This window comes from Nipponia nippon, unplaced genomic scaffold, assembly GCF_047370975.1.
Source record: "Nipponia nippon isolate SJK-2023a ecotype South Korea unplaced genomic scaffold, ASM4737097v1 scaffold_1, whole genome shotgun sequence".
In the NCBI taxonomy this organism is placed as follows: domain Eukaryota; kingdom Metazoa; phylum Chordata; class Aves; order Pelecaniformes; family Threskiornithidae; genus Nipponia; species Nipponia nippon.
The window spans coordinates 142,612,353-142,756,531 of NW_028262290.1; the positions used below are offsets into that span (position 1 = coordinate 142,612,353).

Consider the following 144,179-nt stretch of genomic DNA (forward strand, 5'->3'; position numbering starts at 1 on the left):
TAGAGACACATGGAAAATCTGCAGCAGCTGGAACGAGAATCTCTATTTTTGGTCTTACACTTCAGTATCTGATGAGACATCACAACTGGTGTATCATAAGAACATGTATGGAAGAAATAATTAGAAATCTATGTAAGCTCGTTCATAAGCTTCTCTCTCTCTCAGAGGGAACGGAACTCTTCTAAATGTGAGCCTAGTTCCTTAGCACAGAAAATAGCTGGCCAGAAACAAAACACCAGAAAAGAAGAGTCTTTAAGCACTGGCACAGCTGGGCTGCTGCTGGCTGGAAGACATGGGACGTGAACTCCAGCGCGCAGTGCGGGCGCTGGCGCAGCCTCTGGGGGGGACATCGTCAAGTACTAATAAAATGGCATCGAAAACCTCCCTGGCAACCAAGTTATGGGAGATTTTAAAAAACAGTGTAAAATCAATCTCGAGTCAGGGAGTTTCTACAAAAAGGGAACTGGAACAGTGGATGCACATTGTGCCTCTAAATTCTGGGCTGTACATCCGTTTTCCATTATTTTGAAATGTTACCTTTGATGGGTGTATGTTCTGGTGGGCAGACAGGATACCAGATGGAAACCTGGGTTTATAAAATGAGGAGAGCATTCGTGTTACTGATTTGGAGACCGATTTGCTATCCATTGTATTTTTGTCCCTCCGCGAGCCCTCTGCCTCTCCCCTTCCCTCCCCAAACACACCCTCCCACCCCCAGGAGCGCAGTCTCTCCAGGTGAGACCCCAGCCCAGGCTGGGCTGACAGTGCCTGCTGCAGAAAGAGGTGGGGCTGCCACAGCCACAGCTCCCTCCCGCCTTTCCCACTGACCTGAGTGCACGCTGCTGCTGCTGCTGCTTTGCCAGTGGCAGAGTCGTCCCTGCGCAGTGTAATCCCAGCATCCTCGGAGCATCCCGCAGCCGCCAGGCTATTGCAGCCCGTTTGGGAATTTCTTTCTTTTTCTCCAGGTGACTGACTACTGTTGTTTCAAGGCTACTGTTTTTCATCTCATCACAGAAACATTGTAAGTATAACTTCTACTGTAGCTCTTTAGTTATTGCCTTTGTGAAACTTATCTGTCTCGTACTGAATAGTAGGAGTTATTAGTTCAAAGTCTCAGTGGGGCTTGTTGTGGTCCCTGCTCCTGATTGAGGTGTCTAAATGGACCCTTAACATTTTATTTTTTAGCTGGATTAAAACGTGAAATCCAAACAACTCAAAATGTTGGTGGCTTCCTGGCTGCGTTTTCCTACTTTGTAGCTAATTTGCTAGCGTGTTCTTCCTCTAAATGCTGGTGCCTAGTGAAGTGGAAGTGAGAAGAGAAGCATTTCCATACCTGCTTGTTTGCTGGAGCCAGTTTTCTAATGTTGTGGTGTAACCCCAGCCGGCAGCTAAGCACCACCCAGCCACTCACTCACTCCACCCCAGTGGGATGGGGGAGAAAATAAAAAGAATAAAAGTGAGAAAATTTGTGTGTTGAGATAAAGAGAGTTTAATAGGTAAAGCAAAAGCCGCACACGCAAGCAAAGCAAATCAAGGAATTAATTCACTGCTTCCCATCGGCAGGCAGGTGTTCAGCCATCCCCAGGAAAGCAGGGCTCCATCAGGTGTAACGGTTACTTGGGAAGACAAAACGCCATCACTCTGACCGTACCCCCTGTCCTTCTTCTTTCTCCAGCTTTATATGCTGGGCATGATATCATACGGTATGGAATATCCTTTTGGTCAGTTGGGGTCAGCTGTCCCAGCTGTGTCCCCTCCCAGCTTCTTGTGCACCCCCAGCCTCCTCGCTGGTGGGGTGGGGTGAGAAGCAGAAAAGGCCTTGACTCTGTGTAAGCACTGCTCAGCAGTAATGAAAACATCCCTGTGTTATCAACACTGTTTTCAGCACAAATCCAAAACACAGCCCCACACTAGCTACTATGAAGAAAATTAACTGTACCCCAGCCAAAACCAGAACATCTAACAACCCAAGGAAGAGAAACTTCAATGCATATTTATAAGCTCTTGGGATGCTGAGGCAGGTAATCCTGCTGCCTGCTGAAATGTAGCTAGCAAGGGAAGTTTTAGAAAGGATTTAGGTTGGGGGGTATCTCTCTGTCTCATTCCCTTGAGTCCTGAAGGTGAGGTAAAGGAATACACGAGCTTAGGGACCTCAGATGGCTGTGTAACCGTACATTCAGCAGGGTAATGGTACATTCAAACTAAAAATCATCCCAGAACCCCAAGGCCACAGCAAAAGGGCCTATTTCAAGCTGCTCTGTTTCCTCACCTGGCTTGCTATGACTGTGAACTCCACGGTGTTACCTCAACTCTGTCTTCTTACAGACAGTTCACATATATGTTGTATTACCTGTGGATTATTTAACTGCATCATTAGGAGGTGCAGAGAGGATGTCAGTAACACTTTGAAGACATCATAGACTAACTTTTCATATTGCCAGTGCCCAAAGATATTCTGAGTGGAAGAATTGCAATTCTGGCCAAGTTCCCAGTAAAATTTGCACAGTTGCCCAAAACCTCACATCATTTTGTAACTGTATTTTACATTCTAAATTGGCAAGGGGGTTGGAAACTGTGGGAATGAGCATGGCACCAACTATTTGACACAAAACTGATTTAGGACACCAAAATAAGAGGCACTATCTGAGAGTCTTGACTGTCATCTTTTTCTTCAGACTTCTTCCTGTGTTCACTTGTCTTTTTTTTGTTTGTTTTCCCCTTTATGTTTACTCTCCTCTTCCACTTTATCTTGATAGGAAGGACCGAGAAAAAAATGTATCAGGTGTTTTAGTAATATTCAGTCTAAACCTGCTTCGAGCATATGCAATACGCATCACAGGAAAAGTGCAGCTTTCCCAGAGGGAATCCATGTATAATAATGACTATGTATTCTGTAGCACTTGAAGTTCTCAATGTGTTATTACTCTTTCCATTTCCAGCTCTCCAGATAGTTTCAGTGTTTTGCATATATGCTAGAAATAACTGTGCCAAAAGTTTGCTTTATTTTCTAACATAAGCCAGAAGGGAATATGCCTTTTTCTGGTCTTGCAACAGCTACTGAATGAGATTGTAACCTGCCTACATTCATCCAATACAGTGTAATGGTCTGGTTTACTGTTCCTTCATTACCACCTTTCTGAGTTGGACTGTTCCATGAAAGACTGGCTATTTATAACTCTGTTACTTGTATTTAAAATAGAATACCACTAGGATTCTTTCAGCATCTGCTATTAATGTGATTTTACTGATGATCTAAGCACAGGAGTTTAAGGGAAGAAGTCTTGAGCTCAAGGATCAGTTCTGACATAGGCTATGATCACTTCAAACTTTCTGCTTCAGGTTTTTGTGTTCTGAACAGCATTAATAATTTCTAGGTGCAAACCTAGCTCCAGCGTTAGGGTTCATTGACTGGTAGTTATTCCATGGTTTGATAAGAAATACTGTTCTGTAAGAATTAAGTATTATGCAGAACCACAAAGCATAAATCATCTCTTGAGGTATCCTTGAAAGTTATGTGAGAATGAACTACATCATAGCAGAATCACTGTGATTTTTATACACTTTCTTTCAGGTACCTTCTTGGAGTATGGAATTTGTATGGAAAAGAAGGTGGTATCTTCAGCTGGGCTGTATATTGATACTGAATTTGGTTTATGCCAATCTAGACTATCAGAAAGAAACTCCTCCAAGCCTGGGTCAGATTGACCATCAGTGCTGGGAGGTATCGTCCCATGGGCTGGTGGAAATGAAGAAACTCAAGGTAGCAGATACGGTCATTGCTCTCTGGGACTTCATGATGTTCCTAAAGGAATCCCCTAAGCCCAAGCACAATGAACTCTTCAATGATTTAGCCCAGAACTTCTGGGATATGTATGTAGACTGTGTGCTCTCAAGATCCCATGGAATGGGCAGAAGACAATTAATGTCTCCCAAATATTCTTCCACATACTCACATAGAACTTTAGAAGGTAACTACAGGATATGGTGTTAGTCTGTTACGCACTAACATTAAACTGAACCACGGTTCCATCCTCGTCCTTGATTGTCTAGACAATTCAATATAGTAATTTCCAGTTTTCTGTCTCTACTTGTCAAAAATATTTGCGTCTTTCAATGGTAGCTACTTTCACAATACGTGAGTAGTATTCACAAAAGTAGTTAGGGTACTACATTTCCATATTTAAAAAAGTGTAAAAAATGTCGGGTATGCATGTGGGAGTGTGTGGAAATGGATGCTGCATTCTCTGTGTATCACTGTGTGCATAGAAATGACATTACAATACTAAAAGTTTCCTGGTATTTGGACTTCAGTCTCAACTTTGAAGAATCATCCCTCTGTGAGAAGGGAAGCTCAAATCCCTGACCACTTGAACCCTCTTCTTCCCATTAAAACTATTGACACGTAATGTGATATCATGGTCACTGTGAATCATCAAACACTGACAAATTCCGGTCATCGTGGTCTGGGATGAGTCTGAACTGACATCGTACAGGTGATTGGCTTTGTATCTTATTCACCAGTCCTAGATCTGTGTGCTTCCTTCCTCCTTGGCAATAGACTTTTTTCTGATGTACCCAGTCAGAGGTTTTAGGTTTCCAGACTGAACTTGGAGACCGTTTAATCCTAGCATTCCTAACCATATTGCTTGGAAAATAACTACCTTTCTTTCATAATCTTGCAGGGTCCGCTTTCACCAACCCATTTTAGACCAAAAGGAGAGAAAATGAAGATACCTCAGCAAGGCAACATCACAATGAAGGAGCACAAAAGCACAGCATGTACTGTAGATGCTTAGACAAATCCATTGGCATGGTTCAACCTTTTTTTTCTTCTGTATAAAGTACTTAATCACTGCTAAACTGATAAGTACGTGAGCTCTCACATTGTCACTTTTGCATTCCTGTCTTGCAATCTGCCAAGGTTGCCTTTTTCCCACTGCATGTGTGAATGCTTTTGTGTTTTGAGTCAACGCCTTTGTTCTCTCAGGTAAGCCTGTAAGTCTGAACCAGTGTCGTATTTTTGTGGAGGCTCATCTTTTCCATTAATTCTCTTTTCTAAAAGTTAATTTTGATGGAAACCCAATATATTTTTATACGTTAAGCAATGGAGAAAATGCCAACAAACGTATTTTATACAGTGTCTTGCACATACAATCAACTTTACTTTTAAGAATTGCAAAAAAGTGTGACATCAAGCTAAAGGGAAAGATTATGCTCATTGTAATGTCCTGTGCAGTCTAAACTTTGTATTTTATCACTGCTTAGTCTAGGCTATGGATTAAAGTATTTTTCTATGCAGCAAGGTCTGAAGAGTAGTCATTTTCTTGTCTATTAGCATGTTATTTGCAAAACCACTACTACATTACATTAAGAACAGTACCTTACACAAGACTGCTCTTTATTTACACATTCATACAGGTAAATAAGGAGATACAGTCCCTCCCTGTCATAGCAGGCAGCATCACAGTTGAGAAGAGACCCACGCATCAAGTGGTTTGAAAGAGTGAGACTGGCTTGACTACTGTTCCCATTATAAGAAACCATGCAGCATGGGTAAGCTAATTCAGGGAGATTAACCGTCTAGTTAATCCATTTCTCCTGAGCACAGGAAGCCTGAGAACAAATGGGAACACTCAGAGATGCTGACTGTTCTCTGCTGTACTCCTTGGGCAATGCAGCTTGTTCAGTCTCTGTTCTAGCCTTTTATGAGATCCCAACTGGGTTTAATTATTGTAGGAAACAGTACTTAACACCGTAACAGCATATAAACCTTCATAGGTAACAAGAAATCCATCCCACATAATGCCTAGCTCATATGTAGTTTGTAAAATATCCAACAATTCTCATAGATTTGTAAGTGTTCATTTAGGTAAATACAATATTGAACTGCATCTTGTAAAATATTTCTCTTACAGTATTCTGGAGAGGTACAAAAGTAGTGAGAAATTTCTCTTACCCATGGATATCACTGTAAGTTCCTGATACAAAAAATATTTTAAATACACCTTTTCTTTTGAGCAAATAGAGGGAGTCATGACACACCCAAACCCAGCAGTTGCAGGAACTGATACATCATAATGAGCAGCTATTTGAGAGCCATCGTCTAATCTGTTCCAGCAATATCCAGTTTATAAAGCTGTGTATTGTATTGCATTTGCAGCAAATACAGTGTTTTAACTGTCATAAGTCAGATAAATAAATTCCCCTTGTTCACACCTAAAAATAATTTTATTCATCACCTACAGAAGTATAAAACTATAATAACATTTTAAAGGTAATGCCTCCTATATTAGTGATCTTTTAATTGAATGCCAGAGCAAGGTATCCTATGCAGTTTTAAAAGCTCCATCTTGCCTCAGCCTGTAAGCCTTTAATTAGTTTTCTATAGGAGCAAAGGTGCTTAGCACCTACCATAACCGGCTCCAGAATGCTTGAACAATCTATTGCTACGGTCACCCTGCAGTGTCTGCCAAAGGGGCAGGTGATTGTGAAAAACAGGAACACAGCACCATAAGCAGCAGCAGCAAAACAAATTCCGTGTGGACATACCTATTTTGTCTATGATAGAGCCATGGAAATCCAGCTGGCTACTCCTGGGGTCTCTACAAGAGGGATTAACAGTGAATGGGAGGATCTTTTCCTCCACCAGTACCCAGCACTCCCTCTCTTTCCATCCCTGGGTTACAGCAGGAACAGCAAGCCCAGTTTTCTTGGGTTCCCCCCCAACAGCGAGACCAGGGTCCATGGCTGGCTAGCAAAATCAAATGCTGTCTATGCTGCTGTGAAGCCTTGTGTTAGTATTCATTTATGAAGCATAAATGTAAGCATGTGGGGAAATTCTGTTCCCTTCCTTCTCCAGTCTTCATTACAATTAACAAGAGCATCTGCAGCTACTTGCCTGCAACATCAGCGTGTCTGTAGTAGAAGCACAATGCAGTTGGGGGAGCAATGCTGTGGGGCTCACTTTGTGCCTGATTTAAAGTTTTTACATAAGCATAAATATAAATGGATTTCCAGTTAAAAGATCTTTTATATCCATACCTTGGCTACACTGTACTGCTGTAGCTTTTGCTTAGAAACTGGAAGGACTTACATGAGTCCTGTATATTTTTTTGGACAAAATGGGCCAGTGCCTTGCTGCCAGTAATAATGAGTCACCCACACATTCACATATATGCAAGCACATAAAAAAACTCTGAATGTCACGGTCTTTGTTCTCCTAGTCAAATATTTATTGTTTGGTTTTAATTGTGAAAAGACAATGGAGCATACTTTTTGTGGCCCCAGTGTGTTGATATATTTTCATATTCTCTAAAGCAGTGATAAAGCAGCATAGCTGCTGAAGAGTTGTCAAAGAAATCTAAACATAAATACATGAGCAAGACTTTACTTGACACAGAGGACTTTAGTTAGATAATCTCTATATACCTTAGCTTACCTTTCTTGCAGGCAGGCAAGAAATACACATACAGGCTTGTTTAATAAAACATACTTAAAATTTATGCAAATAATTTTAGGAAAAAAATGTTATAATGAAACCAGACTATACTTAAAAATTATCGGTTAGCAAAGGGCCAGCATAGAAATTAAATTAAGTTAGCATAGCTTGATTTAGTTTCTCTAGCTTTAAGTACTAGTTGACTGTCTTACTCTACAAGGTAATGTTTAACAGACCTGCCCATAAGAAAATGCTTCTGATCTTTGAAAACTAAACATGTGGAGATTTCTCTAAAGTTTAAGTACCATTTCATATGGCTGTTTTGTTTTATTTCATGATTTTCTTCAGGTTCTTCTTTTTATAGAATTTAAGTAGACAATTTTTACACAAAAATCTCTGCCTTCATTTTTAATGCCAGGACTGCTATGTCTTGTTACAAGGACAAACAGATTTTTAAGAAACACACACCTGCCCCTATCCCCCTTTCAAGGAAGTAAAAAAGGGAGTTGGAATCTAAGTTCTACCTGTTTAGCTCAAATTTATTTCCATTTTTCAAGCTGGCATTTAACAAAGTGAAAGCTTGTACTTTTCTCAAAATGTGCTTACAGGCAAAAATGACAGACTACATGCCAGAGCTTGTATGTCACAGAACCCCTTGCAATGTCACAGCAATTTATGCCCTAGCACTGGTTTTAAAATGAAGTAACAGCCTCAGGGAATCTTGCTCTATTGTAATATAGCAAATTCTGGCTTTGCCCAATAGCTTAGAAACCAAGTCATCTACAAAAAGATCTGCTGCTCACAAGTTTGTGTTGGTATTTTAGAGGTGCTAGGGTGGAAGAGGATGAGTTCTTATTGCAGACAACATAGGCAATAACCCCAGAAATAATCAGAATGGTAAGACTGGTTCAAGAGCTGTGAGAAACCCATGAGGAGCAGGACATTTCAGCATCTCTCTCCAACATGCTTGGAGAAACTGTTGGCACAGACAAGCTTTGTAGCGAACCTTTAGATGAAAACCGAGAGAACGGAAGTCAGAAGTCCTGATGCTAAAGGCAGCAATTCAAGAAACAAAATTGACTTGGAGAAAAACCACATGGGTACAGTATCCAGGAAAATGAAGAACTGAATGTGTTTACATGAAGGTTCATCACCCTGCTCAAAGAAAGAGATACTTAAACTGCCATGTGTGGAATGTGTCAACAAGAGATGGAAATCTCAATAGTGGACCTACTGATAGTAGATCAGGGTAACCTAACACTAGCACACAAAATTATTAGACGCAACATACCTTTGTACCATACTGTATGGGGTACTTTATTAATAAAACATCTCCATGTTTTTATTAGTTGAAACAAAATATAATCTTACTCTGAAGGTGTTCCATGCAATTCATCAAGGCATTACAAACAGATTTTACCTTGTATCTAAAATACACATACAGTTAACTATTCTACAGGTACCGAATCTTTCTTGACTGAGTCCAACGTTTTAACTCTTTTGATCTTTTTTAAGGCTCCTTCACAAACAGAGGGCTTTCTAAGAGCAAGGTCTGTAACAGCCAGTGGCCCTCCCATTAATTGAGGAGGTGTACTTTCAACAGTTACTAAGCGACCAGATCCAATCTGAAAAACAAAATAAATGCATTGCTTGACATTCATGTTAGCATTTAAAATGAGATGAGAGTTAAATCATGAACTGTCTTTCAAAAACATTATTCAGCTGGTGGAGATGCATGCTGAGGTTTCCGAGGTCCACTCAAACTATCCTTTATACTAAATTCACAAACTGTTCCCATCAACACAAAGGAAAAGACAGAGTGTTTTTTCAGCAGGTACCTTTATGTACTCTGCTTTTTTGCCTTCATGTCTGATTTTACGAATAGAAAAAAAGCAAATCAAGCCTTTATTACCATAGAAGTTTCTTGTGCAATGTTGTTTGGATTTATATATATCATCAGCCACAGTTTTTGTCTTCAGAATTTCACTATACATTAATACTTCAAAGCAAAAAAAGGGAACAGACCCTGTTTCTCTCAGAATGCAATTGCCTATAACTACTGCTCCAGGAAAACTCCCAAGACTGAAAGAGACATACACTTTTCAGTCTCGTTACTACTCTTTATACTGAATAGGTTCAGGTCTTTGAATAAAAATCCCTGAGTGACACCTCTATCTTCTAACCATGACCTACTAAAACAAACAACGCAACTCTTGGAGTGCACGTGGCTCACATGTTTGATTTCTTGACCTTGACTGGTTTGCAACAACCATCTTATCTTAATTTTCATCTCTCCCTACTAAGGGTGTTTGGCAGAGATGAGGGAAGAAGATTGTTCCACGAAAAATACTGCCAGCCATATCTGTCATTTGTAATTCTTCTAAGCAGCGTACCCAAGGAATTTTACCTGATGTTGCTGATGTGCTCGTTTTCTTAATACATTTTTTCTGCAAAATGGATTAACCTTTTCCATGTTTTTGTCTAAAGTTATTGAAATATTGATCACAGAACCATGAAGATGTTTTCTTGTTAAATGCTCTCCCTCCAAAGAAATGAATAATCTTGGCTTGAGGTCCAAGTCTTTAAAATAAAATCTAACAATGTATTTCTCTCTACTAACGATTTCCAGAATACTCATGTTTATATCTAAATTTTTCAGATACTTTCTGCAAAATATTGCTGATTAACAGTCTCACTGATATATGCACATAACTAAATCATTTTTCCAGCCCACTTAACCTTGCATTCACAGATGTGTTCCTCCATATCTTTCAGAAGTTTAGGGGAAAGGCAATTTGATAAAAATACTAGTCCAGCACTCTGAGACCATCCCCTTGCTTCCTATGAAGCTCCTCCTCTTGCATCACATCAAACGTGAACTGCCTCTTTTCTTTTTCAGGATGCAACCACCTTAGTTGTCATTATTCATGCCTGAGAGCCCATGATAATACTATCTCTTGCCTTTGTGCAAGTTTGAAAACAGCACCTCATGTTTTTTTCTTCCTTGTTTCTCCTTACGTGTAAGAGTAATTTATAAGGAACCATGAAGCTATCCCTGCCCCTAAAATCCGCCTTAGCTATGATGATTACACAGAAATCATCCAGCTAACTCAAAAGCAGTTACAACTGGAATGGAGATTCTCCCACGTCTTACCCCAGCTTGACAAAACTGAACATCTAAATACGCTGTTACACCCGAATAAGATGTTAACAATGGCTTTTATTTTCTCACACTTCAATTAACTGATAGAAATGAGAAAAAAAAATTCTGTAGATGCAACAAGTGGCTTATCTGCAGACAGTCAGGAACATGTTTACTGACACAGGACACCTCTACCGACATATTAGGGATTGCACAGATTTATCCAGCAATAAATGAAGGAGGTCTTGACCTCAGCAAGGTTTTCATGAAAGGCTGTCCCACAAGATGTACATGTCAAGTAGCATAGGGGCCATCTTGCCCACACTTTTTATGAGTAATTGACAGATCTGAATCTCATTCTAACTAACTGCCTGTTGTATGAGGATATGTCAGAAGGGGAAGTGGTGCTTTGCAGGAGATACAGATTCTTTCTTGCATACTTGGAGCTTGTCAACATAAACATTATTAAAGAAAAAGTAAGCAGCAGCACATATGCAGACAGAATAAACCCCAAACCACTTACACATTAATGAAGATAAAACAGTGTCTTTGGGGATTACTTACTGTTGTACTGAGGCCTTTAATATCAGTAGAATGGACTGCTCCATTTTTAGTCTTCGATTTAGATCTGGAAGCCTCTATTGATTTTTCCTGAAGCCTTTTTGCTTTCTAAGGACAGTTAGAAAAAAAGCAAAATTGTTTTAATCAGAATGAATTGTATCATTTGCACTTGTTAGAAAATATACAAACAAAATGACAAAATAAATGAGGTGATAATTCTATTGGCCTTTAATTGTAAGTACCCTCCCTCTGGTTTGTGACTCTCTCTTGTACTGGGGACCTGAAAACAGAATAAACAGACATGGCTTCACAAGGGCGAGAAGGGAATAATCACTTGCTGTGATCTGCGGGCTACGGTCTTTCTAATGTAGCCATATATGCTGTTAGCCTTCATCACCACAAGAGCACACTGCTGCCTCATGTTCAGCTTGTCACCCTGTACATAGTACACATCTACATAGCCAGTCAGTCCTCAGGCTGTTCTGATGCATGACAGCCTTAATACATCCCAGACGCATGGCTTCACATTTTCTTTTCCTGAACTGCATGAGCTTTTGGTCAGCCCATCCCTCCAGCTTGTCATGGTCCTTCTGAATAGCAGCCGTACCTCCCAGCATATGGATTGCTTCCTCCAGCTCAGTGTCATGCATGAACGTGATGAGATTGCATACTATCCAATATGCAAGTAATTAATGAAAATTATAAACAGTATCAACCCTATAAATAACTCTGAGGAATATCACTCAAAACTGACTGCTAGTTAAACTTTAATCATTGACCACTGTCCTTTGAGCCCATCAGTCCACCCAGTTTTTCATCCAACTTGTAGTCCAGCTGTAGAGGACAACACCTATATACAGTCCAGTCCATATCTCCCCAATATGGCTACAAGGACGCTACAGAAGAATGTGCTGAAAACCTTGCTCAAGCCAAGGGAAATAACATCCATCTTCCTCCTTCTCCGGAGCTAATAATTTTATTACAAAAGGCAACCACATTAGCAAGGCATGATTTGTCCTTGGTAAATCCATGACAGCCGTTTCCAGTCACCTTCTTGTTCCTTATGTGCCTAACATAGCTTTCCAGGGACTCAGTTAAAACTAACCAACCTGTAGTTCTTCAAATCCTTTCTCCGGCCCTTTTTAATTTCTAATTCTAGCATAGATCTTTACCACAGGCCAGTGAGGTGCTTGCACATGAAGAAAATTGTCCTCTTTTGCATCTTCTTTGAGAAATGAAGAAAAATTAAATTCAGCTGCCAAAGCATTTCTTTTAAGTTTGATTTCATTCATTCTCCAACTTGGTCTGATCACCTAACCAGAAGTCTAATATTTTTTATGTTCTTTTGGAAAAGTGCAAATATTGCTAAAAGAAACTGCTTTCATCATAAAATATTTACCATCTTGAAAGATGTCTGCTCTATTAAAAATAGGGAATGAAGTATTAGAAAAAATAAAGAAAAGAATGACCAGACTTTTAGTGTCAACAATTTCAGGACAAATACACGTATACATACACACACACAACCCCCCCAGTTGCAAGTGCATAAACAATGTTGATCCCCAATTTGTGACTGTAATCAGAAGAGCAAATCATAGAATCATAGAAGAGCAGAAGAATCAATGATTGCGTAACTTTGCCAATACATCTTATGGTTCATTCTTCTATGTCTGTGTGTATATAAAATTTACTGTAACTTTACTTGAATATCCTCATAATTCATTAAGAAATGTGTTTGGAACTTCCCAATTATTAGAACTACACTGCGAATGTAAATTTTGCTCCATCACTCAGATTTCTTACCTTCAATGCCTCATAGTTTGATGTCCGAGTCAAAAAATTTTCCCAAGATATATTTACCATTTCTTTCTGCTTATGGATAGCTTGGATCTGTAATATAAATGAGATTTACAAGATGCAACACAATCCTATTCTCATGAGCTTTCCTGAACTCTTTGCTTGTGCTGTTTGGATAGTATGTTCACCTATGCCCCTTTGGCTACCTTAGCTCATCCCTCTCACTTGACATTGGATGATAATGTTGTAGTAATGTACTTGTCCTTTAAAGACTTCACTTATGCACTGCCTTTAAAAAAAAAAGGCTTACCTTCTCTGTTGCAAACAAATTTTCCCCTCTTTCAACACAGATGTTGGAAAGTCCTAACTCTTTTCAGGAATACTTTCTGTATATTCTCACTCTCAAATGCTGAATAACAGAGATGGAATCAGTTTTGGGGACAAAAGTGCAGGCATCATAATGCAGGACAATCCCTCAAAAACACTGGCACGAGATTTTAGACAACTGGACCAACTGATCTTACTTCTCAGAACGCAGGAGAGGATGAGACAGTAGATGAGCAAAAATGCCAAATGCTTGCCTTATAACCAAAGCTGGAAAATGTCAATACCTGCTCACCCTGAGCATGCTGGGAAGCACAAAGCCCTACATTGTGAAGTAATGAAGCTTTGTGAATATTCAGCCAAGGGAGCTTACAACAGAGGCTTATGTTTCATTTTAAGAAGCAGATGTAGTCGTAATAGGTACTTCAAATTGTTATCTGCTACAGATGAACACAGGTGCAACTCCTATAGTAACATAACGATAATTTCTCATTACACCATTGCTGACAAATCACTGATGATACTGCTTCATTTTTTCATGTTACTCTCTAAATATGGGCAAAATTATACAAATTGGGAGAACTGAGGTTAACCTAATTTAATTTAAAGTTAAAATTCTGCTGCTGAGACAGATTAAAATATCTTCAAGCAGTGTACACATACAGAATTCTCAAAATTATAAAGTAAGAAAATCTTCATATAATTTGACATAAGCTTTATATGGGCTGTACTTGTTTAAATACTCCTTGGTTTACCTTTATATATGCTTTTTCCTCCTCTTGGATTTCTTGGTGACGTTGACTTTCAAGCACTTCAGTCTGCAAAGCAGCAATCATTCTTCCAGTATCTTCTGGTATCTCTGAAATAACTTTCAAGGCTTCCTCATCCGATGCGACAGGCCTGAATTCTTCTTTTAGTTCTGCACACAGTTCACTCCAAACTTCTCCAACCTGTGTGTGAAACACACACCACACTATTTGATATTTATCTCTTTTTTCCAGTTCCAATTATTCCAAATATAATACAGCAACAATCTCTCTCCTTATTGTTGTTTCACTTCCCAGAATTTTTATGCAAGGTTAGACTTCAGTAATGCTATACCAAATTCATTCATGATAATCCTCCCTAAGCCTTCCCAAGCCCAAGCTTGACTGCACAGAGCAGTAACAGGAATGCTGATAACTACAGAAACTTCAGAAATACAGATAGCTACAAGACACCAAATTACAGGAGCATTGTGTCCTACTGGCTGCTTCTTAAAATCTCAAATTGCACACATTATCAGAGCAAACTGCAACATGAGACATAAACGGAAGCTGGAATTATCAACTAAAGATCAAGTCTTGCTAGTTCCTGAACACTACAAACTCTCACAGACTTTGCTCCTAAGCAGAAAATCAGCATAAACTGAAGTATCTTTTGAGCAGGATGGCTCCCACAAAGCTTGTTATCCTGTTCTTGTTTCCTATAGGCACTTCATTCTTAACTTCTGACAGTATGGATGGATACTGCATGTGGGGACAAAGATGGGAAAGCACACAAAAACCTTTATCAGAATGTGTACTTAATGTCATTGTTAACAGCAAACCACCCCGCCCTAAACTGACCTTATTGCACAAAGAGGCAGTCCTACTCTCCAGCCCTTCCCCAGTTTCTTACTCCTGTCCCGGCACATTCCTGTTTCTTGAGCTGGCAAACAGTTAAAACTATTTTTTTTGAGTTATTTTTAACTAGCTTGGTTTCTAATCTTATTTTCTATGCAGTCACAAACATTTGTAGCAGTACAAAGGAAGAGTCTGGGGAGTGCTGCAATGATGGAGGTGGGATTGTTTCTTTTGATGGAAAATACTGGCTTACACTCTGTGAAACTATAGGTGACTTGTGACATGGGTGACAGCTTTTGAAGGGTTATTTGTTGTATCCTGAGATATACTTGCTATTTTTGCAAACACAGATACGATAGTAATATTTTCTTCCACAATACTCACTTTAAAGTCAATATAACGCCGTATGATAGCAAGTGTGACAAAATCCTTAGCAGATAAGCCAGGTAAATTTTCAAAACCTAAAAGAATATTAATCACACGAGTATTAACAGCATGATGAATTTATCTTAAAATATAACATTCTAAAAAAAGACGCCATCTTATTTGTCATATAATCACATGCAAAATCATCATCACATATACACCAGTCAGTCACTCTTCTAATCCTGGGCAGGCTTTTGGTGATAAAAAAAGCCTGTTTTCTCTGTCATAAATTCACTCTATACTAACTCTTTACTTATGAGTGGCTCCAGTGACCTTCCAGTCACTTGGAAAGCCAGGACAGTACTGCATTTGCTACGCTTTTGTGGTAAGGGTTTGATCTTCTGTTACAGCAGACAAACAGTTTAGTTCACAGGTCACAGTTTCTAAAGAAGCAATTCAGCACAAACAGAGTTTGCTTTAGCTATGAAGTAGCCAAGAGGAGGCTACTACAGGATGACCAGTCCTTTGTTTCAAAGCTGTGTAATGAGGGTCTCCTCCATCTCATAGACTTGAGCCTTGAGCATAATGCCTTGAGCATCATGACTCCATCTTTTAAAAAAAATGTTTACAATACGTGTAAAAGAATAAGGTAGAGAAGTATGGTTGCTGAGACTATGTCTCATTTTTTGCATGCTGAATGTTAATAATACTTGATTTAAAAAAAAAAACCAACTATGTCTAGTCTATCAAATCTCATTCTAGACTTCATCATACCATCTGTGTGGTAACTGGGAATGTGGCATCTATCTATTAAGAGTATAATTACATCATGTTTTGAAGTTAAGAAATACCATAAATAAAGACCAATTAACACTGGTTTTCTAGATCACCATGTTACAGGCTGTTAGGGAGCATGATTACATTAAGAGGAAGATGCTGAGAAAAGACTATAAAAATCTTTCAATTTTTTATTATCCACTTTCATGTCACTTCAGTACTTCACAGGAGACATTACCATGTATATAACTAACATAAGAGGTATGTGTTGAATATAGGAGAAAGCTGGAACAAAATCTCATGCCTTCTTGCATTAATAAAGAATTTGGCTGTGACCCACCATTTAACGTAATTAACACTAACAAAACTTAGTAAGAACCTGGGTTACAACAGAGGAAGAACTAGCTATAGTTTATTAGAGAAACTAAGGATGTTTTCAAACCAGTTGGTTCTCTAGGTTACCCAGGGAACTGGTTGAAGCAATCTCAGAACAATTATGGATCATCTTTGAACCTGTGGAGGATGGATGTGAAAAAACAAACATAATGCCTATTTTGAAAAGGGGAAAAGGACAAGCCAGAGAATATTGGTTCAGTTCAGTTCCTGAAAAAAGACTGAAACAAATAATTAAACAAATAATGTTTATGCAGCTAAATGGTAACAATGAAAACATTTATATCCAACAGGAACTAGTAAAAACTGACACCTAGCTTTTGTCTACAGCCAGATAAGAAATCTTATGGATGTGGAAGAGTTTATCATGTATCTTGACTTCAGTTTAGGTTTTTAGACAAGGGTGTAATGACTATTCATATTTGGTCTGCTAACAACATAGTATTAGGAGGGACTGCAGCATTTCCAAGGAAAAGGCTGGCATGCAAATTAATCTTGCCAATCTGAAAAATTATCTAAAACCACAGAATTTAATTCAGTAAGGACAAATAAAAAATTCTAAATGTAGGAACAGTCATCTGTACAAATCCAGGTTGGTAGATGACTGTACAAGATCCTAAGTCAAATGAGCAAACAATATCATGCCACTATGAATACAGCAATTGTTATATTAATGTCAGAATGTTTATTTACAAGATGAGTAGAGTAAAGTAGCTCTATTTGGTTACGAGGCTTCTGCTGGAGTACTGTGTTCAGTTTTGGGACACTATAGATGAAGAAGAGTGTGAACCAACTGGAAAGACTCAAGAAGAAAACAATGAGAATTAGAGGTTATGCTAGAAAATTAGATCAGTGAGTAACATCGGCAGAAAGTAGTATTTCTTCATCTAGGGAAATAAAATTAAATGTAAAAGTGTTAAATATGAGAAAGAGATATTGTTTTTTTGGGAAAACAAATCGCAAAAAATTTCAAGCGAATCTTAGGTTTAATTTTAGGAAAACTCTTCCTAATGGTAGGGGGCAGCAAAGCACTGGGGAAGTCTTGAAAGCCCCATCAATAGGGACTTTTAAGAACAGGATGAGCAAGCATCTATTAATACCAGAGTGCTGATGATGCATCTCAAAGCTTCCTTTGACTTTTTTTTTTTTTTATAGTGACTGTATTGATTGCCAGTGAACAAGTTCAGTTTAATGACAGGTAATGACACTGATAAGGCAATTCACTTGTCTTACCTAGCTTGCACAATAATGAATAAAGTTTTGCCCGTATGTTTTCTGAAATTTCCATGATGGCAAAGGTGGGACAGCTGGCAGGCATGGGGATGACCTCTTGCTGTTTCTGGAAGCTGCTAGCAATAGGTCTCTTCATGTCTAAGAATTTCAAAACACAAAACCAGAGTAGAAGAATGAAGAGGTAGTATGTTCCCAAAGCTATTAGAGTTAGAGGAAATTCTATCTGTGTAATGAAGTATGAGGATCTTTAGCAGGCAGCTACGGACATATTATTTTCTGTGATGCCTCCTCCAAAAGAAGACAGTTCCATCTTGTTTTGTGGATACCATGTAAATAATTTTGATACTTTGGTCAGGAATTTGAACATAATTTGGGCCCAGAAATATTAATTAGCATGACTAAAGATTTGTGAGAACATAGCACTCTCCTTACTTCTTTTTACAACGTATAACAAAACACAATGCCTTTTGTGGCAGAAATTAACTAGTTTAACTGTCCAGCATTAGAAAAGCTGTTCAGGATACTAGTCATGGTTCTGTTCATTACCTGGTTCATTCCCAGCTGATGTAGAAAATGCCATCTAGTGGCCAGACTCTAAACAAAACAGAAGGTATTTTGGGTTTGGTAAGAACTACAGCATGAAGCTATAAATATTGTCATGTACTTTCATTAGGATTCAGACTGCAAAAACAAATACTGTCTTTGTTTTACTTTATTCAGTGGAACTGCTCATAGTTTCACATGCATCGTAAAACTTACCAACGATCCTTCCATATTGATCACGTTTGACTCCTAGCTCCAGCTCCTCCTGTCTCCATAACTGTATTAGAAGGTTAGCTGCTGTTTGGCCTTTCTCCCCTCGCCAGGTGCTGATGTGCAAAGTGGTTTTAGGGTTGTCACAAAATTCAACCAAGATTCCAAGAATTATATTGCACAGGTTCTTTTGCTTTAACTTGGTGAAGGGAAAAGGAAACAATGTTTTAAACAGTTCAAACAACAGTGATGTCTACCTTTCCAAAAGAGAGAAATTGTGTAATATATAATCAAGTAACTGCAAGCTTTCTATCACAACTATTTGCACAAAACTGGTGTATAAACTTGTAAATCTTTCAAGTTTCTGGAATCCTGCAATGCAAAGTTCCATAAATCAAGGAACATGAGGGGAATGAGTGTAGGATCATATAAGATACGCATACCTCTGTGTAGAATCACATAATAGGTTTTGTATACATGCCTCCAGGCTCACATGCTGGAGAATGTACTACTACCAAGATTTATGTTTGTAAGAAACAGACTCTGAAGGCAGTGGCTGAGCAGTACCACACAGCACCTGTTCTGTTTTGTGGCCAGGTCTTTTAGCAGCAGCTGAGAGTAGGGAAGGGTCTGCAGCCTTGCACTGCAAGGGCATCAGAGGCTGGCAGTACGACTGGCAACAATGAGGAGGGAACAAAACAAGGAAGGTGCATGCTTATTTTGTGAGCAGTGAAATGCCTGTGCCAGCTCTATGTCCAAGACCCATAGAAGCAGCTATACATACAAAATACATGTACAAAGTAACTTTAAACATCAAAACTTAAAGCCTTGAAGTGTATACTGACTCTGCTCGTACTAACTTCAATATGAAGAAATGAGGTGCTTTTCTCAGCAGAGATGTCATCCAAAATTAGAGCATAGTTTGAGTTTTCTTTTTAAAAAGAGTATATTTTTGGTAAATTTAAAACTCCCTTTGTCAGATACTTATTTTTGAAAAAGATACATGGAAAATCCGTCCAATAATTTCTAAGAAGATAATCCTGGTGTGTGATTACCTTCCTATCTCAGGGAATTACATACACTGATCTTTTTGTTAGTATTATAATGGTCTTAGGAGATACTGTAACAAAAATAATGTAATTTTCCATGTTGTTGTACTACTCTCTCATTCTGTAACAACAATAATAAAAATACCTACTGCCAACAAATCCAGAAGGAGAAAAATGCCCTGTTTTTCAAGAAAATAATCCTCTGCAATGTAACATCCAATGACACAGGACCTTAAAGAGAAATAATTTCATTGTGTAAAAACATTTTTATGCTTTAGAACATTCTACAAGCATCTCATTTATTTTACTGAATTGCATAAATATATTTGGTATGCAATATGCTTCATACATTCAGGGAGTAGAAAAATCATGTTTCACGTGCCTTTTCATTGACACTGTATAACTAGATATACCCTACTGCTCTTTCTTCTCTTGCAGTGGCACACCTTCCTTGCAGCAGCCCAAGAAATTTGTCAGGTTCACAATGAATTGGATTAGAACATGGATTTGAACTAAAACCAACTCAGTAGAAGAGGCTAAAATTTAGCTAGATCATGTCCCTGATCTGGCTTATTGCAGGGCTGTGTGAATATTTCTGCCAGCAGAATCAAGGGGGAGAGACAAGCAAGACTGTTTTTTTGGCAACAGTATTTGCTTCTCCCAGCTTAAAATGATCATAAAACCTGCATTCATGTTGCTATTGCTTCCTTCTCTTATTTCCTCACTTATGGTCATTAACACAGAAACTGAAGGGATCTCCTGCATCAGTCTTTTCTCCCAGACAAACATATCATTTGGGTTTCAATGTATTTATCAACGTCTGCCTTAAAACAAATTAACTTTTGGTTATGGTCCTATGTATTGGCATTCTCCCATAGCAATCTTTAAAATATTTTTAGCCCAATATAGCCAGTTTACAAACACTTCTTCTTACGCTTACACAGTTTTTAGCTAATATTGGTCTGTTCTTGCCTTCTGTTTACTTCTCTGAAGTTATTTACAGACTCTAACCATACACCTCTCTCAGAAACTCTCAGGTAACTCTGCGTATCAGGAGGTCACTCTGTGTGGGAAGTTAAGACTGCTGTGTAGGGCGTTAGGCTGTCATACTGAATCCCTATTTAGAAGAGAATACATGCAGAATATTCCGTTTATTTTGTATCATTTTTAATTAGTCAAATTGTAGGAAGGATTTTTATACATTTTAAACAGAAGAAAGGCCTATATGTGCAGAGAAAGGCCATAGTATTGCAGACCTAAAAAACACAAGACATTTTAAGAGTTATTGCTCCTAAAATTTTTTACTAACCACAGGCAGTTGAGTGCACTGAACAGGAGACAATTGTGGCCTAATCCACTGTGTAACTTCTTTGGATCCATCTGAATGAATGGGATAAGTATATCCACTCCTTCATAGCTGAACAGTTCCTGTTGAAATGTTAATTAAAGCAGTATGTTTCTTAAATAATATTTACAAAATAGCTACACGTAAGCAAATACAAAGGAAATAGAAAATTTTAAATATTTATATCGTATTAATTTTGGCCCACTTGTTAGAGCAGGATGTATTCCTTATGACAGACATAAGAAAAAGAGATTTTCAGTTTTTTCAAACTGCTAATCTCATTTGATAACACACTTTCATATATTAATTTAAAAATCAGGTAAATTAGCAATTAAATAGGTGAGACACTTCCTAGTGGATTTCTGAGTGATTTTGCATTTTAACTGTCACTATCACAGAAACCAGTTATCAGACCTGACTTGTTGGCAACGAACTACAGGTGACAGCTGCTTTTGAATTAAAAAAAAAGGCAGTATCCTTTAAATGAAAATACACCACATTTTGATGTTTTCTGCACAGTGTGAGGTAGAAAGATACACACCTTTCTGTGGAGATCATTTTCACAGAGAACAGACAAAAGAAATAATATGTCAGCTTGGATTTCCAGTAGAATGGCATCTTCTTTCTCTTTAGATTTGTTGGCTGCATACTTTAGGATGTCTATAAATGAATATATTTTATATGTGTGAATGTCCTATACACAAGTCAGAATTCTATTACAGCTGCTGATTTTCAAAAAAATCAAATTTACACCAAGGGATTTTTAAAGGAATCTACTTATGCTGTTCAGTTTTATCTCCTGTGTTTTATAATACCTTACAGAAGTGCAGCACTCCGATGCTGTAGTTCCACAGACTTTACTCTTGGTGACAGTTAACAGTAGCTTGCACCGACTGCGGATCGGTTCCCTGAATTCATTGCACTGACTTCTTCCTTGTTCAGTCTCTGTGCTGCCCCTTGTATTGGGCCAGTGCAATGAATTCAGGGAACTGATCTGAATTAAGGAACTCTTAGAAAAAGGCAATGAATGAACTTACTTACTGATTTGCTCTACTGTACAGCCTCACAAACATTTGTACTGACAGTGGAAATGTGGGAGAGACATAAAATACCACCACTGCTGAGAAAAACAGCCTTGAAACCATGATGTGAAAGAGGACATTAAGACACAGAACTCCCCCAAAGTAAGAAAAGTTACTTGAATCTGATATGTAAGGTTTAGTGTTAATTTTGCTTTCACTAAAATCTGTAAGTTTCCAGAGTTTTCACTGAGTTCAACTTTCAACTGAGGATATAAAATCTTTTATTTCTAGGCTTTCTATTAGAACATATTCTTTGAATTCCACAGGATCCTACCTATTTTATTTTTTCCAGTATGACTCTTTCAGAGTACTGGAAACTTTTTATTATTGTAAGAAAAGAACTTAAACCAGTGTGTATTGGAACTTAAAACCAAATGTAACAGTAGGTATGTGTTACTGAACAAGAAAATGCTCTAATATTGCAGGAGCAGTTGTTAAGTTTTATTCTGCTTTTATTCTTCATGATGTTATTCATATAAAAGTACATTGTTGTTAATTTTCTTCTACTCTAAAGAGGATTTGTGGAAAGCGACACCATAACAGACTTAGGTAGAACAAGACTCATGGCTGGAGTTCCTAGGGGCTACCACAATGAAAATAAGATGTAACAAATGCAGTATAATAAAGGGAGAAGAGGCAGCTTTCACTCTGAAATTAAACACCTAGGCTTTTACAGCTATATCTGTTTTGCTTAATTTGTTCAGGTCTGTGTGTTAAAGTGTAACAAAATTCAAAATCAAATAAATTACATCTTGGGTTAATTGTTTGAGGCTTTTTAGTTTTTCAGCAGTCAAAGGAGTAACACACTAAAACCACAGCACACAAAAAAGCATGAACATTCTTAGTGTCAACAGAAATGTACTGATTTAAGTACAGCAATGCAAATTGTGCTTTACCCAGTAGCTGGCTAATTGCTCCCTGGTCACACAAATTAAGGTTCACAGCATCATCATAAAGGGACACAACAGATCTCAGCACTCTCAGGCTGTAGCGCATTTGTGCGAGTTTGTTGCCACGACCACCTGTTCCATGGAAACTGTTACCTTGACCAAAGAAAGGATCTGTGAAGCAATCACAATGAATATTTTTTTTGGCAGACAGTGTATGTTCAGAATAATAATGTGCTCAGGAAAAAAAAAAGGCTTATCAGTGCAAGCTAAAAACAAACAAAAAATCCCTTAATGTTAGAAAGGCTTCTTGTTTAAAACCATCCAGTAATAAGCCTTTGTGTCTAGGGCTATGCTTTTTACATTCATAAGAAAGGTATGATTTTGGTGAACATTTAAAATCGTGGTAATTTTTTTAACATTACTAGGTTAATGATCAGTCTCCAAAACTCAAAATATCTTCTCTAACATGACATGGTGCCTAGGGACATGGTTTAGAGGTGGACCAGGCAGTTAGGTTAACAGGTTGGACTCAATGATCTCAGAGGTCCTTTCCAACCTTAATGATTCTATGATTCTATGTAATATCAACCTTTTGACCTCCATTAGACCCAAATGAAAAATTCTTCTTAGGAAAATGTATCAATTTCATTATGAAAACTATCCATCCCCAGAAAACCAGTCCATGAAATTGGGTGCAGTTAGTTACCTTTTTGCTGTTAGTTATCTCAGCTGATGGCCACAAGCCAGCTTTAGTCTGGAAGCTGTCTTACTGTGTACAGCTCTAACTCCTCACAGCAGGAGTTACTGGTTGGACTTGTTGCAATCAGTGTACCTGACTAGCTTAAAACACAGGCAGTAGAGATGTGTGGCTGCTCACACAACTGGAGGAATATCAATATAGTGGTACACAGGGCATGGGGCACCAGTTTATCCTTCAGTAGAAAAAAAAAATATTATGGTCTTTTATTTAGAAAGATCAGTTTCCTAAGTGACCCATTGAAAAAGAACCATTCTGACTTCATGAGTTTTACATTTTTCCCTTCTGTCAAAGAAAGTAAGTTCAGTTGAGCTGTGTTTTGAGGTTACTGTGTATGAAAGCCATGAGCACCTACTGACCTTGGCCTATACACCATTCTAGAAACACAAGGAGAAGAGTATTCGCTTGGCAGGACAAATATTTATCTACTAGCAAGGGAGCCACCGAAGCTAAAATAGCAATTGCATGAAGCTGTAATTCTTCATATTGGGCAGCAGACCAGTCATGAAATCCAGGCTTTTGATTTGGTTTTACATAATAAAGCAAAGCTGGTATCACATCATTTTCACTGAGAAGCTGCAGAGTCAAGACAAAGAGAAAGAGATACAGCTTACAGGTTTAGCTTACAGGTTTCACATGCAAGTAAGAAAAATCTAAAGCAATGAGTCAACTTTATCTGTCCTACACTACGAAAATTCTTTTTTATTGAGAGAGTACGTCATGAATGCTACAAGTACAGACAAACTTTGTTTATATTCTGTAGCATTCCCACAGACTGTGGTTTGTTAAACTTAATAAAGTTCTTCACATGTATTTCAATAATGCTTTGCAGTCACTTGTCAGCTAATTTTCCTAGCATGGTCTAGGTTTGTAACTTTTCTAAAATAGAAACTGTATGCTGCTTTCAAACAGGAGGACTTGGTCTGAAGCTATATATGAATTCTTGATTTGGAGAACAGCTGATTTTAGTCAACTGGACTATGCCAGATGGACAGCTAAATAATATTTCTGTGATTCTTTTGACTTTTTTTTTTTTTTGCTTACTGTATCTTCTGTTCTGTTACAACCTACCTGTACAGCACAAGGGTCTTTAGATAAGACTCCTATTACATTAAACAGTAACTTCTTCAGCTCGAAGTCTTCATAAGAGTAGGTAAGTTTAAGACCTTTTACCAAGGGATTGGGAATTTTAACTATGAAGGAAATTGTAGATAAATTACAAAAAAATCATCATTAAAGTAAAAATAGCGTAATTATGCAGTATGAAATCTCTTACCTTCAGTAAATGTTGCAAGTACTATTAACAGCTTTGCAAATCCACTTTCCTAATAGGCATTCAAAAAACATACATTAATTCAATTAAATTGCAGTGAAATTGAGACTTATGATTTAATTTTAATTTTGCTTTTTTCTGCAGAACACAGAGGTTAATGTATCACATGGCAGAATAAACAGAATTTTATCAAAGAAGAGATCAGACATTTGGACATTGTACAATACTAACTAACTACAGTCCTAAGGGTACAATTCGTTAAACCCATGTCTCATTCAGTACAAGTGTGAACTTGTATGGGGAAGTCCCAAACACATGTATTCGCTACTATAATCTACCACACAAGAAAACCATATTCTCAGTACTGTTGGAGTTGTGTTTTTTAAAACACATTTGTGCATGTGTAAGTTTATACAACAGAGTCATCAGTACATACAATTTTGTGCCTTCAGTTGGGCGTACTAATACACTTATATTCAACTTCAGTGCATTTACAAGTAAGCACATTAAAACTGCATGTATGAGCAACATGCATTTACAAATATTACATATTAAAAATTCAGAAAATTCACAGCTCCTAGAGAGCTAACAGAAGGACAATTATGCCTAATATAACTACGGACAGGACCAAAGCCAGGGGGTGTCTATGCAGCACACTAGAGGCAAAAGAGCTTTGTTTCTGAGGTGATTAGAAGCCATGGTTACCAGGACATTGCTCTTCTTGAGCAACAAAATACATTAGCTTGGCCTCAGTGCTCCAGCAAAGCCACCACAGAGCTTTCCACCAGGTCCCAAAAGGAGCAGAGCTCACAGAACCCTACACAGACATCCCCACAGAATCAAGCAGTTCTGTTAGTTTTGCAGCAGCTTTCTAGATGCATCCCCAAAAAGCTGGGCTCAGGTGTTTTCAGCCTAGCTCTGGAAATTAGCATACACCCAAATGATTTTAACAATCAGAAAAATATCGCAAAAGTAACTTTAAAGAAAATAGTAAAGTACACAACTATATTACCTATTAGTTTTTGTCTCTATGGTATCTATATTCTCTGTACAAAGGCATTGCAAAGCGGTTAAATAAAAAACAACATTAAAACTTATTAATGTTTTCTCCTTGATGATTAATGCAGTGCTAAATTCTGATGGAAACCAGTAAGCAATTACCAAACAGACAGTTTTGTTCTAACACGGCGATAATCATAATTAATATCATTATAAGCTTTACTTTAAATTTTCCAGTTTACTTGTGGTGAGAAAATGATTTTACTTTTCAAAGGCTCAGATTCCTGTGTTGATTTCTGAATTATGTTAAATACAAGACTGAGTTTTCCAAAGTTGTTTGGATAGCATATTAAGAAAAAAAAGAGAACATTCTGATGAAAATTTCTCTGGTATTATCTACAAGGCAGGATTCAATGGTAATGTTCATGGTTTTGTCGACATGATATTTATACCTTGTACTTTATCTCCACAAGTGAAATAAAATCTCGAGGGAGGCTGAGAATACAGAACCTAAATTAAAACATTTCAGTTTTTTTCCTTGCATTGAAACAATTTTTCTTCCTTGTAGTAAAAGGAATTAAAAATATGTGTCCTGGTTATTTATCTTGTAGGAAAAAACTGCTCTGTTTCTACAGCCAGATAAAAAATTTGAACATTTCAAACATCAAATATGTTGCTGCAATAGTATAACAGACATTTCATAATGGTTAGTGATAAAATGGAAAGCTTGAATGAAAAATCTGTAAAGTTCATTACAGACTATCTATTTAGTAATACAGCCAATTGGGAAACTTCTACTCAACTTGAAAAATTAATTCCCTGAAAGTAATCCATTCCCGAAGAGCCAATAGGTCTACAGGAATTTGATTGCTTAATTATTCAGTATGTATGTCACAACTTCATTTGAAGTTCTAAGTCTCAACTGTAAAAAAAGAGAGTAAAAGAATATTAACATCTATAAAAAGTTAACTTCTCTGCAGTTTCCTCATAAAAATTCTGGAATATTATAGAAGAATGAGGCATCTACTTTTTAGGCATAGTCATTCTGGACTACATTTATGTGACCTAGTCTTAGAAAGAATTTATGTGCCTCTTATTAACTGGATCTAAGTAATTATTTTCTCAGCATCTTATTTAGAGCTTCTGAGCTGATTTTTGAAGGACCCTTCTTGTTCTGGTTATGAGGCGCAGATACTTCAGTTGAATTTGGGCCATCTGAATATAGCCTGTACTCCTACATCTTCAAACTACAAATGAGATTTAGTGCAAAACTCCTTGTAACAGAATGGCACATGTGAGAATCTGTACAAGAATACAGGAGTTAATGTTAATTTTTGCACATGAATAGTGTTAGTGTAATTTTCTAAGTATTAAATAATGCTGATGCTAGTACTCCAGGCTAATGACCTACAGATTTGAAGCCTCTTTGAGGTAAAGGGAGCTGCAGAAAGAAAAACGGTTTCTGGCTCAGCAAATCTAAGAAAGAGGAAAGCACTGGAGACAGAGTAGAACAAATATTAGAACCCTACTGGGGAAAAATACTGAGTTTATAATAGCAAAGGAGAAGTTATTAGTCTCTGGAATATAACTATAAATACTTACAATCATAGGTGCTGCAGGGTTTTCAGCTACTAATGTGGCAATCACCAAGAGGTCATTCCGTAGCTGATGATCATAATGCCGGAAACCATGCATGAGAAGGTCTACAAATACTTCTTTCAAAGCACTTAAAGGAAAGGGAAATGCATTTTACCTTTTCTTTTCATATTCTAATTTTAGACAGCTCTAGGTATATGAATCCTCATTCAGCATCATACTTTTCAAAGCCTTAGGGTTTAATTGCAAGAGAAATAACTTAAAACTTTATTATGAAATGGATTCTTATGTGTACCACTAGACATTCAATTTAAGCATATACGCAAGGTGCATGTATTACAAACTGCACCTTCCACTGTATGTGTTATAATTAACTAATAGAAAGACATAGTATTTACTCAAGCATGGAACTGGATGTTGTTGAATAATTATTGAGAAGAAATTGTCTAATCTTAAAACAGTGTAACTCACTAAGGGAGAACCTGTTATTTACTCCAGCACAGGATCAGAACTAAGCCTTGTGTATCATAGCATAGCATTTCCTACTAATTTGATAACATAAGCATTTCAACAGTGCAGTAATACTGGCCTACTGAGCCCAACATGTGAGCCTGAAAATGGTGCAATTAACTTTTTCATCATACAAAGCAATAGATAGGGCTATACCTCCTGCACTATGTAGCAGAGCACCTTGATCTCCCTCTTGCCCTGTAACAGAAACAACTGGTGGTGGATCGCTGTGTTCATGAAATAAAGAGAGGCTTGACAATGAAATAGTTTTGATGTTGACTGGATGTGCTTTTAGCTGGATTCTGGCCACTGAGTTTGTAAGCTACCTGGCAGGCACCTCTTGGATCATGTATCATTTCCTGGCATCTCACAGGCCACAGTGCTATCTAACTTGCTGAAACAGAAACAGATGTCTGAGGGGTCTAAATCATGGGCTGCTTGGCTATGAGGTTTGATCCAGTCGTGCTTCCTTTCTGGAGAATCAGATGTGTTAACACTGAAAACTTAGGACTTAATGAGAGACCTCCATTCCCTGTTTGTATTTTCTCTTGATTAATTTCAAACAAAATGCTACACAATAGCAATGCTTTAGATGTCTTTAGATTACAGTATTAATTCATAAAACGCTTCCCTGCACTTACTGTACACATTCCAAGCTACTGAGCTGATTAACAACTTCTTCTTTTGAGGTGTTCTCTAACAGGTTCCATAGGATTTCTGAGGAGCGGAACACCAGCTGTCCTGAGGGATCAACACCATTTAGATACAAACAGAGTCTGCTGGCTGCTTGGGCCTTCATCATAAGTCTGCAATTCACTCCTGAAATTATGAAAATCTGCAGAATTAGTTCCCTGTAGGTCAGTAATTGTTTTAGGCATGTTCAGAGAACAAATGATCTAAGACCAGAGGTTATGAGATTGTTGAAAGAACAGTTTCTACTAACCAGAACTGGAGAGATGCTGGAGAGCTTTAAGAACCCACAACTTCTCAGTAAGTTGATTTTCAACTAATGCTAGTGACAAAACGAGAGTTTCTGCTAATCCTCCTAATTCAGCCATCTGAATTTTATAGTTTGCACTTGTTGGCTGGTAACCTGTGCATACAATAGCTTTAGTTATAATGCAGTAAATATTCAGAATTTTGGTTACTTCATAAAACATTCATCCTTTCTCAGGAAAGAACTGAGAACTGAGTATCATATTTCCTTAGTCCTAAAACCGATTGAAAAAAAAATCTAACAAGAGCTGCTTTTCTTATATCTGAGTATTAATAGTGCCTAAAGCATATCCAACAGACTTACCCTCAAGAAGACTAAAATGCTATATAAACAAACCAATTGCTTCCTAGAATTTACAGAATGAAAGAACAAGCAAGGTTCTAGAGAGGTGAAAAACCTTCTTCAGGTCATGCAATAAGTTGTTAGTGCAGAACCCAGTTGTCTTTTGTAGCCTATGCACTAGAGAATTAATGCCTTCTATTATCGTATTACTTAAAATATGTGAATCCAACCTTTGATTTATAAGCTTGACTTTCTAATGTCTCTCTGTTTTTACTTTTGTCCATGCATATGCAAATCCCTATTTCATTACTGAGTTAGGGGGAAGGGGAAGCACTGAGAAAAGAAATTTATATTTATATATGCTAACTTGTGAAAGCAAAGTTTATCTTCAGTAGCTTAAAAAATATATATTATCAAATGACATGAAATGTAGGATTGATAAATGCAGATAATGCACATGGTGAAACAAGTTTTAACTAAGCATAAACTCTGATAGGCTTTAAGTTGGTATTACTTTATAGGTAAGAGAACTCTGTAGGATCAAACTTTCACACAATTTACATGTCTGCTTAGAGATGAAGAATTTGACTTAAAAAAATCAGACTGAAATACATTCTTCATTTTTGAGATAACATATCTTATTTTCTAAATCTGGAGGAGAAGAATAAAATCTCTCAATATTTAACATTCACTTATCTTGATGGAACTATTCACAGATATACAACTAAACACACACAGAGCTGCTTGCAGGATTTGTGTCTTGTTTGTAAGATAAAAATAGATTTATATGCTTTCATATTTCTAGAATCTTGTGAGGGCTGTTGCAGCTGCAGCTTCTTTAGGCCTCCTAAAATAAATGAAAACTAGCAAGAGGGCACAGGAACTAGTGCCATGCTGTAGGAACACAGCAAGGGAGCACACGGACATCCAGCATGCTCCGTCACCTGCACTCTGGATCCACACCGTGAAAATGTTCATCTGTAGCTTGGCTACTTGTAAATCTAGAGCTGTCTCACAGCACGTGATCCTGTGCCCCTCTAGGAGGGAATCCATGACTGACTTTGCCTGATAACAGGCTCCGGAACCATCATAAGGGTCAAAGGACTAAATAGTAGTGGATACTGATGACAGTTTGCACGCCTATCCATAATACCAGAGGATCATGCTTGAGCTCATATGCAGGCATCATCAGCCTCTTTCTGCAGAGACAAGTCACACAATTTATTCAAAGCCTATGCTCAAATGTGTCCATATAATATGAACTCAATCGAATTTAGATGGGCTCAGATCTATCCCTCACAAGCATCACAAGTGAAATCAGAGCTGCTTCTCTCCAGGCTACAGATACAAAGTTGAAAATTACATTTCCTTTCTTATAATTCTGATCCTAACCACTCTTTCTTCCTCCATTATCCACGTTTCAGAGAACTTGTGACCACTTTACATTTTCTGGATACTATTTAATCCTAATCCCGTAAGTGTAATAATTAATTCCTTGTACATTGATGAACTAATTTCAGATTTTGAGTATGCATTTCTATAAAAACGTGTTAATTGCACATTTGTCAATGCTATATATTTAATATATGAGGTACAGTAACTATAGTTATAAAGAAAAACTAATCCATAGATAATTAAAAGAGTCATTTCAAAGTAGCTGGGATCATAAACACTTGATTTCTTGTGACACTTGAAAATACTGTGCTTTACCTGAAAGTAGTTTTCTCGGTAACTCCATATTATAAAAGCTAACAACACACTTACAGATTTGTATTCTAACTTGAGAGCTTGGCACCCTCATCAAATAACCTGTCAGAAACAGAAAAAAATGTAATTTACAAAGTTTATAATTTTTTTAGAAAGTGATCTTAACACTGCTATTTACAGTATAAGACTAACACTAAGTGTTTCCTTTGGTCATCCCCCCTACAAATCTGTCATTTCATGCAAAGTTTGATTGCAAAGTACTCAAGGGACAGGGACTCTGACACTGAAGAGGACAAAGGGGTCTTGGAGGAGTAGCATAAGGTTCATCAAAAAGTGACCTCCTCTGCTCTATGGCTACAGACCCTTATAAGAGACTGGATGTTATTCCAGAAGTTGTGGAATTCAGAAGAAAGCTACTACACTAGGCTGTTGTCATCATCACCATGTCAGAAACTCTTCTTCCAGCAGACATGATATGACAGAAAGAGATCCTTTTCTATAAGATAAAGAGAATTCCATTGAGTCCTACCAGTGCCTAACACAGACATAAAAAATCTTTTAGATTCTAGTGTCTTTTCGGGCATGCTACTCTAAAGACAATCTGGAACTATCTGAAACCAGGAGGCCATTCTGCTATCTACTCGGACCTGTGAAAATAAAGACTTTTAAAAATATTTTTTTTCTCACCCATTTCAAGGATGATCTTTTTTTCATGTGTGACAGGCTGATCGTGCTACCTCTTTACCATTTAAATCTGACCATTAAGTGAGCTGATATATCACTCCTGCTCTATTCTGAATCCTTTTTGACCTACAGTGCTTGCAGTATTTTCTTTGAAAATCACAAATGTGACATGCAAGGCTGTAAAAAGACATTTTGGTACTAAGACGTCCAGTGACATTAAGACATGACTTTGACACCTTTTCCTCAACAGCTCTCTTAGAAGAGATTTCTGAGAGACAGAAGCTTATGGCTGAGATGCAGCAGGAGGCTGAAGTCAGAAATTGCTACTCCTAGTAAGGCATGGCACTAAACTGACTTGTATTTTGCCTTTGTAGGTGATAGGCCTCAGGCTTTTGGGTTTTGAAGGTTTGAGCTGGGAGTCAGGATTTACTGTTTCTCACTTGTTTCTTCCATTTGGTTTCAAAAAAGCAGGAATGATACACGTTCCCCTTATCCCAGACTTTGGTGTTTATAGTAATATACCAGTTTCTCAGAGCAAAATGAAACGAAACAGGCTATAGACAGGTTTAGTTCTTCAGTTGTACTGATAAAGTTATCTCATGTAGCTTCTGACATTGGCAAATAGGTAATTCTGTTAGCTAATCTGCAGGTTAGCTGCACAGCAAAATAAGAATGGTTTCTAATACTAAAAAGCACAGAGGACTGAATGAATAACTGAAAGAAATTACTTACATTTACTAAGGAAGTAACAAGAAATTAAAATCATGCTAATAGTACAGTTAATTTTATTATGGCATAATAATAACTTTATTGTGGCATTATCAGCTTACACTCACCCAGTTGTGCAATGGATTTTGAAACTGCCACAGAATAGCTTATTTCATCAGATGATTTCTTTTTTTGAAATGGTAACCTGAAAAAGGAAATTAAAAAATATTACAACTATGCTTAAAACACTGCAGAAGAACACTTTAATCAAGTCACCAGAAAAGCTCAATAGCTTTTCTCTTCTTCCTTGACTTTTTTTGCAAATAAGGACACTTTTCCCAGGACAAATACATTCTTTGCAATGCTGATTCTACACTGAAATTTCCAGTTCCATAATCTGACAATTACATTTTGGCAATTAGTGGTACATGTTCATAGATAATATTTTCATAATTCATATTTGATGCAGTAAGAAATACTGAATAAACAAATGTCATTTAAATGTGGAAAATTAAATCCTGGAACTTAGGCACTATCAGGCTATTGCAGAGCTAGACTATGCCTAGACATGTGCAGAGGTGGGAAAAAAGGATCATATCCCTGGGCAAGACCTCTTGAAATGGATAAAAATAAAACCAATAAACTGACTCCAAATAGCCCAATGACAAATCTGTTTTTAAAAACAGGATATTAAGAAATATTCAATAACATTTACAAAATACTCAGATATTACATAAGCAGGTAAGTGCTAAAAATTCTCTAACAATAAACATTTCAATATTATGCTAAGGTCTCTGCAACTCATAGTGTAGAAGCAGCTTTCCGGTAGGTTTACCTCTGTAAACACAGCCAGAGAAAAAGAAAGGAAAGAGCAAATAGTGGACTAAATGGGGGGGGAAAAAAAAAAGAAACAGACACTGAAAAAAAAGTGGGAAGAAGACAGGTAAACAGAACCAGTTATGAAAGAGTGGAAAATTTTACTACAGGAGTTCTAGTATCTGAAAGGAAATTTTAAGTAACAGCCCCTCCCTCTGGTTATAGGTTTCTCTTTGTCATATGAAGTAGTAGTGAATTGTGGGGGAATTTCCATAGTACAGAAATTAAAGCAAAACCCAAGGGTGCAATCTTCCAAAATATATTCATTGTAGAAACCACAATTATTGCTGAACTGCTGTAAGAGACGAAAAGTCTTACTCACAACTACATTTTATCGACTTTCTATACTCATTCTCAGTTTTGTCACGCTTCTGCCAAACACCGAAGAAAATGAAACTTCGTGATGTACTTTCTCATTCTCCACTGCGTGGCAGCAAAGGAAAGCAGTACAACTGATGGTGCTCAGGGAACTAAAAGATCCAGCTGAGAAGCTCTATGTTTATTAAACCTAACAGCTGAGAGCAAGCTATGTAAAAACCTATCTGAATATCTGGTTTACTATGCGACTCATTTTCTGTCTGGCATAATTTTTCTCTTCCTTATTCTCTGCAATTATAATTAAATACAGTAGTAACTGTAGTTACAAGCATTCCATAAGTAACTTTATTAAATTATTGAGGAGGAGAAAACTACTGACAAGTGTAGATTACACCTAAATTTTATTCTACAAATAATTTCAAGTACAGCACGACAATAATGATGCCCAAAAGTTCATGCAATACGTTTTAAAATTAATTATAAATCCCAAATCCTCCAATTGTTGTGGTTCTTTCTCTTCTGCAATATGGCTTGTCATTTTGTAAAGCTTACCTTCAGGTACTGAAGTGTCTTTGTGTCACCTCAGGTTTTTAAACTCACTTAGAGAGCCGGTTTGAAACAGCAAAACATACCTCAGCAGGACTTAGCTGCTGAATCTTTTGAGGCCAGCAGTCCCAGAACAACTTACTGTAGGCAATGAGACACCTTGGGAAATCTTGCTTCCAAGCAAGCTGGGGCCAATTACAATAGTTTCGAATGATGTAATACGTAGCTCCACAGATACTGAACTGATAAAATGGGTCCCTCCTTCAGGCCAACAGAAATCGGATTCAAGGAAAACACAGTTCATGAAAAGGAAGGGTGATATAATAGATACCTTGCAGATAGAGATGCCTTGTAGATAGATGCTGTATGGATATGTCAGTTGCCTTAGAAAATGTATGAACATGTTAATAAAGCAGTGTTTAAATCTCTAAAAGAAGGGCTGAAGTACTTACCCACATAATTTAATAAGTTCACATAAAGGCTCAGTGAAAGCTTCTTGTTCATTCATTTTTTCTGCACACAGGTTAAGAATTTCGATTACTTGTGCTAAATCCTTAAGGGGCTTTTAATTTAAAGTTAAGGAAATCAGATTGTTTGTGCTGCTATGAATCAGAAGAAAAAGTTGAAAACTGTATTCATCATACTTCAAAGACACAACCAAGAAAAAACAAGGCCAATGCTTTCAAAGTTAGATATCTAAACTGAAGAATGAGTCAACACTTATGCTTTTCGAAGCAGCCTTACTTTTACTGAAGTACAACTCTTGCAAATCTGATTTAGCTTTCTTATCAGCTGAACTCACTTCTAAGCCTTGTGGTATTTAAATTCTTTCCTACTCTAGTCCCAAGTGACTAACTAAAGTTTGAAAATCTGGACCCAAACACATATTGAGATTATCTAATTTAGGGTAGAGGCACAAGATCAAAACTGAACAGATCACTGAGACTGAGAAGTTACTACCAGTCCGCTGACCCATGGAAACTGCCTGTAAGTACTTAGCCAGAACTCGGTTGTGAAGTAATGTGATAGTTTAAATCACTGTGGCAATTAGCTGAACTGTATGAAATTAATCACATTTTTCCATATGCCCGCACACTCCCTAGTACTTCTGATTATTGGAAGCCTTTCAATTTGTACTGTAAATATGAAAAAAGTTTCAGATAAATTAGCCTGACTATTTTTCTTTAAAATGTCTCCTCACTGGAAGTCATTGCTATTTTATCTGCTGCTTCTTAAGTGGTGACAATTATTAGGCCTGTCTACTCTGAGTTGAAAGTACATTAATTACATTTTGAACAGTTTCAACCACTATACAGTGGCGGAATTTTGTAGCAAATGAATCTAGCATCTAGAATCTTGCTAACCTACCAGCCTTGGCTACGTGTGCACAAGAAAGCCAATGATGAGAACATATGTGGACCACCACTGCTCTCCATGTGGAAGCACAGCACATCATAACATGCTTTGCTGAAAAGTCAGCACATTATCATACATAAACCACCATGACTTCAGAATTCTCTAGTGGCAAAAAGGATACAAGCCCGTTTTCAAAATGCTTGACTACCTTCTTGAGAGTTTTCAGCTGCTCTTTTTCCAAATCTTTCTTAAGTAAAAGAATGAAAAGCAGGTTTTAATTGCAGTTTGCCTTAGAACATTAAATGATTATGTTTATCCCCTTTTAAGTTTAAATGAAAATGGAAAACAGATTAAAAAATCACAAGACACAATGAAATGCTGAAAGCGCTTTGCAGCAGGATTAGCTCCTTGATCAAGCCTCACTTCTAAGTACAGAGTCTGCGCTCTTGTAACTGAAGAGGCTTTTTAAAACTCAATCTTTTGTTCAAATGCATGGGCTCTTTCTCTTAAATTCTTTGGGATTCGTGAAAGACAACTAAGAAAATCAAACCTATGTCACACATGACATAAATACATGAAAATGTAGATCTAAGTGGCTTAGAGTGGAGCTCTGCCACCACTAGAAAACAGTCTGCAAATTCAAAGTTGAAAACAACTGAAGTGAGGATATGTCAGGGTGTGTCAGTGATATGCAGCATTCATTCCAGCTCTTCTAAGCACCTCCACGCTGGGCAAGAGCACTGCAACTGGAGGCAGGCCAGAAAGTTGTTTCAGGAATCTACAAGCCCAAAATCCTAGGGGCATTTTATCGTGCATCTTATACTCTCTAGAGAAGCAGTAAAAAACATCATCCAGCACCTTTTTCTTCAGTCAGTAAGTTTATTCTATCAGCTCTGTATCAAAAGGGGGGAAAAAAAGGACATGAACTACTTCTCTGTGGGGCATTAACTTAAAATGTGGTATGTTTAATCGAGTTCTTGTTTTAAGGATATAAATGATTACGTTTTTAGGTCAAAAATAACTGATGGATTAATGAATTTAGTCTGCCAAATCTTCTTGTGGAGACCAAAAACAGCCTGTGGAAGTCCAGAAGATTATGCTCTCCTGTGTGCCTACGTAGTCATATTTGTTCCTCAACACTGACCTTTGTAGATTTCTCCTTCCTTTAAAATCACCTCCTTGGAGAAATGTTAGCAGTTAACTCGGACAATTACATAAACTCCTGACATACTTTCAGTAACTCTGTATGTATTTCTGTCTCTCAGCCGTAGGTTTTAGCACTCAAGAACTCCCAGATAAGCTAGAAATTTTGCATCTCTAGTTTTTAAATGCACAGGCTTTTGTCTTTTTTTTTTTTTTTAAAGTGCCTGTGTGAGGACGTACTGGGTTATCTCTCTTTTTTTACTATAAAAACCTCACTGATACCATTCTCTATTACAATGACCATCTTTAGAAGAAGTGTTCAAATCCTGGAACAAATACTTCAGCTTTGTGCGCTGTAGCCCCAGCCACCAGTGCCATCTGGTTTATTTAGGTCGGGTACTAAAGTAATTGTATAAAACATTTTTCTAAGCCCCATTACGATCTGTGTAACTGAAATAACGAGGTATCAGGCTTACTTACTGAGTCTGAATCTTCGAGTAGTTTGATGACGTGATTCAGATCCACTGATCTTAACTGGGTATCCTGGAAAAGTCACACTTTTTACTTTTTTTTTTTTTTTAAGACTGTGCTTAAAAAGTGCTTAAACCTTAAAACGTACAAGTGCTGCGCTGAACCAACATGAATCTATCCCCGCAGCGGTAAATCCAGGCTGTGCGTGAAGCACAAACCGGGGCTTGTTCTCAGCCCGACGTAGCGGCCAAGCCAGGCCAGGCCAGGCCAGGCCAGGCCAGGCCAGGGCAGCACCTCCCGGCCGGCGGCGGCTGCAGGCGGCGGGGCCGGCGGCTGCCTCCTGGCTGCGGGTGAGCTCACCTGGACGGCGCCGAGGTCCGCGCCGGCGTCCGAGGCGTTCCTGCGCCGCTCCCCGCCGCAGCGAGAGGGGCCGGGGGCCGGCGACAGCGCCGGGGAGCGAGAGGGCGCCCGTGAGGCGGGGGGCTCGGCCAGGGAGGCCATGGTGCCCGCCCGCCGCCGCCGCCGCCCGCTCGCCCACCCACCGGCAGCAGCAGCGCGGCCCCGCGCCGTTGCCATGGGAGCGGGGCGGCGCCACCTCCCGGCGCCGGGGCCCAGGCCCGCCGCGGCCAGGCCTGTGTCCCCCGCCCGCCGAGCCGCGCCCGCTCCGCCTGCCCGCACCCCCCGCGGGGCAGCGGGGTCCCGCCGGCCTGTGGGGACCGCCGGTGTCGGGACCCGGGCCCGCTGCGCGCCCCGTGCACCGCCGCGGCCTGCAGGCCCCAGCCCTGCCGCTCCTGCCTCGTTCCGGTGCTGCATCTGTACATCCCTGCCGCGACAGCCCTGTTTTATACCCTCCTCCCCGCTACCAGTAATGCCATTTCATGCCCTGCCAGTAAACGCTTCCTCTGCGAGAAGGCCGTTTCCCCACCCATGTGCAGTGCAGAGGCTGGGCTTTTCCCACTTGCTGCGGAGCTGGAGGAGAAAGGCAGGTCGATCTGTAACTTCTGATCGTGAAAACATCCACCACGACGGACCACCATGACAAACCCTAGCGAAGATGGGACAGCCCTGCCTGGGGTAGCCTGGCTGTGGGGAAGCGGAGGAAAGTCTTTTCTGTACATAGACTGATACAAAATGGATGGCTAGCGCCTGGAAAATAAGAGCAGGGACAGAAGCATAAGGGGATCTGGATCTCTACTTGCTCACAGTTTTCATCCCTAGCTTTGCTACGGCATCCTCAGCTGCGAGCACAGCTGCTGCTATGGGGATACACGTACACCTGATGCACGTGCGGTTGTATTCTGAAGTGCTGTCTCCAGGATGGGAGTGTGGCTGAGTCCACCAACACCAAACTATCCGGGAATACCAGGCCCTTGGCTGGGTTTATGCCTGGAGGAAGAGCTGGGTATCCGGGCGAGGCTGCAGCAAAATGTGACACCTCGCTGTGTGGTCACAGGCACTCTGCTGGGCTGCTCGCTTCAGCTGCCCTTCACAAGGTTTGGATACACTTTGGACAAGTTGCACATACGCAACTTTGGATATGCACATATCCCAAGTCTTTGACTGCAGGCACTGTTGATATCAACGTCAGTTTTCATTAATAAGTAATATCTAACTTTCAAAGAAACATTTGAATAAGTGAATAAATTTATTAAATGCTAAGATAGCTGTCTGAATGTCCAGAGAGCTTTTATAGGAAAAGAAGTGATTGATAACAGAAACAAGAAAGAAACCTTTATGGCTCCAACTCTAACCAACACAGTTCTTATTTTCATTCGTCCCAGCTTGCGTGCTATACCCCTCGATTTCATACCTGCCTTCTTCAGAAATCAGTAAGATGCATATCATGTTTAGTACTCCCATATGCTATACAGTTCTTCCATCAAAAGGAAAATACACCATACCGCATGTACCCATCCACATTCTGCATTTTGTAGAAGTTCATCCCATATACAACTCTGAAGTGATAGCAAAAATATAGCCTAGCATAGAATGGGACCCTGATTTGGAAAATGCAATGACCACTTTGACATCCACAACATCCTGAGTTGCATTCATGGGAACACAGGTCATACAAAGGCAGGACCTGTAGGTCATTATCATGTATTCACCTAGTGTGACAATGCAGCTGCCAGTCTTGGAGCTGGTGTTTGATGCTTGTCATCCATCCATGTACACACATCTCCATTCCTTTCATAATTTTACTAGCCCTTCCATGTTCTCCTTAAACATTTGTTTCTGTGAACATTCTCAGCGGTTGTCTTGTATCTGGGCCTACACTGGATGGAACAAGATTTTTTATTAAGCACTTGAGAGGAATTTTAATGACAACGCTTATAGGTCTGCAAGCAGTTAGTGCTGAACAAACTGGGTTATATTTTTTTTTTTGCTTGGTGCCCAGATACTTTCTGAAGTTGCATGTATTCAAAGTTTTTCAGCTTATGAAAAAAACCAGCACTAGAATTACTTTCATTGTGGCTTAAGTGGTTTTAAGTTCTGTTGCTTGTGTTTTGAATGACAAATGTATACATAACATACATAAATTGGGCAACTTGGTCTGTAAATTATAAGCTTAGGTCACATGCCATTTGTTGGCCGACTGTTCCAAAGATCATATTGCAAAGCTCCATTTGCTCGCTGTGCACCTTCTTCATAAGAGAAGCTTTTAAAAACTGGGATGAAAGCTACACTGTGCAATTTGACTACAGGGATTTTGCTGCCCTTGGCAAATGGCAAATGTCCATCCTCAAAAACCTGCAATCAACTGTGAAAATATTTACTTAACAGTTTTCTGCCCCAAACAGGCTTATATTGCATTTTTATCACATCTACCTCTTCCATTGGTAACAAATACCATTTGAGACATCAAGGCTATAGTACCTTACTTCTGAGAGTATTAATTCACACGTATTAAGTCTTAAAAATGCTAAGAAATATGTTTGAAAAGTAGACTTGATGTAGAGAGGATTTCTGTTTTGACTGAGGACACATCTTTTGGTGTGAAGAGACATTTCAGCAAACTCTGTTCTTGAGGTAAAGTTAAATCTCATAAAACTGCAGGATTGTGTAGTCGAATGTGTAGGATGCAGCTGTGCATTAGAAGATCAAGGTTCCATATCTAGGTCTGCCGTTAATCTCCTGTTGACTTTGCTGAGTGAATTATTTCCTCTACTACTCTTTATTTGCTGTCTTACAAACTAGGTTGCAAGCTCTTGAAGGACTATTATTCAGTACAGGATACACCTTTCCTGTGCTGCAATGGGGGTCTTCAGCCCTAGCCAAGTCCTTTCCTTGGCTGCATTGAACCTGTAGACTTTTTCCAAAGCCACCTGCACTGTTTATCGAATATGACACTGAGCTCTTCATAGTACAGAAATCAGAGTCTTTCTAAGAATCAGTCAGTTGACTTCTTGTCTTCCTTTTCATTCTCATTTCTTTTTTTGGTCAGTAGGAAGGGGAAGAAGAAGAGGGGGCATAGGAACAGGAAAGTGCAGAACTGTCCTGCTGGACCTCCTATGTTTGATATCCACAGAAAAAAGAAAAGACCTGTGAAGTGGCTGGCAGTAGACTCAACCTTAAACCTGTAAAGTCAACAGAGCACCCAACATCTGGATTTACCTGCCTATACTATGAAAACACAGTGTTCAGGTCATTGGGTGATAGGAATTTGAGGGGAACTTTCACGCTGATCTTTATTACTGTAAGGAAATGCAGTAAGTCACAGTAGGCAGAACTTAGGCTTTTGTACAGTACAAGGTACAGCTGGACAAAGGTCTAAGTTTGGGGCCCCAGCTGCTAGCATAGTATCAACACTCAGTAAAACAAGCACTGTGATACAGAGAAACAGGGTGAGATTTTAAAAAAAGATAAGAAAAGACAGACTTCAAGGACCAAAACTGTACTGTTACGTCAGGCATGACACAAATAGATATTAAATACTTTGAATTTTAAAAATACCTAAATGCCATTTGGGAATCTGGGAAGGCTATGTAACCTAATGTGAAAGCAATGTGAATCCTGCCAGCTCCACTGACTCATGCGTCTTGACTTCGCTGAACTCAGAACGGTTTGTGCTGCTAAGCCTTGAGTTAAGCAGGATTTTACCTCTCGTATTCTTTTCCTCTTTCCTCTTATGTTGGCATAAGCCTCTTTTGGAAAAAGTTATGTATTTCCAGATGAAGCATTACAAAGAGGTTCACCTGTTTTTCTCATGTAAACAGTAATGCTTTCTCACACACGCAACCAAACAGGAAGAGTGCCTCCACCTGGCAAACTTACTTGTGCCTAGCAGTCTCATTTTTGCCAAACTTTTTGTTTGTTGAATGAAAAGTGGACTGAATATGTGCTGATAGTACCGTAGTGTTCACTCTGTGTTCTGAAAACATGGAGAATACCTTACAGTAGGATATGGGATATAGCTTTCCAGCGTGTCTGTGTGAAATATCTGTTATCCAGCCATTGCAAAAGAAACAAATTGCCCTTTAGAATTTTTTTTATGAACTCACATTCAAGTTCTACCTTTCAGAGAAAATGTTGATCAGAGCACACATGTATGTTAAAGAAAAGCAAGCTAAAATTTGTTATGCATAAGCACAGAAGTAAAAGCCAAACACTTGACATTGACTTTTTATTGATTTTTGTGTAAAACACAGTCTATGGAAAAATAGATAAAAGCATTACTAATCATTTATAATAGCCCTGTTCAGAGAGACAGCACAAACAAATTGACAAACACAACTACAAAGAGAATATTGCACATGGGAGACATACTATGTTCACTGCAAGACACGGCCAGCAAGGCATGAGAAACAATATATAATGATCGAGATCACTGTTCAAGTCAGTTAAATGTGTCACTTATTTTAAAGGCTGTAATCTAATTAATTCAAGCAGTATCATATACTGATATGATATCAGTACTGCAACATTACTCACTACATTGATAGAAAATACTACAGGATGAACAGCCAAGAAATCAAAAACTCATGTATTAGGAGATGCACTCTCTGAAAGGAACTATGCATTTGCATCTATTACCACTGCATATATGAAAATATTATACTGAAAAACTCAATCTATCTAATGTTTATGCACCTGATATATCTAACTTTCAGAGGAAATCTTCACATTCAGAGGAAAGCTGTTTCCTAACTATATTCATACCTGTGAAATTTATAGCCACTTGGGAACTCATTGCCTTATATTAATTAATAATTCCCCTTAGTGCTAGTTGGGCAGCATGTATAGCTAACAAGGTATAGACACACACACACACAGACACACTATTTTATAGGCAATTACTGCCAAATAAAAATACAAATGTACTTTCTCATGTTGGCACATCATATAATGCACAATGTTGGAACAAAAAGTTAAACATGGCACCAATTCACAGTAACCATTACCACAAGCTAGATATGCAAAGAACTTGCAAAACAATTACAAAATAATTAATCTCTAAATAATTCAAGAACATATAGGTACTTAATTAACTTGTACATAGTTGCCACAGGTAATAGAATTGTAAGATTAAATTAAAGAGACGTATGGAACCTGTAATAGAACTGTATTTTAGACAATGTTAAGAAAGAATACCTTAATATCCATAGAAAACAAATAACCTGTTGCTAAATACATAGAAGTCTGCATTTTCCTCTATGATGTGTACAGTTCTGTATTACATATTAAGCACTATTTTTTTTTACTGAACAGTAATGAAGACAAATGTAGTTTATTTTATTATTCATTTTTCATTAGGCAGTAAGCAATTTATATAAAGCTACACAAAAATATTTTTATAGCAGGCTATTCCTCAAAATATGTATTTATTCCCCTAAGTAACTAAGACGTCTAAATAAATTTAGTTGTTTATATTTAGGCAATCAAAACTAAACTTTTAGCCTCAGGTCTTTTTCTGATGAGAAGTCCTAATGTGAGTTCTTATATAGAAATCAACGTGTTTGATCACATGAATAAAGATTCCTTATGTGACTAAACATATGCACGATATGATACATAATGTGTAGTAAATGCATGAGTGTCATTTTACTTTCAGACTTAACAATGCCTTGTTAGAGTGAATTGGTCCTTAAAGAACACTACAAAATATTAAATCACAAGTCAACTTCTTATTCCAGTTAGAAGTAAATACATGGCCTAACAGGAAACTGTATGTCATTTTGTAGCACAAATATTTCACAAAATGTCTTCATATATTTGATCTAAAAATATCATCTATTTATTAATACTTCAATATTTCAACCTTTCAAGTAACTTATAAGATTAAACCACATTTTTAATTTTACACACACACAGTTTGAAAAAAGGAACAGCACATCATTATTCTCTCCAGACACCTTTGGCAGTTCAAAATTTAACAGTTTAAACATTCTTGAAGAAATTGTATGATGAAATAACTTTTTGCATAGGAAAGAGGGCCAATACATTTCTATATATACTGTCAGTGGTTGCATTACAGTACAATATATAAGGACTTTGACATTAATTTTCCATTAGTACAGTATCTTAGTTCTGCAACATTATCGCTACTGCATCAAATGAATTAGATAATTGTAGGGAACATGAAGGTTAATTACCTATTCTACAGAAGTGTAGAATTACTATAAAATAATAGCAGCGCATTTAATTTTGAAATGTAATCAGATTGTCAACAGTAATGGTTTCTGCCCTAAATTTGTTCAGAGGTATGAAATTCTGCTCTCAGTTATACCATCCCATTCTAGTGATTTTAATCAGGTTTCGTGCACAGGACCAGGGTAGAATGTAGCATGGTATTTATCCTATTAAAATTCTGCAAGACTTTGTGTATTCTAAGATTTTTTAAATTAATTTTACTGAAAAGATTGAAGCACAAATGCCTAAGCTTTGTGTGGTTTCCCTCTGCAATAATGGAATAGGAAACAGGCCAGGAAATTCAGTTACATGTAATTCTGCAAGCCTTTCAAGAAATATACAGCTTTGTGTATTGGAATGTATTTACAGGCGGGCAAAGTAAGTTAGAAGTTGTAATTGTCACTTGTTCTTCATTTTTATGTGAAAATCTCATTCATTCTAATTTAGGCTCCTGTCTATCTCCGACAATGACATGTTTTTCATTTAGTGTCTAGAATGTTTGATAAAATAGTATTGTACTTGTGATTCACCACAAGTATCACTGAAATAGCTGAATATTGGAGGAGGGACAATAAAATGAGTACCTTGAAACTAACTGATTTGTTTTTGGAAGAAAGAAAGAATGCAAACTTTTTAAATTAATTTGATAGATTTATTAAACTTTTTTTCCTCTTCTGTCTTTTCCTTTCCTTTCCTGTAAAAAACTGGGAAAGATTCAAATTTCTAAAAAAGATAAATTTTGGGGGGAAGTAGCTATTAAATACAACAGTCCAGAGGCAGCACCTATCTCAAATAAGTCCTAAATTATTGATTCCCAATAAGCTGAGAGGTTATGTCAGGAGAAGAATCACTGGACACATGCCCTCTTGTTTGAAGCATCTGCCACTAGTCAGCTATTGGAGACAAGTCTCAAAGACCTTAGTCTGACCAATTAGAGCTGTTATTATCATTTACTTTTCAAAAACTGGTGAAATAAAATGAATTTTCTTTCCAATTGCTTCCTCCCCGTGGCTTAAAAAGGAGGATAAAACTGAGTTTTCCAACGATTTGAAATTGGAAATTTGTGAACTGAAAAAAACTTCTCAAATTTCTGTTGACATGCATGAAATATATTTGAAATTTTTTTCCCAAAAAATGTTTCCACAAACTTCTATTTTCAAAAAGAATTCACTGACCTCTCATTTGATACAAAACATGTTTAAAGACATATAAAAAATGCTTAAATTATCAAAAAAATAATGCAAATATTTTATATTTCATCTCTAGATTTGAACATGCTTAAAATGAAAGGAAGTTCAACTGTCTCTTGATTTGCGACAAACCCAGAGTATATGCAGGCTTGATGTGTAAGTTTGGGGAATATGGATACTACAATGAAAATAAAATTGTTGTAGATTTTTTGAATTTGAAATGAAATTAAGAACAACTAATATGAATTCTTTAGATTTAGGTTGGTGTAACTGAGGGCAGAGTTTGATTCTAGATTCTTCTTGTTCTGTGGAGCTGTTTCTTTCATTACAAACAGAGATAAGAGATTTACAGGACTAGGAATGTTTAGGGATAAATTCAAGATTAAGTACTGTATATTTCTGATATATCATATCGATGACAAATTCTTGCAAAGTAAAAAATAAGTGAAGGTTTAGCTAATAAAGTCAGAGATCCTAACCAGTGCAAATATAGATAAGAAAAATATAATTTCATACAAGTAAAGAAAATTAGGACCAAATACACATTTTAATTCACTGAAATACAGGTTTTGCTAATAAAGCAGGACTAGCCTGAAGGTATGAGTTGAGTTTGGCTATTTTGTTAGAGAAGAGTAGAACCTGACAAAGCAGTAGTAAGAAACAATTGTGAATGTTCTTTTGAATCCCACAGGAAATGCAAATGTCAAGTTTTAGAGATAAATTCATTTTTTTAAGTAGAAGAATAATAATTTTGTTTCTCAAAAATTCAGGCATATCCCAGAGACACTTGTAAAATTAAGACTTTTATATAAAAATAGAAGATTGGATTTGCACAAAAAGATACAAAGAATTTAAGACAGACTCTGGGAAATTCATATATAATAACTGAAACTCCAGTGTAGAAACATATAGAACATGAGTATTGTGATGCTTCCCTGTTGTACCAACATATCGGAAGTGTCACAGTGAAAATGCATCTTTATTGTTGCAGATTTCTCAGCTTTTTTTTGTTTGTTTGTTTTAAAATATTTCCTGATATTTTTAAATCATTCTAAAATCAAAAACTAGTTGCTTGCACACATATCTGCAAGTCTTTCTATACAGGTATAACACTGTTTTGAATTTTCATTATGTGATGTATGGAAATAAAGAGATGCCAAAGGTCTAAAATCCAATGTTATACTTGCAAAAAAAATGACCCTGTTAGTACAATACCATTTGCTTGCAAGATGTACAATTACACCATAATTGAAACTGGTTTTGCATATTCAAGTCATGGAATGGTGTAAAACCACACACAAATAAATAGACTGTACATGTGCAATACATCATTACAAATTAATTTGTTTCAAAATCTGATTATTTCCTCAATTATTAACTCTATTAGTCTATATTCTGAACTCACTAACCCAGAAGTGTGGTTTTAATAAAAGAAACACTGCCCGGAAAATGTGGTATTGATAAACAGCACTCTGACACATACGCTCTAAGTCAAAGAAATACCTGGAAAGCATGGTTATAATAAAATACTGTTGTGATATAACTGTGCAAAGGAGCATTAAAAAATTCTGATTTCATAATCATCTGCGCTCTGTAATTCAAAACAAAAATATTTTTGTAGTTATCTGAAGTAGTAGTCTTCTAGTTATAAATTTCTCATAGTTTGGTTGAGAGCTTGTACTATATGCCAAGCAAGTCCACAGTGACTTTACTCATACTTTAACTAAACTCCTAAAAATACAAGTTTATGACAAAAAAAACCCTCCAAACATCTACAACAGTGCTAACAAATATTAGTCTATCATCACATCACAGTTATCCTTTCTGGGGAGAGATGTGGAACAGACCCACTTGCTGCTTCTATAACATGGCTCTTCTCCCATCCTCTTCGAATTCTCCTCAGTCTCCTACTTACACATGGCAAAAGTAAAATGATCTTACCTAGAATTACAATGGAAGGCAGAACAAGGGCAAGAACAAAATTTGGTGGTGTATAAAATCTGTAATACTCTTCTTCAAAAGCTCTTTTCCATCCATAAATCAGTACATGGAAAGTACTTATGAGCAGAGCAACATATCCAAGTGTAGACTGAAAAAAGAGAAAACAGGGAAAAAAGAAGAGATAATAGGTCCTTCATCTGACAGTTCTAACCCATTATTTTAACATTTCTATTAGACATCATGTTAAAATCTCTTACCTGTACACTATTTTAAATTAGCAATTTGTGGGTTTAAGTTCAAATGTTCTGAAAACTACAGCCTGAACTGAATACTGATTTACAACATATCTCTGCTAGCATCTATAGGCCTTAGTCAAAGCTGAAATGAAGATGATGTTTGCCCAAATTCTAAGTAATGGAAGTCAACTTCAGGATATGTATGCGAATAAGGAACGATCCCAGTGAAGTTACTGGAACAACATCAGTTGTGATTGGAAATTAAGTTCCCTGTTTCTTAACTACGATGGTAGATCACTTCCCAGATTCATGATTATGGAACAATGCAATTTTGCTGGAAGAGATCTGGGCCTAACACTCCAGATTTTTATCACTCTGAGAGGTGCAGTTTGCTTCTTCCTCACAATGGCCTACATACACTTGTCTGAAGTTGGCATAAACCATCCCTTACCTTTCTCCATCAGCTGTTGCCTACTGGTCAATGGGAATATCTGGACTGCAGGACTTGGGCATAAGGGCACAAGGCAATGATGCAGTTTATCATGAACAGGTAGTGCCAGATGAAATGGGAAGTAGAAGGTTCCCACAGCACCCTGAAGAGGACCTCTTATCACGTAATCTAGAGCGTGCCACAGAAGGTAGTGCTAAGAGGGGTCATTCGCCATTTCTGTGAATCTGCCCTTTTAAGAACCCTGTAGTTGTATTGCTCTGCAGACCTGAGTTAAATGTATTAACTTTGAGTTTCCCAAACCACGGCAAAAAAAGATTACTATGCTTTGAATTCTGGTGGTGATCAAATGAAGAAAAACTCTTTTTTGCCAAAACTGATGTAATGACTAACTTGGTTGGGAAACATTTGTAGAAATTCATCAAAACAGAGAATGAATATTAGGAAAGGTAACTCACTACCAAGGCTTGGTTTAATTCCAGTAAACAGAGAGGCAAAGAAAAATGCAGCCTAAGGGTCTGTAATAGTGAAAGAATTCTTTCTGCTTCAAGATTAACCAGTTTCTAGGGAAAGGAGAATGTCTGAGCTAATAACATTTGCAAGGATTCACAGATATAACGGTATAAAAAGGAAAACAATTTGTTAATTTCTAGAGATCGGTACCATATTTTTTAACTTGCCAATATTTATGCAATTTTTTTGTCAATGGTTTCAGAGACATGTTGGTATGTTTTAGATATGCTGCACCCTTTTTTTAAAAAGAACAATTTGCTCCCAAAATATTCCATAAGAAACAGAACAATCAGACAACCACTTGTAAATATGAAAATGGCACATGCAGTATCTGAACAGAAGTTCTGGTAAGAAATTTGGACAGCAAACAATACTATCAAACCTGATGTTTGAATATGTTGTTGCAGATTTTTGTTGGTAGGACTGTCCTGAATTCATTGCTGTTATATCACTTCCAGCAGGGAAAAGGACACAAGTGAATCATATCCCTCATTTCTTCATCAGGCTTACTGATGAGAACTATAACAATTCGTCAAAAAGAAACAGGAGGGAAATGTTATACAGACTCTTCCCAAATCTTAAAAAAAAAAAATTAATGCTTATTTAAATTCCATCTGCAAGCTACAGTTTTGAGACACCTATATATGTCTTTCTATCTAATGGTCAAAATGGAAACTAAGAAGTACATTAGTACATTTATCCATATATTTTTAACTAACAGCACAAGGACAAGAAAAACATATGATGCACCTCTATTAAGTTCTTTTTTTTGCCCTGAGGAAAGTTGCCATATGCTTCTTTGAAGTGTGGGTAGGGCATGTGCTAGTATGTGCTGGACCATTTCAACCACTCATCTAAAAATCTGACAACAAAGACACTCCTATAGGAGCTTTTGTCAGCTACTGATGGTAGTTTCTTCTACCAGGCCCTTAGTTGCCAGATTTCAGTGCTGTACTTTTGACAGTAATAACACCACTTAGCTAGAAAGAGGATGTCCTCCACACCACTTAGCATTCTGAAGTCTTTGGGTTGTTTAGTCAGGGCAGACCTGCACTGGAAAGTTCCATTAAGAGAATTTATCCCAGCTTGCAGCTACTGACAATGACTTCTCCAGAAGTACAAGGAAGACTGGCTGCCTTTGCTACTTAAGTAAAACCCCACTGCACGAGGCTGTGTCAGTACAAAACTTCTGTGTTTGTTATAAAGACTTGATTTTTCTGTATCTGCAAATGTTCAAAGACTACAGCAATGGCTGTACAGTAGTAAAATGAGGAAACTCAGAACTGACTGAAGCAGGCTTGGACAAAAAGACATCAGCTAGCGCAGAAGGACAGGAGAGGCACAGGATGCTAACTTCTTTAAGAGCAGAGGACTTCTGAAAGCAGCAAGAAGGGATACTTTTCCTTCACTGGTAAAGTCACATTGGTGAGTGAGTAGCAGTATCATTTGTAAGTCTTGGGAACTCTCTGCCTAGGCTCTAGGACGGCTGCTGGGAAAAGGGGAAGAACATCTTTGGTTGCTTTGCTTCCTTATCTTCCCTAATACTGTGTTTCCTGGAAGCTGAGTAATAGATTAGCACATTTCCTATGGACTCCTCAATCTTTTAGCTTTTCTTTAAGTCTTCCCTGTTTTGTTTCTTTTCCTTCCTGATCAAAATCATTTTTTTAGCCAATGATGTGGAAGATTCCCAGCCAAGGCCACTGTTAAACTGGACAAACTGGCATTGTTTGGGGCGAAAAAAAAAGTGTTAGAGGAGTGGAAAAGATGCAGGAGAAAAATCCCTAAAACATTACCAGGAAGATGTACATATATAGAGACACAAATCTGCTGTGGGACAAATCTGCTTCAGGAATTTCTACTTTCACAATGGTTGAGCAGTTCCAAGCAATTTATATATACAAAAGGTATTTTCCAAAGCCTACGTATATGCAAGGTATGCTTCAGATTCCCCCAGTAACAGGATATTGCTAAACTTATAAACAGGCTGTAGCAATTCTGACTGGAATCTTACCCATAAACTTGCTAAATACTCAGGCCTCATTCTTCTTTACTCTGGGGGAAAAGTATCCTATTCTTGTGGGAGAACCAAGGCAGGGCAGCCCTTCCTCAAAGTATGTACACAAGAAAAGTTTTAGTAATACTGGCTCCAACTTTAGGATTGTGCTATCAGACAAAAGGAACATTTACAAAAAGATCAGCTTCCTACTGTGCAAATGGCAGATTTGCACCGACTTTTGCTATGAAACATAAAGCTCAGCTTTCAAAGCCAGTCTGCTCTGTCCATTGCCACTTTGAGTGATGTGCTTTGGACTTGAACTCTTAGACTGGAAAACAAAAGCAGTAATCATATATGCTTACATTATATATTTACAGTTTAACTTCCTTCAGAAGACTGAAGGACCCGGTGCAGCACTGCTTGCAGACAACATTCTCCATTTCCATGTATTTTATGTGAACACTCAAGGACTGGTTTCAATAAATGCCTTTTTCTGGTTGCAGTGTGTTGGTTTAGGCTAGTTATTCTGCCTGCTCTGACAAAATATAAATTCTTTTCTTATTTCTTGCCCATGTGTATCTTTGTTCCTTATCCAAATATGTTTGTAAGAGAAAAAGAAGAGTACTGAAGTGGCATTTAAGAAAACTCATGCATTGGTTTATCAGCCCCAGCTTCTTCTCTGCTTTCTTCAGTAAGCTCCAACTCGGTGTCATGTTAAGATGCCTGCAAAGTTTCATGCTAAATGTCCATGATCTAGGATCTCCTACTGAGCAAACTCTTCATTACTGTCTGGTTCTGTGGCTCCTCCATGAGTGTTTCTCTCTGAATCATGATGAAGTAATCAGGTACTTGTTTTGTACAGTGGTCAGGGTCAGCTCTGTACTGCAGCAACTCCAAATGTTCTGCTGGTCTTTTAGCTCCTGGTAGGGCTTTTGCCTCACTATTCAGCCTTCTCATATCTCACTTTATTCGTATTCATACTCTGAGGGAATGAGCAGAGCCTGCACTGCTTCTCCTCTTAAAGCCATTTTCCCTTGATCAAAGAGGCTGGAATTTTTGGGGCTGCTGATGCTTGTGTTGCGAAACCAGGCTAGGCAAGTAGGAGGCATCTCCAAAATAATTTGGGGTATCAAAGACAGCAATGATTTCTGGGCAAAAGCATTCGCAAATGGGATCTCTTTACAGTATTAGGAAGACTGTGGTAGAGGTCTGTTTGAACCACTGTAGGTAGGGGAGATGCTGCTCAGGGCTTGTACTATTGGAACAAGGCTAGAAAATAGTCTATACTGTGTATGTTAATAATTTGTTAAATCTAAACTCAGATTTTCCTAATAGGACTCAAGACTGAGTATGTTTTAGTAGTAAAACTCTTTAGAGGAGCCCAAATCCTTATTTTGATGAAACTGTATTTACTAAGATGAGCAAGCAATAGTATGTGGTTCTCGGTGGGAAGTGCTGAGGTGAGAAACTGACTGAGTGTGCTGACTGACTGACTCTTCATCTGTCAGATGCAAAACAAGGTCAGCAATTATTGTGGCAAATCATCTGAGATTCAATACTAAGGCTAGAGATATACTGCTTTTCCCAGTTAAAAAAAAAGCAGCACTGAGATGATGGGCTAATAGTTCCACTGTTTGTCCCCCTGACTTAGAGAAGATTGAGAAAATTAACTTCAAATTCACTTCATTGCATTGCACTTCAGTAGAAGAAAAATATCAAAGACAATAAGTATTATGATGTTTTATCTGTTCTACTTGCATGCTGGGTACAATGAAGCTCGTGCAAAAATGCAGACTCCTTTTACTTTAGTGAGGGATCACTGAAAGTCTGTTTTCTGATTGAATACAGCAAGAGAACTGTTTGGAAGGGCAAGTAACTAAATGAAGAACAACTTACATCCTGAGAAGTAATTAATGACAAAGTAAAGTACCTTTAATGATCATTAACCTTAAGCAATTTTTTAGCAGTTCAATATTTTTTGTGATTAACAATTACAGATGATCATAATTAATTACCAACACCAGTTCTCTTCACCATGCAATGCAGTATCAACTGTAACATAGCTCCACAGCAAACAACTTGTTCCTAATCAAATTGCTCAAAATACTGACAGATGATTTATTAAAGTTCATAATTATTTAAATTTGGAACTACTTTGACTTTATTTACAGTGGAAATAACTGTAGTAAATATGACACAATAAAAATGCCCTTTGTAGACACATCATTATGTGTTTATTGTGTGGGTTTTGACTCAGTCAAACAAGCCTGAAATTTGGAAATTTGAGTAAGGAAAAATAAGACACACATGCTGGGTATGTGGCTGGAAGTCATTATTGGATAAAGGCATCACCTCACTCACGAGTGAACATGTATTTTTCCCTTTTGCACTAACGTTTTACATCACCCAACAGCAGTACTATTGTCCCCGCACAGAGAACTCCGGATGGCAGGGATGCTGTAACAATACAAAATGGGTATTTACTCCCTCTGAAGGCTCAAAACCATGAGAGAGAATAAACAGTTCTGTCAGGGGAACTATAATTTGAAAAGTTTTTCAGCAAACTTTTTGTAGGCCTACCTGGATTGCTCCACCAACGGAAACCCTAGGGGAAGGGAAGACATCACAGACAGAAGACCTCTAACAACTACAGCCAAAGAAGTGTTCCCCATCACTCCCTTTAAAACGTCTGTAAATTATGAAGCTCAATTCAAGCTCTGAACAGTAAAGTCAGTGCCTGTGTTCTGAAGGTAGGAATTTGTAAACAGTGACAGGACTAAGAATTAGGCAATATTATTACAGTGGCTATGTTGAAAAAACATTGATCAGAAAAGACTGAGTTAAGACTAGAGTACTGAATCCAAAGTCAGAGAACAAAACAAAACATAACAAAACCCAAAACTGCATGTACACACCTAGGAAGTTTATCACAAGACTGAATCCTAATAAAATTTCTTATCACCGACTGCTGCCTAAAACTAATGGCAATTTTGTTTGGGAGCAAACATCAAGCTGTTTATTAAAGCCTATATTTCTCAGTATTTTATGCTGGTTGGGTCTCCCTGTAGTAGATATTTATCTGAGGAAGGAGGGCAGCAGAAAGCATGCCAGGACCTGGAAAAGCCTCTGCTATTAATAAGCAAAGCTTCATATTTTACTAATGGGTATTTTCAACTAATGGGAATAACGCAGTTGAGAACTGTACTAATTCCCACACAATGGAGTGGAAGCAAAACTGAACCAATGACACCATGACTGTCAGAGGGCTGTGCAATAAAAATCCTGCAGGACAAATTAAGTCTTCAATTTTAACAGTTGTGTGCATTTACATATGGTAGTATCTCATCAGTATCATTGCCTTTAGTGAGTTTGTCCAAATTTATCTGATTTGAATTTAGCAAGAAATTCTAACAATGGAAAAGGAATAGATTAGTGCTCATTTGGTCTTAGCTATGTTGGTTATTTAAGACCAAGGAGCGTAAAATGCAAATTCCTATTCTAACACTCATGAAATGCTTAATGTGCCTTCATGGTAATGTATCTGCCGAGTAAGGATATGTTGTTTTTATTAACTTACCAGAAGGAGGGAAAGAAAGCTCTCGTCATGCTGCAAAGTGCTTTTGTTCGTGATCATGATCATCAAGGAATTCTTATAAACAACAAAACCCTCTTATTTAAAAAGTAACACACCTGAATAAAACTGAACTCCCTCCAGTTTAAGGCACTGTTTACTGAAGGGATGGAAGTTACTGCCAGCAAAGAAAGCAATCCAAGACTCATTATTCCAAAGGAGATATACATTTCAATTCGCCACACTTCTTCCTCATTCCAAGAATTCTCAACATTTGCATGAACCTGATGAAAGAGTAGAAAGGAAGCACTTTATTCTACAGAATATTAAAAATATCAACAAGAAGTTATTCTGCTGAGTAAAAATCTACAGTCGCAGTACAACTATAAAATGGGGTCAAATATTCCAGAGGTTTCCTCATGTCTTGGAGAAAAACAACTATTTCCTCAGTGCTGGTATTGGCTCTTGTTAGATGAAAAATATGTTAAACATGGAAACTTAAATGAGTTGTTAAAAGAAAATGTAACATTACATACTATTTATAACAATTATGTTATAAAAACAGATAAATCTGTGCATTCCTATATACTGTGGAAAAGCAGCTGTGTTCTTTAGACCCTGGAAACTTAAATTCTACAACATAAATTGGGTAAACCTGCAATTTGTTTTTAGTTTGTTACATTTAGAAACAGTTTAGCATCATTTCCTGTTTTTGCTTCAGCTGAGTCGAAGTTATTTTGCTTCTTTCACTGTTGACATCAGATACATCCAAGATTGTTCTTGTTGGAGAGCTTTACCAGAAAAAAGAAACAACTCAGGTCCTTAACAATTAAGAGGCTTGGATATTCAATTATTTTTCCACTTTCAGGTGAACTATTGTGATATGGCATGTCGTGAAAGAGGTTCACTAGGAATATTAGCAGTGAAAGTTTTACAATATTATTGAAACCAAGGTAGTTTCTTAGTAAAAGTATCAGTGGGTCCTTCACTATAGTGTGAACAATTACAGTTTCTTGCTGCCTTTTATAGTTTTGCTCTTCCTGCCTTTCTCTTAAGTTCAATTTTTCATGCTAGCCCTTTTAGAATTTGTGGACCCAATTCCCGTTAATTTGTTCCATTTGATTTGCTTTCCTTAGTTTGCTTTTCCTTCTGTTCCATCACATCTCTCTTTCCTGCAGATTTTATGTGCTGAATGGCAATGCTGCTTTTCTGGCAATGCTGCTTTTCTGCCACTTTAAAGGTGACAGTAAGCTACCTCACTGACAGACAGGAGCATCAGACCCTCTCCTAAAGGATGACAGATTTGTTGGCGATTGTTTCAGGGTTATGCAAGACCAACTGCTCCTGGGAACTCTGAGTCAATTTCTGTGGCCTCTAATAGATGATGTTCACAGAATTTTTAATGAATAAAATATTTTTACCACTGGTCCTAAATGTTACAAAGTAACAGCATTTTTATTTGGTAAACATAGATGTATCTGTAAGCATTATTACAGTATCTACCCTTATACTTTTTTCACACTTGTAAATGCACTTATGATATACATACTTCGCCCATACGTTAAGTATACATAGAGAGGAACATACCTCAGAAACTCAGAAGTTTCCTGCTGTTGCTCTTACGCTGTCTATCCTATGTTCTCCTTGTGTATATTACTATCAGGGATTTAAGTAGGACACATCCTTGATTCCCCCTACCACACAAACTTGACTGCAGCTTGACCCACAAGCTGAGCACAATGCACAGGTGTTTCTTTTAGTCTCCCTTCTTACTCGGCACTAGCTATACATAACATAACCCAAAACATTCTCTGCTGAAAACAGTGGAACAGATCAAGAAAATATATATATTGCATTCATGAGCCATATGCATACAGCCAAGGCATTTTTGGCTTACTGAACTAAAGATTGGCTTACCTGTTGATATGCCATATTGAGGAACAAGTATCGCTCCGACCTCCTCATAGGTAAGCACAGGCTGTATGCCACATGCACTGTTGCAAAGAAAAAACTGAGCAGTCCAAGCTGCTTTCGACACTGGAGCCAGTTGTCCAGCCAAGGTGGAAATCGCCTATACTTAGTACCATAGTAAAGCTGATAAGCAGCTGCAATAAGTCCTGATAAATACACTAGAGAAAGTAAAGTGATAGCAACGATTGGTAGAGTCTTGTTCACGATCTCAATGGGGATCTTGTAAAAGTCACTCTGCTGATTTCTCACGTATGGATGGATTACATCTCTGACGAAGGAATAGATGAAGAAAAATGTTGCCAGGCTAATGGCAATCACTACAGGCCCCTTCCACAGCGTGAACAGTCGCAGAGGTAAGTTTTCAATCTCCCTTGAAGATGACAATGCCCCCAAATCAATAGGAATAAAACTGAGCTGACGGGCAAGCTCAATAACTTGATGGCGAGCCTGAACATTGTTACTGCATATATAGACCTGTTGAGAAAGTCAAGTGAATTGTCTGTAGTCAGAGAAAGAGACTCAAAGGTAAAAAAAAAAATAAAAAATAACCACCACAAAAAAGCCTTAAGGGCTTCCAGGACAAAACCACAGCACTTCTGCTAAAACTGTACACTGTTATCCCAGCTTATATCATCAAGATGAGAATGAAACCATATACAAATCCAGCCAAACTGAAAATACGCACACCGATTTAGCAATAGAGTAACCAAAACAAAATTGGCTTTTTCTTGGAGTTAATAATGAGCTGACTATGGGATGCCCTGGTAATCTGCACACTGAACCCCCCCTCCCATCCCCACTGAAATGTTGACAGGACTGTACTAAACTTGAAACAATGGCTAAAAGCATTTCAGAAAATCATGAGTCTCTCAAAAACACAACAATCTTGAATGATGACCCTAAAGCAGCTACAGCATAAACAGAACGCAAAGCAAAGAACTGTGTAATCTCTCCATGTATAACAATTTTAGCTTAATTTCACAATCCAGATTTCCACAAAAATTGAATGTTTAACAGAAAAGACAAAAACTAACAGCCAAATAAGAACTCCTTCTAAAGACCGTTTTTTTACATAGTGAAAGAAATGCACTGCTACAAAGTACTTTAAAGTTCCTTTAAAATTTACAGTGGGCTACAGTTTGCCCAACATTGTTTGCTGATCATCTGCATTAGAGCAAACGTGATCAGTTTTGACAGAAGTTAATTACTTATAATGCAGCGCTGTTCCGAAAGGGGATAAAAATAGTACAGCAAGGTTATTTTTAAAATTATGCTAATTCCACATCAATTGCATTCAATTTAAAATCTATCTGAAGTGCCAGAAAACTCAATTTAGTCTCCAGTAGTCACGTTACACCAGTCATTTCTCATGCAGTTCTCAGAGTCCATAAAGCTGTGAAGGACTGGGTTCTTGCATAGGCTTAAATCTTTTGTATCACTTCAGCAAAGCATGAAAAACATAAAGCTGCCTTTTCCATATGCAGGATGGATTTGGGGAACATACTAGGAAGGAATTTGAACATGATGTTCCCAAGCAGTCCTGGATCAAATGAATGATCACTTAGAAACATATGTGCCTCCTTCTGTTTCCTCATATTTATGATCTTGGGGCATTCTAAAAGCTAGATAATTTCTTTATTGACTTTGCTGTTACGTTGAATGCAAGCATTTTTAGAACAGCTGACTCCTGAGCCCTGGGATCAGGACTTCAGATTTCTGTGCATCTCTTTCAATTGTTCACCCCACGTAAACCAATACTGAAACAAAAATATACAGGGAAAGACTGCCTCTATCCTTGTATAGAGCATAAGGATAAAAATTAACATATTTCCTACAGAAGACATTAAGACCCAAGTCCTCTTCTCTGTCTGTAGTCATCTAAAGGTCAGCTGTCTAGTCTAAGCACGTATCCACATTTCCTCTGCAATCTTTAAACAGGCATCCCAGGGGATAATTTGGACCACTTCCTCTCTATGTCTTACAGTCTTACTACCTTTTATTGGCTACTAAAACTTAAACTAAAGGCCCAACATTTTAGGTACATTAAGTCAGGCAGGATGAATTCCACGAGTTCTGGCTGCTTACATTCAGTTCCTGTCATTTTCATCTTACAAACTAGTTAAATTAATACAAATGTAACATTTACCTGTCTGCTGGCATCCTTTGGTCCTAACTGCAGTGACCAAGCTGAAACGACATTGAATCCTTTGACAATCAGGGAATCTGGGAAAAGTGATGCCAAATACTCTGCATTGGAGTCCGGATATTGGTCTACTCTTGTATTATTGCTGACATCAATTAGAATTTTACCAGCGAGTAAATGCTTGAGGTCCCACAAAGAGGCATAATGTTCTCTGTGTATGGCTACAAAAATGATGTTTGTTTTTGCTACTGCATCTTCATGGTGAGTGACGTCAACCACATGGGGAAAGAACTCGGCAGCAAGTTTAGGGTTTCTGCTTCCTACAACCACGTGGTACCCGCATCTGATAAGCCTAATTGTCAATGACTTGGCAAAGTCTCCACTTCCAATGATGCCTATTGTGATCTTACTGGCATCCTTGATGCCATTGGCAACATTTGGTAGAAAAGTTTCATTGAGGTTCTTAGGACTTCCCATCATAGAGATTGATTCCATACTTCCAAGGCACCAAACCTACAATGATTTCTTCTGAGAGAAAAAAAAAAAAAAAAGGAGAAAGCAACAGAAGGAAAAATGCAGCATCATATAATTTTGCAAGACATCAGAATCCATAAACATCTCTGGCAGAAAAATATGTGGTTCTAAGTTTCATGTTATATTTTCTCCTTAATAAAGTATGTGCTAATCAGTTTTGTCTTGCAATGTGTCACTAGTATAAGGAGAAACATAAAATACTTCAAGCACTTCAATAATACAGTTACAGAAGTAAATGATATTTTTTCCATCTTCTCCTATTCCCTATCTTCCACTGCCCCGGAATATTGGACCACAAGATAACCTTGTGCTCTTGAAACTAATGGTCAATGGAATAATGAGAAGAAACATGTAAAGAAAACTGGGTAATTACGGAAAATATTAGAAGGTAGAGATAGCTAGCCTGTGGCTGGCATAAGGACAGTGAGCTCACGGAAGCTGAATTCCACTAAAAGCTTATGCAGGTTATTATCATGGTATCCTATATTGGCCAGGAAGGAAGGGATGCAAGTCTTAAAGCTGCAAATGTCATGGCTACCACCGTGGTACAGACATCCACCTGACATAGTCACCTGTCAGCTGGGAAAATGGGCGGCACACGTGGATCCAATCGCAAAGACAACATGGGAAATTTGTCAAGGTCTATTCATGAGATCACTAATGACACTGCTAGGTCAGACTGAAAGGTCTGGCCATGGATGTATAAGGACTAACTATGGGTACAAAGGTAAAGGATTCAAGGCCATGGGTCATGAATATGCCTAACAGAATTTTTCTCACCAGGCAGAGAAGATAAATGCTGGTGACAAACACATGGGACAGCATTTCACGAAAAGCTAATGGCAGGAGGAGAGAGATTTCATGCAATAATAACAGGGAAGAGAGTTTTAGGACTCAAATGCAGTGCAGCAAGGGAGGCTTTGAAGAAGAACAGAGGCTAAGGCTCAGAGAAAATTAAAAGAAATACTGCTACAGCTTTGGAGAGAAGAGGTCGCAGAGCTGCAGTAAAGCTGTAACAAAGACAAAAAGACATAAAAAACCAACAAAACAGCCCCCAGGAGGGAAGTCTTCCCATGAAACCACAGTTACGACATAAGTGGTTCTGCGCTGTAGAACAGGAGTGAGTTCTGAAACTGGAGGAAGCAACGAGGAAACACAGGCTAAGAAGGAGCAAAGAGAACCTGTGAGTTGCTGTCTTGGGAACAATCAACAACAGACCACATATAGAAGGAAGGAGCTGAATGAACCTCTTCCTGAGCCACAATCCAAGAGCTGATATGATGGTAACTGATCACCAGTGGAGGACGTTACCCAGCCGTCGGCTAGGAATACAGTATGTGTGGTGAACAACCTCCCACAATTAAAAGTAGCTTTGTGTTTCAGAAACTGGAGGAAGCCACTAGAAGAATGGTCACTTTTCATTTCAGCTTTGACTAAAAGGGAAGAACTCACTGAAACTGGACTGAGACTCTAAAGATGGAAAGCAATATGTGACCACAAAATCAGTATTCTACGAAAAGATTCTAACAGTAAGTCTTTCTGGCAGAGGCAGACCACATAGATTTTTATGCATGCGCTGAAAAAACATTGACTTCTTTCTTACCACATGACCTGAAATGTATCTAACACATGACCAAAATACCAGTATTTCCTGTGCCATGATGGGTTCACATCCAGGAATGTAATGAGAAGAGCTGTATTCTCATCAGAGATATACATCCACTGGATATGACAGAACACGTATGCACTCTCCATGTGATTACAGAAGCCTATTTCATGCCAGGTGACATGAAGGTGCTGCAAAACTTTGTGATAGAAAGGGAAGCGCCATGAGGAAATGGGCTACCAGCACCATTTAACCATACTGCAGCCTACTTTCAGTTTCTGTCCAAAGGATCCTTAGGAGAGCAGGCATCAAGGATTTGGACATGATGAATTGCTCTGGTGAGCTCAATTTGGCCCGCTGGCCAAAGTTTCTCACTGCCTGTTCTAAGGAAAGTAGAGTGTGAGGAACAGAATAAACCTAACAGACTTCATAAAAAAACCTCAGGGAATAGGCAGACATGACTCTTCAGTAAACAGTCTAAGAGATGGAAGAGATCAGAGAGCTAGCAGTTACTGAAAGGGACTATATTAAGTGCACAATAGAAATTCAGAGGAAAGAGAGTGTACAAGACTGTTTTAACTGCACCAGGAGAGCTTTAATGACATGGAAAATCACACAAAAAGTAAAAAAAAAAAAGGTGTGCGTGCATGGCTTAGGAACAGTATAAAGAGACAGTGCTATCATGTAGGGATACAATCAGAACAGCAACGGTACAGAAATGAGTTATAAGTAGTGAAGGACTTAAAGCATAACAAGTAAAGGTTCCATAAATACAATAAAAGACAGAAGGCAAGGTTTATAACTTAAGAGCAAAAAGAACAAATTACAGGTGACACAAAGTAGGACAAAGTGTTAAATAGCTTCTTTATTTCAGCCCTCAGCAGAAAGGTTAGTTGTGAATAGATATTTAATGGAATTCCTTTTACAGGGACACAGAAGGTGAGGTCAAAGTGGAAAAAGGTAAGTTAAGAGTATAGGATAAACTTAAAGATAAGATAAACATTTTCAAGTCAGCAGACACTTATGAAATCCACCCGTGATGCTTAAAATGCTGATTGAAGTGACACCGTGAGAACTCAGAGAGGACAAGAGAGGCAGACTAGCACATACCTCTAAAAGAGGGGAGGAGGAGGACTGAAAGCAAAGACTTGTTAGCCTACCTTCAGCATGTGGACAGATTTTACATCAAGTTATTGAACAATCAATTTTTAAATAGTTAAGATGGGAAGCAGATGATAAGAAGTAGCTAAGGTGGGTTGTTCAGGAACGCACTGCAACAAAACCAACCTTCTTTCACAAAATATCTGGCTTCACTGATATAAAAAACAGTAGAAGTGACATAAATTTGACATTTGCCCTTAGATAAGCTAAGAAAACACTACAGAGCTATGTTAGCCAGAAGGTGACACAGACGTGAAAAACTGCCCTTGGAAAAATAACTGCTGGAGGAGAAAAACGAACGAACAGAAAGCCAAGCAGTCGCTGGACTTGTGACCCCCCGCTCGGGCGGGCACTTACGGGGTGAGGGCTGTGGCGAGCGGCTGGCCGGAGGCCGGGTGAAGGCCGGTGCCCCCTCGGCAGGCTCCCGGGCGGCAGCGCGATGCGGGTATCTACCCCAGAGGAGCTCGGCGGCGCCCGGGTCCCGGCCGGCACCTCCAGCTGCAGCGACAACATCGCCCGTGACCAGAGCGGCGACCCCACCGCCTGGCCGGTTGCCGCCTCCGTCCCCCCGGGCAGAGCCGGGGCAGCGCTGCCAGGCCCGGCCGCCGCGGGGCGGTGGCGGCCCGGCCCCGCGCCACCGCCGGGCACCGGGGCGTTCCTCGCGGCCGCCAGGCCGCACCCAGCCCCGCTGCCCGACCCGCTCCGGGGTGCCCCGGCACCGCCAGGCCCTCCAGAGCCTGCCCGGAGACGGGGGCAGCCGCGGCGGGAGCCCGCCGCCGCGGCAAGGGGCAGCGGGGAGCCCCCCGCGGGGCGACGGCGGGCACGGCTGGCCTGAGGAGGCGCCCGGCAGGGATGGGGCCCCCTCCCGCCCCGGCCCCGGCGCCGCTCACCTCCTCCCGCCCGCCAGGAGGGACCAGCGCCGCGGCTTCTCCTCCTCAGACTCCGGCCCCGCAGTGGCGGGCGGGCGGGCGGGAAGGCGGCGCCTCTCCTGCCGCTGCGACCCGCCCCCTGCGGCCGCTCCTCCACCGCCACCGGCGCGGCCGGGCGGGCAGCGGCGGGCTCCCGCCGGGGTGACAGTACCGGGGACCAGCTGCCTGTGGGGAAGGAGAGGGGCGCGGGCGGCCTCGCGGTGCCCTCGGCTCCAGCCCCCGGTCACAAACCCCTCGGGCCTGTGCAAGGCCCCCAGCACACAGAGACCCAGCCCCAGGGTCCCGCCGACGCGGCGCCGGGATCTCGCCGGTGCCCAGGCGAGCTCAGGGCCCTGAGGGCGAAACGCACCTCTCCTCCCGGGCCTTGCCCGGCCTCGGCTGCTCCGGCCCAGGCTTGTTCTTCAGCGGGAACCCTCCTCCGGCCGCTTTTCCTTATTCTCTCCTGGCAGAAGGGTGCTGCTGGCCCTCAACCGGTGCCGCCTGCCCGGCCGTGGGTGAGGAATCATAGTTATAGAATCATAGAATGGTTTGGGTTGGAAGAGACCTTTAAAGGTCATCTAGTCCAACCCCCCTGCAATGGGCAGGGACATCTTCAACTAGATCAGGTTGCTCAGAGCCCTGTCCAACGTGACCGTGAATGTTTCCAGGGATGGGGCATCTACCACCTCTCTGGGCAACCCGTTCCAGTGTTTCACCACCCTCATCGTAAAAAATGAATTCCGAGGGGGTGTTGGATGTCCCAGCAGCCCACGCTGGCTTCCCCGGGTGCGGGTAGCAGGGAGGTTGCTCCCCATTTTTGCTGTGTACCCGGTGTACTCTGCGCAGGTGGGAGTTTTGTTCTGATTTCAGTGTTACACAAAATGAGAGGACATACAGGGTTCAACCATGTAAGAGTGAAGCTAAACCCCAAGATCTGAATTCTATGTTGCTTGGCCAAGGAAATTTCCAGTTGAAGACAAATGGAAATTTGTCCTGAAAAAGTGTAGCTTCTGATTTTAACATTTTCTGATTTATGAAACAAATTCCATCTTTCATTAAGCTCTGCTGTGTATGTAACTGTGTAACCCTCAAACCTTTGTTTAACACATTTAAAACTGACCCACACATATAATGTTGTATGTCACTCATGTTGCAGCAAAAAAGTAACACATGCACAGATGATGGAAAAGGAGCCATATGATCACAGTGAAACACTGAACATACCTGTTTTCATCCTTTGTGTGTGCATGCTGACTTGTTTCTGTAGTGCATTAACTGAGGACTTAAGCAGAACAAACCATATAATCAATTCAAATATTTGTTTCAATATATAATCACAAACAACTATGCTGTAGAATTTGAAAAGAGGGATAGGAAACTTTTCCATTGTAGTTCAGAAACCATTTTCCCCCCAATTACTAAATAAGTCATTTTCCTGACATTGAAAACATGTATTTTTAAAGGATTTTTTAATTTGGTAAACAGGTGCATAGAAAACCTATTGTCTGATTTTCCAAATTGCATTTTCGGCTCCCAGACAGTGAGGACTGTGTCGATACTTCACAGAAGTCAATGGAAAGGTGAGTCCATTGACAGACTACTGAGAAACGCCCTTTCCATGGCAAGAACTCGCATTTCAGCCCTTCAGTTTCTTGTTCTAATATTCTCCTTTTCTTTGCTATTGGTTCAAAATTTGTCATCCTAGGCTTGTTTTTCTGTAGCTAGTACAACTACAGTAGTATGAGTTCAAAAATTTTAGTCCAACCAACACATGTATCAAAAGAAAAAAGCAGAATATTCTTTTCTGCATTATTTGTGGCCGATCCTCCTTATATGCTACTTTATCATATAATCATAGAATCGTTAAGGTTGGAAAAGACCCTTAAGATCATCGAGTCCAACCGTTAACCTATCACGGCCAAGTCCACCACTAAACCATGTCCTCAAGCACCACGTCTACCCGTCTTTTAAATACCTCCAGGGATGGAGACTCAACCACTTCCCTGGGCAGCCTGTTCCAATGCCTGACTACCCTTTTGGTGAAGAAGTTTTGTCTAATATCCAACCTAAACCTCCCCTGATGCAACTTCAGGCCATTTCCTCTTGTCCTATTGCTTGTTACTAGGGAGAAGAGACCAACCCCCACCTCGCTACAACCTCCTTTCAGGTAGTTGTAGAGAGCAATAAGGTCTCCCCTCAGCCTCCTCCAGGTTAAACAATCCCAGCTCCCTCAGCCGCTCCTCATAAGACTTGTGCTCTAGACCCTTCACCAGCTTTGTTGCCCTTCTTTGGACACGCTCCAGCACCTCAATGTCCTTCTTGTAGTGAAGGGCCCAAAACTGAACGCAGTACTCGAGGTGCGGCCTCACCAGTGCCGAGTACAGGGGCACTATCACCTCCCTGGTCCTGCTGGCCACACTATTCCTGACACAATCCAGGATGCCATTGGCCCTCTTGGCCACCTTGAGCACACTGCTGGCTCATGTTCAGGCAGCTGTGTTATGTGACTATTGTAGCCATAAAAGTACTTACATTAAAATAGGGATATTTAGTCATGAGACTGACTCATGCACCTTAAAATGATAGTGCATCATACATAAAGAGAGTGGTCACAATCCTATAATTCTTAATTTATTTGAATCATAACCTTAATAAGAAGGCTGTAAATCTGAATGTTTGTGATTATTTTCCTGTGGTTTTTTTTTTTTTTTTATATTATTACTGCAGCATGAAGTCTTGAACAGAAGACAGACCTTTAGGAGATGATGCATTAGAAGATCTGTGTTGATTTTTTAACAAAAAGAGATGACTTTTTTCTTATGCAGATAGTATGGTTAATGATCCTTGAATTATGTTACCTATTTCTTGTGCAGCAGTTCGGCCTGTGATTGCTCACTAGCTACGTTTTTCCAAGCGTCACAGGTTCTGTCTTCCAGCCTGCACTACGTAGGGTGTGCCAGCTCCAATCCTGGTCCTTCATGCCTAACCCACCTGGGTTCTCACGGATGTCATTCAGTGTCATTTCTCACCTACATGGTTCATTTCTTCTCCAGTTGTTTGTCATCTCACAGGGGTGCGCACAGGGGTAGATGAGGAAACTTCTAAGTCGTGGTCATTTACCGGCCTGTTGAACAGACACCACTAACTTGATATTTAGTACATTTAAAAATTAACATCCAGGCAGTTTGGAGGATTTCACTTGATGCTATGTTTTCTGTGCACCTTTTTGAGGTTTTGCAGTTTGAATATCCTTGTTTGAAATCAGGACTAAAGCAACTACAGCCTCCTTTCCATTGCTGTGTAACTGATCCATTCAAGCAGGAGAAGCATAAAGAGGTCCCTGTTTTGCATGGAGTTTAGCATGAGAGCAAGGGTATATACATACCTTTTATATACTTAAACTCTCTGCAAAATTGGACTGCATCTCTTTAGTGAGATGATGAAATTGGATAGTTACAGTTCTGTCAAATTATATACAAAGATGTATGGACAACATAATTCTCAGATATCCTGTTAAAGGGCTGTCTTAAACAATCTGTAAAAAAAAAGGTAATTATTTTCTCTTAGCAGGTGTTTTTCTTTCTTTAGCAAAGTCCAGGGCAGCATTATTATTTCTTCCTTTAAGGGATGGAACATAACAAAGGAGTTTCCAATTGGCAAATGGAAACAGATATTCTGGTTCTTCCTCTTGGCAAGGGGAAGGCAAAGCCCTGGAGATTTCCCCGTGGAAAGAGAGTGAAAACAAACAAACAAAAATTTGCTTCCTATCAGGGCAGCAAACCCAAATACAATCGTTTCTGGCATACTACCCTCAACACAGCTAATTTCGTAACTTAGCAGAAAAATACAGTATTTCCCAGCCAGGAACATTCAGGCCAACTAATTTTCTCTTATGGCAGCCTGCAATTACTCTAAAAATAAAACTTATACCTCTTACCCATTCTTTATAAGGACAAAATGGATCTGAGAGATTTAGAAAATTGAAACCTATTTTTACTTTTTTTTGTTGAAAAAAGTTGTAGTTTTGTTCTTTGCATCTTCCTGATTTTTTAATTAATCTGATGTCATTGTTTACTTCAAAAGATGCTTTTAAAATAAAGATACTCTTTAAAACAACCCCAAAACTAACCACTAACTAAACAAAGAACAAAAGTGGTTGGTAAATACCTCAACTAAAATCTTTTCCCTTCCTTCACTCTTTGGATTTAATCAATTTGTGATGTCCCCTTTTCACTAACTGTCCAGGTATTGCTACTTCTTTCAGACCCTATAGGATCTGAATTTCAGTAGTCAAAGGCAAGGAAAGAAAGACAAACTGAAATAGATAAATAAAAACATTTAGATATGCTTTTGAGGAGGAGAGGAGAGGAGAGGGGAGGAGAGGAGAGGAGAGGGGAGGGGAGGAGAGGGGAGGGGAGAGGAGAGGAGAGGAGGGGAGAGGAGAGGAGAGGAGAGGAGGGGAGGGGAGGGGAAGGGGAGGGAAGGGGAGGGGAGGGAGAGGGGAGGGGAGGGGAGGGGAAGGGAAGGGAAGGGAAGGGAAGGGAAGGGAAGGGAAGGGAAGGGAAGGGAAGGGAAGGGAAGGGAAGGGAAGGGAAGGGAAGGGAAGGGAAGGGAAGGGAAGGGAAGGGAAGGGAAGAGAAGAGAAGAGAAGAGAAGAGAAGAGAAGAGAAAAGAGAAGAGAAGAGAAGAGAAGAGAAGAGAAGAGAAGAGAAGAGAAGAGAAGAGAAGAGAAGAGAAGAGAAGAGAAGAGAGAAAATAGGAAATAAAAAAGGAAAGGAAAAGCAAAAAAAGAGACAGACAGAATGAAGAAAAGAGAAGGAAAGCCCTTATAGAGCACATTTAGTAAGCCATAGTTGAGAAATCCTAGCAAGTCATGCGAAACAAGACAGGGTATCTCCTTCTTCCCAAGAGGAATTACAAATTAAAGGCAATTCAACCAAAACAGAGGACCGCCACAAAAAAACCCCAAAATCCAAGCAACCAAAAGTACAGGAGATCCAGGCTTACAATTCTATTTCTAAGGCAATCCAACTAGAAAAACAGTGAGGATTGTTTCTGCTTTTACGATCTAGCAGATTATTTTTATTCACCAGAAAGAAGCTGAAGGAAGGAAACCTCTCCTAGCTTTCTCTGACTATGGTTTTCCATAGCTATTGTTGAAGCCCAGTTAAGGGGTTTCAGGACCTTTGTTCTTGGCTTTGTATGGAGCACAAGGTCATATGTGACCTTTCCCCTTCTCCCTATAACTCTGAAACAACATTTGCTTTGTGGTGTAAGTTACAGAAGGTCAGTTTTTCTTCTTGGTTTGCGGGTGTTCATCTTAGAAGGCATCTACAAAGTGAGACAGTAGGTTCTAAAAGAGTGATCTTGTGCCTGCAATAGTTGTTGGACCCAAAGCCAGGGGGAAAATTGATTATTTTTATAATGCAAACAATTAAATCCAGAGCAAAACTTTCAGTCAGTTGGCTTGTTAACCAAGAACAGACGTACGCCCTTCCTAGTGAAGCATGGATATTGCAAAACTGAAAAACTCATTTAAAAGACAATAATACTTCCCTGAATACTAAAGTAGCTGAGGGAAACATAGGCCAGATTGCGCCTTGACCACCATTTGACAGCCTAAGACTAACGTGTTTGTTATACTAACAGGACTTTAGCTCTTTGAGTTCAAATTTCCTTCACAAAGCTGCAGACCACAGGTTTTTCTTGAAAGCAGAATCAAAAATTAATCAAGATCACACTGTGTAGTATGTAGCATCATGGCTGTGAAAATTTAGAAGTTTATCATTTAACATGTAAAATATTTGTTACCCTCTTATTACATATACATTGTCATAGGTTTTGTCTTCAGTTAGTTTATTCTGAACATTCTGTTTTACTGAATGGGACCATGCCAGCTGTGTAAAATATTCCCTGACAAATAAAAATGAAACCATCATAATTCAACAGCAACTAACCACTGTGAGAGGAAAATCTGTGTCTTTATAGAACAATGAAATACTAATTCTGCTCCCAGTCCTGTGAAGGTTTATGTAATTCCACAGAAATGAACTGAGGCCGGTGAGTTGCTACAGAGCCTGAGAGTTAAGCAGTTCTTTTCAAGATCAAGGCAATAGCTCTTTCTTTAGGATTTAAGTTGTCATTCCCAACACATTTGTTTTCCAGCCATAAAACTTAGAGGAGTGTATCAGTCTGAGAGATTTCTTCTCAAAGGACAGGAACATAAGAAACACCCTACTTGGTTAGACCAATTGCCTATCTAACCAATTAGTACATGTTCAAGAGCAGCAAAACAAAATGCTGTTTAAGGAGAGCATGCAAGCCTGGTTGCTGTATTTTGTACTGTCCTCCCAAATCCATATTTGTCTTAGTGATGTCATAGGGTACACAGGTGCCTGCAAAGTCCTTTTAGTGTCACTTTAGGGGCTGTTGTTTCTGAATTTGTCTAACCCCCTTTTGAACCTGCTGGTGCTGTTTGCCTCCACAGCCCTCCATGGCAGCAAGCTCTAGAGGTTCTCTACCCACTGCATAAAGATGCACTTTCTTAATCAGTTGTAAACTGATCTCCTACTAGTTTCATTGAGTCCTCTCTAGTCCTGGTAATGTGGATTTGGTGAAAAACAGTTCTGTATTTATCTTATCCACTGTCTTCAATATTTAGCAAACTTTGATCTTATCACCTTCCACCTTCTCCCCTCTCATTTGAAGAGCTTCCACCTTTTTAGCCTCTTCCTGTAAAGCAGCTGCTCCACACCTTGATCATCTGAGATGCTCTTCTCTATACTGTTAGGTTAAATGATCAAAGGCTAATCATGGTGAACACAAAGACCCAACCAGGGTCAGAGGAGCAATAACAGGCAAAGGAACCCCAGTAAGCTAATCAATGAAAACGGAGCCAAACTGCCTACTCCCAAGACCATCCAAGGGGAATGAACAGATCATTGTCCCTGGGGTCAAACCCACCAAGGTGATCAAGGGAAGAAACTCTTTCCCCTGAAATGTAATGTGAACTAAAGAGGTGTTTTCCTAAAGGGATGTGGGACTTGTTATGGTGTGCAAGGGGAAGGGAACTGTATGAAAATTATTATGGGGTATTTTAAGGGGGTTGTGAGAATGTGCAAGACTTACTGTGGGATGTTTAGGGAAAGGACCAAAGGTGGGGAAAGGGAGGGATCAAGGTGAATTAGGGAGGAATAAGAATGAGAAAACAGAGGGAAAAAGGCATTAAAAGGGCCAGTCAGTACATGATGCCCCCCCTTCCATCTCCCAAACTTTTTGTAGGCTCTCAGTTTCCCCCTGCTTCATTCACTCGCCCTCACCTCATTCTAGTAGCTAAGTGTATCCCATTCCCACTTACCCTAGGTACTTCATTTTCCCCTTCCTTACCACTGACATTCCCCATCACCAATTTTCCCTTATTCTTTTAGCACCTCGGTGTCAGAAAGGTGTAAGAACCCAATTATGTGGATGAGTTTTCAGAGGGGAACTTAGAAATAACTAAGCAAGCATAGGATGTTACAACAGGGCTGAATGAAGCTGGGCAGCTGGTGAGGAGGAGATTTCGTGGCTCAGCTGCTGTGTTGTGATATGGAGTGCTCCAGGCCAGGCTCTGGTAATGGAGAAATGGTAATAAATTTTAGTGCTGTTCCCTTGATAAGGCTGTCTTGATGGAGCGTACACGGCAGAATAGAGTCCATCCCAAACACTGGAGAAGGTGAACAATTTATTGGTAATTGTGTCAAGGAGAAGGCAGACCTGAAGTATTTATGTGGCTGCAGGGGACAAACCTGACTGAATAGCTAAGTAAAAGTCCCATTCATTTCACTGGGAATTTTGCCTCTGCAAGAACTAAATGGTGAGGATCAAATATTTGCAATAGACTAGTGATATCAGAACAAGGATAAAACTGAAGTTATTAGGAATTACTTTTCTGAATATAGTCTAATGCACCATGTAATTCTCTGGTTTCAGTTGGTTCCTTATTTAGCATAAGTAATGTTTAAGAGTGGCTTAGCTTCATTGTGTCTTATGTAAACATTTTCCTTCATTCAGCACAACATACTGTACACTTTACCAGGAAGTAAAGCAGCCATGTCTGCTCCACTATAAGCACAATCTATTTGAAGATAACGCAGTTTATATTTAGGTTGTTATGAAAAGTGAAGCAATATCTATGACTCATGTCTTCCCAGCTTCAGAAACAGTATGTTCTTCATCCATAATAAAATCATAGGGCTGTATCTCAGAGAAAAATTCCTCCAAGTCACAGAACCACTTATAACCTTGCTGGTGCTCATACATATCAGTGGAATTTGAACAGATTTCCCCAGAAATGCCTCACATGGTATTTCAGGGATGGAGAAGTGGTTGCAACTTAATAGGTTCTGCAGGCCAAACTCTGCACACACCTAGGCTCTTTGTATTTGTTCATTCCATTCCCCAGCTCCATGTGGATAACCAACCCTCCCATCCCCTCTGTTTCAAGGATTCACTTCATTTTTTTCAGACTCTCTCCCATCTGTCATTCACTTGTCCTCCATTTTACCCATCCCCCCGACTAAGGATTTCTGTTCCCTACTATCTCAATGATGTTGCATTAATCTCATTCAGTATCCTCCACCTACTTATTTTTCCCCTTTAAAATCCATTGGGCTCCTTTACTTTTTCCTCTCAAGAAAATCTGACTGCTTGCAATGTCTCCTTTCCTCTTTGTCCTACATCTCCAACTGTGCTGTTTCTTTCCATTCCGTGTTAATGCCTCTTTGCATAGCTTCATAGTCCTAGCCTTCCTTTGGCCAAGAATACCCTTTTGTCTGTCATTAATTATCTGGGAATAAATAATTTAGGATGTTCATATTCTTGTTGAATGTACCAAGTCTATTGCAAATTAGAAGGCACAAGAGAAAGCCATCATTATTTTAATTATGGGTGCCATCAAACAATTGTTAGACTGCTAAACTGTGGCAGAGATGATTGAGGTGCCCTGAAAGTGGCTTGGTTTTTTCCCATTCCGGCTCTTGTTTTTGTTTTTTTTTTAAGGATTTCCTGTTAGAACACATAGAATATTTTTGAATGAATGAGATGCAGTGTTCAAAAGTTATTCTGGTATATGCACAGGTCCAGGTGGACAGGCAAGAAAGAAATGCCATTCAGTTGTATATATGAGTCACAGGACTGGAAAAAAATGCAGAGAGAAAATTAGAGATGGGTTATGTGGCCATTCCTCAAGTTCAGCAGTAAGATACTTCTCAGCATTTCAAGTAATGGAGACATTCACATGGAAAATTCTTTTTCAGTAGCGTACATCCAACAAAACAGTGTAAGCATGTATATAAAGACTGCACATGACTGCGAACTACAAGATTGACTGTCCAGTTCAAAAAACCCCACACTTGCCTCCCTTCTTTTTTAATAGTGAGCCCAAAAGATGGAATTTAAGGACCAAATACTTCCATCAGTAGCAGTGGTAGTATTCTGCCAGTCCCACAGGGACTACACATCTTTAACCAAGTCTAGGACATAGCATATTTATCTTGGTAATACATTTTCGTGCCACAAAGATGAAATATACATAAAAAGAATCAAACAAAAAAACCCAAAACTATATCTTCTGTTGCATCATCTTTATTGGAAGTAGCTGTGGTCTTTTTTATAAGTTTATAGTTTGGTTCATTGGCTGGTTTTATATATTTTCATTTGAAAACCTCTGAAAACTTATTATGCATACTTAATAAATTAGCCTCACCACACCCATTCAAATGTTACGCTCAATCTACAGAAAAGTTCAAACAATGATGCAAACGTTGAACCCTGATGCAACTGAATTAAATGAGGTTTTTTTAAGGAGTCCAAGTTCTCACCAAAAGAAATTATTTTGTCATCAGCAACAGAGCATGCTGATGGGATCAAGAAATCCTGGCACTACTGAAAAAAATCAGTGGTAATGATCAGCCACTGCTAGACACTTACAGTGACTACAGCAGACTACATTCTCCAGGGGTATATTCAGCATGTTTTCAAAAATCTGTCTTTTTGTTTTGTTTTGTTCTTTTAAATGATTCTTTAATGCCATTTTAAGAAAATCAGCTTAAAAAAAATTAGTCTGAATTTCAAAAATGGTTAACATAACATTTCATGTTTTCAAGGGACAGTACTAGAAACTATGGATGTAGCAGAAAAGAAGGGAAGACATGAGATCATCATCTCTACAGATGAAGCCACACAGTCCACAGGCACATAGAGGTCAGTCAGTTTTGTATGTTTTTTGGTGACAATTTCTAGAACACATTTTTGCCTACTGATTCATGGAAAACCAAGAACATGACAAGTAAGTGAAGCAATGAAACATTCTTGCTACTGAAAGAGGATGAAATAACTTAAGTTTTGAATTTTAGGAGCACTTGCAACCATGCAGTTTAAGCTGGTTTAAGTTAAGCTGCCCCAAGTTAAGCTGCCCCTTTACACCATTGCTCTTCCTGTCCTTCCTGTTGGCATATGTGCATGGCTGTCAGGTGAATCAGACCAGTGTAGGGATCTGGCTGAATCATTCTTTTCCCTGCATTACTTTTCAACTGGATCCAATTCCCTGGTCTGATTAACTTCACAGCTTTAAACACTTGCAGAACTGAGAGAATAGAGAAGAGTGGCCAAAGGGAGGGACTGCTTACAGTAAATGCTGCTGTCAAGAGGAATTTATATTAAACCATAGCCAGCACAGCCCTGGCTCTAGCTTCCTGAGCACTGATTGTTGGTAACACTTCTTGGGAGTAGTATTCTGGGATCTGGCTACCCCAGATAAACTTGGCATAAAATTCCTCAAGACCCTTCAACAATTTATGAGTATCTCTCCAGAGTTTCGATTCTGTGTCTCTGACTTAATTACACCTGGGACATATAACAACGGAAGGAAGTACTTTGCAGCCTTTGTAGAGGCATTGCAAAACCACTTACACTAGAGTGATGGACTCTTACCCCCAAATATGCCTGTATTCCTTTCCTTTTCTCAATGCCCTCACCATTCTTGAGCTTTTCCTGGTCTTTGATCAGTGTTTTCAGGGATCATGAGTATCCCTCCAAGGCACTCCACAAATAGCTGAGCTTTCTCTTCCTTCTCTCAAAATCTCTTCTGAATGCTAGAATATGCAGTCTGTTGGTTAAAAGATCTGTCAGGAAAAATGTGCTTTCATTACGTCCCCCTACGAAAGTGTCCATTTTGCTTTTCATATCTTTGTCTTCTCTCCTTTGGAGGCTCCAGGCTCCGCACCAGCCTGGGGAGAATGGTTCCCTTTGACTGAAGCCATCTCTATTGTTCATGGCAGCAGCTCTTCTAGAGTCCACTGTGCCTTTTTACCTTTATACCCTGGATGTATATGACACAATGGCAGATACAGCATACATTGAAGCATTTCATGATGCACAGTTTTATAAAAGTAATCAGTGTTATACAAAGAAGTGCCTAAAATTTGCACACACATTAATTTTATGTATGATAGTAGTATATAAGCATATTAATACACTGAATTTTGAAACAGGTATATAAACATAAATTAAAAGGTACATATGCACTTAGTTTAATTAGTGTTGAACTAAATTATATCTATGACAAACGGAGGAATAAAATATTGTCAATAGCATCTTCTTCTGTAGCCCTTTACAGCCCTTACATGACCTTCCTCCCTCACTAAATGCCTTAAAAGCTTGAACATACTGTTGCAATGTCCTGTAAAGTGTTACTGCTCCAGTTCTGCAGATTGGGAAGTGAGTTACTTAGAGGTGAAGTAGTTTCCTGAAGACTTACAAAGCAGGGAAGAGACTTGACGCAAGGTCTCAAATTCTGGCTCTAAGTATTCAACAATGCTTTCTAGAGAAACGGCTAGCTGTGACACGGAAAACCTAGCTCCTACTTGAGAGAATCAGTAGGAAAAAATCTGCTTGAATATTTGGATGTCATGTGTGATTTAAGGAATAGCTTTTGTAGATAGTATGCAAATTTCAGCTGGTGGCAGACACTTCTGGTTTTGCCCCTGAATGATGCTAGAGAGAAAAAATCTGAAGTGTGCTTAATATCCCCAGCTGACCGATAAGCGTAAAGGTCAGTTTGGATAGCATGTGATGATCTTGAAATTGGCTGTCATTTGTAATTTATGTTAGGATTTCAACCCATATTAACAGACTGAAATTAATGAACTTATGCTAGTTTGCACTACCTTGTGTAACAAGTGCATAGAGCAGGGTATTACAATAGAGTGCTTCCTTAGGACACTATTTGTAAACCACTTGAAGGGGGATGAATCTAAATTTATCACTGCTGCACCACGCATAGAAGATAAATAAAGATGTACATGTACATACATTTTCTTTAGTATTTTCTGAAAGGAGTTCTGTGTTCATGATGTGCCTTGTTCTGATTTTATGCACTGAATACAATGGTACAGACAACGGTTCCTTTCCGCTGCCTGGATAAAGATGTGTTAGAACAGATGGCTCAAACACTTTTTACAAAGTGTTGAATATAGGTAATATATTGACATGCCCATGAAGTTCTTGGTCTGTTTTCTAGCAGTGGTACCTATAGTGATTTCTGCAATAAGGATCTGTCTGTTAGTCTCCAAACTGGACAATATCTTAAAGATTCAGAGGGTGAAGGTTTTAAGAATTTGGACAAAAATTTCAGAAAGGTCAAACCAACACTGGAATTAAAGTCCCGTTTTCAAAAGTAACTTAGTGGCCTAAATCCTACTGCTGTGTAGTAAGATGCAGACTCCAAAGGCACAGAACCTTAACTTCCAGCTTCTATTAATTTCATAACCATATTGACCATACTCCTCTACTCAATGCTCACTGATTTAGGAGATCCATAATGAAGCCTGCGTGCAAAAGATTACAGTTGGTAATGGTGATAATAAGGTGAAAAGCCTTGAAGCCCATTATCATTCCCCTGAACTATTTTGCTCTCCAAATGCATACACATATTAATTTGCCTTGATTTTGTTTTATACATGCCATACAAATAGCTTTGAATGGCTTCTTCCAAGGACTGTCTTCATTTCACTTCTTTTCAGTTTTCAGTTATCAAGGGTCAGGTTCTGCTTTATGTGCCGCATGCTTTATTACCCCTGAAGCTGTTTATATTCCTCTGTCCCAAAGGGTTGGCTTCTATGACCCAAGTGTAAACAATTAGTCTAACTATTTGACCAGAATTTAACAAAGTTGGAGATTGAATTAAATTCTCCAGACTTTCTAAGTAAGGGAGCAGCAGGGCTGATACTGGAGAGCACAATTTAATGCAATTTAGCACATATTTCGGTAAAACCAAATATCATTCTTTTCAATGGATGCATACAGGGGTTGCTTGGAGTACGTACAGTCTCAGCTTTATCCTAAGTAGTAAGTTTGAGCACACTTTATGAGTAGCTCGTGGACAATACAGAAGACAAAGGGATTTCTTTATCATTGCACTTGCCTCAACCTGTTCCCTTAGAAAAATGATTTTATTATTTTTTTCATGACTCCTGACAACAAAGCGCAGGTAATATTCTGAATAAGCCTTTGGCAAATATTATTCTTTATCCCTAATATGACTTCTAAAATATTTTATTTATTTGATTTATAGAAATGTAAATGCTAACACATTGGCAACCACACTTCTCCTGTTCTGTTAGAAATTTCTTAGATTCACATTGCAGCCTAGTTTCCTGTGTTTTAGAGAGTGTTTGCCTCTGTCATGCATTACTGATCTGATACACAATGCCACTCATTTCTCTTCAGTCTATATTATACAGGCCACCATGTCCCAAGTTATTTTCACAGTATGACATTAAGTGCAAATAACAAGGCCAACTTTTAAGTTGCAATAATTGAATGGAGTTATAACCAGGAAAATACAAAATGTAGTATCCCTGTAGCTATTTAACTTGTCTGTTATTTATGCTCAGCGTACCAAGTCCGCAAATGTACAACAGAATCTTTAGCTGCAGAATCATTAGCACCATGTATTACATATTTTTTATGCATACATTGTTTTCCTGTTTGTTTTAATACCAGAGCCATTACCAATTACAATTCTTATTCAGATGATACCAGCAATAGGCATCATCAGTCCATGTCCTAGTCAACTCATGCAGGGAGTTGGGCAGAAATGTTCCTGATGCTGGGTGAAAATATTAACAACTGCATAACATATTTAAAAATAGATACTAACAAATGAATTACTCATTTAAAACATTCAGCCAGACCTATGCAACATAAGGAAAGTGAGATTTCATTAGCTTATATGAAAATTTCTGTAAAAGCAAATGCATTCTGAAGCCATTTTACATGAAAATCTCACCAAATCAATGTCAACATTCAAATGTCTATTTTTAATGTTTTCCTTCCAGTCGAACAATTGTGCTGGCCCTAGATTAAACAGTAAAACACATTTACCTGACGTGAGTTATCCCACTGGAATAATTTGTGTGAATAAAGTTTAGCACATGTCAAGGGCTGCAGGCTTTGGTCAAAAGCATGGAAAATTTCCAGCATCAGAAACAAAAGAATGTGTTCATGGAATAAAAAATGGGAAATGTTTTATCATTTTAAGTAAACAGAGACACACCTAGTCCTGTATAAGATGGAGATCTGAGTCTAAAAACTCTTTTTTTAGACTGTGCCCAAGCTTCAGGAGAGATTTACCTTGTAAAGTTCCCTGCAATTCTGCTTGCCCAGTTGTCTAAGTTCAAGACCTGGTGGGAATAGACAGTTTCTGTTTGGCTCATGTGCCAAGGTCCCCATTCTGCAGAGTGAAACATAGGATGCAGGCGGTAAGGGGGAATGGGATGATAAATACTCTAGTTGTTGTCCCATTATAATACTGAGATTTAACGAAGGAACAAACATGGCTGTGGGAAGCAGAAAGCATTCCTGGGTTCTATGGTGTAATCATTTATTTACTTTCTGTGGTCATCTGGACCAATGATTTATGATTGCTTTTGCCTATGAAAGAATTACAGTTGAGGCAATGAAGCCCTTGGATTTTAAAAGCAGTGAGTCAGAGGAAAGAAATGATCAAATATCAGAACACTGAATAGATTAAAGTGTAAAATGAATGTTTCCACCTTCTGTCTTAGAAAAGGTTCAAATTGCATCAAGTATCCAATACTCCTGAAGTCAAAATGAAAAGTGAAAAAGAAACATCTATGGAAAATATGAAAACCGAGCTCGCGAGTGAACATTTCATGGCCTTGAGCACATTCACATACATAGACAGGAAATGTCCATATTTGGTCTACAGTCTGGAAGTCATGCTGGTTTGATTGGTTTGTGTGTTAGCTTCCCAGCCACATCTGATCTTTTTTATCCTCTTCCTAAAACATGGGAGGAGCAGTATGCATTTACAAAGCAGAACTACAATAGGAAGAAAAACTGCTACCATAAATGAAGGTGGTGTATACCAGATAAATTGGTTAACATCAACCCATTTATTCCAAGCAAACACCAGTGCATGAACAGTGCACAGCAGCAGAGCTAAATATCCCATCTTGCTCTGAAAAGAGAAAAAAAAGTAAGCTATTTATTTTTTCCAACTTGGCAAAGAGAGTACTCTGTTAAGCAAATATGGAAATCAAGAAGGGCCTCAACCAACACACTTAAGTCAAAGAAAAGACACCATTGGCTTTGAACGATAATTTAGGAACTATAATTCAAGAATCAAACTGTACCCCTCTATGCCACTGTAAGAGAAAACAGATGAGGCATATTTTTCAAGTATTAGTATACTTAGCTAATATACAGAAGAGATTACAGATTACAGGCTATTCCTGAAAAAGGGTCAATACTCAATATCTCAATTTATAGATGTCATCTGTATGCTAAATTACTTTATTTCTGTGATTAATATGAGTTCAAAAGCAGATTTATAAATGGCTTAATTGATTATTTGCAAAGAAAAATTTTAAGGCCAACTAAAATCAGAAACTCTAGTAAGTCTAGTACTATGACAAAAGCAATTGCACAACTACAGGAAACTGAAGTCTTTCATTCCACTTACACTGATAAATTTGGCTTAGGATGTCTACACAATTCAGGAGTAAAGGAAATTTTATGCTAGAGTTACTATTAATTTTGAGTTTCCTGTTGCATAACAATCTTGATACTGTTGGAAAAATGGAATTACTCATCAGTGAAGTCAAACACTGCCTTTCCAACTGCTCAATCTACAGGATCTGATTTTCGAGTATAACGGTTATTTGTTTATATAACAAATCCAATATAGTAGTATTACTCTTCTGGGTTTCTTCACCATACTAATTTAATACTGAAAGCAGTCACGCACTCGGAGACTCCCTCCTAGACCTGTCCATATATATATTCTCTGTAGAGCTGAAAACTTTTCTTACAAATGATGCACTTCATAGAGGGCAGAATCTCAAATCACTAGTTGCAGGAAGATATACATTTCAGATCTACTTTTCAAATTCAGATCAAATTTTCAAATGCCACGCACTTAGTAGGTTGTTGGATTTTCAGATTTTGGTGTTCAGGGACCTAATTCAACACTTGCTTAACTCTAGTGTGATCATATTGATGTCAGCAGAACCACCCCTGATTATTACTGCATACGATACAAGAGAACTAAGAGCAAACGACATACTTAGGTGAACAAAACAAGCACAAGCTCAGGACTGGCTGGATTTGATCATGCATCTGTTCTAAGGTGTCTCCTTTTCAGAATACACCTTTTTGGAGGGGGTTATGAAGCTAATAATGCTGCAGATGGAAAACCTTTGCATGCATTATTGGGCAGAAGTCTTCTCCTGGACTTTCCAGCCAGCTGGTATTGCTCAGGCAGTAAAGAATTGCCAAAACAGCTCCAAGGGAGCAACAAGTAATTCTTCTTATGTAGTGTGTTGTATGGGAACAGCATTGGCTGGTTCAATACGACCTACTCCCAGTTCAGCAGGACACAGGGCATTCCTGAAACATAAGATACCCAGATGATGACTGAAATGCCTTCAGCACCAGAGGTCTTTGACCTAAGAATGGGTCCTGAAGGGACAACTGCTGCTGCTGGTCATGAAGTCAGAGGAGCAAAAAAGTGGTTTGGTCTTTCTTCCCACTTTATACCCTGAACCTGATAGCCTTTTCTCCTGACAAAATAACAAATGAAATGAACATTTCTTGCAAAGCAATTAACAAAGAGTACAGAACAAACTTTTAGATTGGTTTCACTAACGCCTTTGTGCTTGATATTTCTAACTCCTAATGGTCTTAGCTGATAACATACAGTCCTGCAAATGAGAACTAATGACATGCAATAATGACATTTATGTGTACCTGAATGTAGTGGAACTCTCTCCAGGTCAAAGATTGACTGACAGATGGGATTGATGTTATTGCCAACAATGCCAGCAAAGCAAGTCCCAGAATTCCTAGAGACACATAAATCTCCATTCTCCAAACATCGTGTTCAATCCAGGCATTTTCTTTTTTCTGTTTGACCTGCCAAAAGAACACCATATTTAAAATGGCAGACTGGCACACTTAGCCGTGTGTGTGAAATACAGCTATTTTCACCATAATATTCAGGAAATAAGCCATGAAACACAGTATTTTTGTTTGGTTGAATGTCTCTGAATGTAACTGCTATTTACTTCTGATGACAAAGTCTCCACTAGTATCTGCAGAGCAAAGGTGGGCTTTAAGTCAGAAGAATTTAGACTTCATCACTGTCTTGGCCCAGAAAAGACTGGTTCTGAGGCCCGTTAGCCTGCCTTCACAGCAAGAGAAATCTTATTCTTTGACAAAAAAATTCCATCTATGGCTAAATACCATATCTGTGTGATTATAACAACAGGAAATATATTAACAGCACTATTTTAGGGAGCTAATTCAGCAGGCATTCTTAATGATGGTATCCTGCCAGGATAGTTGTTTAGCTCTATTTTTTTAAAAACAACAACTTGGTACATTCAGCTGCACTAAATAGAACGGTTGGTATGGACGAAAAGGTTGTGATTTTAATAAACTGATGTCAAAGCTTCTCCTATTTACGACTACTTGCAACAGCTCTTTGATGCTGCTAGTGATCATCATGGTGTAACATGCCCCAAATATGATCAATTCTTCATCTTGAGGACTGGAATTTTAAGGAAATTTCTGGTAGCCCATTCAAGTCACATTACCGGTAAGGCTGATTTCAGAGTTTTCAACAGGTAGTTTGACTGTTTACAGATTTCTTAAGAAGCTGCTAACATCATATTGTGCTTTTAATAAAACTCTAGATTAGACTTCGTGGGTAATAAAAATGTACATTTGCAGTCTATACCTTATATTGGAATATTTCTTATACGCAATACTCAAGGCAGTCAAGGTGATATGCACGTATTAGGAACTCTGTAGTCACAGAGGATCTTAAGAGAGCTTTGCAAGCCAATTATTGCTTATGACTCAGAAGCATGATTGAAATTCTATCTTTTAACAAGTTAGTGTGCATCGGCCCAATTGTGGAGCCACCAGTGTTCACAAATTTAGTTTGTGGCAAATACAGATTATTGTGATTTAGCTCAGCCCTCCGTCATGGCTGGCTAATTCACTTTAAAAAGAATATGTCTAAAACTGGTGCGTGCTCAGTTTTTGTAGATAGTTAGATTCCACTGGTGCAGAGAAGATTAATCCACACTAAACTAATAGTGTGCCAAAGACTTAAATGCTCCTGTGAGGCAGGTATAATTATGTGCATTTACAGAGAGATAAAAAACCCCAAATGATGAAAATTACTTATTTAATACACACTGGCACAGCTGTGATGACTCTTGACTCTCTATTACATGCTTTAACAACTAGGTCCTGCCCCATCCCTTAACAGTGCTCTGTGGGGATCTGCTTCAAAATCAAATGAAGGCAATGAAAATGGCTTTCCCCCCATCCAGATTTGCTTGAACGACCAAACCAAGGATTTTCTGAAAACAGAAGAGTTGGTGTTTGCGTGCCCATCATACCTGCTGGAATGCCCAGTTCAGCAGCTTGTATCTGTATGATCTCCTCATCGGATAGCACAGGCTATAGCAGGCGTGCATTGTAGCAAAGAAGAAACTGAGAAGTCCAAATTGCTTTCTTGATAACATCCATCTATCCAGCCACTGGGGAAACCTTTTATACTTGGTGCCAAAGTATAGCTGGAAACCAGCAGCTAATATTCCTGGTAAATATACTAGTGCTAAAAGGGTAATTGAAACCACTGGTAAAACTTTGTTTATGACAAGGATTGGAATTTTATAGAAAACATTTTCCTTTCTCGTTATAAAAGGATATATGACATCTCTCATAGAAGTGTAAATAAATGTTAATAATGAGATCACAGATGCTATCTTCATTGGCAAGTGCCACTTGGGGAACAGATCCTGCTTGCAGTGTTGTTCTGAAGAGTGTTCAAACTCACCAAAATGGTGTGCTTGATGTAAATTAAAAAGTGCTGCTGCTTCTGGTGGATTGGCGACTTGCATATCCACATTCTGGAAAGGACAGAAAGGAAATACCAAGTGAGTTCAAGAGAAGATTAAAAACTTCAGTAATGACAGTATTTGCCATCATGGCTTTTAGACCGTACTGCACTGAAACCATATACAAAACATACACACTATTAAAGAAAAGGCAGCTTGAAAACATAGCGTTTCAAACAGCATAGTCACTAGTTCAGCAAGGCACTTTTAGCACAGATTTCTCATTCTTCATTCATTATCTGTGGTGATTTCAAAATAGATTTTAATTCCAGGAAGTTAACTACACCGCAAGGGAAGATGGATTACATTATGTGAAACATCATTACAGCTTCTTATGATATGAGCTACAGATTTCAAACATCAAATTTCAGCTACAGACTTAATGATATAGCACAAATAATATGCACAATAACAGAATCCAGAGTCAAGACAATAAAATATTTCATTCAGTCACTGCTATTTTAAAGACAGTTAATTGGGGGAATAAGGATGTAAGTAGAAATGTTTGGGATCCAGCATATTAGACCAGCTGCACATCTGTCAACTCCAGCATCAAGTCCTATGGTCTTCTTCCTCTCTCACAAATGTAATAGTGTCCTCTTAAATTTTATGAAACCTTGTGAAACTGCGTCACTTCAGTTTAAAAAGCTGAATTTTCTGCTGCCAAGTGGGCATGGCTTGATTCTAGTCTCACAGAAGATCTTGGCAGAATTATCACAGACTTTAGAAGGAGCTAAGCCAGTACAAAATTTTAGTGTAGTATTATAAACTGTTTTACACTGAGATAATATATTTAAAGATTGTCCCATAGTTACAGTTCATGGAAGAGTATACATACAAAATGAAAATACGTGTATCAACAGCAGGACACTGCACTTGATGCAACAGACAACTGACCAGGGGTGGAGAACTGAGAACTGATAATATTAGGTAATAAACATGTAAGTCCTTTAATATTCCTGTGAAATATAAAGTAAAACTGAACTAATGCTGCAATGTCTCAGCTTTAGAATGGCTAATGTGGCAGATGTCCAGACCTCTAGAAAGCGAAATGGCACTGTCCATTTTGAGGAAGGCAAATATTAGTGGTTTGAAAGTCATAAATTAGCATTCTGCTAGGACACAGGAGATCTTCCTATGTCAGCAATATTATCTGGCTTTATTCTTAAGAATCAAATATTACATGGAAGCTGATTAAGAGGTCAATTCAAACAAGGTACTACTTGTAAATAATGCAAGGGTAAGTAGGTGTGAGTCTTGTGTTCATTTTCTATGATACATAGGTGTTTTGTTTTAACAGAAAGATAAAAATGTACATTGCTATCTTGCTGTAAAATCCTAACTAGATTCAAGGTAGCCTGTTTCCCAGCACATGTCTGACTGACTTGCCTACAGTGCCTCACAGTAAAATTAAAGGGCATGGTCTTCATCAGGATTTTTTAGCTGAATAGCTACTATGTCTTTATCTGATGATAAAAGCATATCTTTGTAACAGGGAAGGTGTAGCCTAAGTAACTTTTATTCTCTAGTCTGTGAAGAAAAGTAGAGTGTAGTCTATGCATTGCAGAATTGGAAGTTGGTATAAATTATGCAAACTGAGATTCACATCTGAACCAAGTTTCACCTGCTTCTTGAAAAGAAAAAGCGTAATTCAGTATTTCACAGCCTGTGAGACAGTTCACATTAGAATAGAAAGTTGTAGCTTGAACTACTTCTGTGCATCAGCAGTTGAAGAGGCAAATGCATTTTGGAGTGGGTTTTTTTTCTGGACTTCTTTGTGTGATGCGGAAAACTTACTGAATGTGATGTGGCAATTATGAAGACTCCTCCAAAGATAAATTTTATATTCCTGTATAAAAATCCCAAATTATTTCTACAGAGCTTTGCTCATCTGGTAAAATGCAATTAGCAACTAAGCTCATGTAGTTTTTAGCTGGCCCAAACTTTGTGTATTTTTTCGCATGGACTGTGATTAAATTGAATGAGATGCTCTTTATCTTTTTATCTCTTCATGTCATTATTGTGACAAGACTGTAGGAGTATTGATGATATGCCAGTGTGATGGGAACACTGTTTCTGGACAAAATCGAATGAAAGATTGCAATATTCTGTGTGACATATGAGCTGCTTTTTTACAGAAACATTACCAAGTTGCTAAGGTTTCCTGTATTTCTTCTTGGCATGATGCTCTGACCTGCATTCTGATCAATGGCGTGATTATCACCTTCCCTCTTCTCCATTGCGGAAACTCCCTGCGAAACAAACACAGGATGTAAAACAGGTTTTGAAAAGCCCTACTGGAACTTTGAGGCCTATTTTCCCTCAAAATATTTTCTTCCCTCTCCTCCACCCATTTGCTGGAGAAGGTACTATAATCTAGGGAAAGGACAGTCTGTCCTCTGAGAAGGGAACAGAAAAGCTCAGCTTGTTTTTTAAGTAAAGCACAGACTAAGAGAGGGTATGAATCAACAAAACAAAATCACTGATGAAAAATAATATTTAAGCTAAATGCCCATGTCACCAGTGGAATGAATGCATTAATTCAGGCTGAAAGTTTTTAAATTATGCCGAGTAAGTTTGAAACAGCTTACACAAATAACATGTAAAATGTTATGAAGATGGATTTTGGTAAGTTCATGAGTTCTTGCTGATGCAAGAAACGCATGCAAATGTGTTGTTCCTAATATTTTTTAGGCTTCAGGATTTAGGTTTAGGATTGGTCTACTTGACAGTCACTCTGTGGCTTTTAGAGGTATATTCTTCCTTCGACATTGTCAGGCAACGCCAGCTGGAGCGTCACTCATGCTGTTCCAAGGTATACAGGCAATACTCATCACCCACAAGTACCAGCAGAAATGGTTCTAAGCTATTAAAGGACTACAAGAAATCAGAGGCCAGAAAAAAAAAAAGGAAGAGAATGGATAAACTGAAAGAGATGTTTCTGAAAATCCTAGAATAGCAGGAAAGACAGTATCTTGAGGGCTGTAAAATAACTACAAGGACAGCAAGGACCCTGCAACAAGGACTTCCCGTGTGTGCATCCCACTGTCGCACACTGCAGGGGGAGAGGCACTAGCACCGCACCACTGGGAGCTCAGGGTGCCATACCGCAGTGTGACTTTCTGCAGCTACCTTTAAGACAGTGACTAGGTAGCTCTTCCATGTACTTTCCTACTGAACAGCTGAATTACTAGATATGAAACTGTTTTGCTAACTACTGATTCTTTTATATCCATAAACCTTTTGGGAAATTGTATGGACAAATCAGACTTTGACAGCTGTCCTTTTTTTACTGTGTCTGGTTCCTTCAGTGGATGAGTCCTAGTCTTGTACTGTCTGCTATGAGGGTTTGCTTTCTGCCAGGCCACCAGACTCCTGAAGCTGAAGAATTATTTTCTTAAGTATTTCTCTTTGGATTTTTCCCTCCTGCTAGCAAGCTGTCCCTTTGGGCATAACCTTTCAGCCAAGTGTTGCAGAGTAGGGTCAACAAGAGCTTCTGTCTGAAGGTCAGGCTGTTAACCCTTACCTACACCAGCTAATGGATGGTTTGTATATCCTGCACGCAAGAAAGCATGGGCTGAAGAAGGCACATTTCTATTTTTTCCCCTATTCCTAGGGCTAGTCCTAGTGATTTCATCACAAGTTTTGGGGTATCAGATATCTTCATAAAACCTCAGCTCCTGCAGTCTCATGATTACTTAACAATTTCTACTTCTGTATGTTTTAATATACTGTATTTCTAGCATTTACAATGGCAAAGAATACTTTACAAACACAGCTCAGTATAATGTATTTACCTGGAAAAAACCGTTAACAAATACAGTGAGTTCCAGTTTAAAAGAACTCAGAATAAGAAGAGCAGTCACACTGTTTTTGAGGCCTACCCACTGATTTTTAAAGTTTGATATGGAAAAAAAAAAGGATGTAAACTTATAGACTGACTTTTTACTCTTTTAGGCAATGAGACTGACTTCTTAAAATTGTTAGAACAGCTTGTGGCTCAGATCTTTGCTGCTTTTTAATTTTTTTTCTGTACTGATCTCCCTTGAGCCTTCAACTGTTAATATCGCCAGTCTACGTGAGCTTACACAGTGATCCCAGCCACTTCATAACTCTCCTCTTCTGACTACCACGCTTTCTCGGGGGTCCAAAAGCATATTTTAGATTAGGAAGCTCTGTGTGGAAGAGCTTGACTCACCTGATTCTCATGCTGCTATCACTCTTCATTTAGAAAATTCAGAAATGAAGAGTCCAGTAACAGCTTCTAGCTAAACGTTTGTACTGATGAGTGTGTAGTAAGTGATATCATGATGTGAAAAAAAAAGTCCATGAGCTAGAATGCCAGCTGCTGATCCTAAAAGCTGATTTATTGGTTCTTTTGGGAAACAATGTTTAATACAATGTTAAATACAGCATTAATGGTTTATGCAGCAGAAAACAAGACAGAGAGAAAAAAAGAAAGTGTGTGTGTATGAATGAAAGCATGTGCTTATCCATGGAAATATGAGTTACAGACATGTGACTCCATGCAAGGAAACATACGTGCCAGACCGTAATAGTCCATTTGGCTTCTGATACCAGAGTTAACACAAAATTATTTCTTGGGTACGCCCAATAACAAAGCACAGTAATAGTCTTGGAAAACCCTAAATACAAGGCACTTATAATTCCACTATTCAGTGCCTTATGAATTGCCAGAAAGGAGTCATCTACAGCATGTGTCTTTTTGGAATACATCTGAAGAAAAAAATTTAGGAGTCCTGTGAGGGACAGAAACTAATCAGTTATAGCCCTATCTAAGTCACAATTGTTATGAAAGAAAACAGTTGTAGTAATGTCCATCCTCAGTGCACACCCCTTCTGCTCTGGGAAGTGGCTGTGAATGAGGATGGAGGATGTCCAGCTGCAGAAAGCCAAGTTTCCAATGCTGTGAGTACGCTACTGCATTTCGTACCGAGAAAACAGGCTCATTATAGCACTGAACCAACACTGTGCAGGCATTACCCCGAGAAAACATCATCCACAGGCAGTGAGAGGTTTTCCTGAGTAAGGGGTTTCAGGGCTGGCTTCACGAAAAAAGAAAAATGGGTAAAATAAACAGGCTATGATAATAACGCTGAGGTGATGGAAGAGGCACGGGGCAGTGACTACATCTCTCTCCTTTGGCACCATCGGAAAACGACAGCGAGAAAGAGCTGGGGATGACTGTCGCGCTTTTAAAGCGCCTGCTGCATCGTGCAGGACGGTGTAAGCGCCCGGGACACGAGTCAATAACTATCCCTGCTCTCCAGAAATTCCGCTGAGCTCTGTGGAAAACCGACCGCAAACGCGGGGGGCTGGAGCCGGGGAGCGTGGCTCGGCGCTTCTCCTGGGTCAGAGTGCGCCCGGGGCGGACCGCGCCGGCCGGGGCCGGGCCGGGTGAGCTGCCAGCCCGACGCTTCGCGCCGCTGCCCGGGGGAGGCCGGGCCCGCGGGGAGCCCGAACCCGCGCCCGCCGGGGGACCCGTCCCGTCCCGTCCCGTCCCGTCCCGTCCCGGCGGCGGCGGCGCGGGGCGGGCGGGGCCCCGCGCCGGAACCCGGCCGCAGCCCGGCCACGCGGGCGCGCGCAGACGCCTCCCCGGCGGCTCCGCCAAGGGCCGCCGCCCCCCGCCGCCCCGGGGCTCACCCACCTCCGCCCGCCCGCAGCGCAGCCTCTTCTTCCCGCGGAGGCCGGAGCCCCGCCGCGGGGGGCGGCGGCAGCGGCGGGCCCCGGTTCGCCTCCGTCAGCAGCGGGGCAGCCCCCGCCGGCGGCGGTGCGGGCGCCGGTGCCCGGCTGCGGCGCGGCTCTGTCGGGGAAGGCGGACCCGGGTCAGCCGCCGAGCGCCTGCCGGACTCTGAGGAGGGGAGCGGCGGGGGGGGCCTGGCCGCAGCCTCCACCTCCCCTCCCGGCCCCGCCTTCCGCGCCCATCCCGCTCCCCTCCGCGCCGGCGGGGTGCAAGCCGGAGTCCCGTCGCCCGCCCCGTCCCGAGCCGCGGCGGCGGCGGGCACCGGAGGGCGGCGGAGCGGCGCGGCCTCAGGGTCTTCCCTCCGGTGCCGCCCGGGGCCGCGGTGCCCGGCCCGGCCGCCCCAAGAAGCGCCCGGCCGTGGGTCCGCCGGGGCCTCGGCTGGACAAAGGGCGCATTCACCTGCGCCCTCCCCGCCCCGCAGGAGGGAGGAGGAGGAAGAGGCGCCGACGTGCGCTGCCTCCCCGGTCCCCGGGCGCCCCTCGCCGCCGCGAACCCGCCGGCAGCCCCGCTCCCTCGGCCGGGGCGCAGCGGCGGGGGGTGCTGCAGCACGGCGGGGGCCGGGGGCTGCCCCCGCCCCACCAGCGGCCGCCCTGCAGATCCCTACCCGGGAAACCACCTCCTCGCCTTGCAGTCCCTTCTCCCTTCCCTACCGCTTCTTCCAAACCCGTCGCTCTCCCAGCCTGACAAAATGCTGTATTGAATCCTGCTTCTAATACGAGCAGTCCTCACTTTAAAACTTACTTGTAACTTTTTTTCTGTGCTGGCGATTCTGAAAAGGCAGTTGCCTCCTGGAAGTTTAACCATACAGTAGTGTGAACTATCATTACCTTGTGAAAGCTCTGTTTTAGTGGATATTTCAAGATTTAGTGGCTTACCAACATTGCAGAAAACATGGCCAGTCTGTCTCAGAAATGTTTCCATTTCTTCACGCAGAGCTCATTGTGTCTTCCTCAGGATGTCTTCACAAAAATGATGCCAAGTCCCATCCCTTTGTATCTTGGGAATATATTTTTTTCTCCCTCTCAGTAGATGTTAGGTGGACATAGACTCCAGCTGAATGCTACGTCTGGCAGAAAAGAGGAGATTGCCTTAGAAGGAATAAAAGATAGAATAATTTTCTCTCCTGTGTTAAATCAAAACCTGAACTTTTAATTTTTCTTTATAGTTGCCTTCATTAGCATGTTTGTCTGTGCTTTGCATGAAGGCTATTTTCCACGTGCTTTCCATTAGCTACTTTTTTGCAAGGGATGCTAACTTTTGTGTGCTCTCACTTTGTGAAAGTGCCGTTTGATTTTCTTTTCTACTTCTTTTTCGCACCGTGGGTTCAGGTTTTTTCCCAGCTCCCGGTGCGCAGCATCGGCAGGGTGACGCCTGGCGGTGGGAGCGCAGGGGAGGAGGCTGCCTGCGGCGAGGTGTACCGGGCCGCTCACACACCGGGCAAACGAGAATTTGTAGTGCAAAGGGCTAAAAGCATCGTCTCATCCCAGGTGAACTCCACGGTAAAGCTGTCCTCAGGAGTCGCTGCTGTAAACTAGTGTTATGGGGACTACATTTATAGACCCAAAGGTAGCTCAAGATGCTGAGAGATTTCAGCATCTGGATATCCTATCTTAAGGATATCCTTAAGATATCCTTAGCCTTTTCATAAAACACACAAGAGTTAAGCTCCTGCATTCTCAGAAGATGAGACGAAAAGCCAGCCAAAGTGAACCTGGCTATTAAATAGTACCTTGTCAGCTGCTCTGCACAGATGCTCCTAGGTATCTCTTGCCAAGAAATCCTCTCTCTAGTCTCTGCATCCTAAGTACTATTAGTTGCCTGTCTGTGAATAAAAATGGAAAGCTCATTTTATGTGGGTGCTGACCAAGTGGAAGTAGATACAAATGCTAGGGAAAACTTCCCTTTCATGGCTACCCTAAGGCATGGCTTCCAGGTCACTCAAAGTACCACTTGTATTGGAGTGATTACTGGAAAGCAAACTGCATGGCACTCCTCCTGCAGACTGTTACATCTAGATGGTACCACTGCATGCTGACAGCTTTGAACTGATATTTATGCAAAAAGTGTGAGACTGAAGGCAGGAAACACCACAGGAATCAGGAGTTGATTCAAAATGAGGTAATTTCTCTTGGCACATGTAGAATGGGGATGATCTCACTGACAAAAATTTAAAGGTGTGCAGATTTGGCTAGCTCCAAGCATTTAGAAAAGTGTCAGTATTCTTTAACTATTGTATCAGTTGGGTGAGAAAGAGTAATACTTCTGTGGTTGCTGAAGTGTGACAGGGTGTTTTCCAGAGATGAAAAACACTCTAGTGACTCTGTCTTAGCCCATCTGTGTTTTAGTCCTTCTTCATTCTGGACAGAGTCTGTGTGTGATGTTGTCAAAGGATGTGAGGGAATGGTAGATTGCATTTTCCGGAGGAAAAAAAATATTGCTTCATTGACAAGACTGCCTGACAGTGCTTTAATCTTGAGGACATTTTCACCACAGTTTATCCAGGGAGAAGTCTGTGGTCAGGGCAATTCGTCTGCTTCTGCAACTGCTCTTTAGACTAGGAGCTCTGAGAACAACTTGCCAAATGGTGGAAAAGTGGTGCAGTCTTCCAGTAACACACAGGCCTATATGTAATCATACTAACGCTTAGTCTCGCTCTGAACTTGTTGAGTAAGCTAAGCGTAACTATTACTGTCAGAAAGATGACTCTAGCATGCCCTTGGGTGACTCAGAAATGATGCTGCATGGGGGGAAGTGGGGAAGGGTGGAAACTATTCCCTGTCATTTAAACAATTGTGAATGGGCTTGGTTCAGCTCTTGAAACAATGGCTGGGTTTCCAGGATGGCACTGGAGGGCGTTCAGCAGAGGATTGCCAAGGTAGTGAAGGGCTTGCAGCACATGCTTCCTGAGGAGAGACATGGGGAGCTGGGCTTGTTTAGTCTGCTGAAGAGCAGACTAAGGGGTGATGTAGTAGCAACCCTCAAACACTTGAAGGGGAGGTACAAAGGTGATGAAGCCCAACTCTTGTTAGCAGTGCCAGGGAGTGTGAGAACAGTCAGGGATTACACATTGCAGCTCAAAGGTTCATACTGGGTATTAGGAAAAAATTCTTCACTGTGAGGATAGTGAAAATCCAGAGGGATTGTGGAATCATGGAAATTTTCAAAATTTTAATACAGAGTGATGGCTGACTTCACAGAATCACTGAATTGTTGAGGTTGGAGGGGAACTCTGGAGTTCATCTAGTCCACCCTCTCCACTCCCCTGGCCCAAAGCAGTGTTAACAGAGCAGGTTGCTCAGACATTGTCCTGTTGGGTTTTGAATATCTCCAAGGATTGGGACTCTACAACCTCTCTGGGCAACTTATTCCAGTATTTGATCACTGTCACAGTAAACAATTTTTGCTTTTTTCTTATCTTTAAATGGAATTTCTTATGTTTAAATGGAATTTCTTATTTTTAAATGGAATTTCCTGTGTTTCAGCTTATGCCCATTGCTTCTTGTCCTTTCTTTGGGCTCCACTGAGAAGAGTGGCTCCACCTTCTTTACTCCCCTCTTCTCTCAGGTGTTTATATGTATTGCTAAGAGCCTCCCTGAGCCTTCTCATGTCCAGGCTGAACAGTCTCAGGTCTCTCAGCCTCTCCTTGCAGGAGAAATGCTCCAGTCCCTTAATCGTCTTTGTGGTGACGTGCACTGAAGTAAGTTCAGTACGTCCATGTCTTGCTTGTACTGGGGAGCCCAGAACTGAACACAGCACTGCAGATGGGTCTCAAAGGGGCTGAGAAAAGGGAAAGGATCACCTGCCTCAACCAGCTAGCAATGTTCTTCCTAGTGCAGCCTAGGACTTGATCTGGCATTGGCAGGGGCCTTGCTTTGGGTGGAACAGTGGACACAAAATTTAATTGTATTAACGTTTTTGGCCATGAAGATATGTGAGATGCCAACAAGAAGACTCTTGCTCAAAATTCCAGAACCCAGCAATCTGTGAAAAGGAATATTAAAAAATATGCACTACAAAGAACCATGTGTGAACTTGGAAAATTATGAAATAATTTGAAATTTCATTTTGAAATGCAGTCAAATCTAACATGATTTTGAAAATTGCAGCATAAGAAACTGCAGTGTTGGCTCCTAAATAGGACAGAGCTGAGTTGGGAATGGAAGTGATAAGTGCCCTCTGTTCATATTGTGAGTAGGAGTTGCAGAGGCACCTGGCAGGGAATGCTTGTTCCTTGTGGGCTAAGGCCATCTGAGAACAGGGACAGCAGACAACATATTTGGTTTACTGTCATTTAATAAGCTCGTTTATCCAAGGGAATACGACAGAAAGAGATCAGGTAAGCAGACAACTGCTGTATCCCTTGCTGAATGAACGTGAAGTAAAGGACCAGTGGTTCTTAGTGATTAACGTTGTTAAAGTCAAACAAATTTCTTACTTGGCCTGGACTTACCACACAAATTCTGATTCAAAGAAGTGGCTCTCAAACTACTTGAAATACTTGAATTCCTCTGAAGGATTTAAGTCATCAGTGTCAAGTTACAGGAAGCTGAGGAAGAGAAATACAGTGAAAAAACCCAGAAGCTCGAGATTGTTTGAGGGCTGTTCAATCCAGTCCAACACATGTAAGAAACAAAATTGTGTACTACTTCTCTTGAATTACAAGAAATCAATAGAGCCACATGACATCCAAATAATTTTTTAACAGTCATACTTTTAGACGCTGTTGAAAGTACAAGTAAAGACCACATGACTGCTTCAGTTAAAGTTCAATTAAATGAGCTGACAACCAACTCAAAGTAACAGAGAATAGCAGTATTTTATTTTCTCCTTCCTTGCAAAAGAAATTACATTTTGGATTTCAAGTATATAATTTATAGACAAGTACAGAAAGCACTTCCACTCCTAGTTTGTTGAACTAACACCTTTCACAGAATTCCTTTCTGATAATGCATGTTGTTTCTTGGAAGCAACACAGAAGAATTTGTTTGATATTTAAGAACAAAATTTGATTGAATCAGGCATAGTGATATTCTTTGCGTATAATCACATACTCTTAAAGTAATGCTTGACTTTGTGTTTGTTACTTTAACTTATATAACATCAAAAATTGTACCATTATCCCTTGAAGTAGTTATGATACTTCTCTGATTGTGGTGTTTTGATGATTTCATGATTTTACTGCATACATGTCACTGGAGTATAGAGCTGACTTCCTTAAAATACTTATAATAATGAAACCAGTATAATAAAAATAACAGTGATTTATATACGGATTAACAAAAAAGCTGCAGCACTTCAAGACTGTGAAATGTAAAGGATACAGGGGAAGGAATGGACCCACAGGGGAAGGGTTACTGAGCAAAGACAGAATATTGGGCATGCAGGTAGGCATTTGACCCGCCCCGGTTCAAGAGTTCTTTTACATTTCTGCTTCTGCCTTTTTTTTTTTTTTTTTTCCTACAGGAAACCATTTTGCTTAAGTCTGATTATGTAATAGTGAATAGCAGTGGTATATTTTCTGCTGTACTGTATATGGGTATTCATTACCTCTAATTGTTAAAAAAGATATTTTTTTACAATATTTCTACAAGAGTCATTTGAAACTAAGATGCTTTGGAACATACCTTGTGAAAAACATTTAGTGTGGTTTATTGCCCGTAGCTATGGCTCTGTGATAGATTTTGTGGTTTAGGAATGGCATTCTAATGTCATTATATTCTCCACTGAGGACTTATGAAGGCATGTGGTGAGACCACAAAATTGTCAAAATGTTGCAGGATCCCTCCCGCAACCATGTCCTTTCCTAGGCTTTCTACCTCAGGAATTTCTCAGCAAACCTTTCTGCTTCTGATACCATATTTTAAAATCCTTACAATTTGTAAGCAACTTTTTGACACTATACCTTGCATTTATGTCATCAGTTTTTTGCCTGTTACCACAGCGCCTACAAACCATAGTCCATAGTGTTAGATGCTATGCAAACACATACCACAAATACTGACACTTTCTCTGCAGGCTACAATGTAGTTTTCACATTCAAAACAATAGGAGAGGGGTGATGCAAGCACATAGGGAAGAAACAGAGTTGAACACAGTTTTAGGAACGTAATGAGAGGATGATGGTTAGGATGTCAGGCCGTGGTGATAACTCTCCAGTGTGATGATAGCAGTTCTAACTGGTGGATGCATTTGTAATAACAACAGCTTCCTAATTTGAAAGAGGGATTTGAAGGAAGGCAAGGAATTAGCTTTATCAGAACTTATAAGTCGTTTCTCGGCTACTGAGATGCTTTTGAGAAGTGAGCAGATGTGAAAAATTCTTAAAATGCTACGTTAAGGCTACTGAGATACTTAAAAAACCCGTCAGGTGATCAGACTGTTGTTATAAATTTGATACAATCTGAATAAATGTGGAACAGAACCTCCGAACACAATTGGAATTACTTAAATAATTTAATCATTAATAACAATATAAAGAATACCATAATTAATTTAAATAAAGCAATAAATGCTTCAAAGTTGTCTGCCATCAGATTTTAGGCAATTTTTTTTACATGGAACTATTACGTTAATACAGTTATCATGGTTGACTGGTAAGGGAATTGTTGCTCACATACAAAGACTGACAACACAATTACACATGTCTTCAATATGGAAATAATTGTGCTAACTAGAGCTTGTTAAGTTGCATATTTTGCCAGATTTGGAATTATTTTTCAACAATTTAAGTACTAATATTGATATTTTATATGAATTTAAAGTTCTTAGAGCAAGAGTATTTTAAAATCTGGACAGTTTTTTTACTTACAAAGAAAAAGATCTTTTGTCCAAAACTACATACTGGAATTCCAGCTTAAGAGTCTGACTGTTCAAAAATACTATCCATGGTCAAAATTAAAATGTTCCTGTCATCCAGAAGCACTAGTTACATTGTGTGATTAACAACACATTACAAACAACAGTAGATAGCTGAAGTTAATATTGTCAGAAATAATTCAAGAGCTGAGGCCTTTGTTCAGACTTTTTGCCACTGCCTGGGACACTGGTCTACTCTAGAAGCAGAGCAGGGATTCAAGGAATAACTGGAGCAGGAAATGAGGCAGGACTGGAACAGAGACAGGGAGCTCAGGCAGAGCAAGAACAGCAGGCTCTAGCATGCCTCAGGCTCCAGGGAAAAACTGTAAGCTTCCATCTAACAGGCATCTGGTCAGAAATGAGCTTTGCAGGTGACATGAAAACGGGAGTGAGTGGTTGATACAGCAGATGGTTGTGCTACCATTCAGAGTCACTTCAGCAGGCTGAAGAAGCGGGCCAACAGGAACCTCATGAAGTTCAACAAAGTCCTGCACCTGGGAAGAAATAAACCCATACACCAGTACAGGCTGGTGGCCAACCAGCTGGAAAGAAGCTTGGCAGAAAAGGCCTTGGAGGTCCTGGTGGACACCAAATGAACGTGAGCACCCTTGCAACAAAGGCCAACAGTCCCCTGGGCTGCAGTAAGCAGAGCATTGCCAGCGGGTTGAGGGAGGTTACCCTTCTTCTCTACTCGGCACTCCACATTTAGAGTGCTGTGTACAGTTCTGAGCTCCCCAGTATGAGTGAGACGTGGACATACTTGAATGAGTCCAGTGGAGGGTGGCAAAGATGATTAAACGATTGGAGCATCTGACATAAGAGAAGATGGACTGCTTAGCTTGTGGAAGTGAAAGCGTGGGGACATCTTATCTATGTGTATAAACACCTGATGGGAGGAAGTAAAGAAGAGCCAGCCTTTTCTCAGTGACAGGACAAGAGGCAATGGGCACAAATTGAAATACAGGAAATTCCATTTAAGCATACAAAAATAATCCTGGTTGGCTGTGATTGAGAAGGTGCATTGATTGTGAAAAGACTGAAATCAAACTCCACAGTGATATGTGACCCTAATGATTATGGATGGTTTCAGGAACCAGACTCGAGAGTGCACTAGCTTAAATATGGAGGTTGAATGATGGGCACAAGAGTTTGATGAGAACTCTGAAGCTATGTCATAGGAAGTGTACTCAGATGTCTCCTTTCAGGTCATTTTTTGTTTAGTTATTGCCCTTACTTGAAGCCCAGGGTAGAAGTCTGGTTTTCTGCTATTTTGCTACTCTCTTTGGCACACTTGTTTTACTAGAGCTGTTGACCTAAGGTGACTTACCATTAATGGCCCTCTGAGAACTCTGCCTCTGCCAATTCCACTTGAGATCTCAGTGAAAATGGAGGCAGGGAGAGTACAGTGAAAGCAAAGACAGATGTTGACATGGACTTAATCATTGCAGGCTACCAAATCAAAGCCTGGCAATACCTTCATAAAGAGATGAGAGTCAAGCCAGAAGATATTTAAACTACTTAGACAGTAGAAAAATTACATATGTCTCATCTCCTATTTATTTTCAGAAACAATATCAGAAAATGAAGCAGTGTAGAGAAACTCATTCTGAGCATTCATAAAGAGCAGCAAAGCTAAAGAAACAAGTTTTTCTTAAAATGATTTATTATTATATTTCCCTGGTTGTCAATATGTAACAATCCAGGCTGTGGCATAAACTACAATGTGATATTTTTTTTCTTTCCTAATCTGCATCAGCTGACAACATTGGCCTGACTTCCTTAGTCAACAATTCATGAAAAAAATAGACTTCAAAGACAGGATCTATGCTCCTGAATGTTATTAGGTGATCTACAAGGGGCTGAGTGTTGTTATTCATCCTTTACTTTCACTTAAGAGTTCCCTTATGTTTACAAGCACTTTCTTCTTATTGCCTAAAACAGCTGCCTGGAGCTTTGTGAATTGCATTCAGCAGGGCATCTATCTAACTTTTAGATGTTTTGATGCTTTGCACACCTAAGAAACCCAAGTATGCTGATATGCTTAAGGATGCCTTAGCATCTTTGAGGAACTTGCCTAAATGACTGCTATAGAAGTATTTAATGAATATTATTTAATAAACTGGTTTGGTAAACCATTAACCTCTTATCTTTGTCCTTAAGAAGGTACTCCTATTGATTGACTCATGACTAAATGGTTCCTGGTTCTACCAACTGCCACCTCTTGTAAATTTAGAGCTTTCAGCAAAACAGAAATCCTGACAACCTGTCCTAATATACACTCCCAAAACACAACTTAGAAGGGAAAGTTAGAACAAAGTACTTTTGAAAGCTGCAATTTTGTATTCTTTGTGTTTTATGGTCTAGAGTGTTACTTAACTTTTTGGACTTACGAGGACTATTTTATGTTGACAGAAATTGGAAATCTTGATTTTCTTCACTTATCCTGACTATCTTGTTTAAAAATACCTCAAAATATGTGTTTCTATATTATCCAAAAGTCACTCGTATAAAAATAGTTGAAGGGATTGTTTAAATTTCAATAAAGGTGCTGGCAAAGTCACAAAAATAAATTATAGAGTTTTGTCCAATTTTTGTTTTATTTGTACTGAGCTCTGCCCTACTATTACTGCTTTGGTGCTGAATAGAATTGTATGGTTTTGCACAGTTAATTTGTGTAAAACATACATAGCTATTCGTAATTCTAGAAAAGATGGCATGGCAGTCTTTTTTATAATGCCTTTGAAAGGAAAAGAGGTGCAACACATTTCACAGATCGGTAGAGCAAAGTAAAATGGTGATGAAATAAATTCTCTTGGTAATACATTAATTTCAAATACAAGTTTACACAGAACATTCGGATGTTGCAAGGATTTTCATAAATGAGTCAAATACTGTAGCAGTACTAAATATATATACATATAATTACAATGAAGAAAAAGTATGGAAATTACATAAGAGAAAAAGAAATACTGTTTCCTCATACAAGTCTGTCTTTCTGCTCTAAAATGTAGTTATATTGTAGAGTCAGAAATATTAAATGAAACTCTGAAGATGTTTGGTATAGGGTAGTGCATGTGATTTAGAATAAATGGGACTGCATTGGAGCAGAGGAAGAAGTTGGCTTGTATTTAAAATCAAACCAGTAATTTAAAAACAATTGGTAGGGATGCCTAATTCTGCTGTTGTGGACTTGATTCAGCATCACATCTGCTTGACGCTAATGTTATGTTACTTCTGCTGGAATTGCTCCTTATTTAGCATCACAACAGGACGTGGGTTAGCCGTATAGAATATCCTCTGTGGAAATTCTTCAGTACATTAGGGGACAATTTCATTCACGTGTAAGATACTGGAATATTCCATACTGAAAGAGCTTGCTGCTGTGGTCCTTTAAATTTGGTATAAAAATACTCTTAGTTTTACTTTTAGCCTTGAATAGCAGCACTTTATAGCATAATTCACACTAGGAGGAATATTAATCCATATGCTACCCAGCCCTTTTTTCTGCTAGAAAGGCTTTCAAGATTTGGTGGTATGGGCAAATGGCAAAACTCTCCCATGAAACAGCATCTCCCCTTAATGTCATGCTGACCACCTCTATTTTCATTTGCAAATCCTGAACATTTTAGTGTCCATTGATGCCACAACAGTGTTGAAACAGTGTATGCGTGCTTGTACGTGTGTTTACATATGCAGCCACCACATGCACTCCTCCTCCTCCTCCCCTCAGTCTACCTAGCGATCTATCTGAAACACATAAAGTTATATTTTGACTCAGTGAAAAAAACGACGATGACTGCTTCCTGTATGTTTTCTCTCCTCATCCCATCTGTTGCCTTTTCCACATGTGGCCAGCTGTTTCCCTGTGGCAACCTTCCCTCTTCAGAAGAACACACTTTGGAAACAGTTAACTACTCTATGTCTGGAAACAGCTTCTACTCTTCTTTTTTTTTTCTTTCTTTCTCCACTCCCTACCCCCCTTCCCTGTTGGCCACCTGCTGTGGCCCGAAGAGTAAAACTTCAGTAGAAGATTTTTTTTTGTTGTTAAGACTAAAAATAAACTGAAGAAGCTGTTTCCATTGTCCTAATTCATCTGTTTTGTTTTATCTGGGAGAAACTGAAAGTTGGATGTAGGTGACTTAGTTTTGAAAACAACTGCACAAAGTCCAGCTCTAATAATATAAACAAAAGCTCTGGGTGAGAAAAAACAAATACCCTGTGTTGCGTCTGTCTAGTTTAGGTTCTCTGGCAAGTTGTTTTTCTCCACCCCAGTACTATTACTAAATTAGCTCCAATCCCAGAACATGCCCACATCCCAATACAGCCCTAAGACCCTTCAGCTTGCAGCAGCCAAGCTTTCAGTTAAAGTGATTTAAAAAGTCAGTGGCCCCTGCTTCCCAGAGGCTGGCTGTGATGGAACACACTCCTTTTCTTGAGAAGGCCTTCTTCTCATGGAACGGAGGGGCTGTGTCACTATTTCACCAAACCATTTCACGCTGAAATAGCACATAGTTTTTGTAGGGCGTAAGCCTGATCAAAAGATCATTGAGGTCAAGGGCAGATATTTTTCCACTGACTTCAACAGACTTTGTATCTGGTCTTTTGTAAGAAGCTCTTACACCAAAAGCTCCAAAGTGATGGTCAGTGTCATACTTGATGCTTGCTTTCCTCTGAAGCTGAACACTAGAAGTTGCTGTGATTTCCATGGCAAACATGCACTGTGCCTAGCTGATACGCCACAGAGGCACCTGAGATATAAGGCTGGGTTTTTTTCACTGCCTGTGTAATTTGTGGTTTATGTTAAGCTGCAATATCTCACATCAGCTGTGCACTAAGAACAGGAACGTGAAGTCACCATAACTCAGTTGATGCTCGATAACTTGTTAAGCTGCTGTCAAATTGTAACGAGAGTCTAAGTCTGAGCATTAATGCAACTACCACTCCTAGCAACAAATGGGAATTAAAATTTTGTATCATCAATTATGGTTTTTATAGCAGAAGTAAATCTGTTTTAATTACAGAAATGGGTTAAGTCATGTCCAACAAGAATAAAAACACAGTGAAAACATCTATTTCCTTATAAACTAACAGGGTGACATGAAACAGTATTAGACACTTATTTCGAAATGCCTTCCTGAAGTAATAAACACTTAGAATTAAGCAATGAAATCTCTGTAATTAAATACTTCATAATGGAGGCCTAAATTTACCATTAAGGAGGCAGCAAAGTGAAATAAGCAGTGAAGCAAACTAATATTTTCACTAAGGTTATTTAATTTTATTTTTTATTCATGGATTGTTTCTAGAGTAGCTGTTTACTTCATAAATCTACTGTAAACAGGAGTCTACCAAGTTATCCTGGGGGCTGAAAAGAAAGATGCCAGCATATGAGTCAGCATATTTGGCTCACCAGACCCTTTTGACAAATCCCAGAGTATTAAAATGATTATTAATGTTGGAAAGAGATTTCAGAATGACATCTTCCAGGATGCTCTCTTTGTTTATCCAGACAAGATGTATAGCGGTATAAGCCCTAACACGACAATGCTTCCCGACTACTTCAGAATATCACTTTTATCAACTGAATGTCTGTTCCCTAAGCCAGCACACTGCCTGAGGTGGGTAGTGTCCTGAGGAGGACACTGCATGGTTGGTGGGAGAGGCAAGGTGGACTGCAGGAAAGCATCCTGGAGTAGGACTCGGATGACTTACTTCTTTTGACAGCTTGTTGGGTGACTTTGGAAAAGTTTCATCACTGCTCTGTGTCTCTGTTTCCCCCTCTTTAACATAAGGCTCTTCATCCTGGTGCCTATGAAAATATTTTGAGATCATTAAGGACAAATAGTAGAGCAGAGCAAGCGTAGTAGCAATTGCTATACTTACTAGGCTTGGGATGTGCTAAATTGTAAGCCTGAGACTTTATTAAGTGTGTAGCACCAAAGTACAAATGCCTCTGTTACTTGTATATACTCTTTCTACAGGTTGACGCACTTCTCTACCACATGTTCCTTCATCTTTCCCAGTCTTATAGAGAAGGAGTATCCCTGCCCATGGTTTTTTAGGTTCTTACTGATTTCAATTCGTTCAAACGCGTTGTGGCAGCCAGAAAGTAGTGATGCTGCTTCCTGTCTGTGTAGCATTTTGTTTAATGAATGCAGAGTTAAGCCCTTAATAAATGAGCAGGCACATTCTAGGTCCTGATCTCGGTTGGTCTCAGCATGTGCTAGGTACTTGTAAATGACTCTCTTTTGTGGAGGCACAAATTAAAATAACGTTCAGCTCTCTTGCACATACTTTTTTTTCCTGATCTATTAGAATGCAAAATAGCTTCACTTGGAAGCAGATTTTTGTGTTATGTCTCCTGAGGATAGTGGATGACTTGGGTGGTGGCTTTGAGAAAAGACTGTTAGGGATTAGTAGTTTCTGATGCTTTGCCACTATGCAGCACATGTTAGAACATGCTGAAAATTATTTTAACTAATACCAGTCAGAGCTGCTCTCTTAAGAACCATTCATTAGGTGGAAATAACAGGGTGGATCATGATAGCCATTCCTCCTCTTGGTCTTTCCCGGCCTCCCTCTGCTAAGACTACAGGAAGCAAGGGGAGAGAGCTGACTGGCCACTCCGTGCTTTTTTGAGGCTCTTCAATGTTGAAGACCATTACAGGTTACTTGAAGAATCAATAAATGTAATAATATTCTTATTGTCTTTGGAACAGTAAATATTTTAGTCATGAATAATCACTTTGCTAATGTCTGTATACAGTGAAGTCTTCTCCAGTTGCATTTTAAGTGCTGTTGCTGTATAAACTTTACATTAATATAGCAGTAATAATAATTTATTAAAATGTTACATATGTATTTCAGTGACATCAAGCAGCCTTCATCGTGAAATAGGATTCTGCTGTGCATTAACATAGAACAAATGTGAATTCTAATAATGCTGAAAGAGCAGCTAACCATCAAAACAAAACAAGTATTTCGTGGGAGGCATTGATCTATGTAGAGAAAACAAGTAAACTCTGGCTCTGTAGTCAGCATATCCAGAGACAGCTTTATAAATCTATATTCAATCACAGTACCTCAGGAGGGCTGTGAATCAACAGTAGTGAACCTTTCTGTAACTGAATTTAGGATAAAATAGGTTTGTTTTTTTTTTTCTCATCTGACCTTTTTCTTGGCTTTTTTTCTTCTTCTTGTTTTAGGCTTTGAAAATGTTGATACTGAAAAGTTGTATTTGTATCATCTTGCACATTCTCTTGCTCTGGATATAATTCTGTGGTTTTGTTTTTAGGTTTGTTTTGTTTTGTTTTGTTTTGTTACATTGCTCTTTGTGTATTGCTTTAAAAAGAAATAGAATAAAAAATAAATGAAAAAAAAAGCAATGAGAAAAAAGTTTCACCAAAAGGTGGCAGTGCAGACACGTAAAATACACCATCCTACAATTGACTAGTAAACAGTTCAAAAGAAAAATCTAATTCACCTAAGCTTTAAGAGCATTATTGTTAAAAAAAGTTACTAGTTAGGCTGCATGTTAATGTAAAAATTCCAGAAGGAGTTTGACTTACTGCGGTAACTGATTGCTTGATAAAAGCCTGCTGTTGACTATTGAGCGAGCTGTGTGTAAGACAGGAAAAGAACGGCTTTGCCTTGATCTAGTCTCCTGCTGCTCGGAGAATAGATCACAGAGGGTTCGGATAGCTCTTCCTATCGAGATGGGAACACCCAAGGCACTGCTCATCCATCATTCCCAGTGCACGCTCTATGTGTCTAAACAGCCTTTCTCTTGCTCTTCCTTTTCCAGCTCTATTTGAGTCATTCGTGAAGGAAAGGGGTAAGCCAACATTTGAGCTCTTCAGACTATGGTGAAATCTTTGTCTGCTGTGCTGTTGGCTGTAGTCTGTAAGGATGTTTGAGTCACTACTGTGTGCGTGGATACATGATCTATGGCCTTTCCTCAGCTGTGCTGGCCAAATGTTTATCTAGTTAAGTAACACATACAACATTGCACTCCTACCCCAGCAAGTGATTTTATCTTAAAAATGTACTTTCCTTTATTATCCTTATTAGTTATGACTGTAGCTAAATACTCTAGTTGTGCTCTATAGAAAATACTAATTAAAAAGATAGTTTCTCCCTCAAGTAGTTATACCCTAGGGCTTGGTTTCCTTTTCCATTTTTAAATTGTTCCTCATTTGCACAGAAGCATAAAATTTGAAGTACACACACACTCACACACACATATATATCTTTAAACATCATTGCTGAAGCACTGAGATTTTGTTTCTGGGTCTAGCCCACTGATAAGGTCAAATTCCTGTAAATGTCTTTTGAGACTTTGCACATTTCCTCCTGAATGTTAGTAAAAGATATAATGGAAACTAAGGGCAATATATATCATGAAAGTTGTCTTCATTTAGCTGTATGGCTGCTTTTCACAACTTGTAATGCATGGATCACTGTTGATCTATAAGATATCAAAAACTTGTCTTGAAAAAATTAGTAAAAAACCAGCTGCAATGTCCTTGGAATATAAACAAGGAAGTAAGCAAATAAAATAGTGGGCAATAAGAGTAAGAAACTGAATATTCAAGATTTAGCCTGATTTTTATTTGGTTGGAAATGACAAGGTATTGTGAGAACACTGTACAAGACAGTCTTTAATTTTTTTTTTTTTTAAAGCTGTAAATGGTCCTCCATGTGAAAAGAGGTTAAATAACACTGTTAGCCAGTATCCTACTGACTGTTTGATCCAGCCAGTTTAAAAAACTGATAGCCTGTCCTCTGGGAAGTGGCTCCACTGTGTGATAGATTTCTTTGCAAGGAAACTTTCATGCCATGCAGCCCATATTTCCTTGGCATCACATGAGGTTCATCAGGTCCCAATTCAAAAACAAAAATGCAAAATCCTCAAAAGATATTTAATACAGCTTATACTAACCACTATTTTGTAAGCCTGTAATAAGCTGGAAGTTAAACCTACAAATGCTGCAATGTTGTAAGGTGCTGTATTCTTAGAAGCCTTTACTGGCCAATGGGTAATTTGTGTAGGTTAATCCCATTAAAATTAGAAACAAATTAGCTTGACATTGAGGATGGGAAAATCAATTCTTACTCTACTAAGAGCAATCCTTTAATTTCACACTGGGAATTGGAGAATGCTTTTCCTGTTTTCCCAGCTTTCAGTACGTTTATTTAAGATTTTTTTTTTCTCACTATGATTTCGAGTCAACCACGGGAAGCCACTGACAGGAGATACACTAAATGTGTTTACTTGAACCACATCTCTTTCTGAATGTATAAATTTTCTAATTTTATTAAATGAAGATGCAGTAGAACTTCTGTGGTTTGGGTTTCTTGTTCTTCTAAGGACACACAGCTATAGATTTCTTAGATTAGCTCAGTTTAGCATGTCTGTACAGTTTTGATAGCAATTGCAAATGCTTAGTTAACTTGTCCTAATTAAATTATTTGCAAACTATTGATGAATGCTGAGCAGATGAAATGAAGTCAAGGAGATGAAGAAATTAGAAATATATAGTTAAATACCTGCAGAGACCGACACATGGAAATTGCTGGCTTTAAGTTCATGTTGAGTGAGGCACCTTTTGAGCTATATACTTTTAACTCTTTTCTTTTGTGTAAATCAGCCAGAGTAAAGGTGCCAGATAAAAGCTTTAACTAGTTACCTGGGAGTATTGGGGTGGCTATGGGAGAAACTCCCAGCTGGTTTGTACTCAGTAGAGCTGTTTCCCCATTGGAATGGGTGCTGGAAATGCCTGGAGGTGGATTTACCTGTGAGATGGCTGTAGCCTCTTTCATTAGCTCTGCTTGTATCAATGCAGTGCTCCCTCTGTGCTGTGTGGCAGGGCAAAAATTGCAGCACTGTTGATTTGGCTCCCCAAGACAGAACTTTTTATTGTGGATCTCCTGCAACTGCGGAGTTCTCTAGCCAGATGTGGCTCTGAGAAAATCTATGCCCCTCTCAACGGTATTAATTTCACTCTTTCCCATGTACTGTTATCATCACTGCTGGATGTATAAAGCTCTTGAGATGGAGGAAGGATGTGCTGGGAGCATGTCAAGTTGAGGCTGGAAAGAGACAAAAGTGGTTGGTTCTCCCCATCATGAGGAAACTCAGTGCTGAAATGAGCTCAGATTCCTCTGTGGAATTAAGGAAATGCCACCATCTTCCTGACAGCATCCTTGCAGCAAATGGGGCTCATGCCTAGAGGAGGAGAAGTCCCTTTTTGTTTGTTTGCTGATTGGGTACAATCTTCCTGTGTTACCTGATCAAGACAGTGGGGCCTACTTTGACTTCTGGTTCCTTTTCTGCCTCCTAAAAAAGTAATCCACTTAAAGCATATATAGAAGGCTTTGGTAAGCATTGGAAAATATAGCTGGGTGCTGGGAACTGACAAAAAAGAAAGACAAAATACTGTGTTTTGGATAATAGACAAAATACTGTATTCTGAAATTTATCCTAAGTTCAAGAAGTGGTTTTAAAAAGTCTTTCCTTTTGTGTGTTACAGTTAGTGGTGCAAAGACTTGCTGCCTGCTGGACGGTAGGCTGCAGATGATAAGCAGTATTTCTAAAAAATATCCTTTATAGTTATAACCGTAAAATGATGATTTGGCAACAATAAAACAACCACCTTTCCCAGCTGCCAAAGAACAGTGGGATGCAGTATCTGGGGATTTTTTTCCAAAAATCTTAAGCAGTCCTTCAATTAAAACAAATGAAGAAGCATTTGGTTGCATTGCTATCGTTTCACATAAATTTGAAGTAATTCCTTCATTGGAAGGGACGAGGTTTTGGATGAGGTCACTGGTGATCTGAAATTCTTCTCTTGGTATATAGTGGATAAAGAAGTCCAGCCAATTGGAAAGAAATTTATGTGGATGAAAACAAATACATTTTTCACATTTGAAGGACTGTCTTGTAGTGGAAACAATAAATTAAACCAGGAAAATTCATATAGACTGTTTTAGGAAAAGGAAAGCAATCTGTAATATTTTTAGAGCTACTTCAAAGACAATTCATATATATAAGTTGAAATGTCACGAAGACACTGGTACCCAAATTGTAGTGAATTCTTTAGGAACTGGGTACCCAACCACATATTGCCCTTAATCTTAGTCATGAGGCACACCCCTTTTAGTTCCATTTATCTCAGTACAAACATTTCAAAGTTATTAATCTAAAGTATAGTTCTTTAAATCCTATGTGGGTGTCCTGATTTTCAAAATGCTATGGAATATAGAAGGTCCCATTAAAATTAGAGTAGTACTGGACTTTTATACTAAGAGTTGGTTATCGTTTCAGATACAGCTTTCCTTAGAGTACCTCAAAACTTGTGCTGAGGACAAAAATTTCAGCATCAGTAATGTCAAGAATCAGCACTGGCTGCCATTATGCTTAGGTGATAAAGTCTATTTGGCCAGCATGCCTGGATTTCCCCTCCATGAAAACTGCAGTGCTGAGGGTTGACTAGATGCGTGCCTGGATCTAGCCGTGATAAAGAGCTTGACTATGATGTAAATTGTGCCTAGGACTGGGAACTTGAAAGCACAGAGAATCTGCAAACTAAACGTAGCTTTTATGAAATAGCTGGAGCCCAGTCAGGGGATGGTAATGCTATCAGTGTCTGTTAAAGCTTCAAACTGGGACATAGAGAATCTCTGGGTAATGGCCAATTTGAATAAGTCTTTGGATAATAAATTGTGTTTCTGTCTATAACTCCTGTTATGCAAAGGACTTAGCTTGTCCTGTTGTGTACAAAACACATCTCTTTTCAGGTCATCCTCCTTAGTTCATGCTGTTTATTTCCCTCTCAAGGTGTATAGTGAATGTTTTCTACTTTCCCCTGCAGACAGGAAAATATCTTCAATTAGATACTTATCTGAAGCTGTTATCAGCTTCAGCTGTGTTTGTTACATAATAAAACATACCCATGCAGTAAACCCAAGCAGGCCTGCCCTGCAGCCCTGTCTAATAACAGCAAGAGATGCACATTAAACTCACAGTATGTTCACATTAGTTTCACAGTAACTTTTGTACATTATCACAGGACAAAAATAAAATTAGCAGCCAATAATGTTGTAACCAAGAAAACAGCGTATAGGGGGGATAAAGAAAGAACAATTTAGAGCTGCCAATTACAACCATTTAATGATAAGAAGCTACTTTTAGGCAGAGCTTAGCTTAGCTGGATCCCTCCTTGCTAACAGGAGTATCTACATTTTTTACAGAACATTCCAATTTTATTAACATTTAATGCTGCTTTAAACAATTACTAAGCACTTTTGTCCAATTTCGTATGTCCTTTGGTATAAGACTTCCTGTTGAGAGCCTAAAGCAGGCTTCACCTTTCTTCCTGTTGAAAACTTTTTGCTTCTTAAACCATGGGAGGTGATGGTAAAGAACAAAAAAAAAAAAAAGAACATACATACAACTTCTAAGTGGGAAGTGATGTGTTCTTTTCAAATGCATAGTGCTCAAAATATAAACCAAGCTCTTGTTTGCTAGTTGTTAGACTAACATAAACCAAGCTCTTTTCAGTTTTCAAAGGGTGTCATTGATTTGTATATCTGAAATCTGCAAGATTGTTGACGTCTGCTGTTTTGCGACTGAAACATGCCGAATATTACTAATTGTTCTAAGGAGCCTTTTATGCAATTAGACCACATTTTTTGATGAGGAAATCAATTTTAAATTAAAGGACCGCACTAGGGAAAGATGCAGGTAAAAGGTTCTACCTAAAAGGGAATTGGAAAACTGTACGAGTATTGTAGTGCTTTATCATGCAGCAGTTCTGAAGAGCTTTTATTTCTGCAGTGAACTTCGGTACCTGAAGAAGAGCTTTTTGCAGAACACAGTAATTCACTTTCAGAAGTTTAGTTACATTATTTTGGAATTGGCAAGATGATTGATGTGCTGCTGCTAAGACAGCATTTGGATGTCAGTATGCATGAATGGCAGCAAGAAGTAGACACAGGACATCTGAGCAGCGATACTTGAGGAATCTTATTTGACGCACTCACATATTATTTAATTGCAGAAATAATTTTTTTCTAGTGAAGAACAAGTGTATTTTTTGCTAGGAGAGTAAATGCAATTGGTACAAAGAGCACCTTTTATGACATCTTGAAGCCATGGTGACTCTTTGCTTCCTTCATTTCCCTCTTTATTCTTATGCTGCCCAAGCAGGCAAACCAACTCAGACAGGATAGAGCTGCCACTGGTCTACTCCACTTTGTATAAAATAGAACAACCTGAACTTACAATCTTCTACCCCTCTTCTACCCAATGCCGAGTCTTGTTTTCACCCAGATTCGGTGTTACCCTGCTTCAAGGTGGACGTCTCACTCTTCTCTGTGGCTTGCAAAATGGGAGGGCAGTTTTAATTTGCTCTGGGTCGGTTGGTAGGGGGGGATATTGATTCAGTTTCTTATCTGTGCTCTGCATTTCTTTCTTCCCTGAAGTAATGTGATCCGCAGCTTGGGTTGCACAGGTCTCTCTGTAGAGAAACATTGACCAACATCTTCCATATGTGAGTGTTGGTCTCAGCCTTATAATGACATAAACTGATTAAAATGTTTGTGAATTTCAGGGCCAGGCCTTATCTGTGTGCTGGGTCACTTGTCTTTGTGGTGTTTTGAACCTGGTCCCTTTGATGAAACACATAGAAAGACATGGTGACTCTTATCTAGGGCCATCTTTAGTACAGCTATAGCAAGCATGCTCTGAAATGGGAGCCTTTTCAACACTTGCATGCAAAAGCAGCACAGAAAGATCAGGATGCCTGCTACCTTGCTTAGTTGAATTAAGACCAAGCATGACAGGATGCCTAATTCCACTATTGCTGGCTGGTAAGTCTGGGAGGGGTTAGGAGTAAACACTAAAGTAGTTTGTGTAATTCATTTAATGTCAAAGAAACCTAGGCATTCACTAAGAGAGTTTCAAGCCCAAGTGCATTTAGCTTAATGCTCTGTTATTTTATTAGTGAAGGAGATAACTTTAAGCAGCTTGCTTATGTGTCTGTACTTAGCAGTTGTTGTCTTGATCAATTAGAACTTCCAGAATGGAAATTCTGGTTGTTAGCTTGCCTAATCCTGATTCAAGACTGCAAATATTTTTTCTCATTGCGTTTTACTTTTCCAGTATAGTATGCACTGACCTGTAAGGATTGACATTCCAGGGAAACATATTGGAGACCACAAAAGCCTTGATCTTAGGGCTACATCCCCTCAAAGCCTTCACATAAACTAGAATATATGTAGATTGTGATTATTTAATACAGGAAATTGTACTTTCCAGTTTTCAAAACTGATTCTTTAGAGGTATATTTTTATTTACTTATGCACTAGCTCAACACCATGAATAAAACAGAAGTGCAATCAGGTTAAATACAGACATGTTGATGTGCTATAATAGATGGTCCTAATGCAAAAATGTTCACAATGTGTTTGCTGAGTCTGTGCTGAAGGGTAACTTCTGTTAAACAAGGTAAGTATATCTCCAAACACGTTTATTAGTAGGCCAGTGTTCACATTTCTGGCAGTCTACTCATGGTTTATTGTGCACAGAAGCCAGAAAAGAGAGTAGAAAAAGATCGAGAGCTTGCTTGCCTGGAATGTACTTGGAATGCAAGCAGAGTAAGTTTTGTTCCTAAGAAGAGAGTGAATCTGTGTCTGTATGATTGGTTTGCTGTCTGTGTTTTGGGACTATGTGTCATGACTGAGAAAGTGGTTTGGTAGCTAAGGATGTGAGGCAGGCTTCCTACTTTCAGTTTCTTCCGGTACGTGGATCATTATGAAAGATAAAGGGGGATCAGAATTAGCCTATGCAAAAGGCTTAATAGACAAGCTCCCAGCAATAAACCCAGCAGCCAGAATGTGGCCCAGCTGTAGGGGACTTTGGAGGAAGGATTGCTCCCTTCTTTGAATACATGGGCCAGAAAGAATGATGATGATGCTTCAGAGGCAAGAACTGAAGGCAACTTACTGAAGGGAAGAGACAATGAAGATAAGTGGATGCAGATTCCACAGGATGAAATTATCCCTAAATGGGAGCCTTGAAGGAGACATTTGGATACGAAATGTCATCTCTGAGAGCTAACGTCAAAACCTGAGGAACAGGGATACAGATGGGCAGCAGTGGTGATATTCAGAAAGGGATATGAAAAGCATGACAGAGAGAAGGCTGTACAGAAAATTTTGTACCTGTGGACAAATCCTGAAAAGGAGATGTATGGGGCAGCCCTAAATGAATACTGGATGAGCATGACTGAATGCAAGATACAGGAAGACATTGACTTACAAAGAAGTAGAGTTGCTACAGTATCTTGTTTAGAACAGATGAGTTTAGTGTCCAGGGAAGACGATTCAGTAGGAGGGTTAGGACATATGAAGGGTGAGAGGCAGCCACAAAGTCTGACTACTCCATTACAGAGTAGGACATCTCTATTTCTAACATGTCATGAATGGTCTCCATAGAACAACAGCAACACACCAGAAATCATAAGCTTAGCCAAACTGTTGTGTAATTTATACTTTTTATGAGGTGCAACATAGAAAGGCTAGGAAAGTCAAGAAAGCGTTAAAACATTTGTCTTGTGCCTTCTGTGGAAGAAAGAATATGTTAAAATTGCAATATAAAGGTCTTCTTAAACTGGAAGTGGAGAGAGAAAAGAGGGAGTCATGATTCCAAGAAGTGCTTTGAATATCAAAGGCAAACCCTGAATATTTCATTTGCTTTGAAAGGACACTGATCAAGCTTTGAATGTTTCATTTGCATTAAAAAGGGACAGGAATACACAGTCTAAGAGAAATCAGCCAGGATTGGAGGGAATCACCCAGCAGATGGAGTAATTTGATGAATTCTGCACCCTTAGCTTTTGCAACAAGAGTGTTTGGGTGATTATTATTTCTTGAACATGTAAGGAAAAACCATTTTGCTGTTAAAATTTAGGTATGCATTTTTAAATGTATTTACTATTTGCAATCCAGTTTACAAGTTTGTAATTAATTGTGTGAACTTTATCTTCATAAACTAGCTTTTGTTGTGCTTCAACCTTTAATACTCACATAGTATTATAGGGGGAGTCTGGGTGAAGCTGAGAATTTGGGGATTTATAATCTCTTTGAAAACAAAAAGAATCTATGATGTGAAGCAGCTTCCTTGGGACAATCTGCACACAAAGCCATGTTTTTAAGAAACATGGGTGCTTTCCTGGTAAGCTGTAAGAGCTAGTGTGCAGGCTGTTAAATACAGAAGTTGGTCCAGTGAACAACGATCCTAAAGTCAGCAGGCCATGGAGATATCTCACCATTAAATGTGTGGAATGGAGCAAGTTCCTTCAAGACTTTTTCATCTTGTCTACTTGACCTTAGGATCAATTGGATTAGAGTAGAGTCAAACTACAGTAGCTAACTTGTCTTTTATCGTCAAATAAGACCGTTTGGGGATTTGGCCTGTCACCATGCCTAAGGCAGAGAGTTCAGTTTGACAGTAGCTTTCAACTTTTGTTTTGTAACTTCCCCCCCAAACCCAAAAGCCTTTAATTAAGTCTCTTTGCAACCATAGAACACAAACTTTGTGCAGTCTTTGTGTTATTTGTGGAGGTCCCCATGGATTCAAAACATTTAGCATTACTTTGTAGATAGGCACAGATTTTGTGAATCTCCTCTTGTGAACCTGGCATTTTTTAAAAAGAAAAATGTTAAAATTAAATTAAGGAAGGATGATATTGGTGAAAACACCAATGTTGAGTGAGTACTAATACAAACAATCAACCCATTGGCTAGAATTAGCCATTGCATATGCCAGTCCTCAACAAAGACATTTTGATAAACAAAACCAGAATTTACTACAGAGTTGGAACAACTAGGAAAGTTGAAGAACCTTCATTACAGAAGTTTGGAAGGTACCTGTGAATGGCACAAATTACTGCTCAATTTACTTGATCTATTGTGACACAAAGGTTCTTGCCAGAGCCCTTGGCTTGTAAGCTGAAAAAAACCCAAACCTCTTATTACTCTAATTAGACACGTAAATCAGGTCAGATTTATTCACTCTTGGCAAGAGGCAGACAACTCATAAATATAATTGTAACTGTGCTTGAAGGAATGCTTGGTAGCATTGCTGCTGGACACTGAAAAAATGTAAGGTTGCTTGGGATTTTTTTCCCTAACCGTTGAAGGAAAGGGATTCAATGCCCCCTTTAAGAATCAGATTAAATTGTTATATACTAACTCCACATTAAGGCAAATAATAGACAATTAGATTTTAGAGCCTTTCTCATTAAAGAGGAGCAATCCTTGCTACTCTTCCAGATCCTGCTGGCAGTGCTGGTAAGGACAACCCAGGGCAATAGAGCTGTTGTGTTCTATAAGTTGTATCATGCATGCAACAAATGAACAAAAAGTTTTATGCAGAGGATGTGCTGGTTCTAAAACCCATTAAGTTTTATAAGAATGCATTGAGAACTGTGTACATAATATTTGTGCAAATGTTGCAGAAAATTCTTTGTTATGGGATAGATTAAATACAAATTTGAGGTTTAGCAAATGACATCATAGAAATATCTAGGGTATTAATGCTAAGAAATGTAAATAGCTAAATCAATGCCATTATTACACAAAGCACTAACTGAGAATCGGTTAAATGAAAGTCTTTCCTCTCAGACTCTCTGAGAAAAGAAAGAAAGACAGAAATTATTATTTCTACGGAGGTTAAGTAAGGGCTCAGGGAGATTCCTACCTCAACGCTAATTCCAGAAAATCAGGGATACACTTAAAAATGGGAACTGCCTTCTTACCCTTATCTGCTTGTCTGACACTATTTGGCTTCTAAAGCTGTAGTATTATCATATTTATAATAAACTAGGCCATACAATGTCTACTGTCTGTCACAAATGCAATGCCTGTATCCTTGAGTCCCATTATTTATACTGTGGTTCTGGACTTTGAATGTTAGTTAGTCTGCAGTATTCATTGGACCTGTCAGATAAAGGCCAGATTAGTGTATCAACATCAGTTTAGGCTTCATTCCATGTGGTGAAAGTTTCAAGTTAAAAATTGAAGGGAAAGGTTGAGAAAAGACTGGCTGCCATGTGTGTATATATACACCTCCAGAAATATCTCTTGGTTAGTAACTGAGGCCTGGATTCCACCTATCTTGAGCTGCCAAGGAGTCTAGCATGTACTGAAATAAGGCAATATATTTAGATATATCACTTACATCAGAATAAAGGCCCAAAATATTTATGCCATTGAAATACCCAAATCCTCTCCTTACTGAAAGTGATACTATATGTACACAGACTGCCAGCTACACAGTTTTAGTTGCCACTGACACACCAAAGTTCACACAGACAAGTATTATAAAATGATATAAATATATTTATGTCTAAATAATTTTATTTATTATAAAATTACATATATATACCTGGATTATTTATACACACACGTACACATGCACGTGTATACACAGACACACATAAAGTTGAAAAATGTAACAATTGGGAAGAAACATCTTGCTCACTTAGAATGAAAAAGAGCAACATATGAGATTGGAGCAATCTTTGACCATTATATATGTCTCATTCAGTTTTAATACAAATAATGTTTTAATGCCTTGGTCACAATAGAAGCTGAACCAAATGACTGATGTTGAAGGTGTAGGGAAGGAAATATCATGTAGGTTTTTGTTCATGCCCTGCCTTCCAAAGTTCTGGTGTGATACTGCTGTAATCATAATACACCTTGTTGACCTTAATGAATGGTGTCTCTATACACCTGCGTAGAGCAGGCAGTTACTAAGTTTTTGGTAGCTGTGGGATGTGACAAAGAAGAATACTGAATGGACAGCAATTGCTAAGGAGTCTTAGTCCCTTTGAATCAGTTAAATGAATTTCATAGTCAGAGACTTAGACAAACAGCTAAGGAGTTAAATCCATGTGTCTCCTTCCCTTTTCTTTATTTTCTTCCCCTTTTCTTCACTTTCTTCCCCTTTTCTTCACTCTGCATATTTTTCTCTCTGACTTTAATTGCTGTATGTTTTTGTTTGTTTTAGTGTGTGTCATATTAATCAGTGCAGAGGGACTACTGTGTTTAATATATGGGCATCCAATCACTGAGAGAATATTTTCGTCTGTTCTCCTGTTTAATACTTTTTTCTTGTGTTGACACAATTTGTTTAGTTTGATTAAAAAAACAAAGATAAAAACAGAAGGCGGCTGAAAATGTTTAATAAATAATAAATGGGTATGTTGACAACCCTTTGACACTGAGAGAAAGAAATACATAAAGAATGTTTAATGAAAATACAATCCCAGCAGGAGGTGAACCCAATGTTTTTGAAATGTATGACAGACACTTTATCCATTAGGTTAAAAAAATTGCTTTGGTTAACGCCCAAGGGATGCTAAGGGTATTTTTTGGCCAGCAGGTCCACAAAGTCCTCTGTAAATGGAATAGAAATTGAATCGTAATCCCACAAAGGTGACAAGTAATTTTTCTGGGACAGCACAATAGTATCTTTTAGGTGGAAATACTAAGAAAGCAGAGGACTTGCTGGTGAGTTCTAACTAGGTGTAAGAATTAGAGGAGCCTGAAGTAAGCATCAGAATTTTTAAAACATGAGTTTCTTGAAACCCCTTGTGTGTAAGTCTTACGCTCTTTCAAATATAAACACTTCCTTTCTGTATCTTAAGGGCTTACCTGCTGTCCTTATGGAGACAAAATTCCTATTTGTGGGCATAATGACCATTAGATAACATGGGTGCAATATGTTCCCCAAGATTACATGAAGTAGGCAGCAGCAATCCAAAGAGAAGTCATTGTTTCCTCATATCTTCGGCCAGAAATTGATTCAAAGGATAGGTTTTGAATTCTGAATTTAACCATCACTCCTCTGTAGGCAAGAACCTGTCCTAATTTCCTAACTAAATTTATTTATAACCACTGTTTATCCATTTATTCCAGTGCATTTGTTGCCTTTTGTCCACATTAACTATTCTTTTCTCTGGTCTTTATCCTTCTGATGTAGAGACCCATTTTATTCACTCTTTACTTTCATTTTGCTAAGCTAAACAGGCCAAATCCTTACAGTGTTCTCTAGTAGTAATGGTTTCTCTAGCCTCCTAATCATCTCAGCATCATTCCAGTTTGAATTCATATTTTTGGAAAAGAAAGATGTCCACCTAGGTAAGTTTTCAGTGACACCTTGTCAAATAGCAGTAATTTTCCATATTCCCACATGAATGCTGCCTCCATCTGATATAACCTAGGATCATATCTGTGCTTTCCACGGAGGCATTGCACCAGGAGGCAAATCCTTAGTCTAAAACTGACCGACAGTTTAAGACACCCTTGTTCTTTTCCTTTCCTATTTCCCTACCGATGAGCTCCCAGGTTATAGCAGAAATACTTGTTATGTCCTGACTGTGGGTCCTTGCATCTTGTTCTATATAAATTCTATTCATTTCCTAGTACATCATTTCTTCCTGTGTAAGTTTCCAGTCATCCAACAATATCATGTTTTCAATTATTGTACCATCAGAAAATGTCACCATTTTGTGGTCATTAATGGTGACTGTTTATTGAAGAACTCCACTACACTGACAACTGTTCTTTTCAGAACAACTCATTATTTTATTTTCAGTCAGTTTCTTACCTACCTGCAATTCTTGTCATTAATTCCCTGTCTTCCTTTTAACTGCTAATTTCTCATAGAGTGAACACACAAAAATTTGAGTCAACTTTGGTCATATGTTCTTAGCCTTAAAAATCAGTTATCTTATTGAAGAAGGGATCTGGCATGATTTATCTTTCGTAAATTCATGCAGGATTTCAATGGCACTTTTCATTTAGCTTCAAGTCTTAATTTTTTAAGGTTACTAGGCCATTAATATTATTGAGTTGTTGCACAATCACTTTTCTTGTCTGTAGCTAGGAGTTTTATATTTGTCAGCCCCATTTTGATTTATTAAACAATCTCTTCAATGTTTGCCTTGGATTTCACAATATCCTTTTAATATACACATTGTGCAATTGTCATGGTCCCACCCTACTGGGAATCCAGGAGTGCCTTTTTTTCCTGTAGTTAAAGTCAAAATGAATGTTAGATTCCTGATTTCAGATCTTATCCTCCGGCTACAGACTGTTCTGTCTGCTGCATTCCTGTATTCCTATTCCTTTTTCCTCTTTGAGTCCATCCACTGTTTACCTCCACCATAGCTCCACCATTTCAAATGGAGAGGTTTTTGTGGGTTCTTCCTATTCCATTTTTTATTTTGGAGAAGGAATATAGTAAATACGGATGGGATCTCTCTGATTTGGACCCATAAAATACCTTCACTTCTGTATGGTTGGCATTACTGCTCATCTAGAGGATTATCTGGTCTTCATCCCAATGTGGTCCATGGAGATCATACAGCTTGGATCCTGTGCCGGCGCCACTTGCTCTCAGGATTTCATTCAAAATCAAGGTCATGCTAGCCTGCTTGAGGCTTCACTACAAAACTAACTTCTTTTTCACATTAAATTTATGACTGATGTTTTATTGTTGTAGGTGTTAGAGTTCTTTTCTCCCAAGGAATTAAATGGGACCAGATAAGAGAGGATTCTGAGGCTCTCTTTACTAGCTAGCTACTAGTCTTTTGAGTGCTACTATCCAAACATTTAGGTGTTCAGGTACTTACTTACTGGATGTAGAAATGCTAGAGAAACCATGATAATGACTCTGAAAGCTTTTGGGATTCTGCTTGAACAGACTTTCAGTTAAATATTGTTATGAAAACATTTCCTCCTCATTTGTCAGTTAGTAACTTTCAGTCTCTCTCATGCCATCTGCTGTCTTCTGAGATCTTTAGTTCCAAGGCCATTTCAGGTTGCTCTTCTCCATATATTGTCTTTTCAGCTTCCTTCCCCGCTTCTAGAGTCAGTACTGCTCCAGCATCCCTAATTCACTGTGTTATAGTAACTGCTACATGCTGTTTCACATGCTCTCAAGCTTCTATGCATAAAATTACTCACTGTCTTTTGTCTCATTGGACTGCTACAAACAGAAATTCATCCTCTCTAGAAACATGCAGTGTTTGTTCTATTATATATAGTCTGTTCTTGTAGACAGGTGTTACAACAGGCACTGTGCATTTAAAGCCTGAAAGTCAGATAACATGGCTCTTGTGAATATACTTCAGCCATGCATATGCACAGCCATCTACTGCGTATGTTTTTGCTATCTTTGTACAGTACTGGGGACAGAACTGGAATAAAACCTTGCTTCTAAGGCCAATGAGGCCTTCTCTTATTCAGCTATGTGGAGCCCTGTGGGCACAGTAATACTGACATAAGAGAATTAGGCCCACAGCATTCAACTCTCCCGTGTGCCATGTTTGTCTCTGAGGGGTTAATTTAATAATCGTAGGACACTAACAGACAATTAGTGGAGTGGAACAACTGACAACAGTGTGGAAACTCTGATGCAGTGGACTTTTTTCCTCCCACAGTTAAAAATCTACTTTTTGTTGTATTTTTCTTCCTGTAACATAGCTCCACCTCACAGCCTGTCTTTGACATGTTTGTAGATCAAAGGTATTTTCTCTTCTGACTGGAGACATGATTTGCTCATGTACTATTTCAAAACTCACTGAGCCCAGTTGTAGTCATCTCTGTGCACTAAATCTGGGCTGTCCTCTGCTACATTTGACTTCCAAGTTCTTAGCTAGTGTCTGTGTTTGACTTTGCATGTTTGAACGTTCCCATTGTGCTGGGAAAATAAAGAAATCTGTCTGCCATGGCAAGAAAAGGGTTGTAGAGCAGGATTGTGTGGTGGTCATCTAAGGTCTGTAGCCTTTAGAAGTCAACCACAAAAACATTCAAGATCTCAGCCGTAATGCCCTTAGAAATCTCACCCCAACTTCAAAGTATTGTCATATACCTTGTAACTCCTTGTAGCAAGACTTATAAAAGCTTCTAGTTAAACAGGAATCAAACTTTTAATCTAATTCGTGGATAAATAAAAGGTATGTTATATCAAAGTATAAACTTCATGCCTTTAACAAGGCTTTCAATTTTCAAATGAGAGATGGGGACTGATAGATGAGATTGAATCTTGGACAAGGTTCCAAAACTAAATGATGAGTGTACTTCTAATGAGAATAAGTTATTAGACAGGCATCGGCAAATGGTGAACAGGGAGAACAGAATGGGGGAAGTACTAAGGAAAGAGAGTCAGAAAAGAGAAAAACTCATGAAGGGAAGGTAGCTAATTATAAGCAGGTTGCCAAAGGACATCTGAAAACAGGATGAGAGTTTAATTATGGTTGCATAAAACTAGGCCATTCCTAAGAGTTATGTTAAAGAAAATAGAGGTCATAAAGGGAATATGTCAGTCCAGAATGAAGGATGTGATCAGGTCCCAGAGATATATGTAGATTTGAATCTAGTTGGTCAGAGAAGAGTGTAAAATGGTTTCTTTACATCAGGAAAATTTGGCATTATCCAGGAAAATTTTCCATTACCTTATACTAAGCAGTCTGCAGGAAGTATGGGCTGTAAGTAAGAAGAAAGTTGTAGAGAAGCTGTAGGCCCAATGAAACCATAGCAAATAATAGCATAAAATTGTTATAGCATTTTATATCCTTCGATTGTCATTCATGAAGTTTATGCTAGAAAACAAGTAATAGGGTTTTTAAAAGAGAATGGATGATTGTATTGGAATTGGATGAGAAAATTTAAATTGCAATGAAAAAGAATATTCACAAATATGATCAGTTATGGCAGAAACAGAAGAAGTTATGAAACCTGGTGAGTGATAATTTACAGTGCACTGTGATCATATCATGGGTGTATTATAACAACACTGCTTTCATAGGAAATCAACCTTTCCCAGTCTCTGAGACTTTTAGAATTGGACACCAGTGAGCACCCTTAGAATACTGAGCAAGGTGATACCTATATAAGCCCATAAATAACACGCGCGCACACACACACACACTTTAACACTTTTTTTCAGATTCTGCATTATTTCAAATAATCCTTTTTGGTCTGTATGACAAATAGCTTGACTCCTGTATGACAAATAGCTTGACTCCTGTATAGGGATACTGTTGTCTTCGCTTATGGTGTTTTGGGCGTGGTGCATGGCGGCACTCGTATGTATGAAAAGCTTCAGGGAGAAGGCTAAGTTGAACACATGAATTTTGTGCTAGGTTCAGAAAATCACCAGGTTCCATTCACTCATGAAATAGTTTAAAAGAAATGGCATTGGATTGAAGTATGCTCTTGCAAGATCAAAACTAGTGTTGTTTTTTATCTTATCTTTTAAAATGAAATCCTCTTATAATTCAAGTGGATTGAGATAGATACGTCTTGTGCTAATCTGTTGCTAAAAACATATAGGTAAGTGGAGATAATTCTAATGTCAGTTCTGCAGGATGCCTACCTCTCTTCAGTTTTCAGTTTCAAGCCTGCTTCCATTAGTATTCAATAAGTAAATCCACAGGAAGGGACATGTGGGTTGTGACACCCAGTGCTCCCAAACTGCAAAGTCAGATGCTGGAGTGGAATTCAAGAGCCTCTTAAGGTCCTTAAGTTGTTTCCATAGGAAATGAGGGCTGTCACATCCCTTGGGTTTATAATGCAGCACGTGTGGGAGTTGTTGAAGACAGCTGGTAGAAAACACTAGAGAGCGAGCTACATCTGAGATTTTCTCCCCTGTTAGGTCTCTCTGTGAGACTGCTGTTGAGAAACAGAAATTCTTTCCAGTGCTCACACACCTGAGCTATGCAGGTGGGTACAGAAAACTGGATCACTCATTTCTTTAAAACAGACACTGGATGTGCTTCCATGTTGACCTCTTCCATAAAATGTTCTGGATTTGTTCAGAACATTTCAAAGTATCTCTATAAGACATAGCCATATTCATATTGTATCCCAGTTTCCTGCTATTTGGATAACTTCTATTTTAGATGGGAAGGACAAAGCAAATAAATCTTCAGAGACAGATATGCCATGTGCAAGCATTTCCAGCTGTCCACAGTGTAACTGAACAAATTATAATAATAGCCACCAAAGGATCCAGAATCAAGAATATAGTCATAATTGCATATACAACAGGTGTAAATTAAATAAGTAGATAAATTAAGCCTGAAATAAACAACACTTCAGACAAAGGTAGGGAGCACAATTAATATAACAGATGATAGACGTAGGGAAGAGTTGTTTGCAGCACAAGAAAAGCAGAAAGCCTTCTGCAGTGAAAATAGCTTTTATAGCTCTCTCAAGGTATGCAAAAAGGTTTGGGTGTAGCCACCTCTGCAGGTTCAAAGGAAGGCTTTGAAGTGCTGCTTGTTAAGTCGAAAGGAAATTGAAAAGCTATCTATCAAGGAGTGCTGGGCTTCATTAAATATTGTGTATGACAGTAAACTGGGCAGAAAATGAAAGGAGGAATCAGCATGCTAACAGTTGGTTAAATAAGATGGTTGTCTGCAGTAGCAAATGGTGACTGGTCATTTAAAATGGTTAATCAAAGCAATAGCATAGGGAAGCGATCAGAAATCAAAGAAAGGTTATGAGAAGAAGGGCAAGCTTCTCAGTGGCAAAGCCTTATAAAGGACATTGGAGTGAAGGACCCTGTAGGATCTAGGACCCAATGGCAAAGCAGGCAGAAGTGGGTGCACATTGAGCTCCCAAGACTGTATTCAGTAGAGATTTGTTTTTCATGTAGGTAGAGCTGAAAAGAATGATTTGGAGGTAAATGCCTTTCATAGCGAAGACTATTGTCATAACTGTAACTATTTTTTTTGAAACTATGTTCGGTAACTATTTTTGTAACTTACAGAGTGCAATAACCAGAGCTTTCGTGACCTCCTTCTTTTTGTTTCCATACTTCCTTCATAATTTCCATTTCTTTGGTGGCTCCATTTCTTCTTTCTCGTGTATTCACAGTTGTTCTTTCCTTCCATTTTCCTATAATACTGCAAATATTTCTAATAAAACAGAGGGCGTTGAAGTGTAAAAGCTGTATGTCATACCTCTCCCAAGGAACTCGATATGTCCCAGCTGGATTTAACATGACCAGTGAATATTTTTTGCAGCATATATTATTGTCCTGCTTCCCTTTTATCCAGTTTACAGCCATTTTGCTTCCTGTAAAAAGGGCCAAAATTTGAGAAGTTGTGCAGTGCAAAATTTCTGAGTACTGCCATTTTAGCAGTTGTTTCTGCATGGCTAAATTGTATTAAAGATTGAAACTGCAGCTTCATTGGACTTGGCATGTTTAGGAGTAAGGTAATACCTTCTGAATTCAGACTTCTTTCTGGTGCATTGAAAGCAGAAACTCATTTAGAGGCACACGCTGATGATCTTGACAAATCCTGTACACCATTTGTGAATCCTGCTGTTAGTATTGGAAGGTAATTGTGGGGAGGTCTCCTTTTCACAGGCATCGATTTGCCTAAACAGGTTCTCTGTTAATGTTTCATTCAAAGTGATATAATAAGTGAGATTAAGAAGGGTATTTCACAACTTGAAAATAATTTTGTCCAATTCCTGGACCAATCCTGTATTTTGCCTGAACTTCCACAGGGGAAAGTGGGACACAATCCGTATGACTAGTACAGGCCTTTAGATGATATAATTAGAATAGCTGTTCATTTTACCTGGCTGCTTCAAATAAATTGTTACATCTTTAAATATATTTCTTCTAAATACTGCTATTAACAATGTACATTAATTCAGGGAAATGCTCATTCTACCATAAAATCTGAGAAATAGGATTGGAAATATCTGTGTTAATATAATATATCGCTTAATTAATTCATGCTTTTCACATTTGGGACTAAATTAAATTCAGTGTTCTGTAGAACAGCTAAGGATATATGCAAAATCAAAATCGTGTATTGTCTTAATAGGACTTCCACACAGAGCACTTATCGGTACTTTAACATTACATTCTGTGTGAAGCTAAAATCTTTTTCAAAACCTTTTAAGGTTGCATTTTCATTCATGTAATTAAGCCTATAGACTAAATTATAGAGTGAACAATCTACCATGAAAAGCCAACTGATCTCAGTACTACATAGTTTCCTTTAGACAGAAACAGATCAAAGATTTGATTTTATCAATCACTAGGGAACTCTATGAGATCAGGGCAGGTAGACACTGCTCTGACTCACTCAGTAGTTCATATATGACACATAGGCTGTGTTATCTTACCTTACTAGGAAGATTGTCTCTAAACCTTTGGAAACAACTAAATAGTGGGAAGTGGTACTGCTCATTATAACAACTTGAAAAAAGTACCTTGTAAGTGTTTGCCTGTTTTCAGTAGGTTTAGTTGTATAACCAGAGATTAACAAGACATTTGTTGTGCTCTGTTTTCTCAGGTGCATTTCAAGCAGAGTTCTTCTTGTTATTTGTTTTCACATGTAAGCTTAACTCTGCTTTTTCAAAGTTCTTGCTTTCTTTTTATTAGTAAATTTTGTTACATAGTATTCAAGAATGTAATGCCGAAGGACCTTGAAGACAGCAAGAGGGCACACAGCATGATTTCAAAGACACAAGCTACTGGCCACACGAAAATCTCCTTTAAGTTTCTACCTATGGAGCAAGATGCTATATAGATCACCTTTTACTGCCTTTTTACGTTGTCCTGGTTTCAGCTGGGATAGACTTCATTTTTTCTTCCTAGTAGCTGGTATAGTGCTGTATTTTGGATTTAGTATGAGAATAATGTTGATAACACATTGATGTTTTAGTTGTTGCTAAGTAGTGTTTACACTGGTCAAGGACTTTTTAGCTTCCCATGCTCTGCTTGGTGCACAAGATGCTGGGAGGGGGCACAGCCAGGAGAGCAGACCCAGACTGGCCAAAGGGCTATTCCATACCATATGACATTGTGCCCAGTACATAAACTGGGGGGACTTGGCTGGGGGGCAGCGATTGCTGCTCGGGAACGGGCTGAGCATCGGTCGGCAGGTGGTGAGCAATTTATCGTGTATCACTTGCTTTGTATATTATTATTGTATTATTCCTCCTCCTCCTCCTCCTCCTCCTCCTCTATTTCATTTTACTTCAATTATTAAACTGTTCTTATCTCAACCCATGAGTTTTCTCACTTTTACCCTTCCCATTCTCTCCCCCATCCCACTGGGGTGGGGGGAGTGAGTGAGTGGCTGCGTGGTGCTTAGTTGCCAGCTGGGGTTAAACCACAACATACATGGACCTCTAGGAAAAGTCCACCCCCATGAAGAGAGTTAAGAGTCTGGGAGAAAAGTTAAAGAAAGTCTATAGAAAACGTATTCCTTGACTCATCTCTTGTTAAGGCTGAGATGATTTAAACTCGCAGGACGACCTGTTCTACAGGATCCTCTCCTAGGGCTATCTCTTCCTCAAAATCTGTATCTACCACGTTACTTATATAAAATAATTCTTTTAATATATTTAGACTGGTTCTTCCACAGAATATGCATAATCTTCAAAAGGATAGCTGAAAATTCATCTTGAAATCCTTCTTCCCCTTTGTCTGAAATCTGGGGCATCATCTCTATATTTCTCTGCACTGTACAATATTCTGGCAAATATTTCAATGCTCTAAAACAATATAGATAATTTGTCTGGATTTTTCCCTGTCTAAGATCCTGGCTCTGAGGAAGGATATTGTTCTTGTTCCATTTCTGGAAGTTGAAGCAGGGTAGCAGCCTCTTATAATTTCTTCAAAGAAGGAGAAAGGGCAATCAAATAATTTTTACACTATAGTTTTTTCTGGGTTTCGCAGAACAGAAATGTAACCAATTCCATAGATTTTTCTTTTCACTTAGCTGTAAGTAGTATGTACAAAAATCAGTATATCGTTATCTCTTCAGAAAACAAGGAGGAAAGGCTCAGAACTGATGGATTCAGAGTGTCTCTGAAGGTATTCTTTCCAAGAGGTGAAGCAAGTAAGAGTTTGCACAGCCAATGCTTATATTGTACCTCTAAGAGATATGATTTTAAAACCCACTAAGGTGTTCCTTGTCCATTGAGCTTTTAATCCCCTTTTGTGATGTTATATGCTGTTAGATGCAGAGGTGACCCAGCGCTCAAATTCATTTTCATGAGCAAAACCTTAGAACTCTTCAGCAAAACGTACTGGGAGAAAATACATAAAGGTTCAGAATGCTGTAAAAGAACTGTAACCCACAAAATAAAACGAAGAGATCATTTTATTGGCTGTGATCCACATCTCAGAAATGTTTGTATGATCACAGTATTTTTAAAAATCTATGATTTATTGATATTCAGATGATTTCTTTTAAAAAGATCTATTGAAGGATGAAAGGTATTCTTTTAAAAGCAAAATAATTAGCAGGTTTTTCTTTCTCAGCCAGCATTTGGAACCTTGCAAACGCTTGTTCTAGGATTAAAATATCAGCATCATTAAAAAAGAACCATGTGGCATTTCTGTTAAATTCATTACATCCCCCTTTTTTCCTTTGTAACTTTCCTGTTTTTCACAGCTCATCAGATATGAATCATTTATCTCTAAGATAGTTTTAAAAATTAGCTTTATTTTTGCAATATTTTACTTCAGGATCAAAATGTAGCTTTAGAGTTTTGTGAAACTGAGCCAATGAACTGAACTTTCTAAAACAGTCCCTTGTGACAAAGGTAAGAGGGCACCATCAGATCTAAAAAAATTATTAATTGAAGGACCAAACATTTACAATTTCTGCAAACTTGGAGTCTTGCTGTTCTGTTTTACCTCTGAGTGATTACATAATAATCTTATACACCATCTTTTAAGACTTTCTAAGTCAAAACCTTTATTGAAAATTTGAAGTATCTGTTTTTACCTGGAAGGTTTTCTCAGCAAAGAGGGTGAAGTACAACACTGAATTGAGAAATGTTTATGTAAAGATAGAACTGAAAATGCCTACTGGGTGCTGTCTACCCTGACAGATACTGTTTTTGCAATACCATACATCTTAAACTGTTCATACTAATAGGAGATACTCTTGGAGCTAAGTTTGCAGTTGCCTTTGCATTTTGTAATAGAAAGGCCTAACTCAATCACCACTATTAAGGTGAAGCTATGAATAGCATGGTGTATCAAATCACCAGGAATTTCTAGCAAGCAGTGGGTTTGCCAGTAAAGCATTTTTTGCCTGCATACATTTTTCTCTTACAGCAAAAATGGTAATAAAAAGCATTTTAGTGAACTTGCCACATGATAAACTTAAGATTTTCTCCACAGGAGTTAGGTGTCCAGTTTCCAATGAAATCTGATAGGTTTTTGATGTGTCATTTCTTTAGAAAATCACTGTTTTCTAGTGCCATGTTTACACTGGAAAAATTGCTATGGTAAATAAAATACATCCATCCTACTGAATGAAATGCTCTATGCCCAAAATAACCATTGCAAGTTAGTTCCAGAATTTGTGCAGGAAACCACTGATTACTGTCCCGGTCCATCCCAGATAGACAAAAGCGGTCTGGGTGTATCTCTGTTTGCTAGTGTCGTAACATAGTATGAGTGAATCTGCAGGGCAAAACAGTTGGTGCTGAGGACCTGACATCTGCACTGTGCAGAGCTTAAGGGTTTTGCTGCTGCCTTGCTCATTCCTGTGTACTGGACCTCATTAACAGCCCAAGTGCCATGGTTGATGTGGTCCAAAACCACACTCAAATGAGACAGGGAGAGAAGTAAGTGAGAATGGTCGGGAGATTCACTTCAAAAGTACTTTCTCAATCTGAACTGAAACAGTAATGTTGGTATATCCTACAAATCATTTGTGGGATATCCACTCTGACAGATGGCATCTTTGAAATGCTTTCTGGCTCTGATATGGTCCTCTCCATGCGTCACTGGCAGTGGGTCTCCTTCAGGTTCTTTGTGGAACACAGCGTGAAAAAATGTAAGCAAACCGTGCATTATCAGTGCAATACCTCAGAAACATTCCTGATCTCTGTGAAATGCTACAGTTCCCCCAGTTTGTCTCAGCACCCTTAGATAAAGTTACATCGCATGACAGCAATATGCTAAGTGTGGTTCCCACAAGTGAGTTGATTAAAGAAATGGACGTCCTGTTTGCAGGTATTAATAATGCCTTGAAATTTGTCTCCACATCCTTGGCTATGTCGGTAGTATTTCATGTATGCTATGTGCTGGTTGGATACTGCCAATGGGTTGAGCAGAAATCTTACTTCTGTGGTGAAGTAGCAAGATGCTTGCAGTATTTCAAATTGTTTCAGATGAAATAGGTGATTTACAGCTTGAGCATCATCAAAGATGGTTTCAGCATGTTTTACTTCTTGTCACTAGCAGCATAACTATTTCTGTTATTCAAATGAAAACAAGCACTAAATTAAGGAAGTGCTGGAATTTTGAACCTCCAAATTGGCTTTGCCTGGCTTCCTTTTAACCAACAGAATAAGTGTCAGATCAGGCCAGCAGAATCCATTCACAATTTATAAGTTTTCTCACCCTACCAATGTAAATGTAAAATTGTAAACAAATCTCTTTATTTTACTAGTCTCACATTCATTTTAACTCAGGTGAAAAACCTACATAATTTAGTTTGTGGCTGGGTGTCTCCTTGATTTAGAAAAAATTATTTGGTGGGCATGTCTGTTTTTTTGTTGTTGTTTTTTTTTTGGTTTGTTTTGCTTTGTTTTTAAGATAAGTAGCAATGTCCTAAAGGTCTGCTGATCTCACATTAGAACTGAAAGCAGTCTTTCTGCTTTTGCCATCAAAACCATGTTCTCTTTCCTAAAAATGGAAAATTAAGATTTTGATCAAAGATTGCTGGAAATTTGGATATAATGAATATTATCCAAATTCTAAAACGTCATTTCATGGAGAAATTGAGAAATAATTAACTCTCTTCCATGGATATTAATGTATCAATATATAAGCTGGAATTGTGAACTACTGAGTTTTCCAGTATAAACAGAAGATTGTCTCAAAAAGCTTTCAGATGCAGATTTTTTTCTCTTTATATTTGCAGAAGTCTGAAATTTAAGTATTGTGAATATGAGGTCTCTACAGATTAACATAACTTTACTGGGTACAGGATCATCTGAGTGACTTCAGGAAAGGATTTATTTTAATTTAGAATATGAAGTTCCTTTTTATGAATTTCCTTTGTAAACCACAAGGATTAAGTCTTATGTCAGTGAAAGACATAAACTGTTTTACCACATCAGCTTACCTGAATTTCTGCTTGTTGAGGGCAGAATTTACTCTCTTACAATATGAACATATAATAAATATATGGGGAAGAAAAACATTTAATTAGATGTTGGTAGAAACAGAAAGACTGATTTAGAGAAGTGCTTTGTGGCAGAAATAGCTTAATCTCTGAAATAAACTGCTGATGGCATTATTGCAAATACAATATTGTGAAAATGAAAAAATAATCTAAACCCCAAAGAAAAATACTAGCATATACTGCGCTGAAGAGCTTCAGATGTCAGTGTCCCATCTTGGGCAATTCTACAAATTACAGGAAAATATATTTGAAAGCGTTTGATTTTTTTGTGTTTCTGTGAACTGGAAAAAGCTGAAAGAGTAAATGAATCTCTTTTTTATTAGAGTAATAACAATATTACTTCAGGAGGCAGCATTTAAAGAAAGAATTACAATACAGGAGAAGGAAGAGCTATAGTTAAGAGAAGTTTAATGTCATCATAAATGTGCTAAACTATTGACCGGCTGCTCTTATATGTGGTGTTTTTGTTTTGCAGAGACAGTTGTTTTAAATCATTTATTACCTGTTTGAAGAAGTTAATGAACAGCATGAAAAGGGGACACTTTTGTTCTTTCCTTTTTTTCCTTCCATAATGATGTTTACTGTCTGGCACAATGATTATTCAATTTTCAGAGATGTTCACCACCTTCTGCTCCTGATTAAATTCCTGTTTGTTTTCCCTGCCAAATCTGCTGGATTAAATTAACAAGCTCTGTCTGCGTTAGTGGTAATGACCTGCACTGACCTTCAGCTTGTACAAAATAATAATCTTTTCAGTGATTTATTGATTCAGTGCTCTTTATCTTCTCTTAGAGAAATGTGCAATAGAAATGTTTGCCTTTACCTTGCCTGAATTTGCAGACATGCTCTGCTTATTTCATTACGCTAGAGACTTTGGCCCTTGATATATAATAGCTTTGCACTCTCTGCTATTATTAACACTTTGTTTTCTTCAGAAGATTCACTGGAGCTTGATTACTCTAAGGACAAAACTTCACATGATCCTTCAATCTATAATAGGTCCCAGTCTTGAAAATTATCCACATCAAAGGACCAATTTAAGAAGATTAAAACCTTTCTTTTTTTTTCTAAAGTAAATTCAGTTTTTATTGAATTACTTCCTTAATTGATTTGTTTTGTTGTTGCCAATCAGGTAGTGAGGAAACTGTAGAGAAATGATGTTAGGAGCAAATATGAAAATTATATAAACTATAGTGAGTGTAAGAATCTTGAGTATTTAATTCTACTTCCACTGCTATTCAAGTTGATTTAATAACCACTAAGTGGAGAAACTACTTGTGAAGTCCAGAGAAATATAAGTACAAACTCTCCTTTCCTATTTGCAGGATAGATTTAGACTGGGTTATTTTACAGTCCTTGCACTGTATATGTGGGCTCTGAACGGTACCTTGACCAATGAAATCTGATGGCCATTGCTAAGGCTCAGTACTTGTGATTTGCCATGCAAAATAGTGCTCTAAGAGCACAGATAACTTCAACTAACATCTGTGGAACAAAGGAAAAGAAAAGTTCTTGAAAACAAAGAACATGTCCAAGTTCAAATTGAAACAGTGCTAGATCTTTAGCTACAGTTTGGACAGCTTTCCCCTTAGAGATTATTGCTTAATACTCACTGCCTATTGTAGTGTCTTAAATGGCACCATATTTCTAGAAATTAGTGGTCGATACGGGCAGGTGTGAAAGACTGCCCATCAGCAAAGGAATCTACATTCCTCTCCTGAGATGTTAAAGATATTTTTCCCACTGCTACCATACCAGTTTCATAGTTTATATTGAAACCAATGGAGTTAGTATAACCCACACCTTTTCAGCTGCCCAAATACAGATCATTTTGTCATTCATGAAAATAGAATCCATGTCTTGTACTGAAATATTTTACAGCCTTTGCAGACAGCATAGTTACAGACGGTTTGACAGTCAAAGATATGGAATCCTAGTAAGAGTTGTTCTGTGTCAGTCTGGGTAATTGGTGAGCTCTGGAGATCAGGACTGAAGAAGTAGGTATGGACATGCTTATGGGGCAGACAGATCCCCAGACCTGGATTCACATTTTCCATGATGCAGAAGACATCTGTGAAAAATGATCAAGATGAATGGATTATCATTACTGTGATCATATTACATTGCAGAGCTAAGTGTTGACTGGGCTCTCTCACATTATGCGCATGTGCGAAAACTTCTGTAATGACTGTACCATTAAAAGAGCACATTTCCCTTGTATAAAGGTCTACACACCAGGTGACTTTGGAAAACTTGTTTGCTAGCCATTATTTTTATGGTTTTGATATCATAGTTCATCCTTTTGGCTATGCTTGAGTTTAATATAAGCACTCCAGTTGTGCTTTTGCAAGATGTGACATTTCATCTTCTGACAATGCCTGGTTTTGTTGTCTTCAAGTAGACCTACTGTGTTATGGCTTGTGCTTCATGATCTCCAGTACTGGACCAAAATTGTTATGCAGTGATGATAAGGTTTCTGTGGGCAATCCTGCATAGGTATATGACAATTAGGTGCTTTACTATTTGACTATGCTTCTTTTAGTAACACGTTTCCAAACTTATTTTCTAACATTCTTACTCAACAACAACACTTACATTTGTGATACAAGCTCAAGCTTTCACTTACAGCAAGTAAAATGGTACAGAGGGGAAAAGCTGCCCTTAAAGGGAAAAGAGCCTTTGTCAAACTGTGTGAGAAGACATAGGTTTAAAGACAGCCTGCTATGAAATTATCTAGTTATTAACTGTAGACTGGGAAGTGTGCATCTGCGATATGGTGCAGCCTTGTGCATGTGGAAGGCAGAGGATGTTAGCTTATTTCTTCAAGCCTGTAAGCCGGTGCTGGAAGTGCAAGAAAGACAGTATGTTGGAGTCTTGCTGTCCAAATGAGCTGGAAACTATCAGCTGAGTAGCAGTGTGGTAGCCTGACACTTTAGCTGGACACTTCAGTGGTCCCTGCTGAGGACTTTCAGACTTTGTGATCCATTACTCTTGCCCTTTGAGGTATAGCTGGTATATATTCAGAAAGACACTTTCATGAATATCAGTTCTCCATCACATATGCGGCGAGTCTTACCCATGACACTCTGGAATTACAGCTTTGAAGCCAATAATTCAGATGTCTTTGGTGGGTCATAAATTGGTAATGGTAGGAATGGAAATTTTGCTTAAGGAGTCAAAAGGACTATGGGTCCAGGAAAACTGAGACTCTGCAAGCAGTAAGCATTGCTTCATTATTTTTCTATTTATTTTCTTCTTTCTCTTCTGTCAGGTTTGCTAAGGTGAAGATATTTTTATTTTATAGCATTGGTTGTCACTTCACTTTTAAAAATACAGTTAGTAGTGCTGTCTTCATTTCTAGATCTCAAAGCTCTTCAGGTGAATGTTGTTTTCCCCTTTAGACAGGTGGGAAAACTTTAAAAAAAAGATACCCTTTATACGTGGCTTTGGAGTGGATATTTTTCCTTTGTTGTCAGGAGGAAATTTTTAAAAATCTGCTTTGTTGACACCACTGCAATATTAAACCATTTCTAAGCTATTTCAGTAAATCGGTTCTTTGGTTTATCCCAGTTGCACAGCTTCAGCAAATCCTTTTTATGTGAAACTTAACGGAAAAATGGTTGCAATACATTTCAAGCAAGAGACAAGATGAGCACTTACAGACATCTTCTTAAGTGACCAATTGATTTGTTGGTGACACTGATGAAGGGCAGTGTCCCCTAGTAAAGAGAGATGAGGTAACCACATAATACTCTGATATCAGTGTTTTTGTGTTATCGTTGTCTGTGCACACCGATAAGAACCAGAACGGCCATCTAAACCACACTTTAGTGCCTGTATTGATTGCTGGCTCTCAAACCAGCCCTGTTATGAATTGGCCATTTATCACTTCAGAGAGAATGAACATCCCCAGACTTGGTGCTATGACTAGTCTGTAACGAGGGCCTTTTTGGATAAAAAAACAACATATAAGATGAAAACAAAAATAAGAGCTACGTTTTTCTAGCCTTATGTATGTGAGAGAATCAGGACAGTATATATAGGTCATGGTGTTTACTGTATACATGTTGTCTGTTGTGACACACTGGCTGCACTCCAACAAGTCCTCCTGCAAAGCCATTTGGTTGCCTTACTCTGATACACCCAGGAGGGTAACAGCTGTCAGTGCACTCTCTAGGACACATTCCTGTGGATTAGAGCAGTAATAAAAGTCGCTACTGTGCTCAAATAAAAATTCAGTGAGGCCCAAAGGCTGTAGCTCTGGGTCTGAGCTTAAAGTCTCATTTAAAAATTGTTGTATTTGCCTGTGTTCTGTAGCATTCCACACTCTGCTTTGCTTTTTTTCTCTAAGTTTTATATAAAATGATTAGGTTTGTTTTGAGATCACATAAAGTATATGACCATATTTTACTGATGATAACTTTTACTTTCAAGAGGGGGTCACTTTCCCTCAGTGCATTTGGCAGCTGAAACAGGTTAGTTTTATTTGCTTTATACAAGAAAATAAATGGACAAAGGTTTTCTAAATGGATTGTCTGAGACTTGGTACCTTAACTATGTATTGAGTTTTCTAGTTAAATGCCCTGTTTTCAACAGCTGTACTCTTAGCAGTTGCTTTGGAGTTTGGAGAGAAAGCCTGAATAAGTGGTGCTTTTGAAAATCAGTCCTGCATGACTTCTAGATTTATTCTTGACACCTTACTAAATGGTCTGATTTTTGGGTCCCTTACTCTTGTAAATATTTCTTCTAACCTTAGTAGGAACAGCTAGCCGTTTGGCACTATCACTTCAAACTCCACTCTTAACGTAATTTGGCATTTCCCTGTATGTCTTTGCCGTAAGTATTTCCATATTTTGATCTCAATTATCCAGTTGCTGGTTTACTATCCTTTTGAAGTCTCTACAGTCAAGAGATTTCACATGATTATTTGGGATTATGTACCATGTATCAGCATATCCAACTGGACAAGCAAAGATATTATTCCATATGAAAGCTTCTGAAATCACTGTGGAACTTCTTTAAAATGTAAAACCACTTTCAAATTGTAAAATAGATCTAGGTCTATAAAGGTATCTGGTCCTTGTGCCATTAATCAGTCAAAAAAGTAACTTACCATACTTACTAAAATTATGTCATATCTCATTCATCTCCTGTATAGTCTATAGGGGAAACCAGGTTCCTCCACAGAGAGTATCAGATCTTGGGTGATGTGTTTTGAGGCGTCTTAGTGAAGTGGGATGGACTGGGGCTATGCATCTCTATGCAGACTGTGTGACTCTTGTGACCTTGGTCTGGAAGGAATCCTGCTGCATTATATATAAAGAAATAAGTAACAGAAAAAGTTTGTTAATAATTGTTATTATCTTGAGTGTGTTCTTCCTTATTAATTTTTTATTAGAGGCAGAAATAAATTCTTTCTTTATTTTAAAATATCATTGCTGTCTCTAAAAAAATAAATATCATGACACAATGATGAAATAGGCATCATTTCACCCGAGAAAAAATTGCACTTTCAGTGGGTAGGGACTGTTCCACATTATGTTAGTGAGTGATGAATTACAGTTTCCTGTACGAAAGATTCATTGACTTCAACTTTGTGTCTCCCTATCAGCAGGCAGAAGATAGGCTATCTCTGTCAGAAGTGTGTGATATAAGTGACAGGATGCCAAATACATGGTCTGGGGAAGAATTTTCCTTCTCCTGCTGTGAATCATGGAGGCTTAAACAGCATTTTTTTCTACAAACTATAAGTGACTGTAAGGGCATTCACACTGCTTGGAGGTAGGCATGCAAAACAGGTAGCTAAACAAGGAGCCAGAACTTCTCAGTCTCCCTGTGTAGTCTGTGGAAAGAGAATTGCAGCCAAGGGGGCATTAGGTGGTCTGAGGAATATTTGGCAAGAACCTGCCTCTCTCTAACGATTGCCAAAGGGAACTAGATGCCAAAATACAGCACTCAGCCAAGTGCTCACACTTAGATAAGGAGTGTAATGCGCCTGATGTTATGTAGCATACAAGCTGATCAGGAATCAGATAATGTCTGAGTGATTGACCACGTAGCTCTTGGTTATGACATTTCTTGCTAGGAGGAAATTAGTAAGCTTCCTTCAGACCTCTAGCATGGGACCTTGCCCTCTGTGCACTGACTCTGTGCACTTGGAGAGCCTGCTAAAGAGGGAGCTGAAGCTCTGCTCTGCTTGCTTCTGGCCTTGGCTGGTATGCCCTCTACCCCATCATGTGAAGGGGTAACTCTTGGAGGAGGGGTAACTCTTGGAGGAGGAGTAACTCTTGGAGAAGTCACTGCACATGACTATGCTTTCTTGTTTCTCTATGAGGACACAGAGCAGGAGGTACCACCTGGACAGTACTGCTTATAATATTTAGTGAATAACAAAAAAAAGGGTGTTACATTTTAAAAATTAAAATTAATCATGAGGTTGGCTTTAAAGCTATTCTTGATTTGCCTCCTGGTTTTGAGTCTTCAGAGGTCTCAAGCTTTTCTTTTCCACTGGGTGAGCTGGATAGGAGTGATTTTTAAATGAATCCCAAGATTCTCATATCATTGCACGACCCTGGGAGAAGCTGCCTCTTGAGACTCTCTCTGAGTCAACAGGACTTCAGGCTTTCTCTCCCTACCAGAGAATGGTGATCAAACCAGAAATCAGTCAAAATATGCTTACCTAGTATGTGGAGAAAAGTCACTAAGGATAGAGTTGGCTTTTGCAGCTTCAATTAAGAGGGAAAAGGCTATTTTCTAATGTGTGTTTCACTGTTAAGGTACAGAAAGTGTTGATGTGGAACTGCAATGTCTAAAGGTGCAATAGCATTTTTAAAAGCATTAATGAATCAGATTCTTTCATCTGAAGTACTTGTTGCCCTTAGCATTGGTGACAAACAATACTGCTACTTCCACAAGCATAGTGTTTCAAACTTAGCTTTCCCTTTTCCTCTCTACAAACTGCTCACTTGAAACCATAGGTATGGAAAGCCTGTTGAATCCTGAAATTCAGCTTTGTTTGAAATGTAGCTTCATTAACCCAACAGCAAAAAAAATTCTCACTTTTTCACAACCATATGATAAATAACAACTGGATGATAATTGCATGGAATAAATAAAATGCTCTGTAATTTCATAGAGGGAAGATGAATGCAACTGTGCACTTTTATGATGACTGTTTTTTCTACCAATGTTATAGCTCCTGGCTTCTTACTATGTTAACTTTGCTTTACAGCAGTCTCAGAGCATTAAACAACAATAAAACCCAGATGAGTAGGCTACCTAAGGATACTCCTATGTGTTTCTCAATGATATAGCAATGTTAATGTCTGATATTAGATCTTTTAGGACAGGAATATGTAGTTACTGAAAAAGATGCATGCTCAAAACATCTTGAGTATCTGTAGGTTACAAATATTGTTTAGAACAGCCCTGAAACTGCTGTAATTAACTCCAAGAAGCTGACTGATGAGATGTGGGACAGAGCACATGATTATGGAACTGCAAATGGGTCTAAAAGCCCTATTTAGCTTTTCCTAACCCACATCCTGATCTGAAAGCAGCTTGACCATTGAGTTACTAATTGTTCATAATTTTTTCTTTGATTCCTGAAGCAAACGAAAGGCACATTTCAATGCTGCAGTGACTAGTGCAGATGGCAAGCTAACTGGCACTTCGGATGAACACAGTGAATGCCAGGCAGCTAAGAGAATGTGAAAAAAAGCAGCGTATAAAGCTGGTATGAAACTAGACAGAAATGCTCCAATTAAAAAAGAACTTCAGATTATGACCAGCAGCTGCCCAAACAAATGCTTCCCTTAAATCAGACAAAAATAATGCTGACCTGCATCTCTGAGGAGCTTACAACTTGTTAGCAAAATGTGCTGTTTGTTGAAACTTAGTATACATATTTTACACTGTTAACACATTTCTTCTTCTAAGTACCTAAACCCAGTTTGATCTGCTATATGGTATAATTAATGGTTTATCTGGAAGTCAGAGGAAAAATAATCTTTTTATATTTATATCTTGACTGATACAAGACCTTATTTTGACAATGCAACATCACTGACACATGCTTTAAAGTAAAAGAAGAAACATATTCTTGAGTTCACACAGTAGTGATCAGAAATAACTGCATTTTTATAGTTCATCTTGCATGGAGGATGCTCTTGTGAGAAAATTTAAGATAAAATTTATCTTTGGAGGTGAAAGGAAGGGGGGAAAAAAGAAGATCTCAGTTTTTCATTCTTTATTCTTAGTCATCAGGTTTAACTGTTGCGTGTTTATCACTAGAGCTCCTATTTCTCCTCTACCCCTGGCACTCTCATGGAGAAGGCAATGTGAGATATACATGAGGCATGTTGCATGGCCACCAGCTGCTCAATGATCCTTGAGGCAATGGGAGAACAGACAAAACAGAACTGTGGTATTTTCTAGACACTTTCTACAGGTGAACTTTGAACAGGATGGATTATAGAAATGTGACAAGGTTATGTAGATTAGAACATACAATTCCAGTTGCTTGTGTGACAGTGATAATATCTCAACTCTGATAGTCAAGGTAGACTTGAAGATCATTCTGAAGCCCAGCTCCAGCTGCTGTCCATCTCATAGTTAAACTCTCACTACCTGTCCATCTTGATTAGACTGATCTTACTGCTACTTTTCTACAAGCTTGACACTTTCTGCAATGTTTCAAATTCATCTTGTTTTGATGGTCTTAAGTGTAGCAGTTCTGTCAGCAGTGATGCCTCAGTGCTCTGCTTCTGCTTCACAAACCTTCTATATCTCTCTCTCTTTCTTTGTCAGGGACTAACCTAAAAAGTAGTCTACATGTTAAGTTGGACAGAAGCTCTACTTTGGGTATCAAAGATGCCAATGTTGATAGCTTTAAATGGGCTGTGTTGTAGCAGGATGGCTTGTGTGGCTCAAAACAGTCGAGAACTTCCCTTAAGCTAAATACCAGCATAGGCAGATCCTGTGTCTCCTTTTGAGAGGTTTCTTTTTGTGTCTTCCAGCACAACCCAAGTCCCTGTGCTTTTTCTGTGGAAGATATGTGGTATATGCATCTTCTGTCTGACTTGCATAGTCAGTCTTATGTATGTTGAATGCTGTGAGAAGAAGCACTGAAGTCAAAAGATTGGGCCAATGGGAAGAGCAGGGAGTTTAGGTTAAAAGTTCAGTGGAGATGCAAATGTAAAACTGCTTTTCTCCTACTAGTGTCTGAGCTTTCTTGGCTTCTATTAAAGGAGGGCATTGATCACCTTGGAGAAATGAAACTTGGGTTTGCACCTTTGTGCTGTTTGCAGTCATGGTCTTTTGTCTAATTTTGGACACATCCTTTTATGTGACTGCTTGAGCTCTCCAATCAGATAATCCTCATCTTCTGTTTTTGAACTACCTTGCCTAGAGTAAATTGCTATCACAGTGAAGAATCTTCTCATGAGTGGATAACTACCTAGTTACCTACTTGATATCCCTGGTTTGTAGACATATGCTATGTTACAAGATGAACATTTCTCTTAAACATTTCTTAACTTTCAAGAACTTCCTACTTACAGCAAAATGCTAGGGGCCAAATCCTCAGGTAGAGTGAATCAATGTCTTTCTATTAAGCCAATGGAAACTGTGTTGATTTACAGCTACTGAACATCTCACCCTAGATATTGACTGAATTTCTTGTTTTCTAGTGGGAACAGGGTCTGTATAGCTTCTGCATTCTATTTGCTTTCTCTTCTCCTTCTGCATATAAAAAAAATTTGATTCTTTTAATAATAAATCCTATAGCAGTTTTTTTTTCTGCTATATAATAAAATCCCTTAAGAGTGTTTATGGAGGTACACTCATTTATTTATGCAAAATTGCTGCCTTCTTCACTTTTGCCTCATTTTTCATGGTGTTCAAATTAAATATTTTATTCATTGGTTGCAGTTGTGCCCACCATGCATATTACTTCATCATGATGGAATGAGATTGATGTGCTGCTTTTTAATCATCTATCTATACACGCCATCTTTGTCAATACTGCTTCATTTTTCTTTTTCTTTGCCAAGAGGCAAGTGCAGGAAATCAAATAAACTTGTATAATACTGTTTCAAAATTAAGTTTGTTACATGAAATTTGAAAAATGCTAGCAAAATAATGGGAGACAGCTGGACCAAGTCCAGGCCATTCTTGGAAGGTTCCATGCTATTATCAGTTGGGTTTTTTGTCAGTGTTCCCTGTAGCATTTGATGGGTAAATATTACCAACATTAAAACATATTCAGCTTGAAGAAGAGGCTGCAAGTGTGTTGTTGCACTGGGTAATTAACATTGTAAAACTGCCTCTCTTTCTATTTTAGTGCAGACAGCTTTGTTTTAATCTTTCTTTTTAGCCATTCAAAGACTTCTTCTTAATAGATCCTATCATACATATATATAATATCTCACTTTTATAGTATATGTTCATACTGTATCACGTTTTCTCCATCTTAGAGTCTAGTAAAAGCATACTTCTTGATCTTTTTGTTAGCTTTTTGGAGCAATGACTTTTTTCATTTTGTACATTGATTAGCATAGGACCTAGTGCTGGCTCATGAATACAGCCAGAATTAAGCTTGCTGCCATATGGTTTTGTTACAATGCAGTTGTGTCATATTACTTTTAATGTGTTCAATGTATAAAGGCTCTCCTCTTTTCTGAGAAAATGTTAATATTAAAGGCTTTCCCAACAGAGCCATAGGTCCGCTCTGCTAACTGTTCAACAATATCTGAGGGACAGTGTGACATATAGTCTTATTTCTTATTCTTTAAGACCTCATATATATGTATGTGTGTATGTGTAGGCTTGAAAGAAATGCTGAAAGTCACAGACTACTATGTAACTTCAGGACTTAAATACAGCATAGATCCATTATGGCTTTTCTTGGATATAAAGCTAGCGTGTGAGTAACCTGATTCAAAATATGACTATACTGATGACTATTAATTTTAGCAGAGTCATTTGCAAAATACTCAGTTTGAAAAGTTCTTTTAGCGTGAATCTTTGTGTGCTTAGAAGGGAACACATGCTAAAATAACTAGCTGAATCTGGTCTAAATGTAAACACCAACGTGCCTTGTTCCAACAGCTCCTAAGAAGAATTTCAAACTAGAATTCAATTATTTCAATGTCTCCTGCCCCAATCCTGCCTAATTTAATATGGGAAAAGAGTCCTTGGATATTCTCTCACTGCCCACTTCCCAGTCAGCCCGTGTCTAGAACTGGGGAGGATCAGTGACAAGAGATAAGGATGCTACAAGATAGTCTGGAGGGTAATTTTGCAGTGGGATTATGTGTCATATCTGATGACAATTAGTGCTGATTTATTTGTGTACATATCTGCCATTTCCAAAGCTTTGCAGTCTACTATAAATAAATAGCCATAATGACTTCTCTAATATTGCAAAACCTGACATGACTGTGCAATGAGTCCATTAACAAAAAGATTAGAGTTCTGCAAACAAAAAGATTAGAGTTCTGCAAGACCAGAAAGTATTAAAAAAAAAAAAAAATGATTCTAGAATGCCTGCAAAAAAGGGAAGAAAGATACAAAGATAACAATAAATAACTGAACATATACACTGACTTAGTAGTTGTCACTCTGCTTCATAACACGGCCATTTATAACCTGGTCGTATCAGCAGAACAGGGACTTTTCACTTCAAAGCATGATGAGATAATGACATTTAACTACTCAGCAAAGCAGAAGAACATATGTCATGGTTTTGATAAGATATGATTGAATTCTGTACAGGCAGTGGTGGCCATATGTTGTGTTTGCTTGTTACATACTACCTGTAAAGCACATTTGTCTCCTGCTAAACTATGGAAGCAGTCACATTTGGATTTTTTTATTAAATTTTTAGGTTTTTTTCCAACATTTGCTTCAGGCAGGACAGAACCAAATTCCATTGAAATGAATGGAAATATTCCCACACACTTCTATGGCTTTAGGTTCAGAAAATTTGAATCAACTGGCTAAGAGTGCCAATCTTTTATTTCAAACACTTCTTTCCCAGCTTTCCACCTGTTTTCTTTCAAAATATAACCATGTTCATTATTAGGCCATTGGTCCTCAGATGCAGCGTGGGGAAAAAACTACATCCCTTGTACGTGTTCAAAATCACAACAAAATGATTTGGTTTCTACCATTGAGCTGTTCCACCTCTCCAAATTGCACCTTCTGTTTAATAGGTCCTGGTATCCTGCTTCAAACTTGTGGTGCTTGAACATGGGTGCTGTTGGAGAGTTATTACGTTCTCCGTTCTTGAAAGAGACACAGAATTAAATTTCAGATATTTTAAGTAGTTCTCTGGACCAAAAAATTTGATTGTCCACAAAATGAAACTTTTATTGACTCCTTGATTTTCACTGTGTCAGAAATTATTTCTACTATTTTGTCTAATGAAACTTACCTTTCATAATGTTCAACATCTACCACCTTCATTCATATTTGTACTTGGAAGCTCTATTTTGCAAGATATTGGAAATCAATCTAAAAGAAGCAAATGCCCCTTGTACAACCGAAGTAACCACAGTTGGGGCACAATCACCTCAAATATAATTTCACTCTTTTAAGTGACATTTGGGGTTAAATTCATTCTCAAGACTTTTGCTAATAAATAAAACTTATAAACATACTTGTATGCTATGAAGAATTTGGAAATGTTAGTGTTCATATGCTCAGCAAAACACAGAGTATATTTAATACCTGCCAAATGCAATTTATATTCCAAACTGAGAAAGAATCCCATAATTCAGCATTTTTCAAGCATATGGGTTATTGGAATTACACCAACAGCCATGCATAGCTATGGTTATTCCTAACCTCTGAAATCCATGTTGTGTTATGCATGCCTGTGCTCACTGATTTCTTATTCCTCGTGGTATTTGAGGACTAGGATTCTACTCAATGTGATTAAAAATATCAAAATTTGCCCCACTGGAAGTTTTCATTGTGTGCTGAACCTGGGCTTGCATTCCTGATTTTGGTGTGACATCCACAGTCAGCAGCTCAAATGTAGAGCTACAAAAGTGCACCCTAAGCTCTTAGTGCAGACAACAAAAATTCCAGGAGGGAGTTAATTTTTAAGGGCCTAATTTAGTAAGACAGTAACAGTAGGTATGTATGGTTAAGCATGAACTTTGCCAATACTATGACTGGAGGCCTCAATCAAAGGACTGTAGATCTAGGTAACATCAGCAGTGTCAGGCATCCTGAAACAGATAAAAGGGAGAAGATGCCATGGGCCATAAAAATTACATTCCAAGCAGTTGAAGGTAAAAATGATTAAGCCAAAATATTCTTTTTTTTTTTTTTTTTTTCTTTTCTGAAAGTGTCTGGTGATACAGATTACTATAGTGAGGTAGACACCCTAAAATGTTAAAAATCTGAAAGGGGTCCTTTTACAAATAATAGAAACATTATGTGGTGTACAATAAAGTGGAGGTTATTAACAATCTGAGCTGCCTCAAAACTCATGCTTGTTTTCCTTTTCCAGACTTTTTATGTTTGAAGTGGATAGGTGGTGATGGTTACATTGCAGTGTTCAATACAGAACAGCGTTCTATAAATCTGGGAACATGTTGTTCTGTCCACATGCCATTTTAGCTGTAGATTGTGTTGTAAAAAAGGGCCACTGTCAGATATGTGAAAAAGATAGGTCACTATTAATTTATTTCATGGACAAGATCCCACATTAAGCTGAAACAGCAAACCTGATACTGTGTTTGGTTTTCAGTGGTCCATGAACATTCATTGCATGTTAAACATGTTCTGAGTACTTGCTTGTTAACTGATTGAATAAATCATAAGTGCTTCAGTTCTACCCCTTTCAGTGCAAGTTTAAGAGCACAAAGTAAGAAGGGAGGTTATAAAGAATGTGAAATTAACTTCAATAAAGACCTCAGGCTCAAGTCTGAGCCTGGCTGGGTAAAAGCACATTTTCTTGAATATGAGAGTACAGCTGGACTTTTGAATAAGACAATAATAAAAAGAATGTCAGCAATAAAAATGTAAATGCATATTCAAGCTAAGTTATTTTTTAAGATTTTACTGCTTGTATCACCAAAATTATTGCTTTTATATTATTTTTTACAGTGAGATGTATTTTGTTAAATAAGTTCTTTCCTTTACTTTCATAGAATTACCTCAATTACCTTTTAAGAAAGTGAAAAAATGCTTTTCATTCTTCCTCATTATGCTTTCACTGATTCACCACAAATACAGGAATATAGAAAGCAAGCATTACTCTGGCATCCAGGCTATGGCATCTGCTATTCCATGTGTTTTATGTCATTGACAAATGGTAAAGATTCTGTGTGCTAGTCTGGATAGAAGCTCTTCAAAGGAATAACCTGTCACAAGCTAGTGAAGTCACTAGTGTTGACAATACTATTACTGTCTAGAAACAATGTGAGATGCATACAATGGAAACTTCCTAGAGTGGAAAAAATATTAGTGGAACTTTTGCATCTATGAATGTAATGTATGCTGCCCTGAGATGGTAATGAGTGGATAAACTGGTGAATATAACTAGTGGGGACATATTTGAGCATTTCAATAGCAGTGAGTTGGATGGCTTTTCTTCTTTTTTCCACTTTTGATGTAACAAATATATTGACTAAAGTCAGCTGGGTTAGTTCTTAAGAAAGGGAATTGTGTGGCAAAAGAAAGTCCTTCAGAGCCTTTTAACTCTACTGAATTGAAGCTACTAGGCTAATCTTTTGCTTTGTGTTTTAAAAGAGGATATAAAGGAAAATGAACCAACACTAGGAGAAGAATCATTTAGTTGTATCACAGGTGCCTTCAGTTTATTTACCCTTTGGAAGACTGATGCACATTACCTCAAAGCTGGAGCACAAGCTCTTGCTTACGTAGACCAGTCTGTAGGTGGGCCATCACGGCCAACACTCTGCCATCTTCCTCTGCTGCTGCAGACAGTGGAGCCCCATGCCAGAGAAAGAACGTGAGGGAAGGAGACGGCCAATTGAAGAGGGAGAAGCAATGAGAAAAACAAACAGAAGGAGAATAATTCTTGGTTCCTTACCAGGAGGTGAGCAGAGGAGTGAAGAACATCACTGAATCTTTAATATAGGTGGCTGCAGGAATATAATTCCTCTTTGTGATAGCCTCAGGCTTTCATATATATATTTGTCCTTTTACACACTTTTGGATAATAACATTTTGCAAAGGCACTAAAACTCTGGTTAAAAGAATATATTTTCTATCCTCATTTTCATTCCTTTCCTTCTGCCCTCTTTTTAAGTGACTAGACAGTGTAGTCAAAAACTCAGATATCTTTTAGAAAATGATGCAGAAATCAGAAAGCTCTTGCAAGCCATTCAAGTGAGTGGCAAATACCTGTCATCAGAAAAAAAGGTATCCAGTATGTTGTGATCAGATGTAATTTTTCTATTGTTTATCTGCAATTTTTGTAAGGTTTCTACAAAAATGAAACCTTATATAACAGTCTGGATGTTGTGCAGACTAATAGATGTGTATTTCATGTCTCCAGTTGCAGCAACTCCAATTTTTTTACAGTAACATCAGGATCCTAGTGGAAAACTGCAGGAAAGAGTTATCTGAAGAAATAATTCAACAAAAGATTCTGAATAATGAAGCATTTGGGAAAATGTGATGAGTGTTTATAAATAGAAGAAACAAAGATGTCAAAATATTAATTGCAAGTGCTGCTTCTGAGCTCTATTTTAAGGAAAACGTAACAAAAAAGCATCAAAATACCCCACCCCAAAACCCAAAAACTGGAAAGAAAGGTTCAAGTGGCTGCTATTTGAAAAGAATGAGCAATGGAGATTGACTCACTTGAATGCAGAGGTTTATAAAGGGAGCAAGGCTGCTTGAATGGTAGATTATCATTATTATTTCAGGAGCTAGATAAGCAATGCATTCAATTTTAGTTTCCTAATAATTTAATTCCTAACATTTTAAAGTAAGTCTCAGAAATATTAAATAACTGACAATATTTACCTTTGACTATATTGTATACTGTGAACAGCTGCTGATGCTGAAATAGGTCATATTTTTATGTCATGTGCTCTTCTGTTTGGCTGACTACTTTCTGGATTCTCCCTCATTTGATATTTCTCTCTCCGCAACAGAAAACCAGAGACACTGTGCATGGAGAGTAGTTAAGTGAATATGCTAAATCGCTGTATTGACATGCTGTTAGCTCCACTCACTAGACCTTGCTTTTGGTCATTAAGAATGTCATCAGTTTGAGAAATGCTTGTAAGGTCTAGCAAAACACTTAGGACGCCCTACACGCTGGGGACTGGTTGTGCTGCGTGTTGGAGTACAGGGAAAATTCAGTCTGCTGGGAACTCAGGGGTGGCTCTCCATGCAAACCTTTACTGTTTATCACCTAAAAAAAAAAAAAGATCACAGTGAAAGATACTACAGCCTTACTGTAAACCTCTGCCTCCTAGGAAAGATACGGGACAATACAGACTTTCTACAAAATAAGTCAGGACCCAGCTTTATTCTGGAAGAAACAATTATAGAGGTGAATGGATATTCACCTTTCATGAGCACCAAACCTGGCTTAGGGTCAGTCTCAAACCTGATGGTTAGAGCAGCTTCTGAAAGAGGGTAACAGGAGCTCCATCAAGGACATACTTGATAAGTATCAAAAGCATCAGACTATGGTACAAAGCATAGGATGTCTGGTTGCCTTTTTGTGCGTGAAATTTCTGCATTGTGCTTGTGGTGTGTGGTGAAGTCTGGATATTCAGGCATTGTTCTCTATCCCACAAGGGCTTAAAGGGGACTTATATGGCTTACAGCTCTGGCGGGGCAGTTCTGAGAAATCGTAAAAGCAGAACTGTATGTATATATGTAATTTTCAGATCAACCAGGGAGCTCCAAATGAGCTCAAGGGTAGGTAGCTGCTGAACAAGGAACTTCTTTCTCATAAATTTTGGGCTTAAAGATTAGTTGTCTGTGTAAGTCCTCTGTTAGGTGCATAATTCTCAATTTTTGGCAGGCTTTTGGTTGACCCAAGAAGCAAACGTTGCTTGAAGGCAACAGGACATCTTTGAAATATTGCTATCATCACTTATTCAAAATAAATGAAGGAAAACTTTTTCTCTGAACAGAAGTATTACATGCCCAAAGGAAGCAGGCAGTCCATTATGGTATTTCAGCTATTCTTAAAATGAAAAATATTTGTTCCAGTATCAAGCTCCAATCTCCTATGTTGCAATTCAAGCTTTTTTGTCTCACCTTTCATATATATGGCCTCATATATATTACCCTCATTTATATATTCATATATATGCCCATAGTTAAAATAACAATTTTTGATGTACTGTTATGGTATATTCTCCTGATTCTTTCTCAGATCTGGTTTTTCTTAATCTTCCCTCATAGGTCATGTTCTCTACAGTTTTTTTCAGCCCACCTGAGGTTGATTTCATCTAGATATTAATTGTCTGGTTTGTATACTAGAGCATTAGAATTTATTCTAGATATTAGAAAAGCCTTACTAAAGTCTAAATATATTACAGTTGTGACTTTTCCCTTATCCAGCTAGGCCAGTAATCAAAGAAAGAAATTAGATTGACTTGACATGATCTGTTCCTGATAAATCTGTGTTTTCTGTTTTTTATCACCATCTCATTCGCTTGTGCCTTATAAATGAAGTTTTAGTAAATTGTCCCAGAATTTTTCAAGGTAGAACAGTCCAGGGACTGGTCTGTAGCCTCCCAAGTAGAGATATTTTCTCCTTTTTGAAGTGTGACATTGTGAATGCCCTCTTTTTATCTTCAGGGAATTCTACTATCCTTCATCAACTCTCCAAGGTAAGTGCTGTGATTCAGAGATTACTGTGGTTGCTTTGTTAAGTATACTTAATTGAAATTCATTGAACTAAGCTAAATTGAAAACCTCTGTCTTTTTTCACTGTCCTTTTCCATATTCAGGAAGACATGCCTATCTCCTTTAAAAATGTA

At 38.8% G+C, this 144,179-nt stretch overlaps 4 protein-coding genes across 16 annotated transcripts; 1 reads left to right on the forward strand and 3 right to left on the reverse strand.

Moving 5' to 3' along the window:
• Window positions 1-3,586: 3,586 nt before the first annotated feature.
• FAM237B (family with sequence similarity 237 member B) lies at window positions 3,587-4,708 on the forward strand. Its single transcript, XM_087758751.1, has 2 exons — window positions 3,587-3,968; window positions 4,683-4,708. The coding sequence occupies exons 1-2, from the start codon at window positions 3,587-3,589 to the stop codon at window positions 4,706-4,708; spliced, it is 408 nt and encodes a 135-aa protein (XP_087614877.1).
• Window positions 4,709-8,691: 3,983 nt separating this feature from the next.
• Window positions 8,692-37,529, reverse strand: CFAP69 (cilia and flagella associated protein 69). Of its 6 annotated transcripts, XM_087775408.1 has the most exons (23): window positions 37,338-37,529; window positions 36,987-37,049; window positions 35,545-35,610; window positions 34,460-34,569; window positions 32,396-32,472; window positions 30,879-30,977; window positions 28,833-28,982; window positions 28,531-28,708; window positions 27,386-27,509; window positions 24,788-24,836; window positions 24,583-24,704; window positions 23,871-24,087; window positions 22,761-22,925; window positions 21,324-21,442; window positions 20,747-20,865; window positions 19,587-19,668; window positions 18,395-18,587; window positions 17,636-17,773; window positions 15,251-15,327; window positions 14,018-14,212; window positions 12,945-13,031; window positions 11,145-11,249; window positions 8,692-9,063 (listed from the first exon to the last, which is right to left on the reverse strand). In XM_087775408.1, exons 1-23 carry the CDS (start codon window positions 37,476-37,478, stop codon window positions 8,887-8,889), a joined length of 2,853 nt encoding a protein of 950 aa, XP_087631534.1. In that variant the 5' UTR covers window positions 37,479-37,529; the 3' UTR covers window positions 8,692-8,886. The 6 variants fall into 6 exon arrangements, with proteins under 6 accessions (XP_087631534.1, XP_087631544.1, XP_087631550.1 ...); XM_087775418.1 differs by lacking the exon at window positions 28,833-28,982; XM_087775424.1 differs by lacking the exon at window positions 22,761-22,925.
• A 3,743-nt stretch (window positions 37,530-41,272) lies between these two features.
• Window positions 41,273-62,273, reverse strand: STEAP2 (STEAP2 metalloreductase). 8 transcript variants are annotated; one of them, XM_087775478.1, is made up of 6 exons: window positions 61,808-61,862; window positions 61,275-61,415; window positions 57,620-58,141; window positions 55,420-55,947; window positions 53,622-53,786; window positions 41,273-46,886 (listed from the first exon to the last, which is right to left on the reverse strand). In XM_087775478.1, the coding sequence occupies exons 3-6, from the start codon at window positions 58,109-58,111 to the stop codon at window positions 46,602-46,604; spliced, it is 1,470 nt and encodes a 489-aa protein (XP_087631604.1). In that variant the 5' UTR covers window positions 58,112-58,141; window positions 61,275-61,415; window positions 61,808-61,862; the 3' UTR covers window positions 41,273-46,601. The 8 variants fall into 8 exon arrangements, with proteins under 8 accessions (XP_087631604.1, XP_087631589.1, XP_087631611.1 ...); XM_087775463.1 differs by having other exon boundaries at window positions 57,620-58,144; XM_087775485.1 differs by lacking the exons at window positions 61,275-61,415; window positions 61,808-61,862 and adding an exon at window positions 62,196-62,273 and having other exon boundaries at window positions 57,620-58,144.
• Window positions 62,274-71,433: 9,160 nt separating this feature from the next.
• Window positions 71,434-87,109, reverse strand: STEAP1 (STEAP family member 1). The gene is made up of 5 exons (XM_087775524.1): window positions 86,972-87,109; window positions 83,451-83,555; window positions 80,803-81,315; window positions 79,139-79,303; window positions 71,434-77,348 (listed from the first exon to the last, which is right to left on the reverse strand). The coding sequence occupies exons 2-5, from the start codon at window positions 83,541-83,543 to the stop codon at window positions 77,091-77,093; spliced, it is 1,029 nt and encodes a 342-aa protein (XP_087631650.1). The 5' UTR covers window positions 83,544-83,555; window positions 86,972-87,109; the 3' UTR covers window positions 71,434-77,090.
• Window positions 87,110-144,179: the final 57,070 nt, after the last annotated feature.

Bases quoted from the DNA above. Each gene is read 5' to 3' on its own strand.
- STEAP2 (XM_087775485.1), bottom strand. From the start codon at position 58,111: ATGGAATCAATCTCTATGATGGGAAGTCCTAAGAACCTCAATGAAACT. The intron at 55,948-57,619 runs GTAAATGTTACA...CTTTCTCAACAG, and splicing joins CAAAGGATGCCAGCAGACAG to GTCTATATATGCAGTAACAA. The intron at 46,887-53,621 runs GTGTGTTACTTT...CTCTTTTTTCAG, and splicing joins GGGAGTTCAGTTTTATTCAG to TCTACACTTGGATATGTTGC.
- FAM237B (XM_087758751.1), top strand. From the start codon at position 3,587: ATGGAATTTGTATGGAAAAGAAGGTGGTATCTTCAGCTGGGCTGTATA. The intron at 3,969-4,682 runs GTAACTACAGGA...ATAATCTTGCAG, and splicing joins CTCACATAGAACTTTAGAAG to GGTCCGCTTTCACCAACCCA.
- CFAP69 (XM_087775408.1), bottom strand. From the start codon at position 37,478: ATGGCCTCCCTGGCCGAGCCCCCCGCCTCACGGGCGCCCTCTCGCTCC. The intron at 20,866-21,323 runs GTGTGTATCTTT...ACATTTCAACAG, and splicing joins AAAATGATCTCCACAGAAAG to GAACTGTTCAGCTATGAAGG. The intron at 14,213-15,250 runs GTGAGTATTGTG...TTTCACACACAG, and splicing joins GGCGTTATATTGACTTTAAA to GTTGGAGAAGTTTGGAGTGA.
- STEAP1 (XM_087775524.1), bottom strand. From the start codon at position 83,543: ATGGAGAAGAGGGAAGGTGATAATCACGCCATTGATCAGAATGCAGGT. The intron at 79,304-80,802 runs GTATGATGGGCA...TTCTTTTGGCAG, and splicing joins TGAACTGGGCATTCCAGCAG to GTCAAACAGAAAAAAGAAAA. The intron at 77,349-79,138 runs GTACACATAAAT...TTCTCTTTTCAG, and splicing joins GAGAGTTCCACTACATTCAG to AGCAAGATGGGATATTTAGC.